The sequence below is a fragment of the Clytia hemisphaerica genome, unplaced genomic scaffold (genome assembly GCF_902728285.1).
Source record: "Clytia hemisphaerica strain Z4C2 unplaced genomic scaffold, Clytia hemisphaerica genome assembly, whole genome shotgun sequence".
In the NCBI taxonomy this organism is placed as follows: Eukaryota; Metazoa; Cnidaria; class Hydrozoa; order Leptothecata; family Clytiidae; genus Clytia; species Clytia hemisphaerica.
Genome location: NW_027103911.1, coordinates 265,876 through 408,957, shown reverse-complemented (window position 1 = coordinate 408,957; position 143,082 = coordinate 265,876). Strand labels below are relative to the sequence as shown.

The following is a 143,082-nucleotide window of genomic DNA, read 5'->3' as shown; positions in this document are numbered from 1 at the left end:
GCACGGCGCGCACTTATACGGATATAATTGTTTAAATGAATTGGTTAAAGAAGCTAGTCAGATCATCACATTTGCTGAATCTATTTAGATTCATCTGTTGTGAGATTTCTCTCAGGTACCTAATAAGGGGGGGGGGTTGGAAAAATCTCAAAACTTCATTAGCCGCGGGGGGGGGGGGTTGGAATAAAAATATCCTGGGTGGAATATTTTTGAAAAGGAGGCTAATACAGCAGAATTAGGACAAAAGAGGGAACTTTCCAAAAACATTTTCCCAAAAATTAGTAAGGTAGGCCATTAGGTACCCGAGAGTAGGCCTTTCACAAACCTTCTACCGTGGTAAGTAATAACCATTCCCCTCTAACTCTGCCTTTATAGATATATTATTTGGCCGTGCGGTCTCTTGTCGTCATTTACGCCACTATAGCAACATCCCCGATTCGGATCACACTGTCCAATACATACACCCTTGGAGAGATGACCGAAAAATCAAGGTGCTTTGTAAAGGTATGTTGTTTTTTAAAGCTCTTTTTTAAAGTTTGGTTTATACAAGAATTTATTATAGACACTGGATAACCAACGAGATATATTTTCATTGATTTCTCATGTTCTAGCCTTGTCCGCAGTAATGACATTATTGTTCACTCTCCTTCCTTCATTAAACGATTTTTCGTAACATTTTAATCGTTTTTTTCATCTTAACACAGTCATTTCAATTCCCAAATGAAAATTAAGTTTTCCTTAGAGAGGCGAACGCATCAAAATAATTGCTAATTACGTGTCGTTATGACGTTTCAAGTTGCAAGAAAGATACCAAAAGCATGCTATGTATGAAAAATTGAATGTTGACACCAGAAATTTTCAAAATTTAACCTCAATAAAACCACCGATCCACCACGAGCCTCCAAAATATTTTCATACCACGGTGAAGCCAAGACACTCAAGTGTCATATATGTCGATTTTAGCTCTTCTCGGAAAGATGTTAGAAAGATATTGCCAACTTAAAATTCTGTGTCATTTTAGGCCTTTTGTTTGATTTTTCTTGTCTGATGATGTTTTTGTCACAACAGATTTAATACATGTATTCGTTAAGCATTTTAGCATTTCCAAATTTTTGGCGAGTAAAAGTACAACAAGCAATATGCTGAATGGCCTACCTTACCTGATGATTAAAGTTAGATAGCAATGCGAAAAGAAAAATGAAAAAAATCAGTCAGAAAATATAGCGTTTAGCGAAAATACACAACACAATAAATTCATCATTGATTGTTGATGGGGGGAGAGGGAAGGGTTGTAGGGAAATAATAAATAGGAAGTTCTGGTCGCAAAAAACAGTTTTATTGACAATTGAATCATGCTTGATGGTGAGCATTGTTATGAATAATGTTTTTGTGTGAAAAGCATAGAAATATAAAACTAAACGGTGATTTCCGGCATTTTCAACCGGAAAATTTTTTTCTCAAAAATCGAACTCGGCCATGTTTGGAGCATTGCCAATGCGCATCTTTCTGCAAAAAATCAGAAAAAACTAGAAATGAAAATTCGAGAAAATATCAAAAAACCGATTTTTCCGATATATTTTTTTTTCGAAAATCGGGCTCCGTCACATTTTAGGTATTGTCATATTGCATCAGTGTGCAAAATTTCATAAAAAAATATAAAGTACAGCTCGAAAAATTCAAGAAATACTGTCTTTCCGGCGAAAAAAGGTTGTTCCGGCGACTTTTAAAATAGTTCCGGCTTCAAAAATCAATTTTATTGAAAATTGAAACATGCTTGATGGTGGGCATTGCTATTAATAATGTTTTTGAATGAAAAAACAACCAATTATAAGGAAAAAGTCCAATGAAAATCTAGAAAAACGGCGATTTCCAGCATATTTCAGGCATTTTCGGCCGGAAAAAAAATTTTCTCAAAAATCGGACTAAGCCATGTTTTGGGCATTGTTAATACGCATCTTTGAACAAAAAGTCAGAAAAAAACTTATGAGAAAATCTCGAGAAAATGCCAAAAAAACAAGTTTTTCCGGCATATTTCCGGCATTTTCAGCAGGAATTGAATTTTTTTTCGAAAATCGGGCTCCATCACAATTTAGGTATTGACATTTTGCATCAGTGTAAAAAATATAAAGTACAGCTCAAGAAATTCAAGAAATACGGTTTTTCCGGCAAAAATCGGCTGTTCCGGCGATTTTTAGAAAACCCCGCTTCAAAAATCAATTTTATTAAAAATTGAAACATGCTTGATGGTGGGCAATTGCTATTGATAATGTTTTTGAATGAAAAAATAACCAATTATATGGAAAGAGTCCAATGAAAATCCAGAAAAACGGCGATTTCCGGCATATTTCCGGCATTTTCGGCCGGAAAATATTTTTTCTCAAGAATCGGACTAGGCCATGATTTGGGCATTGTTAATACGCATCTTTGAGCAAAAAATCAGAAAAAACTAATGATGAAATCTCGAGAAAATGCCGATAAACCAGTTTTTCCTGCATATTTCCGCCATTTTCGGCCGGAATTGAATTTTTTTCGAAAATCAGGCTCCGTCACAATTTAGTTATCGACATTTTGCATCAGTGTGCAAAATTTCATGAAAAAATATAAAGTACAGCTCAAGAAATTCAAGAAATACCGTTTTTCCGGCGAAAATCGGCTGTTCCGGCGATTTTTAGAAAGTTCCGGCTTCAAAAATCAATTCCATTGAAAATCGAAACATGCTTGATGGTGGACATTGCTATTAATAATGTTTTTGAATGAAAAAAAACAACCAATTATATGGAAAAAATCCAATGAAAATCCAGAAAAACGGCGATTTCCGGCGGAAAAAAATTTTCTCAAGAATTGGACTAGGCCATGTTTTGGGCATTGTTAATACGCATCTTTGAGCAAAAAATCAGAAAAAACTAATAAGCCAATCTCGAGAAAATGCCAAAAAAACAGTTTTTCCGGCATATTTCCACCATTTTCGGCCGGAAAAATTTTTTTTCGAAAATCGGGCTCCGTCACATTTTGAGCATTGCCGTTTTGCATCATTGTGCAAAAAATCAGAAAAAACTAATAAGCCAATCTCGAGAAAAGCTGGTAACTAACGGACGGACGGACGGACGGACGGACGGACAAAGGTTAATTTTTAGGACCTACAGCCCACCGGGGTAGGTCCAAAAAGATAAAGATAGAGGACTTTATAGAAATGAGATTATTAATAATTTTTAAAAATCAGAAAACTTCGAGCCGCCATGACAGTTGTCCTTTGCGGACAAAGCTAGACCCTCGATTGTTTTATTAGACAAAAGAAAGACAATGCATCGCTCTCCACCGTTTTATACGTTGTTTTTCCAGTATCTATAGTAAATTCATGGTTTATATACCCTCCTCACAAGGGTGTAAAGTCAGTTTCTAGGAACGCCAAAAGCAACGTGCTGCAAATGAAAAACTGCTATGCTAATTACCCACTACTTATTTAAATCTATATTGTATTAATTTGAGCAATTCTGTTTACTTGTAGCAGGATATATGGTTTTGAGCCATGTCAAACAAAACGTCACAACACCAATCAGAGAAATCACCAAAAACGAATTGGCAGACGGTTTGGATTTGACAGTACCCAACTTTAGAGCACACACATCGTTTCTCAATGAATTATACAAATTGATTGATTTTGATAAATTCCAATTTACGTGTTTGCACCCGAATGGCACACACTTTGGTATTAGTAACCAGTTATGGCTTCACGTCGACTGCGAAAGACTAGTCAAATACATGACTGATCATTCAGCAAATGTCATTCCTTCGACACATTGCATGACAGGAATCTCTGGTTTCACAGGTATCTATAAAGACAGTGTACTAGACTCTAAATGGTCGCGATCGGAGACACCGCCTGACGAGCGACTCTTCTCGAACGTCGTCGTACTAAATGATGGAACTCGATATAATTTTGGTTCGGCTTTTGAATGCTTCGATCAAGATGGACTTTGGACCGAATTCAAAGTTGAACTATGGTAATGGACCGAGTTTTCCCGACTGGATGAAACGCAAAAATTACTCAGGAGACGTCACGGTAGATAAACGTATAACTTTGTTTTGGCAAAGGATCAAACAGAGTCAAGCGTAACAAAAACATCAGTTAACAGTACTAAAACTTAGCTATGATATTTTCGTACACGGGAAGAGCATTATTTTTTGCCAACAAAATTATTATCCTATTTATTGCTAACACAAAAACCACCGACAACAAGTCTCCGGTCAATCAGAAAAACTTGACTTACTTTCTATTGGTAAGGATAGCATAAATTCGTTGAACCAAAAGTTGAGCAGCAGCTGGTTTACAATGGATGGTGCCTTCAATTTCTTCTCTTGGGATGACGAACTCTTGTCGCTGGAAGAACTAAAACGAGGAAAAATTGATATTATTTATTTCTTTCATCGTTATCAAGAGAACAAATACACACGAATCATGTCTGCTTTGTTTTGATGGTTTGAACAAAATGTTAAATTATCCATGTAAATCAAGATCGTGGTTTAAATCTGTTCGCTTGAACAAAATATCCAACCAGAATGGTTATTTGATATTTCTTCGCGCACATTAATTACAGTGAATGAAATACAGTTGAAAGCTCAGGGGCGAAATCTCCCATGCAGGATTTTATTCTTATTTTCTACGTAAGTTGCGTGGAACGTGTGATTCTCATACAAACGCTAGACTGTGATAAGTCTTTCATGCACCAATATTTTCTTGCCTGGGAAAGATTCCATTTTCAATCCCATAAAAACACACTTAGATAATACTCTTAGTAACCTAATAACATGTTTTTTTAAAGTTCCCTCTTATGCCCAAATCCTGCTGTACTGTATTAGCTTCAATTAAAAAAATTGTCCACCCGGGACTTTTTTATTCCAACCCCACTTATTAAGTTTTAAGAGTTTTTCCACCTACCCCACTTATTCCAAACCCCCCCCCCCGCCCCCGTTTATTAGGTACCAGAGAGTAAGCTACATATTTTGGCTAACTCTAAAGTGTAGGCAAGATTTTTATGATCTTTTATACCAAATGAAGTAATGGGAATAACAAAAATTCGCCCTAATTGGATAAAGATTAGGAATTAGAGGACACATGGTCTAATTCTATCCTTTTGAAACCAACAAAATTAAGCCCTTAAAGATCTTGAGATTTTAAGATAATATTATCCTTAAAAATTTGATCCTCCATTAGTAATATGATCACGCACCTACGACAAACAAAGCTGTATGTCCGAAGTGATATTCAAGATCGCATTATAATGAGTATAGATTTTAAAGCGTTTAAAAAAATTGAGCCCGTGTAAGGTATACAGGAGTATCTTAAATGTAAGCGGATTATTTCGTAAAAGAAATAGCTTATCGTCACATGAAGTCTCGAAAGATGTTTCGATGTTTCGGATAAATGAAGATAAACCCTATAGGCACATTCCTATATTTTGAATGCATTCGTTTAATTTAAAATTAGACTTAAAAATGTCTTAAACATGTTAAAGTTTAAAGGAAAAGAAACGGTTAAAATTAATAATTCTGGCGAGAGAAATTCTTGCATGTATGGCTGAGATTTTGATATCAAATTTCACAGAACAAAGTTTTTAAAGCTAGCCCATTACTTTGGTCCAGCATATTCCGTACTGACCGATTTAATTCTTGTTAACCAAAGGGATTAGAAAACTTGTAATTAGTTAAGGAGACATTCGATTTATGAGTGTTGAGTTATGAAGACTCCACTGCACAACAAATATAACATGTGCGCAACTTATCTGGCACCCAGATGCAGAAATTTTCATACGACACGCTACACGTTCTGAAGGTCGTAAAAAATTTTCAAAATCTTTTTGAAGATTACGGAATTTTGCAAGAACGCATCAATGATTTTGCAGCAGGAGACCTGGTAACCCAACCCTCGTTTTGGGGGATTGGCGGTCCACCGAAATATTTTTAGGTTTTGGCGCAAGGGCAGTTGAACCCAACTGAGAATGCGGCACATCAAAGGCCGACTATCATTCCTCTTCGATGCAGAATTAGCCCACTCCTTTAGAGTTTTAGCGTGGGCGGCCGCCAATCCGCCATCGGAATATCAGATAAAAAACAAACATTACGGATTGAAAAATGTTTGAGAAGTATGTTGCGATTATCTTTTTAACGACGTTCGGAAATCTTGTCTAGTACCACCTTGTCAGATCAAAAACATGATAAGAAGAACACAGACGTAAACGCAAAACATCACAAAACATTTTAAAACGTGCGCTGTTCAAATCAGACACTCTCACTCTTCGATTCAAAAATCATCACAGAACTATAGAAATCCTGATATAAAATAATAATACTTCTGGATTGCAACATTGTCTCGGTACTGTAAAACACACGTGATATGTTGAGTGAATAGCTAGGGCAAAACAGGTTATTCCAGCTAATTTAAGTCATATTCAATTTTAAAGGTCAATCAATTTTAGGATCCATCAAAGTTTGATTGTCGAGTTTATCAGACAGAATGAGTCCGGTAATAAGAAGACTCTCAACCACGTCGAGTTAGACTCAGCATACATACTAGAACAGATTTGATTACATCCAACTTAATACATAAATATCACAGATTCCCACGTAATTAGTTCGCAGTAATTGATACTAATTATAATCACAGTGGTGCAAGCAAAAAGATGGTGCAGATTATTGCATAGTCAACTATGCATGAGGGGTGATACGATCCCTCTTAACTCTCAGTCAAATACTGTCAATGATAAATTCATAAAATTGTCATTATATTGATATATGTTTAAATCAGTTTATAATCAATGTTATCGAAGAATTTTGCAACAAATGAACGGTTCATTGTAGATTTTTGATCAATTACGTCATTTCTATCGAATTACAAAACATTATCTAAAAATACTCGCCTCCTTGATTAATTTGGAAAGAAGGAAACTCTATTCCAAGTTGCGAAAAAAGGTAATTTCAACATTAATCCATTAATAACCTCTAACTGTGATTGACAAAAACCAAATTATTCCTGTCTTCTGCGAGGTCCAGGATGAAAAGCCTCTGGATCAAACAAATGTTGAATTAGAACAATGGCTTATAATTAAAATAGGAAAGCTAGAGAAGTGGTTTGCTAAGTTGACAAGAAAAGGGTGAGATTACAGATCCAATGAGTTGATATTCAAAGAATGTATTGTTTACTTTAATCTCTGGCAACAATCGATATACACTAAGGGATTGAAATCGAAAAGATTGTGGATTATATTCTTTTGTATGATGAAGGTAATTAGAAGGTATTGATAGAGATAGAATAGAACACGGGTAGGAGAATGATAAAAGAGATCAATAGGAGAGCATACATTTTTTGTAATTATAACCGTCATTTAGATCTCATCAGTTTTGTACGCTTTTGATAAAGCAAGCAACAGAGAGAAAACTGTCAACAAAAAAAGCAAAAGGAGATTTGTGTACGGAAAAATTTGCTGGTGACGGAGAGAGGTTATGTAGAGGCAACCTGTTCATTATTCACCAAGTACTGATTTATTGGAACCATAGTTTGTTTGGGGAATTCGTTACACAGAAACCATGGCTACCCATAATGGCGATAGACGTAAATCAGCACCCGTTGCAGCACCCTGGAGCAAGCAGAAATTGACAGGTGCTTCTCACTGGGACAAAGTACGTGGTAATGGCAACAAAGTGCGCTTGGTCAAAGGTAAATTCTTATGTTTCGTGACTGGTGCTGGTAATGGTTTAGGGCGTGCCATTGCTGGTATGGCTTTCCAAGATCAAGGGATCCTACCAGATGCTATGTCAGGTTCCAGGGTTATTTTGGTAGATAAGGATGAGGAGGCTTTGAAAGAGACATCTGGAAAGAAAATGAGGCAATTCTTGAAGCATCGAAAAATTGAAGTCGAGTTAGAAGTTGTTGATCTAGGAGACCTTGCTGCATCTAAAAAGCTGATTGAAAGATTGGATACAAAACAGGCGAAGGATTTTGAACATGTTATTTTTGTTAACAATGCATCGAGTTTAGCTGATCCTTCAAAAACCTTGATTGAGTTCGACGATCCTTCAGATATGGCACAATATTGGAACATCAACATTACGTCACGAATGTTCATGACCACTCAGTTTTGTCGAGTCTTTCAACATTCGAAGCGAACCATAGTTCATACAGTACGTTACGAGTCAGCCAAACCGAATCCGTATCTCGGTCCCAGCTGTATGGCATCCAGCGCTATTGACACGTTCGCTCAGACGTTCGCTAAAGAGAATCCAGCCATCCGTGTATTGAATTTTACAGCCGGAGCTCTAGATACGAAACGTACCCATCGATTAATTGAAAGTTGCGGGAATAAAGACTTACAAGAGGATTTGAAGAAAATTATGGAGGAGAATAAATTAACCATACCATTGGAAGCAGCGAAACGAATGATCAGATTCATAGAAGGAGACGAATTTACCAAGGGTCAAATGCTCAGTATCCATGATAAAGATTTAGAACAGTAACCAGAAACAAATGAATCTCGATATAAATTTGAAAGACTCTTTAATAGACGAATGATTTGAAATAATCTTGAAGGGGTAATAACATTTGAAGTGTTTGGAGTCTTTCAATAGCATGCATGGTAGGAATATGAGGAGATGCAACAAGATTTTACCAAGCAAGAGATATACAAAGAGCCAAGCCAATGAAATTCGAAAAATTGGGGAGCAGCTGATAATATAAAAGACAGTTAAAAGAACAGTCAAAGTGGTTAGTAGTGTAATGAAAAGAAATTTTAAAGAATAAATTTCCAAATTTTCTACTAAAAGACCTAGCCATTTGTGAATAATAAATTTTGTAACGTAATGGATTTGGAAATTAAAATATTGAAAATTTATACTGTTAGACTATTAGATTTATCCTTGGAAATATTTGTTTATTTATGGCATAACAACATAAATTATACAGAAAAAAAATCACATAAAAGAAATCAAAAGTACTTTCTCCCATACAAGATACAGAAAATTGTAGGAAAAAATAATTTCCTTCTCCCTAAGTTATCCACTTTGCACGTCAATGAGAATTAACGACGAGTGTACCAAGAGAATTAGATCAGAAATCCGATCCGCATTAAAATTGTCAATAAGACTCCTCTTACACCGCTTAAATGAAGCAGGAGTAAAGTACGGGATTTTGAAATCTAGAGAGAGAATATCAATTTCAATTAAAGACGTGACTAATTTCGCATTTTAAGTTTGATTTGCTGGTAAAAGGCTGCTTGAAAAAATTCCTTTTTACTCAAATTTTGGGGTGGTTTTTACAATATCTGTAGGAGAGACTCTCCCAACTTATTACTTAATTAAATTTGCTAAGCACACGAAATTATAAAGTACATTATACCTCACTGGTAACCTTAATAAAGAGATTGTATGGATATTCTTTTTAATTATTGTTCATTAAAAAGATTGATGTCAATTATCACTGTGGTGATTAAAATGACATTTTATAAGAACATGTGAGCAGATAATCTAAAATTGATATTATTTAGAGCAAAATAATAAGCCTTTGTGAGATTTTTTGATACAGAAATGTTGAAAAAAAATTTCTTCAAGACATAAAAATATACAACTGGTAGAAAAGAGATGAGATCACTGATCTAAAGTATCATTGGAATGTTACAAACAGATGTATAAGGGAGAATAGGAGAAAGCAGGGAGTCTATAATTGACATGTTAATAGCTAATAACCATTTGATCGAGATAAACTCTGTATTTATCCTGTCAAGACATGGTATTGCTTATCTCATTCCTTGCCATCCCTCAATCATGCTCGAGCACGAACTAAATTTTCTTTAGAGCTTAAATAAGTTCATCATATTTGGGATAAATACATAAGATCAACTTTGAAGGGAGAGAAAATAAAAGTTTTGAATTTTGAATGAAATGTCAAAAAATGACTGATCGAAAAAGTAATAAAAGAACTTAGGAAGAGAATTAATGAGTGCCAATTTTTTCGATTCCTTAAAAAATATATCTACCTGATCAAACTAAAATAAAAGTACATAACTAAATAAAAACTTATCAATACTTAATAATAAACAGAATGTTGAAATCGGGATTGAAATATAGATCTTATACTTTCTATAAGCCCCTTGCAGTGAGGTCATGCCTTCAAATACTTGAACATATGTATAGGAAAAAGCTAAAGAAAAAAAGGTAGAAAAAGTAGGTGTTTCTAGACCACGGATACCATTAAGCAAAACAGTTGGAGTGTAATATGGTATGTTGTAAAGTGATACGATGACGAAAGAGAAGTCATGATTCGTCCCGAGAATACCAAATTAGAGTGGTCTCTATATGTCAAAATATCCAAAAAAACTTTTATACAGTTGCACTAAAATAACGCTTTCTTAGTACTCATATTATGTCTGGTATTTTAGTACTGACCTCCTTGTTTTATGTGATCCTGGACTCCTTCCAGGTCACTAAAGCATGGCTTTACAAAATTTCAGGAAATCTTTCAACAGAATATACTGTAGGTCAAATATATATGTAAATTAAACTGTTAGGCCTGCATCATAAATTGCAATCTAATTTTTGATTATAGTAGAATGTAAAAAGAAAACAAACTATTTACCCTTGTAATGATTGACCAGTTTCCAGTTTTGGTTTCAATAGAGGTACCATTATCAAATGAGTGCATTTGAATTTCTTTGGGGTAGTACCATGAGAAGATCTCAGCTATCAGGTAACCATTTGAAAAATCTCTAAATGTATGAGAAATGATAACAATATTGAAAGATTTCAGCCTTCAAAAATGAACAAACAGAGCGAGATATATTTCATTACGCTGGATACAAAGCTTACAAACGTATGGATTTAAGAATTACCCAAATTTACTGTTTGAAAAGCCTGAAAAACTTACCCTGGAGGTGGCCTATTATGGTTCATCACTTAAGTTAAATCGAACCCTTCTAAATACTATTAGGAAAAACTCAAACCTTCTAGTGTTTCTGATGGGTAGCGACAAGTCCAAGCTTTGCAACCATTTTAAAACTTCTCGTGGTAACATTTTTTACAATTTTTTATCAATAACCTGTTATGGAAAATTAAGAAGATTAACGATATTTGATAGCATCATTATTTAGACAGCCCTAAAGGTTCTAGAGTTGGAAAATGGCCTTAAACAACCTTTAGAGAGATTAAAGCGAAAGCACACCCTTATTATCACAAATCAAGTTCCTCTTTTTGACTATGTGTGCATGTGGACACGGCAGATATTGTATCAGTTTTTTATATAAAAATATTTATCCGATAAAAAAGTAGAAACTTTTATGATTTTTTAAATTAACTTACTATAGAAAAGAAGTCTTTTTCTACATCTAAATGAAACAAGATAATAACTCAAACACAGTTTAAGATTTATGATATTCCTAGATATAATAAGAATCTCTTTGTGTCTAAAGCTAAAAAGATTACGCAATATATATACATTCAACACCAGATCATACTGATCCCAAGATTTAGAAGAATAACACGTTTTTCCTCTTTGTGTGGCATTTTCATTGTTATCAATGTTGTAAGTGAAATTTCTTATTTGGATTGCTATGCAATCAGATAAGGTAACAAGCCACAACCAATGTTTATGGAATACAGAGGGGTCTGGCCCCCAGCATTTTTCAGGGGGCTAAGGAAAATAAGCCCCTGGCTAAATTATAAAAACATACCCCCAATTCTCACAATTTTTTGCACCTCAGGCAAAAAATCTTTTTAAGAGGGGTCAAAACCTTATCAACAGCATAGACTTTTAACATAATTTTAAAAAATATTTGTAACCTATCAGCTCTGCCCCCATTTCTATTACTCAACACTCAGCCCCCTAGCAAGCTAGCCCCATTATTTCTAAAAAAATACAGCCCCAATCAAGAAAAATGGTCTAGCCCCCCCCCTAAGCTCAAGGGGGTGCATTCTATGTTTTTTACCAATGAAGAGAAACTTCATTAAAGAGGACGCTTCTCACAGACCCTGGAACCTCTTCCCACTGGAAAAATTGGTCAAAGTATCGCCCCGGTGGAAGATTATCTTCTAACTTTTGTCCCCACTGAAAATAATCAAATAAACCAATCCCCACTGTAAAATATTTAAATTTTATTATTTTATCTATTTTAATATATACCTAGTGAATTTTCTGACTTAAAAACAAATGAAACTCCTAGCTATAAAAAATATGGGAATATCAATCCCCATCAAGCTTTAATCCGTTATTTTCATCCCCACTGGCTGAAAAGATTCTCCTGGGTCTGTGAGAAGGAACATAAGAGGGGACATTGCACTTTGGCTAGAAATAGAAAGCTTAAGATTTTTGCCTAGTATTAAAAATTCAAATTCAAATATCAGAAATTTACAAGATTTTTGTTACAGAAATGTTCGAGAATCTAAAATTCAAAATGGAGAATCTTTTACAAATGTTGTTCAACATAACTACACTCAACCTGTTAGCATTTAAAACATTGCGCAATGACTCTAAAAACATGCATTATATACCATAATCTTAGCAATGGAATAACCTAAAAGCAGAGCTATTTCTTTTTTTAAATGCTTTAATTTTTTAGTATACAAGTGTCCGAAATAACGACACAGTCATTGGGCTATTTGACATAAACTTTTTTAAGTAGGTGCAATACCATTTTGATTCTAGCGGTGAAAAGATTACGTAATATGACTCCACACAATGTTCTGATAGTAGATCAACTTCTTAATTTTTATATGCATTTGATTTTAGTATACCAATGTCCGCAGGTCAGGCTGACTGGCTGAAAAGTACATACACAATCACTAGGCTATTTGACATTTTTTGAATTTGTAACCCAATGTTTGTATGTGCACTTTTAAGCTCAGGGTGCAGACGCTTAGTTTTGTTAATGAGACGCAGTAAGAAGAGAATTTAATGTATGGGAATCCATCTACTATGAGGCTATCGTGTTGAGTTATTACGTAATTTCTTCATGGCTGATTTATTATCTAGTCAAAATGGTCATTTAGGAGAACGCAACGTTCTTTTGAACAACTACTGTCAACAGCTCTAACTTGGGACTGTCTGACAAAACATGGAATAGCAATTCGGCCACCATTTCATTTCATCAAACCTCCAAATTCATTATAGAATAGCAAATAATATGAGTACGCCTGGTAGGCTTTCACAACCCAAAAGGAACAAATCTTTGCAACGAGAAACACCTAAATGTAATTGCACTTGCATTCACGCAAGCGTCCGAACACAGACATAAACCAGACCCAATCAATCGAACTTGTCAAACCAATCGAACCATCGAACTAATCGAACTTCATCGAACGATTAAAATTCAATTAAAAAAATTAATCAAACTTAATCGAACACTCTGAACACTCACAATTTTACCTGCTTCGGATTAGTTCGATTAGTTTGGTAGGTTAAGCTACGTTTTAGTTCGATTAGTTCGTTAGATTAATCTACAGATTAGTTCGATTAGTTCGGTAGGTTAAGCTACGGATTAGTTTGGTAGGTTAAGCTACGAATTGGATGAGAAGGGGGTGTTCGCTAGGAGAGACGTTTACTGAAAACACTTTAGCGTTGTTAACTCCCGCCCTTATTAGTTTGCTAATGTTATTAATAACTAGACTATACTATACTTTTATCTATTTTATACTAATCGAATTATGTCATTATATATCGAACCCGAGTTTAAAAATAAATGTATTCAATCGAAATAGTCGCATTGCAGTTAGGAACATTTGGCGAGTTCCTGTACGCGGCCGCAATCAAAAAAATCATAACATCACTCATTAAAAAACGGCGTTTGTGTCTCTTCCCACTTTTTTTAGCCTAGACGATGTAAAACATAGTAAGTATAAGCACACTGTGCTTTTAATTGGCTGAAATTTTTTTTTGCGTCGGAAAAACTTTTTCAAACTTTCAGCGATGATTGACCACACTGTTACAATGAAAATTATCCAGTGCATTTTTTATCTTCTTGCCTTCTTCATTTTCAATGAAGCACTCAAAGTTTACTAAAGGTAAGCACATAAGATATTCTTATAATTAATGATACTCATTGAAACACGCTTCGTTGTGCACTGCGGTGGAGTGCGTGACGTAACTCGCGCGGCAACTAACTCGCCTTCTGTTGGAAGATCATATTGGGCGTTTTGGCGTTACCACCCTCGAAGCAGCGGGCGCCTTTGTCTTTCCGCAACTCTTTCCACCATTTTAGATGGCCTTAACAATAGATCCAAAAGGGCGCCATAATCTTGAAAGATAATTTGTTTTGGTCTCCGGCTTTGGGAAGTAGCAATGTTTTTGGTTGTTTTCGATGGAAAATGGTAAGAAACTTAGATTAAAAGTATCATTTAGTTTTTGCTGGCTTATAGAATGGCAGGATCCTGGATGGTTTCCCTAACTGCATTGTGTCTTTAGCGAGCTAGCCGAGCTTTGTTTTTGTCTAACTGATCGAACTTTGTTTTATCAAACCTATCGAACCAATTCATTTAATCGAACTAGTCAAACCAATTCATTTAATCGAACTAGTCAATCCAATTCATTTAAACGAGCTACTCAAACCAATTCATTTAAACAAACTAGTCAAACCAATTCATTTAAACGAACTAGTCAAACCAATTCATTTAATCGAACTAGTCGAACCAATTCATTTAATCGAACTAGTCAAACCAATTCATTTAAACGAACTAGTCAAACCAATTCATTTAAACAAACTAGTCAAACCAATTCATTTAAACAAACTAATCAATCCATAAAGGTTAAACGAACTAATCGAACCATAAAGGTAAATCGTACTGATCGCAATATGCATTGATTGAACTAATCGAACCTTTTCGAACATAATCGGACTGGTTGAACTTTAATCGAACACTCACAATATTTGAAAAAAATGGAAAGTTTGATTAATTTTTTTAATCGAACTTTAATCGTTCGATGAAGTTTGATTAGTTCGATGGTTCGATTGGTTCGACAAGTTCGATTGATCAGGTCTGCTGGTATAAAAAAAGTCTGTTCTTCACTTCTTCTGCCGAAAATTGTGAGATCTGTTATTGACACTCGGTAACTTTGACATGTCAATCAATCGTGCACGCTGGAAAAAAGTCTCTAGAGAAAAACAACACAAAACAAATTATTGCTGAAATTGCTAATCATTTCTTCAAATTATGTACTTTTAAAATGCTTTAAAAATATATTTAGTTTTGGATGGTGAAAGTTTGATTGGTAAACAGGTCTGCAGGTTGTCAAGCTCAAATAGATTTAAAAACGTGAGTGAAAATACAGTCCAGAAATCAACCATTCCAAGATTTGAAGCGTTCCAAACTCCAAACTTCCAAGTTAGAGCCGTTGACGGTAATTATTTCCAGCAAAAGTTTTTTTAATGATAACGTCATATAATTGATTTACCATTTTTAAAACAGAGCTGCCGAGGTAAATTAAAATCTAATGATTGCATGTTACTTTTCATTTCACTTTCTCCTAAAAACGACTAGCTACCGTCAATACAATTGGCGGCCCGCCCACCACACAAAATACCACAAAATTGACGGTATTTTCTTAATTCTTTCTTGTTCTTGTTCTTGTACTTATTCTAATCAACGGATTAGAATAGGTGGATTAAGAACTCATAGAAAACACTCCTCGTTAGGTTATCAAACTTTTTTACGAGTTTGCTAGCAATTAAAACTTGATAAGTTGTAAAAAAGTTGTAAAAAATCATTACTTTCAACATTTTCATAGGTCATTACGTATCACGTGGTACATTTTAAATAAGAAAATGCACTTTTTTAGCCCTTTCTATCCAATGGCAATGCAGAAATTAGCCAAATAATTTGAAATTTATTTTCCTAATTCTAAATACAGTCTTCTTTCACCAGTATGCAACCCTTTCGTGACCCATCGATAGTTTCTTAGTTATAGACCATACGTTAATTTTCACTTATCTGAAGATTGCCATTGACAAAAGATTAAAAATTTACATTAAAACTGGTCTAGCGTTTGTTGATGCTAAAACTTAAGTGCAGGATTTAAAATATTTGCAAAATCATCAAAATTGATCGAATCATAGGACAAATTCGTTTTCGAAACTGTATAAATTGGAAAATTGTTCTTATAAAAACAATGAAAAAACTAAACGAGGAGTGCGCAGAGTCATTTACAGATTTTTCTTGTAACAATGAGAAGACAATGGATCTCTCTTGGGAGCAACGAGAGAAGTTAATCCACCTATTCTAATCCGTTGTTCTAATCTTATTAATTGCCCCCGCAGGAGCGCAGCGACGAGGAGGCACTCATAGCTTCACGCATAGATATTGGACTGGAATCTCGAATCTTTGCGTTTTTGTTTGTAATTTGATTTCCGGCCAATTAAGTGTTCCGCAAAAATATGGCGGTAAATTATACAGCGGTAAATGTTATACACATTTTCATATTACATTATATGCTATTACCATTATTATATATTACATTTCATTAGTTTTGATTTAGCATTGAAAAGCTGAAGCGAGTATTATAAATGCAAATTATAGAAAAAGTATATAATTACACAATAACACGAGTTACAATATTACTTTTGCAAATCAAAACAAACAAAATGGCAGACTGGTTATGATGATGAGCTGATTCTTTCGTCTTTGACTGGAAAAAGTGTTTTGTATGGCTAATTTTGTTTCTTGTCTTTAAAACTGAATAAATACTGTAATTTAGTCAGAAGTTCATTTCAGCAATGATTTCAATTCTTTTTCTGGAATCTTTAAAGAAGTTTGCTCAAGTTTTCAAATGTACATTTGTTGATATTTTTGTTCAAACTGTAATTTATCTTTGTCTGTTATTTTATTAATAACTACCTTCATTGTTTATAGATCTTCTTGAGTTTTAAAGACCATTATATGGTCGTAACTCAGAAATGTATTTCTTAACTTGGTAAAACAAGATACCGGCAAAGTACAAAAAAGTAGAATGTATGCATATGAAAACAAACTTTTTTTTTGGTCTTCAAAATAGATTTACCTCATTAGAGTGTTTTCACTGTTTGTTCAGTGTGGTAAATCTATTTGGAAAACCTGAAAAAAGTTTGTATAGGCGCACATTCAACTTTTTCAGTTGTGATAGCCTACGTAATAACTTGCGCTCCAGTGCCAGTAGTTTGGTGAAATAGCTCCAATTCTGGCTTTCCAAGTTAGGAGGGACCTTCCCGAAGGCATTTAACGGTGGTTAGACTAGGCACACAGACAGTCATACATCATCATCATCATCCTTCGACCGTTAGGTCGGAAATACCGAGTATCTCTCTTTCCACAGCTCACGGTCTGACATAACTGTTTTCAGTTCTTCTAACTCGAGCCCTGTTTCCCGCCTCAAATTGTCGAGGAAAGTTCGCTTCCTTGAGCGTCTAGGACCAGTAGGGCACCACAATAAGATATCTGAAATGATTTCAGATTTTGCTCTGAAACAATGGCCGGAGAAAGTTAGCCTCCTGGAAAAAAGAACAGAAGAGATTCTAGGGAGACCTTGGTAGATTTGGGCGAGGTTGGGATGATCTCTCCAATCAAGATTTTGAACCCTTTTTAGGAGATTGGTATAACACCCATCAAGACTTTTCTCCATAGATTTTGTCATGGTCCAGGTTTCAGAACCATAAAGAAGAATGGGCTCCACAAGACACTTGAAAATTTTCAGCTTGAGGTTATTGTCACACAGTGGGCCCAGAGGTGGAAATAGGGAAAAAACGAAAGTTAAAATTTTGCTTTAATAATATGATTTATGGAATCTTGAATAAATTTCTGATAAGATGCCAAAGTTTCAAGTCTGTATCTGATCTGTAACTCAAGTTATGTGGCTCCAAAGTTGACTGAAAACCACATTTTGATGAAAAATCAAAAAAAGTGAAAAATGTATATTTTTGAAGATTCTGATCTAAATTCAGCTTGTAAATCAGTTCTTTTGTGTGATAACCTTTAGAGACATTATATTCTAAAGGGAAATTGCTTAAAAGTAAGTATAAATATCCAAGAACGAGAAAAAATTCAAATTTTCAGTCAAAATTCTCATCACGAAAATGCTTAAGGTAACCACAAATGTCCAAATATCTCAAAAACCGCTAAGTGTCACATATCAAACCATATATGTTTTGAAAACTACAGACACTAACCTTTCCAAAAATGCTGGAGTTTCGATGTGACACTTAGCGGTTTAAAAGTTCAAATTTTGCCTGCATTTTCCAAGCTACAAATCTCAATTTTCATGAAAAATCTCAAAAGAAAGTCACAATTTGAAGTTTACTATTTTCTAACTCATGTAATGTGACCCTAGAGCTCTACTAATGCCTTAATAATACAAAAAATGTAAGAAATACTATCTTGTTGTTCTCCCACTCCCTATTTCCAAACTTTTGTCCTCTGGGCCCAGTGTGTGTCAAGATCACATTGCCAGATTTTGTTGAGCTTATTACAAGCTTTCCACGCAAGTGCTTTCCTGGTTTTAAAGTCGCTATCAGAACTGTTGATAAGAGAGCCTAAGTAGTTGAAATCGATTACTTTTTTAATGTCAACACCTTTCAAAGAAAATAAAGGGAGAAAGTTTTCAGAGGAGCAAAGATATTCTGTTTTTTTCTCGTTACAGTAAAGACCGACCTGACTTGCTGCAGTTTCTAAAGAATGGAGTAGAATTTCGAGATTTTGAATACTTTCTGCAACAAGTGCGAGGTCATCAGCAAAATCCAGATGGACACGATCAATAATATGAGACACCATTGTGGACATCATAAAATTGTCCAAAAATTTCTTTTGTTAATAAGTTTCTGAATTTTAATTGTCCTGGGTCGAAAATTTAACAGAAGTTAGATATTACTACATTCTTTAAATATTTTTTTTCAAAAAATTCAAAACTTCATTTTTGACAAAGATATGATAAAAAATTAACATTGTTAACTTTTTATCAATTCAATGAAAGTCTAAAAAGTCTGAAATCCCCCAAAATGAAAAATAATTTATTACTATGTTTAATTTAGCCATATATTAAATATTTACAAAATTTATCAGAGCGTTAACAAAATATTGATAAATTTGTAACACTGGTACACTCAGAAAATTACGAAAATGGTTTGCTGCCCTTGGAACCTAGTAAATTAGATTTTAGACAATTTCATAAGAAAGTGAATTTATCAGATAGAAATAACGATTGTTGCATGCATTTTGGACACAAAAATGATAAATTTTTAACAATTTTGGCAAAAATTGAACTTAATCTTAGCAAGGAAAAAAATAAAATATCAAGTTTTAAGTCAATTCGGGGCAATTTTTAGGTTTCAAATCAGGGTTCAAAAACTTAAATTAGTGAAACTAAATTGCAGAAATGTATTTTCAGATAACCAATCTTTAAATCTGACAAGTTAAAGATACGCGGATGCAACATTTCAGGATAATAAATATGAAAATTCGTAATTCGTAAGTACTCTAGATTTGGAGAAAACGCTGTTAGTGTTTTACGTTAGTTCTGTTTAGTATTTTGTTAATATTTTATCAGTATTTTTGTTAATGTTTGATTTATTCTAGGGTGTTTTTAATAAGGTTGTAGATCAGCTTCTTGAGCATTTTAAAAGTCTTAATTGAGTATCTTTAAGTGGCAAAGACTAATAAAACTATAACAGAAAGTATATTGTTAAAATATTATCTTCTATTGTCTGTTAACATCTTATCATTTGAATTCTATCTTTTTCTGATTTCACTCCATTGATACTCAAGATTTTGTTAATATGCAAACAATTGGTCATTTTTTAACCATTTATGCCAATTTTGATAATATTTTAACACACTACTTAATTAGTGTAATATTTACAAGTACATACTAGTTTTGGTTAAGTTTTTATCTATTTTTGTTCAAGTTATTCAAAAGTAGTTCTACGTATAGTTTAAAGAGATACAGGGTTCGAATTATAAATTTTAGGAGCTTCGCTATTTTTCCGAGCGAAGCGAGGTAACAGAGGAGCGCGACAGGCTAAATTTTTTCACTGTTTGCGAAACATTTTTAGTATTTTGCAATGTTGTTTGGAAGAAAATGCGAAAGTATCTTCAATTCATTTCTCGAGAAAAGCGAAGTTAGATTTGAAGTAAGAGATTATAGACAAAGCAAAGTATAGTGAAGTTTTGAAGTAACCAGTTTTAGATAAAGCAATGGATAAACGAGTGAATTAAGTTGCGAGTTTATAAAGCAATAGATAAACGAATGAATGAAGTAGCAAATTGACAAGTTGATAAAGCAATAGATAGACGAATGAATAAAGTAGCGAAGTGGCAAGTTTATAAAGCAATAGATAAACAAACGTGTAGACCATTTTTCGTGCCTTTTTAGCGTCCGGTTATCGGACGCTGCCCCCTCTTGAATTATGAGAAATAATGGTAAAAACAGCAGAAAAGTGCCCTTTTTGGTCTCTGGGGGACGCTGCCCTGACTTTCTAGAATTTGGCCTGACGTGTGTAGCAAAATAGGCGTTTTCTTATAATTTTTTAACTTCGCATTTTTGAGTTGGGAAATCTTTTTGGGTCGCTAAATCTAAAGTTCACTTCGCATTTTGCGAAGTGCGAAGCTATAATTCAAACCCTGAGATATGTATCAAAACAAAGAGTTAAAAATAAACGACCCGAATTTTGGCAGTTTCCCACAAATTTATGATAAAAATTACCAAGTTTTGCACTTCAATCTGTTAAAAAATTATCATTTCATTGTTTTTGAGCCTGAAACCTGTCAAATTTGATAAAAAATTATCATATTTTTGGTCTGTCCAAAGGATTTTCAATTTCAAGGTCAAATTAAAGTTTTAAACTATTTTTTATCAATTCCAAAAAAAAGACCTTGTTAATTTTTTATCATTTTTTTGTCATCACTTTAGGTGTTAATAAGTTGTCTTGATTTGATCGTTGTGACACAGGACCTCAACAGTGTTAAAGAATTATCAATTTTTGAAGATAACATATCCACTGATATTTGTCAATATTCACTATGTTCAAATAATTGATAAAAGTTTAACACATGGTATCAATGTCCACAAGTAGGCCAAAATTGGTCTCATATTATTGATCGTGTCCAGATCAGTCACAAACAAGCCAGGGTCACGTGTGCCCTGGGGCGTTTTAATTTGAATTCCCTTTTTGTTAAAAGTATCAACAGAAATTCTTAAAACATAATCCAAAACAACTATAAAAAGAAAAGGAGCAAGAGTGTCTCCTTGAAGAACTCCTGCTTGAATATTAAAAATATCTGTATCCCCATCAGGCGATACAACCTTTGCTTTGGAAGAAGTATACAATGCTTGAATAGCATTTATAATTTTCTCAGGGATACCATAGAGACCTAGAATTTGAAACATTTTTTCTCGACTGATCGAGTCGAAGGCCTTTTTGAAATCAACAAAACATATAAGTCATATATAGTCATACAGAAACACCATGAAGTGAAAGTATATAGCTATAAACTCAAAAAGTCTAGCTTCCTGAAGGCACGTCTCTTCATTGTCTGCGCTGCGATCCTCTTAATGGATTCAATCCTTTCAGCTTGGAGAAAAGATTGCATCATGAAAAAGTACTATGCACTTAAAAAAACTAGGCGCATTTCAACTTTTCTCGACTGTACGTCTGAATGGACCACAATGGCATTCCTTTATTTTTCTTTTGACCAACAACAGAAAAGATTTTGCTTGAGAAGTGCAATCACAGCGTAGGCGAGTGGAGACCGGGTCTTAGCTAGGACTGGTTTCTATTTCGCCCTATTTAAGATGGCGCAGAACTAATTGATTTTAAATTTTATCCGCAGTATCCTCTTGACTATTGTTTATTAGGCAAAGTAGCAATAGAGAATCAGTCAATCAATTAATCAATCAATAATTAAATCAATCAATAATCAAATCAATTAATTATTCCTGATTATTTTTTATGTTTCAATCTTTAAAGTATTAAAAGCTTTATAGATCTTTAAAGCATTAGAAGCTTTATAAGTTCATGACATGACCTTTCAGTGGGGGCATTTAGTGAAAGCTATGACTAGTTCTTAGCTACTGATGAAAATAAATAGCAACATAAATGAATGTATTGATATTACAACCTGCAAAACATGGAGATTCTCGGATTTTTGATATCGATGTGAATGCAAGTGATCTTTCTTTCAATTTTTGTCGCCATTTTGAATGATGTAAACAAGTAGCCTAGTAAACAAGTGGGTTTCTGTTTCCAACACGAAAATTCTCGTAATTTCATTCTATTAACGGCGGAGTCGCGCGACAGAGATGCCAGGACCGTAACGGTGTTTTTTTTAACAAACCGCCGAGGGAGTAGGCTTCTGCTCATCCTCTTAATGCGAAAAAGTTTTTATATAGGAAGGTTTCTTATACTTCCTATAGGAAGTATAGGTCTGCGAATCAGACAACCGAGGAGGGAGGGGATCTCTCGCGGTCTCAAACATTTATTCATATGAATAGTACATACTTAAACCCCTTAAAGGGTTTTTGAGATTTTCTGGGTATACCACCACCAAAAGACCTAAAGTAGTGTTTTAGGATTTTAGTACATATGTACATATTCTTTACTTGAGATATTTTGACATAAAACCAACCTAATTTTGGTTTTCTCTGGACACGATATCATACAACCCCTTCTCACGCAGACTCGAGATTTTTTCATCAAGTGAGGATAAAAATAGCGGACTAAAACAACTCAATGGGGATTGATATTCCCATTTTTCTCATGACTAGGCATTTGAATTCCAATAGTTTTATAGCACTCAGAAAATTCAGTGGGGATGCTCAAAATAGCACAATATTTTGTAGTGAGGATTGGCTTATCTGATTATTTTCAGCGGCGACAAAAGTCAGAGTAAAATTTTCCACCGCGGGGACGATATTTTGGCTAATTTTTCCAGTGCGGGAAGAGCTCCCAGTGTGGCTGTGAGAAGGGGTTATCATAGGTTTTTACAACATGAAATTCTTTTTTTGCACAATATTGATACTTTCAATCAAAGGGTACTTATTTACGAATTGAGCAAATATTTTAAAAGCAAGTTTTTTTCCAAATATTTTAACTGAATAAATTGAGAAGTGTAAATTCATCCCAGAGCATCGATGAATTTAAAATATCACAATGGAAACGGCACGAAAGTCACTCATTAATGAAAGGGAAAAAGTCTACCGTTTAAAAACGTCACAAAATTTTTATACCTTATGACTTTTCGACCCTAGATTTTAAGAAATTTATTTCTATTTTACCGACCGACCGACTGACCTACATTTTTCCGAAGGTCTTCCCATAGAAGATAGAACAATAAACTAAATTGGTCTCGCCTTATCCGAGAGCGCAACTTGCACCAATATCAATGAAGGTAAAGATTCTATCACCATGCTTCCCTAAATATGCCCAGAGAGTTCACAATTTTTATGTCGCAGTAGAGTTTCAAACCGCTAATTTCACTCACCTTATAGCAAGAAATAACTTTCCAAGTTTTTATTAAACCAAGACCAGCGCAAAAGTGCTGTTATTTTAAGACAGCTTCAAAGTTTGAATGATCATCAAATACTTTGCAATAAAAACAACTAAATTTCTTTTTTAATAATTATCAACACTGTACAAAGAGTTTAAAAATATAAATCTAATAGAGCAGCCTACCTATAATATAAAAAGCTAAATTGCCTAAAGTCTATGTGACAGTTGATGAAAAGGTGATTGGAGGATTTTGTAAATTTCGGCGGGAATTTGCTTTAATGGGTGCGAAGATTTAAACACTTACATCATAATACATCATAAAATCGATCCAGAAATTTTTGTGATACCGTGATCAAAGATATGCAATACTACTGTATTGACCACAATTCAATGTCTCAAAAGTTTAATCCGCTAAAATTCATCTCCACCGGGGAACGCCCTTTCACTACCAAGCACGGGTGCCATGGCCAGAACTTAATAATCAGATTCTTGTATTGTTCGCTGGTTATAAGCTACCTATCCCGCCCGCCCGTTCGTTGCGGAAAATGTTATTGAAACAAATGAGGTTCAGGTTATTAAAAACCTTTCCATAAACCGAGTTCGTAGTCACGAAAGGGATGAAAAAAAGCCAGTGGGAAGACTAATCTCAATTTATTCCACAGTTTCCAACATTTTTCAATGAATATGTGACAAGTCAGCTCATCGTCAAGGAGGCCGAGTCTTCCACTTGCATTACGCTTGTTATTCGTCACCTTTTGTCCACCCACTTATAGGCGCCGACGACTCCAATTCCAAGCAGTGTAAATCCAAGAAAACCGATCAACTTTTTCTTAGTAGAGCTCTTTTGCAATTTGTTTTTACTTTGGTTTTTGTGCGATGTGATGTTGTCTACCTCTGGCTTAAAATGTTTTGGTAATACCTAAAAAATGATAAGAATTGAGTCTAAGAAATTAATAAATAACTTGTTATGACCTATGAAGGATAATTATACACACAGTAGAGATTCTGCAGTTGAACGTCATAAAATGTTGATAAAATCTCTTGCAAACTTATGAGAAAGTTTGGGTAGCTTTTTTTGTGAAATACAAGTAATTTTCAAGCTGTCTCAAAACTTTTTAAATGCGAAATTTAAGGAAAAATCGACAAGTTTTGTTTGCTATTTAAAATAGCTCGCTTCAAAGAGAATAAAAGATACAATCAAGGTAAAAAATGTATTGGACAACCTTCCAATTGTTGTCTGGAACCCCCAGGCCCCAGAGTAGTGTTGATTGGGTGGGTGTTTGACCTCCAGCGGTCTCCAACATTACCATGGGGATAGGGGGATGTTTGAACTTGTTGTCCGATGAATTTTCACCACGATTGTAGATGTCCAGTCGTTTATATGTTAATGAATATGTCAAAAATAGTTTTAATGAATTTTAAGTCGAAATTGAAACTTGTTAAAACGAAATACCTGAGTAATTTCACCATGTAGAGAATAGACTTTGTCATTCAATGTATTCGAAACACGACGAGCTTCCTCACACTGTTCGAGAAGTGTCTTCTGAAGTGTCGAATTTTCCTTGAAGAAGAAAAGCATAAAAATATTTAGCTGTTGTCAAAAACATCGATAATTTTTATCAAACTGCTCGCAAAAGCAAGCAAGGGCCATATTTAGCTTTTTTAATAATTTTCTAAAATGACCTGAATTTTTGTATGAAAGCAGAATTTAAAGTAAAATACACATCTATTGAACGGGTAATAAAGTTGTGTCAAATATACAAGAATGATTCCCTTCTACCTGTTTCAAGCCAGTATAGAGCAACACTGTACATTAGGATATGTTTAATGGTAACTTACATTACTCAAATCCTCTTTCATTTTATCGATGGATTTTCTTGCAAACGTAACACAGCTTTCAATACAACTCAAATGCTTTGTGATGTTAGCAATAACTGCTGCTGTTTCCAACGTCCTAGAAATATTCATAAAATCTTTCTCAAAACAGCTGAATTGCGCATCATGATCATGCAAAAACCCTCTATCATTTATCCCTTCAAAAAAACTTAATAATTCCATCTATAAAACAAAAAATTAGGTAGGTCCAACGAAATTGATTAACATAATTTTCTTCACTAAAGAGAATAGAGTTTTCTTACGTTAATTTAGCCATGGACTGCATTGCCAAGTTGCTCGTATCCCATTCGTTAGTACGAACATTTTGAAGGGCTGTAAACAATTTCTTCCGATCTCCAAGCTTAGTAACACCAGCCTGTCCGAGAAAAGAAGAGAAAATAGTTTTGGCTTCCATAATTAATTATAAATGGAGGGGTAAAATAAACCAAAGACTTACCCAATAGGATGCACCATTCGGTTTTTGTTTTGGTAAACCATAATGGCAACCCAGCACACAGGTTGATTTTGCAAATTCAAAATGGTAGTCGAGAGGTAGGAAGATGTTGGAGTTGGATTAGCAATGTAATAGCTTTTTGGAGTAGTCAAACAAACCATTCAAGTTTGGCTTTTATGGTTATGAAGATTAAAAAGTATGCAACCTTATAATAACTTTTGCAAAACTTAAAAACCCTTTTTTTTAAATATACCTCAATCAATTCCTGTTCATCCAGCTTCAGCAGTTGTAAGAAACTCAAATGTTGATCCTAAAACGAAAACAAGACAATATTTGAGATTCAAGAAAGAAAGAACAACTGTATTCCGTATTGAATCATTCTTAACCGTCTTTTTTATCACTTCCCTTTACAAGATAACGTCTTTTTCAAGACAAAATTCAAAATTTAAACAATACTTTCTACAAAGAGAATTCTTAAAACCTTGACTTTACAAGAATATAAGATTAAACTAACTTGCATCACTGGCACAAGGTGTCCAAGTTCTTGGCCGAACAAAAATAATTCAAGGTCCCCATAATTGACGTATCTAGAAAGAGAAAAAAGTGAAAAGACTATGACATTGAAATGGAAAGTTTCAAACGCCACAACATGAAAACTTCAGTCCAGTCCCCAGTCCATCACTCTTCCCTGACAAAATTGCATCAAACACCTTACTTTAGGCGTACAAACTTTCGCGAGCAGAAACTTTCGCGATTTTGGCCCTTTTCGCGAAAGTAAATGTCTTAAAAAATTCTAGGAAGGGCCATTCGCAAAAGTTTATGCTCGCGAAAAATACTTGATAAAATAGAAAATCTGTAAAACTTCAAACTTTGAATAAAATGTAACTTTGATCTGCTTTGATGACACTTTTTAGCCTGCTAAAAGACTAATAATTTGTCAAAGGACAAAATGTTTCAAGCCAATCCAAGAAGTATTTGTTTCTGTAAGCCATTCTTTCATGTGAAAATTCTCAATTTTACGTCTTGATTCGCGAGGGTTTATGCTCGGGAAAAACATTTTTCCGTTAAATTCGCGAAAGTAAATGTCGTGAATTTCGCGCTTTTTCGTCCTCGCGAAAGTTTCTGCTCGCGAAGGTTTGTACGCCTAAAGTACTCTTTCTCCAGAAAGTAAAAACACTTACTTTGCTGACCCATCTTTTTTTAGTGAAGAACTAAAAGAAAGCAAAAATGTACTTCTTCATGGTTCTTCATGGTTCTTACATACTTTTCACAATTTCGACTTGTTTCGTCTCAGTTGGTAAAAAATCAGTAATTCACGAGCGCAATGACACAATCTTAATCTTAATACCCTTTTAGAAGTGTAGTTGACGTAGAATCAAAAAACAAATCTTGCTCTGACAAACGTACTCCGATAATGCTACAGATTAAAGGAAATGATTGCACTCTACTCACCACATTTGAGGTATTTTATCCAAAGAATCATTACTTCCATCGTACTTCTCAAGTAAGTCAGCTAACTGTACAGAAAAGGATATTGGAATGAGAGATGAATGAAGCACGCAGTTACCTCTTGGTTAGTCTATTATCAGACCAGTGGCCACCAGCCTGCTTAAAACAGAGCTAAGGGTTATTAGTCAATATTTATTTTTTTGAGGTTCGAGTGGCCTCCTAATTGTTACAAGTTTCAGTTTATTTATGGCCTTGATCAGGATAAACAAACTAGAACTAGGCATCGGTGTTTTTTGTGCTGGCGTTGAAGGGATGCCCTGATAAGGTAATCTTCTGGAATCATTTCCAAATTGAATGAGTAAAGCATCCTTTTACATTATACATGTATGATTATGAATGGAAATAAAATTTTGGAAAACGCTCATATACTTTGAACTTCTTATCGGTTCTTAAAAAAAATCAAAACTTTTGGCTTCTCTCGTGGATTATACACATTTTAGCCGCGATACACTGCCTCCTTTTATTTTTATTTCAAAGTAGAACGGAACAAGGTTGTAATAAGTGAGTGTTACCATGGAGAAACCATTGGAGAATGCAAGATCAGCAGGTGATTGGCCTTCAGAAGTAGTTAAATGTATGTTAGCATTGGACTCGAGCAAAACTTTCACCACATGATTATAACCATTGATAGCTGCGAAACACAAAGCCTGAAACAAAGGAAGAAGCAGAACATGAAGTTAATTCCGGAGGGGACTTAATGTAAGCGACGCGACCTACCTAGGCACGGCTCTTCCCAAACTAAAGGTTTCCATTGAGAGCCCCAATTTAAAGAATATTTCGCTTGACCAAACAATTCACTATACACAACTAACAAAGCCTAACCTCCCCTGTCTTGTATAAAATAATGTCATTTTGAGATTCAGTTGTATTTATACAAATGAAAATTCAAAAAATAAATAAATAAGAAATAATACAAATTTTTATGTTCTTACAGTCCAACCTCTTTCATCCTGCATATCCACAGCTGCGTTATTTTCACACAACAGTTTGACAAGCTTTGAAAGTCCTTGTTGTGCTGCATACATAAGTGGTGTCATTATGTGTCTGAAAGATTATATGATTCTGTGATTTTTTTCATTTCGGACAAATATTGTTATTATAGGTTCGGAATATCAGAAGAAAACAAAAGCAAAAAATCATCATAATTTACAAAATTAAAGAAAGCCTCAAAATCTTATCAAAAATAAGCCTAATAATTGATTACTTATCGTGATCATTGACATTGGCGCCCGACTTGATCAGTAGTTCAGCACAAGTGACAACATTGTCTTCTCCACTAGTGGAGGCCGACTGTGTTACAACCATCAGTGTTGTTAAAGAATCTGAAATCAGAATAGGAGATCATTACACTCGTCTTAAATTATACTTTGAGTGTTCCATTCTCTTTCTAAACATTCTTAGCAAATAATAACCTTTTAAGCCTTCTTAAAGAAATTATTTGTTCTATTCCTTATTAATACATTATACAGAAAATCAAAACGGTAGTCGTACCTGATTTTTGATTCACTGGCACATTATTTGAGAGTAATAACTCAATGATATCCACCATGCCATAGCTTGATGCATACATCAATGCAGGCCATCCAGATCTTAGTGTTGTATCAGGTTTGAACCCTAAAGATTACATAGTATAGTCTGACAATCTTTAGAGATAATATTGACACAATGACAGGTAAAATGGAAAAGTATATTATGGTTATATTCATTGAAAATTTGTGCTTTGCTGCTCCAATTCCTAGAAATTTTTGCCTAAGTTCTTCAATTTTCACTAGCGTGTGTTTTGAAGAACTTATCATAGTTGTGGAGCTCGTCTTCATGGTAAAGTCTTTCAAATCATTTTCGAGAACAAGAATTCCTACGAAAATGACTTCTTTCACATTATTCAATGCAGAACTGCAAAACCTATCTTAAATGAAATAATTGCTTTTTACTTTGACCTACCTTTTTCCAGAGCAGATTTGAGATACTCAACATTTCCCTCTGATATTGCGATTCGAATGTTTTCACTGTCAAGACTCAACTCATCAGTAAGATGTTGCGGTGCAGCTTTGAATTGATTAAACACACTAAAAGTAATTCATTATTGCACAAAATCTTTAGTAAACAATGTTACTAAAGTCCTAAAAATTTTCTTTTAATTGAGATTTGTATTGATAAACAAAAATTACTTAATATAAGAAGAGCTACTGTATCGACTATTTTTTTGTTTTGTTAATAAGAAAACGACCTTCTAGGGAACAAAAAATATTGCTATTAAATTTATTGTTATAGGATGCTGCTAGAAAAAAATTTCATTCATCAAATTTATCTGTTAAAGGTAAGAGTTACGGACATGCCAAGGATGTTTGGTTAAGAGTCAAGAAATTCAGACTTTCCAGTAGTAATATTTTTTAAAGTAAATAAACCTTGATGCAATACACGTTTTTTTTTTAAGAAACTAGTTTTACCAAGCAGCCTCAATGTTTCTTAAGAAATCGGCCTTTTGAGCCTTAAATGTTTCTTACATGTTTCTAAACTTTTTGACATAATCAGCCTCATTGAAGGCTGAATTGGAAGGTTCTTAAGAAAAACCGAATTGAAATAGTTATTTTCTCATTCTCAGCCTCAGCATGTTTCTTAGATGTTTCTTAGTTTTTAGGCATTCTGAGCCTCATGTTTCTTAAAAGTGTGTTTCTTAAAAAAAAAAACGTGTAGGATGAAAGTCATGACAAACTTACGAATGTTTTGGTGGATTTTCATCATAGATTTGTTGCTGTGTACTTTGAGAAGAAGGGTCATTATTGAGATCATTTTGATAATCTTCTTCATTATAATCATAAGCACCAAAATCACCATCAGAATCATCATCTTCAAAACCTGCTGGAACACCTGCCATATTCTACTCTTTATTTTTAAAATCTAAAAAACATGATTGGTCTGTTAATTTTCCTTTTGATAAAACTTTGCAACTCAAAGCGGTATCGATTCCTACAGCAACAAGTATATGGGCACCTGCTGTTAGATTAAAGATTTTTGGAGTGGCGTGAGAATAGGCTTTTTATTAGGCCCAATGTCATGTTGGACAATTAAAAACTCCAGCATAAACTGCCATAACCCCAAGTTTCAATGGACTTTTGGGGTTTCCTGTTTTGCTTTTTTAATTTTGTAACTTTTGCTTGCTGGAGCAGGGACTTTGGAACTTACTGCAATATAATGGTCTCAATTTGGACTTGATATTCCAGTGTCAGATTTAAGCACTAGTTTAAGTGGGGGCACTAGGTAAGTGGAAAAATCCATCTATGGCAATTTATGCTGGAGATTTTAATTATCAAATGTGACATCACACATAACAAAGGTATAGAACAGAGATAATTTGCCAGGCAGGTTGGCCAAGCTCCTCATTAGAAATCTGGGAGGCTGAAACCCTGTATATTACCAGAAAGTGTCAATCAAGTAACTTCAACAAATATTGAAATTGAATCAATTGAATAAGAACTATTCGATTATCAAATGCAATTGAAAAGCGGATTCCTGCCAGTATAGATTAAAACTCATACATCATGACACTCATACAAGATTACGGGATTTGTAGTGCAGTCAATTTTACTTTCGTTTTCAGTGGTTTCATTTTTGATTTCAAGCCAACATCTTAGTAACAGAATGCTCACCCATAATTACAGGGTTTGTGCGAAAAACCAAAAATTTTCCAAATCCTTAATTTTGATTAGGCGAGGCCAATTTAATTTGTTGTTTTATGGGCCAAGCTACCCAAAAAAGAGGGTCGGTTGGTCGGCAAAAAGATAAATATATCTAAAAGTAGAATTTTACGTATAAAATTTCCTAAAAAGCAAAAACTACTACATCTTGACAAAAATAGAAAATCAAAAGACACAAAATGCTCGAATTCATGGATTAAATGAAAAATTGGACATGAAATCGTCAAAACCTTGGAAAAATCACCACAATTTTGAAAATTTGGCAGTCTGTAAAGCAATGTAAATAAAAAAATAGTACCAAAATCAACTTTATTTTTATTTGGATTGTTTGAATTTCAGGGTCGGTCGGGCCCGTAAAACAACTACCTTATTGGAACTAATTTTCGCGGGTTTTAATTTTAGCGTTTTTCGCGGTTTTTCGTCAAAATCGCGAAAATTTGATCCCGCGAAAAATTTTGAGAGTTGAAAACCGCGAAAATTAATTCCCGCGAAATACAATTTTTTCCAATTTTATCGAGAAATTTGAAAAATCCCTAGGAAAATGAAAGAAATTTGTCCAAAAAAGGGCAAAACCGCGAAATTTAAAACCCGCGAAAATTCCAGAATGGAAAAAACCGCGAAAATTAAAGCCCGCGAAATGCAATTTTTGGAATATTTTTTTTTGACCGCGAAAATTAGTTCCAGCGAAAATTAGTTCCAATAAGGTAATCAAATTGGTCTCACCTTACAACAATAAAAAATGAAACTTTCCTATGTTTCACTTTATTGCACCAATTCTTCAAAATGAAAATATTTACGATATTTCTTATTATATATTCAATGATTTTTTCAATCTGCTTTCTTTAAAGAATTGAAGATGAGAAAAATATCACAGATTGAAACAAATAAAAGAGGTGTTATGAAGGGTGAGATTTTACTGCTCGTCGGGCAAGGCCATGAAAAGCCACGGGCGCCAAAAAGAAGAGCAATGTGAAATGTGGCAATTTTTCTTATTGGTGGAAATTAGATACCGTCAACTGCTCTAACTTAGAACTACTGTATCTGACAAAACATGGGACAGCAATTCGGCCACCATTTCACCGTACCTCCAAAGTCATTTGATTTGAGTTAATGAACGGCATATCAAAAAATACACGCTTTCTCTTTTGCACCAAGTAGGCTTTTAAATTGCAATATGAAAAAAATCCGTAGTGGAACACACTCAAGTGTCTGGAACGAAGAAGACCAAATAAGTGGCAAAACGATGGAGCATTTGATGTCACTCGCGCGGCAAGTTACACACTCGTTATTTGTTAATCCCATCGGGCGATAAGGGGTTAGGCGGCAGGCGTTCTCTAATTCTCCAATCAATGTCCGGTCATTTTGAATGAAAACAAAAAAAGTTAAATAGGGTACGCGATCAGTGAAAGTTATTGTGACATGTTATGACAAAAACTATGATTGATAAACTTGGTGGAGTTATCAAAACAAAATTGTTGTCAAAGAGATTTAACATTAAGGCGGCAATCTCAAATATCGTCGCCCAATCGACTCTTGAAAATTGAGTAGAATTGAGATGGCGAGTTGTCGGTAAATTTGTCAGACTTTTTCTGTAGATGACGTTTCCTTCGTTTAAAAATTTTATTATTGCCGATTTTTTGCGAGTGATTTCTAGCGCATTTGCGGCATTTTGGCTTTGTTTATCATTACATGCGGCATTTTGTTGTTGTTATGCGCCATTTTGGGTCAAAATTTGAAACCACTAATAACACACGGTTGTTTTGGCTGCTGGCTGGCTGGCAGTTTCCTTCAAGAATATATATACCTACTCCAAGAAAAATGGATGATGGAGGAAAACCCGAAAATTTTTACGACCGACCGACTCACTTTTTAGACCCAATGAGGATGCGAAATGAAGATATTTGTGATTGCCGCCTAAGTGGAAATATAGGTCAGAATATTGACAGTCCCATGTTTCAACCAATCCAGTCTGGGAAATCCTCTCAATTGCACCCTTATGTTCCGAGGGCGTAAGCGCGTAACTGCATGGTTATAATTTACGCCCGCTCCCGCCCTTGTTGAAATTGCTTAGGGATTTCAAGAGGTTCAGAATTCTCTAATTCGGGCGAAGGCATGGTTTAACGGGCAATCCATAGGGATTTTTCCAAGCACCAAGCAATGCCTCCGTTTTTACTTTCAAATTGAGTTTTTAACAAAGGCATAAGCCGCGATATCAGAGACTTGGGGCGCCTTGAGCCCCCTGTGGGTCCAGGGCTAGCCCTGGTGGGGGGTTCAGAAAGCTGAGCATATTTTTGTCTTAACTAGCACTTTAAAATGGTTAAAATTGAATGAATTTATAGAATTTATCAATGAACTCAATTTGAATTGAGTTTAATGCCACCGTCTAACGGGGGCATTAGGGTGCTTGGAAAAAACACTGATTTTTACGGAATCTTCTTCTACGATAAATTTTGAGTAAAACTGCCCTAGGCTTTTGAAATTTTCGGAAGGAATTACGTGTCAAAAATATAGGAAATTTTAAAGCGTGCAATTACACGCTTACCGCAAAAGCCGTCACCCGTCAATCTTGCTTAAAGCTTACCGCCCATTTCAGAACAATTTCGATAAGCGTGTAATTACACGCTTAAAAATTATGCCATTTTGATAACCGTGCAATTGCGCGCTTTTACGGCCTCGGAACATATAGCTACTATATTCGGCTAAAAAAACTCCCACGAACATTTTATTCGATTCATGTTTGGCTCAAAATAGCAAAACATCAAATGAGGGTCCAACCCTTTCTCATAATAATACTTCCACTTTCAAAGAAAATAATACTACTTACGATTAACAGATTTAATAAATATAAATTCCGAAAAACAAAAAATTCTGATCGTCTTCCTGCTGTCTTCTATTAATTTTTCTTGTTCAACGGCATGTCGGCCACGTGCTTTTGACTTTGTGTAATCACATCACGGAACCAAAAAAACTCACGAAAGAGGGTTATCTGATATATTTCGATGGCGTATTGGCGGCCGCCCACGCTAAAGCTCTAAAGGAGCGGACCCAATGCGCGATATGCCCGACCTTCTCAGAGCAAAGCGTGTCGTAGCATATTTCCACATCTGGTACCAGATAAGAAAGGGGGCCGCCTTCATCGTTTGAGTGAAAGATCGACCCTTACGGTCCATTTTATTGAAAATCTTTGACCATTTTTTTATATTTTTTGGATATTATGTAATAAATTAATGTATGTAATGTGATTGAGGACTGGCCGCACTAAAATTCTTACAATATGTCTCCACTGCTTAATTTCAGAGAAATAAAGCTGTGGTGCTCATGGTAGGTATCTACAGAAAGTTACGCTTTACACATTATGAACATTCCAGAATAGCCCGGGCGGGGGGGGGGGTACTACCCTTGTCGACCGACGGGGGTGCTCCGCTGAGTTTCGAAAAATGGACCCTACGTGGGACTCGAAATTTGCGAAAAAAGTGACCCTGAATTAAAATTTTCTACTTTTTCCTCAAATTTTCCAAAAATAGGCACCCTACGAGGGACTGATTTTTCTATTTTGGTGTTTTTGCGACCCTTCCTGGGACTCGTGGAGGTCAAAAAAGGTACCCTGACCAGCGGAGCATCCCCGTAACCCATCTTGCCCTAATACCCCCCCCCCCCCCCCGGGGAATAGGTTGGCTCGGCACGAAGATCAGTAAAAGAAGTAGTATTTAATTAAGTAGAACAGTGTGGTGAATCGGAAACAGTATAAAATGTTTCTTTAGCTGAGAGAGTTTGGTACACGCTATTAAAAGCCACGCCCTTCTTTTTTCATTCAACGAACTTAAAATGGGCTGAAAAATTTATGAAGAAAACAACAAAAAAGCGTTAATTTTTTTGCTAAAAATTATATTCACGAGGCTGGTTTTATGATAAAAATCAAATTATCTATTTTCAGATATTTTTTCTTCTGCTCTTTTTCTTTCTTTAGTCCAAACAAAGTCGATTTATTAATCAGTATCAGACAAATTTGTTCAAAAGGAGCATGATTAGATTAAGACCGATTATAAAGAACATCATTATTGAAAAGCTGATTTTCTATTTCTTTTGCCTTGTTTCCAATGTTCACCGATCAATATTTTCAAAGAACTGTTTTTTCACTTGTAGAGAAATTTCTGGCACTTAGGCAAAACTGGGTACGTGCTAATTTTCAAGATATCTATCTAGCAGGGTCGACTTTTGGAAGTTTTTGACGAATTTCAGCAGGTGGAAATTATAAAATTTTTCAATTTTTTTTCTACTTTTAGTCATTTTTACCACTTTTCAGGGTTAAAATGGAAAAACTTTTTGATTTTGTTGTGCTGACAGGGTTCCAAATTTACCTGATATTCATATCTGACAGGGTCTATTTTTCAAACTCCAGCGGCACGTCCCCGTCGGCCGTCAACGTCAGTGCCCCCCCCCCCGGTAAATAACCAGAACATTTTAATTAGTCCAAATCTCTGGATGAAGCTGTTGTTATAAGAATAGATCTGATGAAAATTTTTGACAGCGTCAATAAACTATATTATTGGTCCAGCGCGCAGCAGAATGGACCTTTAAAAAGCAACTGATCGAAAAGATTTTGTCTTTGTCGGGGCCTGTGCGCGCAATAAAATAACAAGTCCAGGCTAAACCAACCCCCGATCTAGAATTTTTGCCCCGCCGACCGGCGTGATGTTTGACCTATGTTTTGGATTGAATTGGTAGTAGAGTCAAATTTCTCGGTTAGATTAAAGGTAGGGTTAGGGCTAGGGTTGGGGATGGGAGTTAACCCCTGGTTAGGGTTTTTGCTCCCGGGTAGAGTTTGGAGTAAATACCATGTTTATAAGGAACTTTGAACTCCTTAATGCAGTTGTGACTCGATGGCCGAGTGGTTAAGGCGCTGGCGTTCTAATCATAGGTGCTTTATATAAAGTGGGTTCGAATCCCATCAGCGGCAAAAGTTTCGAAATTTCGGGAAATGCTTCAAAAACTTTCAAAACTTAGCAATACAAAGAAAGTGTCAAAGAATAGAAGCTCAGAGTGGAGGATGGGAAGGAAATTTTTTTGCGACACTTAAGGCACCCGGTACGAACGACATTCGGTTATTGCCACGTCAGCTGGACCTTTACGCCGCTCCGGCTTCTTGTATTTTACCTTAGAATACAGTGAAAGAAAACACGCAAATGAGATACAGACGTTATAAAAGGATGGATTGAAAGTATTCTAATTGATGTCGGTAGATCATGGTAGCATCAGACGTCTCATTCATTGTTGGTATCATTGTTGCCATAGTAATAATACTAGGTGTGTGCGTATGTTGTTGTATTAATCCTACCTGTTTCTACTTCCAAGACGTCCCTGGAGTACCCAACAAAATGAAGGTGCGGAAAAGACAAACGGGTGACAATAACAGACCTCGTCAAATAAAACGAAAGGAGAATAATGATGAAAAGACACCAGAAAATGGTCATCAAAAAAAGCAGAAAAGCAGGAACAAGAAGCCTAAGACTTTCAACCAACGTTCTAAACCTAAGAAACATTTTACCACTACTGACGTAGAGAGAGCCGATGAACACCTACTTAATGACGTACCACCGTCGTATGAAGAGACTTGTTTGACTGAAGATAAAAGTGTCGGCTCCGAAACTTCAGTGTAACTCTTAATTAATACAGTAGGGTGACTCAATGAAGAATTCCCGAATCAACTAATTTAAAGAGTCTTTTGTTTAACAAGAAATTTTTCATGGGGCACTCTGATAAGTTGACAAGTTGACATTTTTGCCACCTGTAAATTTTGTTAGAATACACCAATTTGAATCAATGTAAAAATGGTTAACGGTTAATTTTCCGAATGAGTATAACAAAACTTTAAGATTTACGTTATATTTTACGTGCTTTTTTTCTTCAAAATATCAAGAATTACAGGTTAGAAAAAAAAATACAAAAGAAATTATACAAAATTAACATAAGATATCCGATGGCAATAATAATCTTGAATTAATAAAATTTTGATCACAAGTCTCCGGAGCTCTTCAGCAATTATAATTATTGCATAAATTCTGAAAAGTAAAAAAAGCATAAATATTTTCTCGTGCATTTCAACAATCCTTAAAGTTTGCGTACGAATTTGGTTTGAAACTGACTGAAGAAGCCCAATAACACAAAAGGTAACCTTTGTGCTTAGCGTTTATTGGCTGAAATTCTTATTACCCGCTAAACTCAAACCCAGTCCCTTAGTTCGCTTTTTCATGATTCTGATAACGCTCACCATCATGTTATGTCTATCCGTAAAATCAAAAAAACGTTCAAGTGGTTCTGGGTAAGAGATTGATTACCCAATAGATTGATTTCTAAGGCTACTTTTATCAGGCTAAAAAGATTAGATTATAAAAAAATACTCACTCATTTCACATTGTTGATTGTTGACATCTTTACACTTAGCGCATGCGCACTCTTTGCATTGATGTTGGTCAGTTTTACTTTGAAGTGAAATGACTTTACTGACAGAAAACGGCAAAGCTTTACTCCATTTAGAGTTACCATTCAAGAAAGCTTTGAGTGTGAACACGGCTCCTCTTGATTGCTTGACCAGTGGAATGTAATCGTCTTGTTTTGGGAATCTTGTTCGTGGTGAATCTCGTCCAAGAGGCTCACGAACGTAGTAGCGTCGTCCATAGCTGTCTTTACCAATGATGTCTTCAGGTAGATAAAATTTAAAATGGAGAGTGTTAAGTGTTTTTTTTCATATTGTAGTGGTTTTTTGATATTATGGTTAGTCGGCGAAATATGCATGATAAAAATTCAGGATACTCAGGGTTGCCAGTGTCTCATAATCATACATTACGAGTTTTAGTGTAATGTCGATGGAAAAAGTAAATCACATATGGATTTTACACACAAGACAAGTCTTCGTTATCTAAGACTGGATTCAGAGACAAGCAGAAGCACACCAAACAAAACAAGCTTTATTCATGATATGCACCATTGCATTGTCTTCCACGGACCAAACAGCTGATTGGTTGAAAGTGATGTATTGACCAATTTTAACGTCACTTAAAACCAATCAGCTATTGGGTCCGTGATGTAATCTCAGACATTGCAATAGTGCATATCATGAATAAGGGTCAAAATGATTCTCCGTTCCGAATATGACGGTTTTGAAGACCGCTTTCATTCAAAAATACCACAAGGTAACTTTCAGAGAAATTGCTGCTTTTGTAATTCCTTTAAGAATCAAACAACATACCTCTCCTCATATCATACGCATTGACAGTGTTCAAGATGATACCACGTGACAATAACTGACCACTCACGTCAATCATTTCACGTAGTGAGTTTGTAAAGGTCGCATCGTTGTCAAACAACAAGAAAATCTTGGATCCTGGTTGGTAATCGATTTGAGATGCATATTTGAGAGCACGCAATCCAAGCCTATAAAAATGGACTTGTTTAGTTAAAAAAAAGCCTACTACTGATCGCGTCCCACTTACTTTATACCTAAAAATCATTTTCAATCTTTCTTCGACTAACTTCCAACTCACTAACATAAGTCAAGTCTATTTTCAAGCTAGGCGTTATTACATAGCTTACTTCAGCAGCAACTTGCGCAAAACCATTTTTTGGCCCAGCGCTAGCGAGTGGGCCTTTAAAGAGAGTGTCACTATTTTTTTTCCGTGTTTCCTTCTGTGTGTCCGTTTTGGTAGAAACGGCGCTTTATACCAGTAACACACTTTTTGCCGTCTGGAGAGGGAAAAGCTTGCGAAAGTCGGGTACTGGCTAAAAAAGATATATTTTCTGATTTCGCGCTCCTTAAACAACAAACGTTCGTTTTCAAGACAAAACAGATACAAGATGGCGGTTAAAGCGAGGAGATTGATTTCATGTGTTGATTCTTACTTTCTTGAACATTTTCTTTGCTTTAGTGGTCAAGAGACTTTCAAACCAAAGAAACTTTGTAGTGATTTTTCTTTGTAAACTTTTTCAACATTCTGTCATATGTTATAGTTTCCATAAAGCTTTCTGAGTGAAAATTCTATACTTTAAATCAATTTCTGACTTTCACTTTTAGTTTCTTGTTTTCAAAAAGACTTGATTCTGGAATTTGCTGATGAACACTTAAATGGAGTTCATGTGTAAATTATAGCAAGATTGGAACTTTTTCAATGATACTACGTGTGAAAATGGTTATTTCTAGATCTGTCTCGTTTAACGAATTGGTGGCTTGATTTTTCAAACTCAACACGGAATTATTTCAAATACCGATTAAATGGAATATGGCAATGGAGACTAAAATGCAGCTCATGTGTAAATTTGAACAAGATTGGAACTTTTTACATGATGCTACGTGTGAAAATGGTTATATATTTCTAGATCTGTCTCGTTTAACGAATTGGTGGCTTGATTTTTCAAACTCGACACGGAATTATTTCAAATACCGATTAAATGGAATATGGCAATGGAGACTAAGATGCAGCTCATGTGTAAGTTTGAGCAAGATTGGAACTTTTTCCATGATGCTACGTGTGAAAATGGTTATATATTTCTAGATCTGTCTCGTTCAACGAATTGGTGGCTTGATTTTTCAAACTCGACACAGAATTATTTCAAATACCGATTAAATGGAATATGGCAATGGAGACTAAACTGCAGCTCATGTGTAAATTTGAACAAGATTGGAACTTTTTCCATGATGCTACGTGTGAAAATGGTTATATATTTCTAGATCTGTCTCGTTCAACGAATTGGTGGCTTGATTTTTCAAACTCGACACAGAATTATTTCAAATACCGATTAAATGGAATATGGCAATGGAGACTAAACTGCAGCTCATGTGTAAATTTGAACAAGATTGGAACTTTTTCCATGATGCTACATGTGAATATGGTTGTTTCTGGATCTGTTGTGTTTTACAAATTGGCGGTTTGATTTTTCAAACTCGACACAGAATTATTATAAATACTAATTTTAAATGGAATATGGACATGGTAAATGTAGACTAAAATGCAGCTCATGTGTAAATTTGAACAAGATTATAACTTTTTTCATGCAATGATGTTGTTTCTTATGGAAGTTGAATTTAATGATATTTTGAATTTGATTGTTTACCTTCGGGTAGAAAGTTTCGAGCTTTCAACATTCAATTTATTTTTGATTGACTACTGTACATTATGTTTCGTTTATTTTTTCACTTCCCTGTTCTAAGAAATGAAGAAAGGGAGAATTATCCTTGTCGACTTATTTTTCATTTTATTTTGCTCGACGCAGTAAAATTTTAAATCCTTTGGACATCCCTTTCCTGAAATCTTGTTAAACATTTTTTGGAATTTTTGGAAATCTCGAAATTCGCGAAAATCGCGTAAATTTCGCTTTTGCTGGGCCTTCACGCCTAACGGGCTTCTTGTTTAATGCTTAAACCGCATGCTAACTGTTATCAAAATATACGGTTCATTTTTAGCTTATAAACATAACGAAACGACACATTCTCAAGGTCAATAGCTAAAGAAGAGATATGGTAAAAAGTTGATGATATGATGAATTCCTACATACCTGTCACTGACTTCTTCTCCAGTGAAAGGAATCAAATTGATCGCAGTTAAAGCTCCATCTACATCAGTGAAAACTTGACCATTTCCTGTCTGCAAGTGTGGATGGAACCTTACACCTTTACCACCATAGCCCACGATTGAGAATTGGATATCGGTTTCTTTTAAATCACTTTGAATTCTTCTCACGATTCTTTTCAGGTGTGATTTGACTTTTTTCATGCTTGGTATAAGTTTGAGTAAGATTACGATTTGCGTTCTTTTGTGGTTCTTTGTGGATGTGTAACGTATGTTGCGAGTATTCAAAGAACATGTGTCTAATAGAAAGATAAAAGTTTAAGTTGTGTGAAGTCTCATTATGTATAAATCAAAGTTTTTTTAAGCAATCAATGCTTGTCGGTATGAATTCAGCTGTGTAGGATACGGTTCTCTGGAACCTTCTCTTGATAGGTCTTTTTCAATCAAGAATCCTTTTCACCCTATCACTTCTTAAAATACAATGTAACACAGCACTAAGTAAGTATTGAAATTCTACCAATTCAATTTTTTTAGCTCGAACTTTTTTAGTTTTTTAAAAGGAATTATGGGTAATCATGACCACCGTGCTCTTATAACGATTTTTTGTTGGTCTAAATTTATGAGCCCAGTGCGCAATCAGACCCATAAAGCATTTCGACCGTGAAATGACCCATACAGAAAAGTCCCTATAACTCGAATCTCCATAACTCGAACGTTCAAGACTTCACTGTACCCAATTGTGTTTACCTTGAAAGTGTCAACGAAAAAGATTCTTACCAAAAGTTGGTGATAATAACATATCATTGAGGAGACCAAATTCTTTGTGAATGCTATCAGTGAAGGCTTGGTGGACGAGAGGGTTGCTAGGTTCGTTCTTGCAAACATCTCCGAATGCTGATCGTCGTGTAGAAAAATCGGCTCTGTTAACAAGAGATAAGAAGGTGTAATTAAAACTAAAGACGGACGGATAACTTTTGAAGGTGAGTTGACCAGATGAAATGGTAAAAAAGCCGAGGTTTAAAAATACCGGTTAGGTCCCGAGAAAGTGTAACAAAAATTTGAGCATAATCCCAAGAAAATTCAATACGCTCTGTTTTATGACGTAAAAAATTAAACTGATTGTATTTAAATTTCTGTCGAATTCACTAACATCCAGCACTCAATTGTCTGTATATTTTGAAATTGACCAAAAACTTACAATTTTCTGGTAATAGATACATCATTCCCGTTTCTATTATCACTACCAAACAGCGAACATTTCCCTTTAGTATCTTCGGCAGCCGGTAAAACTTCAGCGATATCCATAATGGCACATTTTTTGTGACGACGCAACTCGTATGCATTAATGAATTCAAGGATACCAGATGCGATACCTCCACGGGGCATGCGCAAATCGTCTGAATTTTCAACATTGTTTGTTCCGAATAAGCCTGAAAATTGAAACGTAAGAAACTTTGATTAAAGCGAGGTTTCACAAAAAAGAATATGAATTGAGTTGCAGGCTTGCAGTCTAAGAGTTCTCAATACTCAACCTTGCACTAAACCATACACCAATGGCTTCAAAGTACCTTAAAACAAACATACAAGAGCGAGTTTATATATTTGTACTTTTGAGAACAGTGGAACGGTGGGGTGACTGAAGCGATTTGGAATAACCACCAGTTTTGATCTGCAAAATCGAGGACGGCGAAAGTGCTGAATTACCGTCGTCCTCGACCAGTTTTGTCACAGACTTAGTATCTACGGCTAATTTCAGATTATACTTAGTATCTACGGCATTTTTCAATTAGAGGATCTGTTGTCATTGTCTTTTCTCATTCGAGATTTTTCAAACCGACCGCATCAATGAAGTGTTGGTGAGAGAGGGGAGACGATGAGAGAAGTGTTGCTATTTATAAATCATACTTCATCGTAGAGGTCTCCGTACGGGAATTTTTCTATCAAGCAGAAAATGCGCATAGAATGTGCTGTGAAGCTATAAACCTGAGATCTAACGAATAGAGTACGATCATAAGCTCTTTAATGTATCCTTACCCAAAGTCTTGTTATGGTAATAGCCCGAGACAGTCACATTACATGCAAAAACGTCCAGCCTACAATACACCTGAAAACCAACAAGACTATCGATCATCAGAACATTGGGTTGAACTTTGAGAACAGATGAAAAGGCCAACTGAATTGGGAATTCTTCATGGCGTTTTTCAGTTGAATAGATTGATGGTTGGTTGACGAAAACTTCGACCTGTAAAACAATGAATCAATAATTTGTTGGAGTTTTGAAATAGTGTTTACAAGATTCTTACTTATAATCAAGCAAAACTCACATAAAAATACCATCGTTTTCAAGCAGAATTTGGAAATTATCATGGATTTTTAACCATTAACATATACATATTCTGCAAAGCAATATTCCAGTCTAATTTTTTCTGAAGATGAGAGCCATTTAGATATAATTTAGAGGGTAGCTAAAAGTTAGCAAAGATGAATTATTAAACGTCCTACAGTATAGATTGAGTTGGACAAAATACACAAATTTCGTAAGAAAGGCAATTACATATGGAACGAATCTCCGAGCTCAAATTCGTTTTTTCGGTATTCTTTTAAGTAAGCGATAAAACTATCCTCTAGGTAAAATTCTTCCAAGCAAGATATAAAGCTTACTTACCTTATTTCCATTCATGCGATCAATCTCTACTCGACCATCCTTCATCTCCACAACAAATTTAGCCTTATGGAGATAAACAGTGAAATTCTTCCATTGAAAGTCACGTGTCAATAAATACTTGCAATCCTTGTAACGTCCAAGCACTTCTTTAGGGAGATAAATAGCTTTGCCATCAAAAGTGACGAGACTTTTCTCGAAAAGATAAGCAGTCCCTAAAAATGATCAATAGACAAGGATAAAATCTATCATCTCTTCATGTCAGGAATAAAAAGTTAAATCAACTTTCCAGAGTTTCATATCTCTCAGTTCTAGCTCCATGGTTCTAAGACATTTTGGCAAAAGTAAAAAAAATTTGTGATGAGTAGTGTAGACCAATGTCATTAGGATCAGATCACAAATACTGAATAAATATTCATAAAATACAGGTTGGGTAGGAAAGTATGAATGTTTTGTCTTCTTTTCTAATCCTTTCAGTTAGTGGCCATCATTGGGGAGTAAGAAAGCTGTTGGGCCAATAATGAGACCATTTTTGAAAGCATTGAAGAAGAGTTGAAATTTTTGTTTCTACAATTATTTTTTGTTTATAAAACTCACGTGAGATAGGTTGGAAGATATTATCTTTCGATTCGACCGTTTTCAAACCAAGAAACCTAAACACGGGAGTCTCCAAATCATCAGGAGGAGTGAACTGTAAAGCCTTGTTTGCCAAAGTTGATAATCTGGTCAGTTCTTCTTGATATTTCGTCATCATTTGCTCGAAGACTTGATCTGGTGAAGTACCAGCAATTTGTCCGAACATCGCTTTAGATTTGACCAATTGAGTATTATGGTTCTTTGCAGAATTTCGGATTCTTGAGATGTATTGTCTTGGATATGATTCAATGTATTGGGTGGTTAGAGATTCCATCATTTGAAGTGTTGGTATGTTGTTTTGGTTGATTTCCTTCGGAATCAGACTTTTCACTCTCGTCTTAAAAGTAAATTGAGAAAATTTAAGTGATTGTGCAAGTTCTTGCGTCTCTAAGATCAACCAACAGCTATAAAATTCAAACATCACTTAATGCTGAGAAATAACTGTAAAACCTTTACGATGTTACGTAGCGGAAGTTTAAAAGCATCCACTATGGTATCAACAATCAAGACTACTTACAGACATTTGGTTGTATTGCTCCATCATCTGTTCATATCTTTGGTACATGCCTGGCATTTCCCAAGTCAACGTCTGTCCTTTGACGTCAATAGTGTAGTAATGGCTAAGGTTTTTCTTGATAGTGCAAACAGTCTTATCGAGTGATGCAGCAAGAATTTGGAGTTGTGGGTAAAAAGCATTTGACAAGATAGCTTCGATGTCTTGATTCAAGGTTTTGAGGACTTTGGATAACATTTTACGATCAATCGATGCAAACACTGTCTTCAATATTTTATCATTTTTGAAAGTTTCAAAAGCTTTGTCATTCTTAAGGACCTCACGAATCTTGTTTTTCAATTCTGATACATACTTTTTTTGTATTTGAACATATTTTGTTCGCAATTCTCGAGTCTTCTTTGTCAATGTCACGAGACGTGACTTGAAGGGTTGTTTCCCGGTTGATGTGATCATGTAGTCAGCTAAATCCTTCTCCATTTTAACATCAACAGAATCCAAAGTCTTCAAGACAGGATCCAAAAGCTTTGATAATTCTTCTCGGTAAAGCTGAAGTAATTTCTCAGAGACTTTGTTCAGTTTCCCAGAATAAGGCCCAACTTCTTTCAAAACTTTTTGATGAAGTTCCTTAACATTTGTTTCAAACTTTTTGAAAACCGCCATTAAAGCCTTCTTCTCTTTTAAGTTATTTCGACTAATATCTAATAAAACTTTCTCAGGGAAAGACAATATAAATCCAATGGGATCTGTAACAAATTCGTTCTTGGCGAGTGACATCTTCACCTCATCAATTCCGTACAGAACTTGCGTAGAAGCATTCTGTAGCATTCGAGACGTTTCCCTCACAGCCATTGGGAGATACACACGAGCTGCATTCTCCAATTTCTTTGTACTTGTAGAAAACGTCATCTTGTTCAAAGGGCCAGCAACGAACATGTTAAAAATGCCTTTTGAATCAGTGATATTGATACCTCGGGTGATCAAGGCGTAATAGAGTTGTTCATATTCAGGTGTCTTGCGAAGGAATTGTTCTAGAGATTTTGAGGAGCGGAAAACCATCTTTTGAAGAAGGTTGTCTTGTTTTGTGCTGGCAGAGTCACGGATATCATCAATGAAAACTTTCAACTGAAAAGAAAACAATTGTGAAATCAATTACTAGCTCCGATTCGATAACAAATGACCGGCTTACAATATTAAGCAGTAGGAATCTGATGTAACGGTAGGTCATTGATGAAAATAGAACTCTGGAAACTTTGTCTCAATAGGAAAAGAAAAGAATTACCTGTTGCATTTCATTCGTCTTATCATTGACTAGTTTATCAACAATTTCAATCACCACGTTCTCTGATTCTTCCAGTAACCGATCCACGAATGTCTGGTCTTTTTTTGCATTGTTCATACTGTCAATAAACTCCCCAAAGATGCACTGGAATGGTGGGGAGGTAAAATTAATGCTACACATAGCTTTGATCTGTGCTCTAACCTCTTCACTATTGTTCTGCTTTGGGATATAACGTCGGAGAAGAGGGTTGATAGCGTCTAAGCTAGGAACAAGGAAATCGAGGAGCATGGAGTCAAAGCTGTCTTCTTTTTCTGTAGCATCTCTCAAACTTTTCTCGGCGACATCAAAGCCATGCTGGATAATCTTCTTAGCTTTGGTCAGATAACCAAGATACATCTCTGTTCCTTGTTTGTAATTCTTGAACATTCTGTCAAGTCGTTGACGCATCACTGGCAAATATTTGTCCAATTGTTGATTTATGGTGACTTCATCTCGAATTTTAGTATGTCCGATCGCTATCAATAGTTCTTTAAGCTGCTGGTGAATAGCATCAAATGCAAGTGCATTTGATTGTCCATCATTCAAAGCTATGATAGCTGACATGAAATTCTCACCGAATAAGAGCCCTTTGGTGAAATGCAAGACCTGATTGATGATTGATCCTGGTGTATGCTCTTTATTGATGATGGAGATAACAGCTCTGGTGTAATTGCTGAACAGAAGGTCAGGTTCCTCCTTAATACTCTCTAAGATGGATGTTATCTCTTCACCTTCATCTAAACCTTTGATGAACTCAGCTAACTTGTTGATGGACACGTACATAGAGTAATTGCCAGTCAATTCAGATAGTTGCATTAATGCGTTTTGTTCTAACCCTTCGAATAACGCAGCCAATTGTTTTAGATTCTGTTTGTTGGCGACTTTACCTTTCCAGATGGATTGATAGATCTTGTAATACAATATTTTGCCATCTTTTAAAGTGAACTGTTCAGCAAAATAATTCTTTTCAGAGTTGGAGAATTGGCCGAGAAGACGAATCAAGAATGAAAATTGTTCATCAATTCTCTTGAAGTATCTAAATAAAACATCAATAGATTAACAAATGTTGAACGCCGAGCCTATGAAAGAAGGAACACCCCTCTCATTGGCTCTATTGTAACCTTTTCAGTCCTTGTGGATAAAAAATTCTATCAAAATTCAATGAAAATATAGATTCTTTTGTTTTCAACTCCAAAATAACCAGTTCTGATGGATTTGAAACTGAAAAATGGTGAGAGTGACATATGGTATGATGATATAACGAATAACCAAAGAAATAAAGAAAAGTGATACTTACTTCATCTGGATATCCCATAAAGTCATTTTACCATCTTCCGTATGGATTCTTTGCATCAGTTCTTTGATTCCGTTGACAAAATCCTCCTTCATAAACTTTTCAAAATTCGTATCAACAAATTGAGCGATCGCTTTCGAGAGTGTGTCTACCAGGTCAAACAAGGTGGTTGTTGCATCATCCTCAAGGTTCTTGGTATCAATTTGTTGCAAAACAGGGATTATCTCGCTGTTCATTTTCTTCAAAACGGGTTTTAATGATTTAGGTAAGGCTTTCTCAGCTGTGGAATACACTTGCCCATAATAATTGATAATCAAATTTTTGAGAACTTTACCAGGGCTGCGTTCATTACCAAGCGCGATGGATAAGAATTTGATAGAAATATCATTTACTTCTTTCAAGATCTTTTGGTCCATTTCACTTAAAGGAGAATCACCACCACCCTTCTTCAAAACGAGTTTCAACAGATTTGCTGGAATCTCGTTCAAATTGTGTTTGTTATCAATGACTGCTTGTAAAGCATTTTTAACATCTTGGTCTTTGATGAGCGAATTCAGTTTACCAAGGAAAGCTGATAAATCTAGATTCTTCATTTTCTCAAGTAGCTTTCGTGCTAATTTTGGGAAGAAATTAACAGAATACAGCGAGGGAAGATCTTTGAACGAATTCAGGTTTCCATCGGTGATCAGTGTTTCCAACAGATCAAGTCCTGTTTCACTGACTTTGTATTTGCTTCGTAACATCTCTTTAATATTGGTAATCATGATAGTTTTATCACGAGTATCCAAAAACTTTTTAAGCATTGTTTTCTGTTGGTCGGAGATACGCCCTTTCTGGTAAATGGTGTTGGCTAAAGTGTGGAGATACTCATCGAGGTTCTTGGCGTTTAACAGCTGGTCAATGTATGATTTGTGAGGTGCTGGAACTTTGAAGGATTGTAAAGTAAATTTGGAGACTTTTCGAGCAAGTTCTGCATGGTCTAGTGTCTTCAAGAATTGTTTCAAAATGTCTTCGATTGTTTTGGGTAAACGACTTCGTTCGATAATACTTTTGGCAAGGATATTAACAAAGTCGAGTTGTAGTGGATCAAAAGCTTTGACTTTTTCAAACTCGTCCATAAGGTGCAAGAAGTTTTCTTGAGGTGTTTTTTCTACATTATATTTCCAGGTTTTCAAAACTTCGAAAATACTTTTCAAAGTGTTCTTCACTTGATCTCTCGATTTTACTGGAAGATGTTTGGTGACAAAAGAAAGATCTAGGTTGTTGAAATCAACTTCGGTTTTACTATTCATAATTCTGTTGATTTCATTGAACAATTGCTGTAGGAAAGAAAAGAATTCTTCTTCGAAGATATTGAATGATTTATCATTACCCAAGACTTGAACAAACTGTTTCAAATTTTTAGTGTTCATCTCTGGTGACGTTTGGATATCATTGATGACACCTCCAACGATGTCCAAAACTTTCTTATCTTGATTCTTCTTAAAAGCTGCCAGCATGGTTTCATCAATGATCATTTTATTGTCTTTGAGAATCTTTTTAAAAGCATCGCTTGTTGGAAATTTCACCAAAGCTGATAGTAACTCCATCAAATCTTGTTTTTCAAATTCACCTTTAATGAATCTCTCATAAACCTGGTCACCATTGCATTCAGTAGTTGAGAAATAACTGATCATAGCTGTCTTCATAACTCTGGCAAGTTTCTGCACCATTGTATTATCAAAGCCAAGAACATTGCCAAACGCTTTTTGAGCCATCATACCAATATACTGCATGGCCATCTGTTTACCAGCACCGCTATACTGTTTCATGGTATTGGAATTGTGAAGCTTCAAAGACATTTTACCGTTTGGTTTCATAACCAGAGATAAAGTATCCTCCAATGGAGCAATGGTGTTACTCCACGGATCAAACATTGCCATACGGATTGTCCCAACAATATCATTATTGGTCTCCTTGCGCTTTGAACCTTGTATGGTCATTTTGTTTTTCATGTTTGTTTTGAAAGAATGGATCGAAGGACCGTTGAATTCGACGATAGTGTAGTCTTGGTTTTCAATGCCCTTAGGTGCGCCTGCTGAGTTCTTTTGTTTCAAGATGACTAAAACAAAGAACAATATTTAAAATTTTCAAAACAGCTACATAAATTTCAAAATTGTTTGTGTGCCGAAAAAAATTATTTTTTCAACCTCTCTGAAGGAATTTTAGAAGGCTTTGAAGGAGCGAATAACGTTTTTAGAAGAAGGTCATGTTAGAGAGTATACTTGAAAGTACTGTTATTCGATTGTTGAAGTATCAAAAGGAACACTTCACACTGGAAAGGTATCTTCGAAGTCTGCAGAGAAAGTTACTTACGTGTGTATTTAGGTTTGTCACTAGGATCCATGATTTTCACTGTGTTTAAAAATGAATCTCCATACGATTGTTTGGGATTGAACGACGATCTCATCAACATCCTTCCAACCGAATTCATTGAAAGTTGGAATGATTGTGTTTTTTCGTCTGGTTGATCGTCCAAATCATAATTGAAGCCCTGTGCCAAGATTTTGAATTAAAAGATTTCTAATTCAATACAAAAACCGAATTAATTGTATCGAGAGACTAAGGGAATCATATTCCATCATTTTTTTAGGGGCTGACCCCGGATTCGTTCCGGTTTAAATCCCTGAAACTCGTCTCCTCAAAGTATATCTCTGAACCCACTCCTCAACATATAGCACATTTTGACTTGCGTTCTTAAGATATACTTTGTGGAACTTTAGCCCAGATTGTGACCTCCTCCTCCTCCTCCTCCTAGATTTTTTATTTCCTAGATTCCCCTGAACCTGTATAGAATTCCTTGTAATACAAAACTGAAACGGACAGGTGAAAAGTGAGAAGACACGCACCAGTATATTGGAAGATGTTCCGTTAGAAAATGTGAGAGAAGCGTTCAACGAATTTCCGCCATTCATGTGTGTGTTCATGGTAACGTAAGGAGCCTTCAGGTTCATCGATAATTCACGTTTGTTTCGTCTGTAAAAGACGTTGATGTAGTCCATAAAATTGCCTTTGATATTTGTCATGCCATTTGCGTTGTCCGTCCGAATGAATGAAAATGGAGTTGCCCATTGATCTGCTGAAGAAAAAAATTGATTTCAAAAAGCCTCTAAACGTAAATTCCAATTGGTAGCGTCTTCAATTCAGTACGACTTAGGGATTCTTGAAATAAAAACACAATGTCTTTCCCAGAGTGTTTAGTAAAAATTTCAAATTATACTAGGGACGGCATTATACTAGGGACGGCTTTTTGACCAGCTTTCCAGCGGAAAGGGCTTCCGGCTGCTTCTGAGACAGTAGATTAAAAAGTCGAACAACTTCTGTTATGATTACTAGAAATGTGAAAATTTTAGATACCTTTTGGAGATAATTGTTTGTAAGCAAAGCCTTGTTTTGTTTTACTGGTGTAGACATTGAGACAGTTCCCAAAAGAACCATACTTGGGCACTTCAAATCTGGAGCAAGCTTCAGAGAAATCCGGTGTATTTTCCAATGTATACTTAATGATTGATTCTTCTCCTTTCTTGGTGCTTAAAAGGCTGGTGATTGCAATGATGGCATCCTCTCGGTAGAATGTGTTTCTCCAGTAAGAATCTACTTTACCAGGGATATCGAAACTTGTATTCAAACTATTTCTATCCCAGTTGAAGACAAGTCTTGGTTTGTCTTCACCGACTACCATATCGTTTGTGAGAGTATGGATGGAATCTGCTGATGTTAGCTTAGATTCGACGTTCAATGGTATTCCATTGAAGTTAGATACGAGCTAAAGAAAGATGTGATTTGATGAATAGATCTATAGAATGTCAGGAAATATGCAGGCCAAACTTCTAACAACCGACCCTTAAGGTTCCAGAGCTCTAATAAATCTTTACAACTTAATTCTAGAACAAAATAAGTTTCAAAGTTTTTACTTGGTAGGGGTCTAAAAAAGGGGAAGCGTTCTCTGGAAGGAAAAAAAATCTTCAGAAAAATCCATAAAATGTTAATACCTTGAACCGTTTACCAGCGGGATCTAGTTTGGCTTTCGCATTGATCTGTGCTTCTTCTGGCTTACTAGTGACCGTACCAACGAATTCATACTTAGAGATATCTACCATACCGTATACATCGAACATCGATTGTCCAGCATGTGTTACGTTCAATTCTCCTTCAAGCTTTGGTAACATTGGTTTTCCTTTGGCAAGGAGTTTAGTATCAGTCGATGGATGAGATATAACCAAATCGAAGACTTGTGGTTCATATTGTATCTTTAAATCGATAGTAGCTGTCTGCCCTTTTGCATATTCGAGTTTTGATCCTAGAGCCCAGTACTCATAAGTGTTTTTATAGAACAAATCATGTTGAATGTGAACTTTTTCATGTGTGAATCGCCATCTGGTGCCCACGTGTCGATTGAGTGTTGTCGGGTCTGTCCGGTTGATGAATTCTGTGTACAATTTGATTGGTGATTTTGTGAAATTGGATGATAAGGTTGAACGGACTTCGTTTGTCTCCTCGTCGTACCTGTTGAAGGGAATAAGAAAGTCAGCGAGTGGATAAATGAATTGTTGCTGCTACTATTAAAACGGGATAGTGGATTAAGAATTGTTTTTATGTTGTTACAACGAAAGAATAGCTGAACCGAGTTAGACTTATAGCAGATGAGTTTTAGTTACTTTTCGTAACAAATTAGATATAGATACCTGTTATCTAGACGACCCAATTCTGACCGATCATAATCTTGCTCATAATTGATACTTTATGATCTAAGATAAATATATATTGCTCTACTAACAACATGTGACCAAGAAATTAAAATATTGAATGCATTGAACTTACACGTAATCAAACAAGACACCACGTCTATTTTCACCAATAGTGAAACCAACAAGACCACCCTCGTTATTTCTGGTCAATCCTACACTCAACGAATATTTTCTTTCCAATGTTGCACCCGGTGTTCCAATCGAAACTGTATAAATCCTATCCTCCTTCTTGATGTGTAGGACGTATTTGGTAAGTTTCGGATCTTTCGGGTAGTTCCGGACACCAACGCTGAATGGACCGGTCAGTGGGAAATACGGAGCTGTTCCGTTGTAAAAAGCATTCGGGAAACTAGCTTGGATGCAGATATCACAACCCATGAATGAAGTGGTGTCGAAAATGTTGTTACTGCACAAGTAGCCCTAAAGTTGAAGTCATGAAATATTTAAGCTTCGATAAAGAGGAAGGATATCCTGCTAATATTAAAGGTTTTATTTTTTTCATACGTGTTCCTGTTTCATACCAGACACATATTTCATGCCAGGACAGTGTCTACCTATTGTTATATCATGTTGATATAAGCAAAAAACGTTTTTCTTTTTCTCTTTCTGACCAATCTTGCTCCACATTCGTGTCAATCCAATGTGTAAAAGCTTGTGAATTAAAATTTATGAGTAAGCAAACGATATCACTCTTATTAAAAAAAGGACCCCTTTAATATCACTTTGAAAGTTATTTTGAAGACAGAAAACATTTTGAAAGAAAATTGAATAAGTTTACCTTTGCACGTTTTTCAATGCCTCGAACCTGTTCCTTTTTTAAGCTGCTCTCGTGGAAAATATTGTAACTAAAAATGAAAGGTATTTTAATGTGATCGAACCATGTTTGACATTTAACGTGAAGCTCTTTTTAATAAAATTGAAGAGCAGAGAAGACTCTTCAACCGATTATAAAGTTTGTCTATTGTGCATAAGTAAGGCTGCCTGCTAAAGTCTGTTTCAAAAAATGCCCGCACATTTTGATACATTGCTCTTACAGGAGAGGAGATATAATTAGAAATAATACCTCGTTGAAAAGATAATATTTTTTTCTAAGATTATTTATCTTTTTACCTGATATTCAGGAGGTCTGTAATCTGATCATCGGCTTTTAGTTCAGAGATGATTTCTTTTCCTTCTTCGTAATGTACTTTCCCTTGAAAATTCTTTCCAAAATGAACGTTACCAAGAAAAGATGTTCCGATCTCACTCACTCCGTAACATTCGACGCTCAACTTACCAGACGCATGAAGTGAAACACTATGGAATAAGGTTGAAATTATTTAAAAATAATCACGATGAAAAATTAAGAGAAATAGTTTAACTGCTTCGTCAGGCAAATATAGTATAGATTGTCTCCAACTGATTTCCTAATTAGGCTCTCATTGAGAGGAAGCACTCGCGTAGCCAGCCCAAGATCTGCATTAACTGCAGCGCAGTCATATAACATAGTGTGCAGAGGGGTCCAACCCCCAGCATTTTTCAGAGGGGCCTAAGGAAAATAGTCCCCGGCTAAATTCTAGAAACATAGCCCCCACCCTCACAAAGCAAAATATCAAAGAAATTTTGCTTGCAAATTCTCGATAAATTTATTGCGCGGCAGGCAAAAAATTTTCTCAAGTGGGATAAAACCTTCCCCACAGCATATATTTTTAACATAATTTAAAATATCTTCAACCTATTAGCTCTGCCCCCAGTTCTATTACACAACACTCAGCCCCCTAGCAAGCTAGCCCCCAGTATTTTTTGAAAAATACAGCCCCAATCAATCAAAAATTGATTGAGCCCCCCCCCCTAAACTCACGGGGGGGGTTGCATTCTATGTATAATCTACTCGATATTTACAAAAGGATTCCTGCATAAAGCTAAAATATTTATCATATAAACTAGCAAAAAATATACGAAAGGAAATAACTCGTTACCTTGGTTTCAAATTTCCACTGATGGTAACAGCTTTGGGACCAAAAATGAGGTTTTTGGTGTCCACTTTCCCATTCATATCAACAGTAATGACAGCTGATCCATTCAAAGCAATTTTCATTGGCATGCCGAGCATTGTGGGTACCATGTGTGAAATTTCCATTACTAACATATTATGCTTTAACACTTTCCTTTTACCTGAGATATTGAAGATGAATAAAAAACATGGTCTCCAATACTGTATCAGATCTTGATTTTCCAAGCCCCGACCAGGAAGAGTTCCTCAAAAATTCTAAAAAAACTTGAACAGGAAACCTGATTGGTTCTATACAGAGACATTCGAATAATAGAAGCTCAGAATAGTGAGTGTACATTATACAATTTTTACTGAACTTCAAAAGTCGTCGAGAATCATTTACACTCGGCAAAAGCATGCTGACAGCAAATACAGTATTCTGATTAAGTCGAAAGTATGACATCCTTGTAAAGATAAAATAGAGTGGAATAACAACACGCACCTTTAGTCATCTCATAAAGATCATGGATGATATTCACATTGTCCATCTTGCCATTCAAAAACGGTAAATCATCCAAAGTCAGCGCTTGGATCTCATTGCCAAACATCTTGAAAGAGACCAAGGCTTGTGGTGAAGATTGCTTCATATTGACTTGCTCATCGATCGTCTTATAATCATCTGTTTCTGTGCTCCGTCTTTGTCGTGTTGGTATCTGGAACACTTTTTTCAAGTAGTTAGTACTAAAATAACCATCATTATTCATGTATTTTCCGATCAAACGTTCTAAGCCTTCCATTCTTGCGTTGACTTCGAAAGCATTGACAGAGAAGCCGAATAAATGTGTTGTCATGTTCAAGCTGAATGAGCGTGGTACGAAACTCTCTGGATGAAAGAACGTCATTCCGTTCACGGTAGCTGCCATATTCACTATGGAACACAATGATGATATAAAAATTTTTGAAGCAATTTAAAGATACTTTTAAGATTAATAAGCAACATGCTGAATGGACCTACCTGGTGATCAAAATCAGATAAAAATAGGACAAATAGTAAGAGAGTAAGAAAGTGTAATGAGCAGCTTTAATATAGGCACTTTTCTGCCCAAATTTGCTCAAAAAATTATTTTTTCGAAAATCAGGCTCCATCAGAAATTAAATATTACCATTTTATAGCACTATGCAAAAAATAAGAAAAAAACACCAAGCCAATCTCGAGAAATGCTCATTTTCCCTAAATATGACAAAAGGGAGTTTCCCCAAATAAGAAAATTCTATTTTTACGGCCAAGAAATTTTTTCCGGAAAAAACAGCTTGAGTTACATTTCAGAGATACTTGCCTTTTATCTTTGTCCAAAAAATTGAAAAAACTAATGAAGCAATTTCACAAAGTCCAGAAAACCCCATTTTTAGGCACATTTTGGCCAAAATTTGCCCCCAAAAATTTTTTTTTTGAAAATCGGGTTTCATCAGATTTCAAAAATTACCATTTTACATCAAAGTGCAAAAAATCAGAAAAGAATATCGATCCAATCGCGAGAAATGTTCTTTTTCCCTAAAAATGACATAAGGGAATTTCCCCAAATAAGAAAATCCGAGTTTTACGGCCAAAGAAAATTTTCCGGAAAAAAAAGCTTCAGTCGTGTTTTAGAGAACCTTGCCTTTTATCTTTGTCCAAAAAATTTGAAAAAACTAATGAAGCAATTTCACACAAAGTCCAGAAAATCCCATTTTTAGGCACATTTTGGCCCAAATTTGCCCCAAAAAATTATTTTTTGAAAATCGGACTTCATCAGATTTTAAATATTACCATATTACATCAGTACAAAAAATCAGAAAAAAATATCGATCCAATCGCCAGAAACGCTCTTTTTCCCTAAAAATGACATAAGGGAATTTCCCCAAATAAGAAAAACCGATTTTTACGGCCAAAAAAAATTTTCCGAGAAAACTAACTTCAGCCACATTTTAGGGTACCTTGCACTCTATCTTTCTGCCAAAAATCAGGAAAAACTAATGAAGCAATTTTGCACAAAGTCCAAAAAACCTTATTTTTAGGTAGTTTTTGGCCCAAATTTGCCCCCCCCGCCCCCAAATCTTTTTTCAAAAATCGGGCTCCATCACTTTTTAGGCATTGCTATTTTGTATCATTGTGCAAAAAATTAAAAAAAACTAATGAGCCAATCCCGAGAAAAGCTGCTAACAGGAAAATGGTAAAAGGGAATTTCCCCAAAAAAACGAAAAACCGTATTTTACGACGAAAAAAAATTTTCCGAGAAAAATTACTTCAGCCACATTTTAGGGTACCTTGCACTCTATCTTTCTGCCAAAAATCAGGAAAAACTAATGAAGCAATTTTGCACCAAGTCCAAAAAACCTTATTTTTAGGTAGTTTTTGGCCCAAATTTGCGAAAATCCGTATTTGACGACGAAAAAAATTTTCCGAGAAAAATTACTTCAGCCACATTTTAGGGTACCTTGCACTCTATCTTTCTGCCAAAAACTAATGAAGCAATTTTGCACAAAGTCCAAAAAACCTTATTTTTAGGTAGTTTTTTGCCCAAATTCGCCCCCCAAAATTTCTTTTCAAAAATCGGGCTCCGTCACTTTTCAGGCAGTGTGCAAAAAATAAAAAAAAACTAATGAGCCAATCCCGAGAAAAGCTTGTAACAGACGAACGGACAACGGTCAAATTAAAGGACCTCCCGGTAGGTCCAACAAAATAAAAAGATCTTTTGGAAAAGACTAGCAAGACGAAACAAATTCAAACCGTTTGTATCCAAATCTAAAGTAAACATTTGTACTTACTGAAACTTGCAGAATGGAGGAAAGCTTTTGAATACCGTGATGGTGAAGGATCGAAGTCGTCTAATGGATATTCTTCTAAAACTTCCTTGATCAATTTGGATATCCTGAAAGTAGAAATTGTATGACCTCATTGACATGATTGTATGATCAAAAAGCGTCGAGTTTGACCGAAGTTTTAGTGTACGTATCTTTTTCTTTCATATTCAAACGATTCGATTTTCTGGTTTAAGATATCAATACAAATTATTAGACAGATCTACCTTACCTGATATGAGCAGGTGCTTTGTTGCCGACAACACTTCTCAAATATGAGTTCATGAATGAACGAAGTTGTGTTGAATCTTTCTCATCATTGGCAATATCTCTGGCAAGAATGACATGTTCTTTGGAAGGTCTTGACATCAATAGGAGAAATACTTGCAACCGTTTCTCCAAATCGCTGTTTTGGTCAGCTAACATCTCCATCAGTTCGTACTGGACATCTGTGGATAATGACATCTTTCTCATAGCTTGAATAGCAGCAATTGACATATTGACATGTTTAGCATTCTGTACACAGTCCATAATCAATGGGATTGCTTTAGCAGGTTGACCAAGGTTTCCAATACCTTTTAAAGCGTATAGAATCTTATGTTGATCCATCGGATTCGAGGTTTGACAATCATTCCCAAGCATTGAAAGAAGAGAATTTTCAGTGTCTTTCATCGTTTGACCAATACGACCAGTCTATGAAGAAGGATAAACAATCGAGGTTTGTTTTAGATTTTACAAATTGCCACTCGAGAAGAGGTAGGTGAGTGGTATGAGAGCAATATTGCAGGGTGTCTTCCACAATTTTACCTGTGTAGAGGGTTCAAACTGGTTTGTGATACTAGTTTATTATTCTTTGACTGGTAGGAAAAGTAGTTCGAAGTTTATCACACAAACTAAACTTACATCAGAACAGCTTCCTTGGTGATTTTTGCACATGCGATAACTCAATGTTGTAATCAACAATATCAGAGATGGATGCTGAGTCTTCTGGTGCAAACCCTAACAACAAATACATAACAGAAATGAAAATTGAAGGGTGAAAATAATAGCTATCTGGTGTTCCGACCAACGCGACCAACTTTGGTGCAATCTCGTTCCTAGGCAAATCGCACAATTTGATTTTGCTGATGCACTTGATACAATCGTGAGTGCTATCAAAATCATAAAAAAGTGATCTAAGAGACTGGTTTCGAGTTTGAGTTCGGTGTAATTAATTCACCACCACAAAGCTGGCACTATTTATCGTTACCAAATCGCATAAAACTGTTGTCACAAATTCTGCTTCAGTCTAGGACTATTATTCATTTAGTGATTTTCAGAGACTATAATTTTAATCTTCACAATTCTTCTGAAAATTTGGTCTTACATTGAGCAGGCCAATAACTTCTGGGTTGGGATCTTTGATGAACGCGAGGAAAGGGAGAAACTTCATGGCTTCCTTTTCCATGCCAGATTGATCCATTGTTTTGAACAAGACTTGTAAACATGTTGCAGTACCACATTGAGCCAACGCATCGAACAAAAATGTTCTGGAAAGAAAATGTAAACTCTTAGTCGATAAAAGATTTAGTTTAGCCAAAGTTAGAAATATTGGCGATACGGAACTCAAACCAAGCCATTTGAATTCAGGAATTTCAGCCTCATCAGCATCCATGGAAACCAGAATACTTTCCATTCCCTTTTGGCATTCACCACCCCTGTTATATCCCACTGGTCTAAGAATTTGTAAAAACCACAGATACAGGGGTGTTCTTACCTTACTTCTTCTTTTTTTAAATCCACTGAACCGATGATAGTGTTGATGTCAGCAACTTTTAAATGTCGGAAAGAAATCACCAAGTCAAAGAATCGTTCAGCCGAATTCGGTTTACTTTCATAGAATTCATCAGTAGCTAGCTCGTTGAGAAGATTGATTGTTTTCTGGCGGTAATTTGAACCACTGGTCGTTTTATCAACTGGTGGCGAGTGATCGAATTTGATAGAGGTGGTATAAAAATCTGAAACAAATCAAGAAAGATTATTGACCTTTATTAATTGATTAAAGCGGCGCGCTTCATGGATGCCTCCTTTGCATGTTGTGAATTATTTCAGCCTTCTTAAGTAAAGCGTATTTTTTTATAAGAATTTTGACAAAAGGTATGAATTATTCTTTGTTGTTTCAGTATAAATTCAATTTAGAATTTACAATTTACAAATTTACCTGTGTATGGCGACGGTATTGTTGATAATTCAGTTGAAGATATCCTTTTCAGTTTGGTGCTACGGGAAAAAATATCGGATGATAAATAGCCTTTCAAACTCGAACTCAGTTCCTTGGTTCACTTTCTTATGATTCTAATAGAGCTCACGAAAGATATACAATTGTAACATGACCATCAGTCAGTCAAATCAAAAAGTGATGCAAAAGGATCTGGGTACGAGATTGATAATCTTCCAACTCGGAGAAAATACTTGATAAAGAACTTGTATGTAGAGTCTAAAATGTTGCTGCTATCAATATGTATCCATATATGAGTAAGACCTGTGCTTTAAAGGAGAGTTTTACGTTCAAATAATGTCATCTAGTAACATCAATGTTCTGAAAAAAAACTTACCTTGTAAATACATAAGCACCAGCTTGGTTAGAAGAAAAAGCTCTTGCTAAGAATTTCTCCTTGCAATGGACTTTGTGTAAACCACTTCCATCAAGGTTGAATTTGTACATACATTTGAATTCGGAATCATAAACTGAGCCCTATAAATTGATAGAAACGGAAATTGGACCCTTACAAAATAGAGAAAATTTTCTTGAAAATATTTGACCATTTTCAAGCATAATATGGTCACATTTTCCAAGTTTAACACCCTTAGAGTGCATTTTTCTCATCTTTGATCACTTCGAACCTTACAGTGCACTTTGGGAAGCTTTGGAAAAAGTACATTTAAGGGCAACACGTATGGTAGGTCATTTACCTTGTGTGTCCCCCCCGGGGGTGCAATCTTCACCAAGTAAAAAAAAGTTCGAGTACATGGCATATATTTTAAGTATTTTGCTTTCAATCCGGAAAATCAAAAAATTCGAAGTAATACGGTATACGTTGATACGTAAAAATCTTACTTTCGATTCATCTTCACCATCATTACTGTACGAGTTCCCATCGATCGTTGATCGAATGTTATGATGATCTGCACATGTAGACAGGTCTTTAACTTTCTCGATCAAGTTGTACTTATTCTTTTGGTCTGGTTTAGTGATATGGATGTAAGCCGTCTCACAAGAACCAGAAACATCGTCCTATGGATGAATAATGTTTAGAAAAATGAAGTTGTCTTGTAAGCAAAACAAGAAAGGCTTCCATTTTGGAATTCTCTAGCTTAAAGAAATTATCACACTGGGTCAGCTCGTAGACATTCATGGGCAAAACATTGGACTAAATTGACATGATGGACCAAGTAGGTGACAAATTTGTTGAATCACAGATTTCGAAAGAACTAAGCAAAAACATAACTGAATGTTTTCAATATGGTTTTCATGGCATAAAAGCGAGTGACAAAACCCCCTAACCTTCCGTTGACGGAGTCCATGTGAGACAATGAACATCATTTAAAGAACTGAGCCTTGAGCGTCAGAAAAGACGCCCGCACTGGATTATAGTAGACTCTCTCTCTCTCAAAAATCTCGTACCCAGAGCCACTTGCATCACTTTTTTATTTTACATACAATTTCACGAGCGCTATCAGAATTTAAAAAAAGTGAACAAAGGGACAGGGTACGAATTTGCTTAAAATTTTTATACCTCAATGCGAAGATCCTCGGGATTCTTTTCGTTTACTTGACGAACTTGAAGCATACTCAGAATACCACGTTGAACATTCAATACGTCAGATTGTGTTGACCTTGTTGACGGTGTAATCTTCTTGATACCTCCGTTACCCATTTCAAATTTCAAACTATGTTTTTCCAAGCGTAATGCGAAATCATTTTTGGGAAGCTCAATGTAGTTGCTGTCACTACCAAGCGATTCAAAAAACTTGACATCGGATAGCTGCAAGAGACGAAGGGTACTTTTTCTTTCAGTATTCACTTACAAAATATTCTACTGAAACTGAGGGGGCTTTACAAGTACACAGTTTTTTTTATATAAGAATTACATTGATCGAGTGATTCTCAAGAATTTTGAACATTTTGAGCCTTTTCTTAGTGGTTCTTAAATTTTTAACGAAGAGGAAGGAAATTTCTTTCAACAATGACCAATGCAAGTTTCTTGCTTGTGTCAAATATGTTTTTTTCCTCGCAGTATTGTCTATCAAACATGTGATAAAGTGGAGTGTGGAATGAAAGAGGTAGAAATATAACAAACCGAAAAATTGAAAAATTTTAACCGAAGAAAAAAATTGAGCAAGGTAGGCTTTTTTCATAGGAATCAGCACAAAGCTCAAATTTTGCCCAAAACTGTAAAGTTTTTTAAAGTATACTTTTAAAATTTGAGCTTTGTGCTGATTCCTATGAAAAAATTCTTGGTTCGTAACGCTATGAAGTATTTTCAAGTAACGTGTAAAATGCGTCCCCAAACTAAAGGCTATAAAAAGAAATTACACAAAAGATACACATTTTAATTGTTCTTCCTCTTTAAGTTTATACTTTCCCTATAAAATATATAGCCAATAAAATAGCTCCTAATGAAATAGCTAATGAAATACATATTTTGAAATTTCAAATATTTATCCAATAAAATTTCCTTAAATCCCAATAAAACGCCACCGCGTTGCCAAATAAAATAAAAGTAATGTTAATTATAACCAAATGTCATCCGTTTTTGGTGTAGTTGATGATTAAACCCGTCGGATTTTCATCTCAGAATATTTCAAATGATAAGGTCGCCAAAATACAGAACTGCAATCAGAAGAACACGATTGTGCAATGGATTGAAACTGATCGTAATTTCCATTCAAATTTGCAGTCGCACAATCGTCGTACCACCAGCCTCCTGCATTACGAATAGCACAGTTGCCACCAGACCAATTATCATGCTCCTTATCATATGTGGTGAATTTCATGCCGTTATGGTACGTCAAACGATCTAATGCATTCCCACTGTAGCCTGACACGTGAAGCTCAAATCCACTAGCCTCGTTATTAACTTCGAAGCTTGAATATTTGGCCCACAGTCTAGATGAAGAACTTTTTGATACCATATCAACACGGAGTTCCGATCCTTTCCAGTAAGCTTGGGCTGTCAGCAGATAAATGTTACGGTTCCCTAGAAAATGCTCTCTGTGGAGAAGCCCAAATCCTACTCTGTATTCTGCCCAGTTTCGGAGGAAATTCTCCGAGCCGTCGACACGTCTCTGAACAACAGTCCAGCCTCCACCATCAGTTGTTTGATCACAGAAAACTTGAATCATGAGAATCTTGAGGTTCTTGTTGATACGATATATACCATTGGTACGCTCTCCTTGATCATAATGCTCCTTGCAATCACGACGAATTGGTTTTTCACGACAATCACAGTAGTATTTCTCAACCATCCTCAAATCTTCAAAACACATACAATCACCACATGGATTCACTTTGAATTGACAATATCCATCCCTTGTTCTGTCTTTCTTCACAAGCTTTTGAATCAGTGATCCTTGTTGACTAACCAATGTTGTCAAGGCTTGGATTTGTGCTTTCATTTGAGTTGTGTCGTTTGTTGCCACTAGTACTGGCAGTAAAGCCACAAGCAGAGTTAACAACTTCATATTCATCTTGAAGTGATGGAAGAATTTTTCATGGTCTTGCATAAATACCAGTGTTAAAGGGATCTTAATCTAGTACCCAGGCCAGATTCACCAAATAAAGAAGCGTGTCATTATTATCATAAAAAGTCACTGAAAGTACTGACAATGTTTTTTGTCTGGTTTATTCTTCTTATTTTAGACTTTAGAAGAATGGGTCGGAGTTTTATTTTAAATAAAGAAAGGCTGGATTTTGCAACCAAAGTCGTTCCCACACTTCTTAAAAGTGTAGTAAACAATTTCGAAATTTGAAATCTGTTGTTGAAGATCATTTCTTCGAAAAATTTAAAAATAATCACTATTGGGACAACTAAGTATGTTGTTTACATCAGCCTACGCGTATTGTTACAGGTTTATTTGTGTCTACTAAATACTCAAATTTGTGTAAATTCACCTAGAATAGCATTTCTTTCATTTTGTATCACAAGAGAAAATCAAATGACCTCTGATGTCGAAACATATTTACCAATATCATGGTAAAATTTTATATAGAGTGAAAATTTCGTCAAATATCATAAAGTTTGTTTGATTTACTTTCTCATATCATTCACCAGATAAATTATTTTAAAACCTAAGACATTGTTATCACAATGACCAAGTTAAAGAGAAACCCATAGCCCGAGATCAAATTTAGTATGGTTAAGAAATCGGATAGAGGATGGGAAATAATAATTGGTGACAACGCAACACAATCAATACCCTTTAGAACCAGTGACTTTTGGCACGATTGTTCTCCGATTTAATCAACATGCTTACTTTCTTTATCTAATATTCGCAGAAGTGCTTAAAATAAAATTTACTTAGCCAATTCTAAAATCTGAATTTGGGATTGTCCTCGATTTGTTCTTAGGTTTTGGTTGATAGGATGTTACATTAAAAAAAGCGTCAAAAAGCTCGAAGGATTGACACGCAGACGTATTAATATATTACCTTGAGCACGAACTGATAATTTTTCGAATTAGCAATCTCTACAAGGGCGTTAATTTTAAGTTTGGTGACATTGTCGGTGGTGCCTTGGATACCATTCTCAATGACACCATGGTATGAAAAGACGTCCAATCTGTTCTCCTGGAACTGGAAGTTTCCTGAAAGAATACAATCTTGTATTTCAAAGAGAACAATCAAATCGATTGGAGATCTAGGATCACGATATGAAGCCTATCTTTCGTTTTCAAGATATAATAGACGGCTGGCTTTAGTAGTCTATTGTAAACTTAACATAATATCGTTGGAGTTGAAATGGTACAAACCAGGCCCCCAAACCAGGTACGCTTAGAAGTAATTTAAGGAAAAAGACATACCATACTTGACAGATCTTCCTTCGATTTCCAATCCTAAAATTCAAAAAGAAACTTTTGTATCATGATGTTTATCTTAGGTGAAAATCGAACGCTCAAACTACCTGCAAATCAATTAATCGCAGAGAGAAACTATCAACAACCATATCAACTCCTTATGAAGGTGCAAGTCTTGCTTGAATCTCCATGTAACAGCCGACAGAGCTTAGATTTCTATCGATTAACATTTTGGGCAGTTTAGTTCCCTTGAGTTGTACCCATTAATATAAAAGCCCAACCACCCTAGTGGGGTTGCGATGTACACCCCAGACGTAGTTACACCTTCCTCTCACAGACCCGGTGGGATTTTATCAGCCAGTGGGGATAAAAATAACGGACCAAAACTCCTGGGGAATTTTAATTCGATTGTTTTCTAGCCTGGAAATTCAGTGGGGATGAAAAAAATAGCACAATATTTTGCAGTGAGGATTTGCTGATCTGATCAATTTAAGCGGGGACAAAAACTAGAGTATAATTTTCCACTGGCTACGATATTTTGGCCAATTTTTCCCGTGTGAAGGGTTCCCAGTGGGTCTGTGAGAAGAGGAGGTGTGTAGTTTTATTTAGAAAGATAGGTTACCAAAGACATTTTCTTACCTGCAGAGAGAAGAAATAATACCGTCAAAGTGAGAGCTTTCCCCATAGTCTATTGCGTTGCTTGTTGCGTTTTAAACGCGCGTTAAACACGAATATATTTCTGGGCAATCAATTTATATATTTAGAGCGTGTAACCTAATAGAAAAAGTGATATTCAAGCTTTTGCATTATCAGCATATAAAAGCAAGTATTTTGGTCACAAAAATAGGTCAAAAATAATATTTTGCAATTTTCACTCAAAACATGGCGATTTCTGTCTAATAACAATTTCTTATTTTGATCTGGAATCAAAATACGTCATAAGTTAACCTATTTGCCATTTAAACTAAAAAGAGATCTAGCTAGGAAGGTTGCATAATTTTTACACAGAACTTTCTTGCCTTTTTATCGGGACGTAAATAAATAAATACAATTCAAATTAAAAAGTCGTCGAATACCTTATTACAGGAATATTACTAGCCATTTTATGGTATATGATTTACTCGACCCATTACTCGACCACTTAATTTTTCCTGACTATTTTTAGCGGAAAGGTGACATATTTTTTAGTGACAAAATGTTTCCTGATAAACATAAAAAAGGTATAAACGCTGTTATGGGAATTTGAAAATGTTTTTAAGCTTCTTATCATTTTCAAGCAGGCAGGCAACCTCGTTCTCTGCGCATTATCAGCTTTTCGATTCTTACTGATAGCGCTGGCATTGTCTGGTTTTCGAACGCGTAAGATTACGTAATCCAAGAACAAAACGTCAGGTTTGATTTGTTCCTGGGTTTGAAACTATTAATGCAGTGTAACTTTGTAACGTCAGATTTTTTTATGACGTATTGTTTTGAAAAGTTCTATCCCCTCTAAGAGGGGATACACAGGGACGAGGTTGGCAGGCATGCAGTTTAAACTCCTCTACACGGATTCAATGATACAAATATCGCTTACAAACCTCTACCGCATACAAAACCACACACCGGTATGTTACCATCAATAATATACTCAGAACTAAAAACATTGACTACTTCAAGTTTAAATTTTATTGACACTGTTGACACTTTGATAAATCATGTTTCCATTGTCATTCGAGCCCTTTATTTGTTGAAGTGGTAAGATGTTTGTTGTGTTTGTGTGTAAACTGAGCAGACTTATTTGCATTTCAGGGTCATTTTGCTGTTTGATGGATCTAGGTGTTATAATATATAGAACCCATAAAAAGAAATAAAACGATGTTCGTAAAAGGATAATTTCGATTTACACTCTACATATGTTAAAGAATAAATGTAGAAAATTTGAGTGATTTTTCATAATTACTTCTCGAGATATCTACGTTACAAGTTTCGCCATGTTTTTTCTGAACCACCCGGTAATTTGGAAGTTGAAGTGTCGTACTGCTTCAGTGCTCAATCAAACAATAAACCCCTCAATACATTACAATCGCTACATTTTTAACATCTTATCTGAAAAAGATCGCAATTATTTACCTACTCTCGGGTACCTAATAGCCGTCCCCCCCCCGCTAACTAATTTTTGGGAAAATGTTTTTGAAAATTCCCTCTTTTGTCCTAATTCTGCTGTATTAGCCTCCTTTTCAAAAATTTTCCACCCAGGACATTTTTATTCCCCCGCTTATTAAGTTTTGAGATTTTTCCCACCCCCCTGCTTACTCCAACCCCTCGGCTATTAGGTACCCGAAAGTAATTGGAGTGTCGTAGCTAAAGTTTAGTCTGTCTTCATTGTATACTTTTAAAATTTCTTTAAAGGCAATTTCACTTTAATTTTCATCAAAAACTTCTCTGAACTTTAATCCGCCAACAATGACCTTGTCAATTCTAAACAATACTGCACGAAAATTATGATATTTACTTCTGTCCAAAGTGTCAATCTTGCTAAAAAAAACATAGTTCACCCTGTGATTTACAACATCATTTGAAAACTTGTTAGAGGAGTTCTACAAATTAGTGAAACACCTTATCAGTGTTCACCATAGCATATTCAGCCTTTTTGATTAAGGCCCCATCGGATACCTAAGCTAAAAGAAAGGTACATGTATGTATTTTTGAAGCTGCAAAAGCCTACTAAGGACCGTTAAAATCAAAAAATTACATTTCACTACCTACAGTATAGTAAAAATCCTAAATTTTAGTGGAATTTCCGCAAAAAAGGTGTCAAGATTTACCTCAGTCACCTAGGATCCGAGTGCTTAAGAGTCAGACGACATATACCCATTCTTCCTCTAGTACCCCTCGGATGAAAGAGCTCTAATTTTCATATAAGGAAATAAACCATCTTATCACTCACCCAGAAACGACTCAAGTATCAAAAGCAGTTTGATATCAAAATGAAATTGATAAATAAAATTTATTTTCGTAGAGCTTAAAGATTTTGGAGTTAAATGAGACATTTTGGAACTTTTTGACGTTAATAAGCGTATTTGTCTAACGTACAAAACTTCCTCCTTTTCTGCAAAAATATTCTCTAAATTCTAGAAAACAGAATATCGAATCAGAAATGTTGCGCAATTTTCAGTTTTCAGACCTTTTTTTTCTACAAAAACCTCGCTGTGTGTTTTGAATTGAATTCAGACGAAATGATTTTTTACAAGGAAATATCATGTGTGAATACAAAAAGGTCAAGGTCAAAAAAAAATTTACACCTTTTTATTGCAATACATACGTGATCAAAAAGTAGAAATATCATCACTCTCCGAATATGATTCCGGTAAGTGTCTAGTTGTTTTCACGGTTTGTCATTCAAAAGAAGCTGGGAAACTTGTTCCATTATAAGTGGTTCGAATTATGGAGATTCCATATAACTACTTTCTGCAAATCAAAATATTTTAGTACCACAAACCTCTCTAGATAACCCATCAATATCCAGCTCATTCGCTTTGATTTTACTTAATCCATATCTACTTTAAGAAGGACTAATAAAATTGTGACGTGGGTAGGGGGATGGTGACGAGACGAAGACGTAAACTAAAATGGTACGATACAAATCAAAATCGTAAGTTTAGAGGTGAAATTCTGACATCGATTAACGATTATCACTGTTGAATAAACATTTGAAGTTTGTCGTCTACATGACCATGTGCCTTAAAAAAGAAACAAAAGGTCTTGGCCCAAAAAGTAATCCGAAATGCATTTTTGCGAATTCTATATTACAATTATTCGATTTCAGAAAGTGGGGGCGTACGGTATTTCAGAATAGCGGAAATCGACCCTTTTTTCTTCGGAATTTCGGAAATCGGACAAAACTCCTTCGGTATTTCGGAATTCTGAGATTGTTTCGGTATCGGAAATCCATGAATTTTTGCTTCGAAATTTTGGTATTATAAAGTTTTTATTCCCCTTTTTCGGAATACATACATAAAAAATCAAATTTAATGAAGAAAAAAGTCAAAACGAGGAAAAATACCCCAAAAAATCGGTATCGGAATAGCAAGTATTTTTTTACGGAAGTTCGGAGATTTTGGCAAAATTATTCGGTATTTCGGAAATCGCAAACCCCGTACGTCCCCCCAGAAAGACTATATGAAAATAGTGCAGTGCTGAAATAAACAAGGTAACTGACAAAAACATCGTGGTCACAACTTGAAGTATTCCTATTGTCCTAATTTGTTATGAATCTTCTGTTAGCAATATTTCAAAAATTTCTGAAACACTTTCTCGATTTTCCACCTGTTTTTCGTATGATTGGTATAAATCCTTTTTGATAGTACTCCATACCATACAACATGTCTACCCTGCGGAGAGCAGTAAATAAATTTTCCCTCGCAACCCTAAAATTACATTCTATCAAAATAAGAATCTGAGCTATCGTACCGCACCAAAACAGTGTCGTTTTCCAAAACATTAAAATTCTCATTGTCATGGGAAATCACCAAATTATTATCAAAAATCGAATCAAGGCTTGATAGTCTGTTAGCATGTGATAACTGTTTGAATTCGTACTCATGGTCTATGAGCGGTAGCAACATTTGTTGTTCTTGCATGTTGATTGGTGCGTTCTGTTGCTCTTGAAGATTGGTTGGTGTATTTTGGATGACCTCTTGATGTGCTTCCATTGGGTTTTCAATGAAATTAGTTGTTTGATGTTGTGGTTCTTGTGTTTGATTGTTGCTAACTAAATCTAAATGAAAGGTAGCACCATATTTCAGCTCTTGTGAAAGGAGAGCGACCGCTGTGGATCTCACAGTCCAGATACAGTATGGGTATTATCAAAAGTTTAGTAAGCTTTTCAATCAGAGGTGAAATTTCTGAATATTTACACTTGCATTGGGGACACTCCCAGGGGACGCGATAAGGCTACAGACCAGACCTCTGAAAGCCAACCCTTTTAAAGAAATTTTTGCGAAAAAGTAACCATTAGTGAGACAAAAATTCAAAAGTTTTCTAATCTTAGAGAGACCTTTTACACTGGCATGATTTCCATAAGAAAACAGCAAAACAGGACAGAACAGACCTTTCGTGAATAGACTTTGATTTATCAGCGTTACCTTGTGCAATAACTGTTTCATATGGTGGAGCTTCTTCCTCTTCTTGGATAGTGGTTGGTGAAATTTGAGGTGGAGAAATCATCGTTGATGAAGGTGTTAGCGGTGGTTGGAGCGGTGGATCATAATTGGTGTTTGGCTGTGGTTGATCATGTGATGTTTGATGTTGGAATTGACTGTTTTGGTGCTGCAATTGTTGAGGATCGTTGCTAAGTTGTTGTTGATAAGAAGTTTGGTGTTGCAGATGTTGAACTGATTGTTGAGAATGAAGAATAGGTTGTTGTTGATGGTATGAAGTTTGATGTTGCAATTGATGTACAACATTTTGAGGGTGTTGAACTTTCGGACTATGCACGTCAACGAGTTGGACTTTATTGCTCCAATCAGCAGAGTGCGTTGGTGATCTTCTAGCAATTGATCGACGCGCGATCTCACCTGGTGGTCGCGGCATTGACGATTCACCTGCAGAATATGAGCGCGAGCAACGAACGCGCGATACTCGATACTCAGCCGGGATATTTCTTGAATAGCGATTAGAAATATAGGAAATTCGTTTAGCAGGGTAATAATAGTGATCTGTCATGCCTTCCTGGAATTGTTGTGAGAAGCGTTGCGAGTATCTTGCTTTGCTGTCGTTTGAAAGCTGGCGTTCAGTTTTTTGTAGTAAGGAAGTGGGCGAGTTTGGACACTCCTCTTGAGCTTCACTACTTGATGAAGTTTGTTGTGAGATGAGGTTTTGTTCCACTTGTAGTGTGTCCACTAATCGGCGATGTTGTGCTTGACGCATCAAAGCGAATGTGATTCCGATGACTGCGATCAGAAAGACGATGGGGCCGATTATGATAAAGACAAGATGATTGGAGAACGAACTGCTCGTTGAGTCATCATCGTAAGGAGCTATGGGAAAAGTATTTGTTAATTTTAGTAGAGGGCATTTTGTAAAATCGCTCGGTTGTTTTGTTAGAAGCACTTGTTATACATTTTTGGAAACTGCAACCTTAGAGAAATCGAAATTACGATGTTTCCAATTTTTTTTCGGACACTTTGGTGTGATTTTCGGACAAATATGACGGTCTCAGGCAAAAATCATAGGGTTAAAAATTAATGAAAATTTTAGCTTGAGAAAACGGAGACCTGTTGTATATTTTTTGAAAACTCTCAAAAAATTAGGATTAGGGATATATTGCAGGTATAGGTGATTTCAGTACCTAACTCGAGATAATGAGCTTCAAAAAGCGCAAAAACTGGACAAAACAGCTGTTTCTGGCTGAAAAACACGGTTTTCAAGGGTTAATATCTCGAGTTAGGTACATAATTCACATATACTTGCAATATATCTCTAATCTTAATTTTTTTGAGAGCTTTCCAAAAATATACAACAGGTCTCCGTTTTCTCAAGCTAAAATTTTCATTAATTTTTCTCACTATGATTTTTGCCTGAGACCGTCATATTTGTCCGAAAATCACACCAAAGTGTCCGAAAAAAAAATTGGAAACATGGTAATTTCGATTTCTCTAAGGTTGAAGTTTCCAAAAATGTATAACAAGTGCTTCTAACAAAACAATCGAGCGATTTCAAAAAATCGAACAAAATTCCCCCTACTATTTTCTAAGATATTTATTAAGCTTATAATAAAAAAATATTCTCATAAAAACACATTCTCATAACAACACTGCTTTGCTAGACTTCCAGAAATTCATTTATTGAGCTAAAAGTCTGTCTCATTTTATTAGAGCCTTAATCAAAGTATCGAGTAATTTAAAAGTTATGGTGACCTAAACTTACTACTGGCAGTATTGAACGACGCTGGTTTAAAGTTGGCGAGAAATATTTTGTCCTTAATATCAGTGGATAGCTCGATGTCGTAACATCCATCAGACGCGTGAAGTTCATAGTTCGATTGCATGTAGTTGGTGAAACAATGTTCTTCGCGGTCTTGACATCTAAGGGAAGGAAATAAAGTGAAATTTGTATAAAGAGATTTCTACAGTTAAAAAGAACGCACCCAAAAAGTTGACATATTTTGACTTGATATGGTGATTAATATCTTAAAGAGAAAATATTCTAGAAATGTTATGTTGAAAGAATGACTCACGAAAAATAATAAGAAAACAAAGAGTGAAGAAAAGAAGAAGAGAGATTTCTTGTTCATGGAGATGACATTTTTTTGTTTTGAAATGTTGACGACAAGATGGCTGTCATGCTTTGACAAAAGAAAGGGGAAATTTAGAAAGTCAAATCCCGTTTCATTATGGTATATAAAATAGAAAGAAGATAAATATGGTACAGTCGAATATCAAGTATCAGAAAATATTAGCGAGAATTCTCTGTTATACCGGAAAAATCTGTCTACAAACGGACCCAATGAAAGTTATTTGCCAGGCTCGAAATTGTGGGGAAAGAAACTGCTTTAATGTTAAAACATATGATAAGGACACAATCGAGTAAAACAAATTTATTCATTCGTTGAAAAAATATCTTCCAAAAAGTCTATTGGTTTATTAAATTTCAGCGTTTTTTCCACTTTAGTCTCCAAAATCTCTCTGAAAAGGAGACAAAAAACACAATATACAATATATATACAATTCATGTAAATCAGACCCAAAATGGTAATTTCAAATACAAACTACCAATACCAATTTAAAATTTTCTGATTTTTGTAACCCTTCGAGATACCTTGAAAGGTGATAAAAACCGACCCTTACCGTCCACACATACCAACACCCATTTTTAGTACCCCTCCCGAAGTTAAGCTTAAGGGCTCTGACCATAGTCGGAAAATTGATTTTAGTATTTGAACATAAAAGTTATGTTTTAGGTTCTTTAACACTTTTAACAAAGAATTGCCTTTATAAATTGCTTTTTAATCAAATCCCTTCAGAGTAATTAAGAATTTAATTGCAGAAATGACGTTATGAACTTTAAAAAGACGTTAATAATATGTTGCATCACCTTCTTTTATAAAAAGCGCTAAGTTTTAATGGGTAATTAACCTTTTTGTTTCAAAATTTCTTTACATTGTCCGCAAAGAATTGAACTATTTTAAATTTTGCGGAAAATTTTTCTAAAAAGATTTGTCAAAAATTATGATTGTTTTTTTAAGCAAAATCCAGATGAAAAATTGATGAAAAACCACTATTTTGAAGATTTCGAGACAAAGAAGCATTTACAAAAATTTTCCGCAAAAATTTTTATCGTTTGGTGAAAGATACACCATCTACTGCGAAAAATTTTTCAAAATGTTTTTTCTTCGCCGAAACTAAGCTCTTCAAAGTTGAAATATTCTTCCTCACAAAAGTCTTCATTTTCTTCTTCATCAAATTTTTTCATTGCAATTTTTGAATTTTCAGATTCAGGAATAGTTTGTCTAACAGAAAATGTATAACATGCCATAGTTTGGTTGGTTACATCAGTCAGAAAACACATTTTAAACACGGCGATTATGAAAAATTCACTATGGTCAGAGCCCTTAACAAAATGACATTTTGATGGACAATGCAATATAGTGAATATAGATACATACCCTGTCCAAACTTTGACAATGTTATTGGTTTGATTACAATCGCCATACTTGCCAGTAAAATTCCTGGAAAACTTAAACCATTGAAATGATATCGGTGTATTGGCACGTATCTTGAAATGACATTCATACGGAGGATTGGTAACAGCAATTGAACTGTTTAAGAGGATGGATAAATCAACATCAAGTTGACCTTGTGATTTATAGATGATCCGTTTCCCTCCACACCAAATATCATTTTCTTTTAATGTTGTTGTTGAATTATCGTTCAAAGCTTCCCCATAATGCACTAGTGCAAAGATTGTGCTCAAAATGAATGCAATGCGGTTTGGAATCGGAAGTAATGCCATACATGAAGGTCTTATATATGAAATCTTTTGGTATATCAAGCCATCATGGTTCCGGAATACACGGAAAGTCTGTACAATATTCAATTTTCACACTCACTCTGAAAGATAACATCCACCAACAGGACATAAAAAAAAATCTGAAAAATTGACAAAAAATTGAAAGATGAGAAAAAGAGATTTATGTTTTCAATTCGAAAACAGCGTGTCAGCAATCATAGGAAAATAATCAAACCCAACACGGGCATGCGCAGTTATCATTTTTCTCTTTTTCTCACTGAAACATTTTTAACTGTTTTTAAATTGATTAAGGTATAATTTTCTTGACAGTGAAAAGATTTTTCACTAGGAAAAAAAGTACTTCAAGCTTTATACATGTGAAATCATCAACTCTCAAAGAAGAAAAAAAAATTAATCGAAAACTTACGAACTCGAAAGAATTATTTCTATTTTAGAGAGATGATTTTTGTTATGAATTATTGATTTTCAAAATGATTTCGACCAAAGCAAGACTAAACCAAGGTTTTATAGTATGTTCTAAAAAATCTTCTATTCCTAATAAAATATTCTGTAAAAATTCTTTTTATAAAAAAAACAATAATATCTGACAATCCCTTTTTTTCGTTTAAAAAAAACCCTAAAACTTATTAATCATGACCCATCAAAAATAATTTTTTCAAAGAATTTAATGAAAAAGATGGAGGATAAAGTTTCAACTTTGTGTTGCTAAGCTACCGATTTATCCTGAGACGAAAAAAAGAAAATCCTGAAAAATATGTTCTCGCCCTTTTTGTGTTTTCTTGAGTCTTGAGTCAATCTAAACACTGAATTTAGTCTCACACTGGTTGAAAATTTAGTGCAAGCATTTCATTTTTGATGCTAAGACCCTCCAAGGTTAAATTTCTTCAAATGGGTATTTGAGCTTATTTTTCAAGAGAGGGATGAAATTCATTTGATTAACTTGAACTGAATAAAGTCTAAATGTCAAGAATGAAGTTGCCACACCCTTTTACATATTTACATAAAAAAAGTTCTGAGCAAAACACAATCATCTAAGAGTGTGGCATTCAGCGCCCACCGGAGGCCTGGGCCCTAAATATGTACATTCTATTTTTTAAATACAATTGAAAATCATGCATTTATATAATTTGTCAAGTTTTTTTGAAAAAGGATGTATGCATGTAACTATGTACAGTAGTTTTAAAAGTTTATATTCGGTACTTTTTCGTTGCTAGTCGCTTTAGTATGCTTTTTATTACCGTTGATATTCGCCATATGGAAGGACATAAGTGTCTTAGGAGATATTTCACCATCTTCACCTCATCTCCAAATATTACAATCAATAATTTGTTGTTTTGATTCAAACCAATAATATATGAATTGCACCGTTAGGGGAAATTTTCTTATTCTTTTGATGCACTAAATTAATACTGGTAGTTTCAGTTTTGTAGTGTGTGGTATTTTACACATTTTCCTCAGCAGAATATTCGTCAAATGAAGACATGGCACTCACGATCTCACTAAAGCAAAGGTGAACAGGACATTTTCCAACATCTAAAAAGGTCTTTTGCAATGAGAAGGAAACTTCCAGAAATCAATGATCGTGGTGAATCTTTAGTTCTTTGGTTCTTTGTTCATATTGCGAGCATGGAGATAAGCACTCATGTCAAATGCAACCTGCTATTACTATTACTAATGACATCTTGGTATGATGGAAGTTTGTTTTGATCGCCATCCTCAACATCAGTGGAATTCAATCGATTCATTGACGTTGCAGGAGATGGCATTCTCAAACCTTGTGCGTATGTTGGTGGTGGCAGATCTGAAATAAGACAAAATGCATAGTTAGACAATGGACAATGGTTAATATTGAAACGGATTTTCGCAAGTGTCACAGCAAAAAGGCGCAAAAACATACTCGTTATAGGGCGTTGTGTACGCATTGCTTCACAGTAGAACTTAGGGCAACAAGTGCCAGGGGGCACTTCGACGTCGAGGGTGGTAATATCGAAAACCAGGTGTACCAGATGCGATTCTATCGCACAAATGGTTAAATTGGAATTTCTCTATACTTTGCCTTATATCCCAGTCTTGGTCAAGATGCGACGCCACTGATTTAGACTCTTAATTTCCAAAATTTAGCGGGCATCACATACGTAATGGTTTGACTCCATGCTTTGAATCTTAAAAATAAATCCTTGAGGCTCCGCATAATTTTAAGCTGGGTTAATTTAAGGTGAAAAAGATTTAAAGTTCACAAGAAAAATACCTGAAAGTGATGGGTCGTTAAGGATTTCTTGATCAGGGAGTCTTGTTTCTTCAATCCTTGGAATTTCATTGTTGTTCGGGAAACTTGACTCAAGCATGTAAGGACCATTCCTCAAATTATGTCGCTCCTCTGCAGCTACCTGTTGTGAGAAGTATTCATAGAAATATATGAGGCATTTTCATAATTTTGCTGCCACGATTCGGTCACCTGGATATATGCTCTGGTATTTAAATCCTATTTGACCCTAGAGAAGGTTGCTACTCCTCTTAGAATATTTGCAATAATTTTGAATATATAAACTTTATTATGAAACTTCTTGAATACTCTTTTGACATATTCATCTCGTTAAATCAATTTAATAAAATCAAATTTTTATCCATGTCAGAATGAAGGAATTTAAGTGAAATTGAAATATACCTTGTTAAAGTCCTGTAAAAATATTGGCAAACGTGTAAGAAAAGATCCGTCATACCTCAGCCGGGCAGTCAGAACCACCAAACGGTTTGCATCGGTTGGAACAATTGCAAAACTTCCATGCTAAGATCAGGATAACGAAAATGATGACTGCACTGATAATAATGCTCAGGATTATGGAGGTCCGATCGGATTCCTTCTTCTCTGCGATTGGTTGGTCTGTAAAAGTATAGGTTTTATGAGTCTGTCATTTTTGTGTAACACGATAACCAAGCGAAACTCATCCTAACTTTCAGAAAATCGATGCTGGTGAGAAAATTACTTTGGAATTTCATCTCTATCAGAAAACTATATTGCTCTTAACTTTTTGCAATGTTCGAGAGACTCTCGCCAATCTTAAGTTAATTCGTCGATTTTTCTATGCTTGCAAGTATCATTTTCGCAAAATAGTGAAGAGAGATGTTTAGCGATGCTTAAGGAAGAGAGATGTTTAAATTTAGAAATGATGTACTCTAAGTTTGTATTTTAAATGTTGAGGGAAAGTGCGATTAGGAACCTAAGGTGAGGGAGAATAAAAAATAGATCAACTCACCACCATACGCAATGTAACCAATCAAAAAACGAGTTCGTTGGGGATAAAAGTTTCTAGAATTTCTATTAAACCTCAATTTCAAAGAATTGCTTTGTGTATCCAAATTATAGCCTTGAGTTTTATCGCAATAATAGCTGGTCTTGGATTCCAAGTCATACGCAGTTTTCTCTGAAATCAAAAATCAATAGAATTTCCAAGTTTGAAGAAGTATTTTTTTTGAAAATAGCCAAGCGATACAAACGTAAGATTGTGGATATTATTAACATGACCTAATTTTCGACTATGGAAAAATTATGAATTTGAAAATGTATATGGTTTACAAAATAATTTCGGAAGGCAGTGAAACAGGGGTGTAAATTCTTACTTTTGTAGTGGATTGAAAAATAGTCATATTTTCTATTCGGACAACTATTATCAACAACATTGTAATCTTTCGCCAGATTCAAATCGATGACGTAAACAGCGATATTTTTTGCGCCTGGTACGTAAATCTCCCATGTACACTGGTTCGTGTTACGGAAATCTTTAACTCTATTATACGAATGTGGCCAGTTGGGTGAACCAATAAGTCCAGCTCGTTGTGTAATCTTTGTTGATTTTCTAAAGAAGAATGAACTTCTCAGTTTTTACTGGGAAAAAATGAAACAGTTATTTTCTAATTTAAATGTCCAAAGGTAGACCTGAATACCCTTCAAAATTTCCTGAAAAACACCTATGTCTCAAAATCCCGGCGAGAATACTCTTTTCCACAGTAGTGATGAAATTTTCTATTACAATCTCAATGGGAATAGAAATTGTTGCTAAGTTGAAAAATCCAGTGGTGATGGTTTTGGAGGGAAACGTTTTCCTTGAACTTCAAATAATTCTCTCATCTGGGACAAACTTTGGCCAAATTTTTCAGTGGGGCAGCGGGTCTGTGAAACGGTGTTCAAAATTATGACAATAGCAATCATTGAATCTCATTGAAAAGCCTCGAATTAGTTCAAAAATTTAGTCACTATCAATCACTCAAACCCGACTTTGAACTGAAAATTGGTAAAAATTGTATTAGTTTTTTAAGGAAATTAAATTTCACATGTAATTCAATACGTACGGATAACACGAGGAGAAATGGCTGTTCTCCACAGGGTATGTTTCATACACAGCTTCGAAACCGGAGAAGTAGGAATGTCTGGATGATTTATCTTGGTAGTTGATCTTGATGCAACCATCAGGTGAATAAATAGGGAACGGCGTTCTACCACAGAATCCACCGACAAAATGACTAGAACTACCACATCTATAATGATGGAAAATGATAGCGAAAAACAATGATTAGTCATATTTACTAATTAATTGACAGCTAAATATGGAAGGCCCGAAAAGTTACATAAAAGCTCTCAAAACTTATTTTAAAAATCTAATTGGCAGATTGATCTGTTTTGCTTTGTAACGTCTTCTTTTTTGACGCTTCGAATTTTGACGTTAACACTTGTTTCGGAACCGTATCGTTTCGGAATGGAACGAAACCGTAACGTCTGAAAGTAAGAACAAAACAAACATCCATATTACTTACCCAACATAAACATTGACGAAAACCACTCGACAATACGGTAACGTGTCTTTAATATTGAATTTCTTCCATTTTAAAATAGTAAACACTTTGCCTTTATTGGTAGGTTCTATTGTGTGCCATTCGTCCATCTGACTATACACGCCATCCCAGCTTCTTCTCCTGGCAGTGATTTCACCGGACGAAGATGTGTATCGCAGATTTGGTTTTGAATTCATACAAACTCCACAACAAAATGCCAGGAAAACAAAAAGACAGCTTCGCAGGTTTTGCATTGTTTTGTTTTATTAATATAATCTTTTTTGTGAGATCTATTTGAATTTAAATCAAATTCAGATTAATTGATATACATGTTCGAGCTTACAAAAAAGATATAACTTTATTTCGAACATTTCGAAGAATCGGGTGTAAATAAAAAGAAAAGAAAAGAAGAAAAAAATAACAAGCAACATGCTGAATGGACCTTACGTACATAGGTAGTCAGAAACATGCCAAATGAAAATAAAATATTCGAACGAAAAAGAAAAGATAACAGCATAGCATAGAGATTTGTCTGTACACAGACCCAGTATCTACGGCTAATTTCAAAATTCATTGCCGTAGTAGAGGGTATGTTGTCGTTGTCTTTTCTCATTTGAGATTTTTCAAACCGATCGCTGCGATGGAGTGTTGGTGAGAGAGGAGAGACGACGAGAGAAGTGTTGTTATTTATAAATCATATACTTCATCGTAGAGGTCTCCGTACGTGAATTTTTTTATCAAACAGACAATGCGCACATAGTGTACTACGAAGCGATAAACTCTGGTACAGAGTACATAGAGATGCATAAGCTTGAAAACATGATGCAACTTGTTTCATGTTGGATTTTCGATGTTTTGAAAAAAAATATCAAGACAGTTGATGATAGAAATGCTTATTTTCCCTAAAAATTATTTCCCCAAATAAGAATAACCAATTTTTACGGCCAATTTACGGTCAAAAAAATGTTCCAAAATAAACTGATTCAGCCACTTTTTAAAGAACTTTGCCCTCTATCTTTCAGCAAAAAAACAGAAAAAACTAATGAAGCAAATTCTCATTTTGACTAAAAATGACAAAAGGGATTTTCCCCAAATGAAAATATCCAACTTTTTCAGCCAAAAAATTTTTTCCGGAGAAAACAGCTTCAGCCACCTTTTAGAGACTCTTGCCCCAGAAAAACTAATGAAGCAATCTCATACAAAGTCCAAAAATCCCTATTTTTAGGCACTTCTTGGCCCAAATTTGCCGGAAAAATTTTTCTCGAAAATCGGGCTCCATCAAATTTTTGGTATTGCCGTTTTGCATCATTGTGCAAAAAATCTAAAAAAAGTAATGAGCCAATCCCGAGAAAAGCTGGTATGGTAACAGACGAACGTCGAACGAACATCGAACACAGGTTAAATTAAAGGTTCTCCAATGTAGGTCCATAAAGAAAATTTGTTTAAATTTCCCACCAAATATTTAACTCCAATCTTCAAATTATAAAGAAATGAGAAATTATTTATTCAAACGTTCATAAACACAGGAATGTCAATATATCTTCAAACAAATTGTTTAAAAATCTATGAAGGGGGTTTTGCAAGGATTCGAAATACCGTTTTCCCGTCATAATTTCTACTGAATCTCTGAATTCCGAAAATTGATAAAAATGATAACACCGTCAAACTGGTTTGTAGAGGCTAAAATACCATTTTCCCGTATCTTTTTTGTCAAACCCCGTAATACCGTACTGAAAAAGGGCAAATCCGGTCACACCGTAAAAGTACAACCCTATAAAGAATATCAGTACCCTTTTTCTTTCAGAAATCTCCCGTTCATCACTCATGATGATACCTATATAAAAAAGATTATTTCCAGAATTTCTGCATCGTAAATGACTCCTTGAAGAGCTTCACAACATCAAGAAATCAACAATGATAACATTTTCCTTGTTGTTTTACGTCTGTACAAAGATGGTCTTGACAGAAATACGAAATTTCTCTCTTTCCCTCTTCGCCTATCATTACGTGTTTTATTTGTACTTTTTATTAGAAATAAGCATAACGTATTTCTCCAAAATAAAAAGACAGCTCGTCAGGAAAAATAGAACCCTAGCTAAACGATAACAGATGAAGTTGACGATGAAGCACGAGTTATTTTTAAATATTTTGTCAAAATTTGCGAGGAAAAATACCACCTGGGACTCATGGAGGTGAAAAAGGTACACTGACCATAATCGCATCCACGTATCTCTTTTTTCGCCAAAGTACTAACTATACTAACGTAAAATCTGAATATTTGGTTTCTGTGCCATTCTCGATTCACTAATTCTCACAATAAAACATTAATCCTCTAATTTTCACTAAGTAGTTAGCTCAGTGAGGCCCTGGCCATAACACCAAAAACATTTTTCCATTACACTTTTTGAAATCATAGATTACACAATCACGCCATCATTCAAAAGGTTTGGGGCCTTCGAATAAGATTGGATCAGAAAAGTTTCATACCTCAAATACGTCATGGAATTTAGCTTCACATTGTTTCCTTGGTCTCAAAAGCCTCTTGTGAACTCATTTGAACACAATGACGGTTGACGTTGACAAATTCTAAAAGAAAAGGTCAAAATCTAAAGATTGACTTGAAGATTTGAGGAGAGGAAGCCATCTTAGACGTACATATTTGCTACATAAGATCGACGTTGTTTGAAATTCTTGATTCTTTTTCACATCAGATAACTTCGAATAAAACCTTTACTTCATCACAAACCCGATCTGTGTAAAATTTGCTGTTGAATATATTCTAATAAAATAACGATAATGAAAAGCTCGTTTTGCAATCAATGTGGTTTTGCAGAGATCAAATATGATTGAGTTTTTCCTACTTGATTCAGTTATAAAGAGATTATAAGCAATCATAGCTCAACATCAAGATACGACTAATTGGGGTCATACCCTCCTTTTCGTGTTCTGAAGGTACGTATTTAACTTTCAGCACACGCCAAGATCATGACACATGAAACTGCGTCTGGGTTGCTTCGATACCCTTTCCATTATGTACCTGAGTACTTGAAAAATTATTTTCCAGGGAAAAAAAAGTTATACGGGGATACGTAGCAATTAAGTAACACATTTAAAAAAATTCTTTTTTTAATATGATTGGTAAAAATTCAGATCAAGTTAGCTTATAAACTTGTGTGAAGCACCTCTCATCAGAAAAACATTCATAGTGTTCCTAGTGGTGTAATGCTCATTGGGTAAATTTTAGTGTCTAGGGGGCGAAATTTCGAAAAGCTCAACAGTAGATGATTGAAAAATCAGCACATTCTCCAAGCCCTAACACAACGAGGCCTTGATCTCAAAAGATCAAGGATGGAAATTCAATTGAAAATTCAAATATGAATTCAGTCAATGTTGGAGCCACCTATCTCCAACTACTTGATCCCATTACTACTTCCTGTCTTGCTTATATTTAGAGGAATTGGATAATCGAGTCCCAAGGTACTTTCAGTCACTTCTCCAAGCAATGACAGTTAAATAGAGAAGTTTGCATAATAAACACAATTTGTCATTTCATCGCAATAAATACAACCAAAAATAAACCTATTTTTAATGCGAGAAAAGACGAAGTTAAGTACGTTTCGACAATTTTGTTGTTATTGGTTTCTAATTGTTTTTCTTACGGAATGAGTTTGCATGCAGACATTTTTTTCTGAAAAAGATAAAGTTACACAAAGAGACGTAGAGAGACTGTACTTTTACATGCGAGCAAAAAGATGGGCTGGAAAACCAAAACATTCATTTTTCTGTTACCGATCATCGGATATTTCACGTATAAGTATCTCACTGATAATTTCTTATCACATGTTATAACGATCAGTAACATATACCCAAATCTTCCAATCGAAAATTTCGCAAAATTAAATCCTGATATTGGAGATTTCGCAACGCCAGATAATAAGATCTTGCCAAGATATGACTTTGTAGTGATCGGTGCTGGATCGGCTGGAGCTGTCGTTGCCAGGCGTTTGAGTGAAAACAAATCATGGAAGATTCTCTTACTAGAGGCTGGTGGTGGCACCAATATCTTGACCGAGATTCCGGGTCTTCTCTTCAACAATTTTATGTCATCTAATGACTGGTCATATAGAACTGAAGCAGCCAAAGATGGAAAAACATCAAGTATACATACTAAAGGTCAAGTGATTTGGCCCAGAGGTAAATTACTTGGAGGAAGCAGTTCCATAAACGGGTTAGTCTATGCTAGAGGTAATAAACTAGATTATAACCTATGGTCTGATCAAGGAAACCCAGGATGGAGCTATAAAGATGTGTTACCATACTACTTAAAATCTGAAGACCAACGAATCAAAAACCTAGCCAAGGATACAGAGCATCATTCTACAGGTGGTCGTCTGACAATCGAGGATGTTGACCGAAAAGGAATTTTTCACAAACTTATGGAAGGTTGTAAGAAGGTGTTACCAGAAAACCATGACTACAACGGTGGCACACAGACTGGATGTGTTTATTACCAAAACACAAAGACAAATGGACAACGATGTAGCACGGCTAACGCGTTTTTGAAGAACCCGCCATCAAATTTACATATAAGCCCCCTGTCACACGTTCTACAAATATCAATCCATGAAGATACACATCAAGCTACAGGTGTGGTGTATAAGAAGAATGGTAAAGTGGTGATAGTCGATGCTAGGAAAGAAGTCATCCTGTCTGCTGGTGCTATTGCATCTCCACAGGTACGAGATTATGTTTTCAAGCATTTTCAAGCAAATAAAAAGATTTTTCCAGTTATGATTAGTAAACCATTCTTTTATTTCCTGAAATGTTTTAGAATAGTTTATAACCCCTCCCTTGGGAAAATTACATTAAGTCATAGGAGGTTCCAAAAGAAAAATGCAAAAGCCTTTCCTTAGAACCACTGGGAATTTTTCTTGAAATACCCCCTTTGTGAATATATCATGGAATTGCCCAATATTAGTCTCGAATTTGAGCCAAACATAGACAAACACAAAAAAAACCCCTGTCTCACAGCCCCTATAGAACATTTTTCCCTAATGAGGATGAAAATTTCTATCGAAAACCTAATAGAGATAGAAATTCTATTGTTTCCAGGTCGAAAAATTAAGTGGGGATGGTTTTGGAGGACAATTTATGCCATTGATTTTCAAATGGGAATACAAAATGAAATGAAAATTTCCCAGTGGGCCTGAAATTGTGTGGTTTTTTCCCACCAGGAACAAAAGTTTGGCCAAATTTTCAAGTGGGGCAGAGGGATGTCAAAGATTTCCAACCTTTAAAAAAACTTATTCTTTTTTAGTGTGTACAGGAACAGAAAACATACAAAGACGTGATACAAACTTGAGACTGATTTATATTATCCAAAATCTTGACTTTAGATTTTGATGCTATCAGGTGTAGGACCCAAAGAGGAGCTTGAAAAACATGGTATACCACTCATCAAAGACCTCCCCGTTGGACAAAACTTGCAAGACCATGTGAACGTTGCACACCACATGACGTTCAATGAATCCATCGAAACTTTGCCAGAACAGTAAGTCAATGTTAATCATCCACCCAAGTAAGCAAACGTATTTAACATTCCCGCTAATATTTCTCGATAAAAGAAATACTACTTTCGGTGAATCGGTGGAATTCAATTTAGTCCTTTGAAACTTCATCTCTAACAAGGTTTTTCATTATCATTCTAAAGACAAATTCCATTCACAGTTTTCAGACATTTGAAACTTACAAAGAATATCACCAACATCGAACCGGTCTTCTCTCATCTGGCATCGTTCTCGGTGCATTCATGCCAGCATCTGAAAAAGCAAAGAAAAATGATTGGCCTGAAATTCAAACACATTTTTATCCACACTTGATAACATCACTCCCTGTATATCAACAAATTTTCAACTTCAATGAAGAGTACTGGAGAAATGTTATGCTGAAGGAATTGGAAGGGAAGAATGGTGTCACTTTTGTCAACTGTCTTCTACGGCCAAAGAGCAGGTTTGGATGGTTGTTATTTATGAAAAGTTAAAGCTTTGTTTGGTTGATGTATAAAAACACAGTTGACACTCTCTAATTCGATTTTCAAGGAGGGTTGAAAAAGGGAGCGTATCAAATACTAACGCGTTGTTTATGAGTGTTTCTTGCTGACGGTGACTTTTAATATTAACGAATAATGGAGCGTATCGAATAGTAGAGCGTGGTTTATGAGTGTTTCTTGTTGATAGTGACTTTTAATAATATCGAATAATGAAGCGTATCGAAAATTAGAATTTCGAATTAGAGAATTGAAAAACAGTTGTTAACCGGCAAGGTGGAGGGTAAGCGCCCCATATTGCTTGGTCTAAAGAAATTCTCAATAACTGAGTGAAATATCTCAACCTTTGACTATCTTTCAGAGGGCACATAAAATTGAGAAGCGCGAAGGCTGACGACCATCCAATCATCACCACAAATTATTTTGAGCATCCCGACGATCTCACGACCTTCGTTGAGGCCTTCAAGTTCGGGAAGAAACTGGCAGCGGCACTACCTCAATATAATGCTACACTCGTTGATTTGAACGATCCAACTTGCACAGAACACCCTTCAGGTAAAACACATTTTGAAATATTCACAGAAAAACGTCTATTTGATTTGGATCTGATAGCTTTTTCTTTAATCATGAGGAGGCTATAGAAAAACGTCTATTTGATTTGTATCTGATAGCTTTCTCTTTAATCATGGAGGCTAAAGAAAAACGTCTATTTGATTTGTATGTAATAGCTTTTTCTTTAATCATGTAGGCTATTACTTGAATCGTTTTCCTAATCATTTTTGACAAGGCTGTAACTATTTAAAGAATCCAAAAAATCATACTCCAGATACTCGTATCATATCAGAAAAGTAGAGTCATTGCTGGAAGTCGGGTCAAAATCCAAAAGCTTTGCCTGCTATCAGAAATTTATTTTATAGGAGATCATCACCTTTAGAAGAGCCCCCCCCAGCGGCACCCCTAATCACGCCATCACGCAAAAAAATTTTCTCCATCACGCATCACGCAAAAAATAGCGAAAAATAGCCCAAATCACGCATCACGCCTCAAATATTTGCCCTATCACGCATCACGCCACAATCTTGATCACGCCATGACGCCAAAAAAAATCTCTAATCACGCCATCACGCAAGAAAAAAGTCTCAATCACGCCATCACGCAAACCGTTGGGGGGGCCTCTTAGAAGGATGTTTGCCGAAATTTAGATACCTATGGTATCATCGATTTTCAAGAGACTCCTGGATTTTTTTACAAAGTTTTGTACTGAGCAAACACATTTGGAATTTAACCATATAGTTTCAGAAACCCGCATTGGTGCTCATTTTACCGGTGCTGGCGGGCATTAATCAGGCGAGTTTTGTACGATTTGTATTGATATTGATAAACCGTCAAACTAAATAATGTAAAATGAAAATAGCGTAAGTATAAAGTTTGACAATGAAAGAAAATAAGCCTAAGTCTATGAGTGAATCTATAATTATGTAGGAAATAAATAAAATGTTTGAGTTGAATAATCTCTAAGTCACAAAAGTAAAAAGTCCTAACTTAAGGTGTGTCAGTGAAAGAAACTTACCAGCTGGCCAAATGTGGATGCTGTGAAATGATGCCAGTAGGTAAATGAAAAACTCAAAATGTATAAACAAACAAAATGAACCATGAATAAATCAAATCCAAAATCAAAATGTGAGCAGAGGCTGAGACTGAATGAGTGCTCACGGAGTGCCACATGGAACAATGGCAGCCATGTTGAATTTATGAATGACTAAGTTGCATGATGCTTACTGTCTAATGGCATTAGCAAGACTGACTTTGAGACACACCTTTTATGCATAAGTCTACCATGTTGGCATGCCAATTCCAACATGATGACTCATCATAATGGTAGACTAAGAAGTGAGGTCAAGGTCAAAGGTCAAATAAATTATGATGTCATGAATAAATTTGTAAATAATTAGCTAATGAAAATAAATTATGATGGCATGAATAAATTAAATTAAATTGAATAAATTTTACTGAAATTGCATAAATTATAAAATATTTGTTTTGTTTTGATTTTAAATTTTTTTTTATATATACAGATTCAAACATTAGGGAGGTTAAGTATCAAAGATAAATCTACGCGACGAACGGACCTTTTCTCTGCAAGATGGTAAGGGTAGCAAAGTAGATGTTACATCTTCTTTGTTCAACAACGAAGATGTTCACGGTTTTTCGTTCTTGAGCTGTTTTAGCCTGGATCCTAGAAAATGCAGGTCCACATGTTTACTGCAGGTTGCGGGTCAAAACCCGTTCGTTCGTCGCGTTGATTTATCTTTGATACTTAACCTCCCTATTAACTTAACAGAGACCCTGTACAGGTTTTTTATAGTTAGCCCCGGGACGATTTTTAATTTCCCTTCTTTGATAATTGTAGGTTCAGACGATTATTACAAATGCATCGCACAGAGGGCAGCAGGTACGGTCTACCACCCTGTGGGTACGTGCAAGATGGGACCCTATACTGATGACCGAGCAGTTGTGGATGCAAGACTCAAAGTCCATGGTATCAAAGGATTGCGTATTATTGATGCGTCAATTATGCCAACCATTGTCAGTGGAAATACTAATGCACCTACAATTATGATTGGTGAAAAAGGAGCTGATATGATCAAAGAGGACTGGTCAAAAGGATAAATAACATTTCAGGATCCGTTGAAATCATAAATAAAGCACTTATGGTTAGAACAAACATAATTGTTCCGTTCATTTCTTTTTTTTTTTAGCCTCGCAGTATTCTCAATTTGTGGAATCTCAGGCTAAATTGGAGTGAGTAATCATTACAGACCGAATGTTCCTAAAGGTATTATCATAATTTGTAGAGTTTATATTTCTAACAAGATATCCAGAAAACGTTTATCATAATCTGTTATGGGAAAGACCCTGTATATTTCGACGTTTTTGCCAATTTCACCCTTTTTGTATAAATGATCGTTATTCCGTTAAAATGATTCAATTCATAATGATAGTTTAATATATTCAAAATAAGTATATTTGTATTTCGTCGCATCAAAATAAAAAAGATTTAAGTCCATTTTTGTTGTTTTGAGAAAATCGACTTTAAATTATTTGTCCTTAAATCCTGAAAAACCATTAACATTTGAAATGTTTTTGTGTTAAAAAAGCCTTGGGTCCAAAATTGTTTCCACTCTGGACTTACTACTTTTTTGCCCTCAACTGATGTGACTTACTAGTAAGGCTTTTTTGCCCTGAAAATAAAGTGAAAAGTAAAATTCTTTTTTTTCTAAAAGCTTAAAATTAGGCCACTTTAGGTTGGTTTTTGATGGATTTAAGCCGATACATAGATAAAAAATGGGGTGTAAAGCAAAAAATTAAGTACATACATTAAGTACATTTCCAAAAAATGTACTTTAAAAGCTTTTTTATTTTGATGCAACTATTTGTTTATTTTAATTGTAATTTCCTTTGTGATTGTTTTCTTTGCTTTTCTCTTTTATCATTTCATTTTACATTCATGTCCTGTAGCTTCCCCTGAGATTGAGGTACAAAATGATTGATGGACAAAACATTTGAGACAAAGGGGATTTCCCGGCGAAATTAAACTACAATTGGAAAGTAGAGTGTTAACTCTGAGTTTTAACATGAGACTTAAGACTTAGGAGGATCTTAGGATCTCAGGATTTAAAAGCTCAAATCTGCTCCAATAAGGCTTGGAATATAGCCTAGAAGCCACCGAACCCTTCTTAAATCGAAATATTCAATGAAAGAAAGTGGAAGTGCTATAATAGCAATTCTCGCTCGAACTTTAAATTCTGAAAAGCGTTAAAATACACTAAAATGTCAATATACCGGGTGTCCCGGTATATTGGTATTATACAGGTATTATACAGGTATAAACTGACGTTTTGACTTCCATGATTGTAGTCATTTATAACCTTGTATCTTATTCTTAGCGTTATTCGAAAAATATAACCGTTGAGGAATACGTAAATTGCACACATCCTCCAACATAATCCCTTCATAAATTTTGAAAAACGGTGGTATTTTTGTAAAGATTATGAGAATTTGTTGTTTTGTTTTTATTTGGAAAGAATTTTATGTTCTTATATGAAAAAACGGTTGTTCAATTGTAGTAAAACTCGCAAAGAAAAATGATATCTTCCCCCCATAAGATACTATATTTATTTATTCTTCTGTTGTTCCTCGCTAACGAAACAGTTTTTTATAGACGTTTGTGGTTCAAAGTTCAAGTTAATGTTTATTAAATTTCAAATAACAAAGAAATTCTAAGAAACAGTTTTTTGCAAACGGCACTTTATTCCGGAAAGTTCTATAGTAACAAATACTATCGTGTGTGTATTATGTAATGTGTGTACTAATTTTCACACTGCAAGTTGTTGAAATACATATTAAAAATACTTTGATCTAGAATTTTGGTTTGACAGGTAGGAATAGTTTTATCGTTAATTCTTGAACTATTTTACCCTTTTTACTGCCACCAGTCACATGTAGGGTTGCAAAAGCAACAAAATGTAAAATCAATGCCTTTATAAGTGCTTTTTTGAAAGTTTGGGAAAGAAGTACAAATTTTTGAGAAAATGTTTGTGAAGATTTTGTAAAGATTTTCAAAAATGAGTTCAGTATTTGTCGAAATAATTTCTAATCTCTTGATATTATTTGCCATAGAATGTCTATTATGGAAACAGACGGTAGAGATGTACAAAACATCGATGGAACAAGCATATGTGGTCCACCTACACCTTCTTGGAAACAGTTTTGGTTGGACAAATCTGGTAGAAGAGTGATCCCAAAAAAATGTCAAATATCTGGTTGTACAAATAGAGCCACTGATGGTGCTCATGTTTGGATTAAAGGTTATAACGGCGTCCCTCTAAAAAGAATGTATATATTACCCACGTGTAATCCTTGTAACAATCCCAGTAATACTGCATGGATGCCGACTTTACAATCAGCTATTGCAGTTCATATCTCCGAGAAAGATGCAGATTATGACCCACAATGTCATTGATGACTTAATACAATTTTGTATATTAATAATATAGTATTAGATATAAGGCGAGACCAATTTAATTTGTTGTTCTACGGGCAGATCGTTAGCAAATTATGGGTCGGTCGGTCGGTAAAATAAGAATAAATTTTTCATTTATCAGGGTTGGTAAAGTACCGAGAAAATGTTTTCCAAAAAATATCTGGATAAAAAATTCACTTTTTTTATCTTCGATGAAGATCATAATAAAATCATAGTGTATGGAATACTTGATTTTATAAATTTTTCAATTCCTTGAATTAATTTTCAGCTTTATCAAATTTGATTCTTACAAATAACTAGTGTGTGAAATATATTGTAGTGGAAATTCAATATTATCATTTTTTTAATTTTAGCAAAAATAGGGTCGGTCAGGCCCGTAGAACAACAAATTAAATTGGTCTCGCCTAATAAGAGATGATAAAACGAAACTAATCACTTTCTAATTTCTATTTTCTAGTCCACTTAGCTTTTTTGGTCGCCCAACAACGCGCACACCATTGAAAATTAGAAAGAAGTTGAGAAAATCAAAACAAAAGCAATTTGTACACGATGAAAATAAACACACAATCAGTATGTTTACCTTCTCGCTGATTTGCTACTACTTCAAAAAGAATAATAGAAGAGACGCACAGCTTTGCGAACAACTTTCAAAAAAGCTCACGCCGTTCATTGCAACAAGGCTTAATTTATGCAAATTATGCAATTATCGAGCCGTGCGCTTCGTTCAGAAACTGGGCTGTAACTTTTTACACCCCCTTCTCTTAGACCCGGTAGGATTTTTTAGTCAGTGGGGATAAAAATAACGGACTGAAACTCGATGGGGATTAATATTCCCATATTTTTTAAGGCTGGGGGTTTCAATTCCCTTGTTTTCAAGTCAGAAAATTCAGTGGGGATGGGAAAAATGGCAAAATGTTTTGCAATGAGAATTGGTTTATTTGATTATTTTTCAGTGGGGACAAAATTTGGAGGATAATTTTCCACCGGAGTCGATATTTTGGACAGTTTTTCCAGTGGTTCTCAGTGGGTCTGTGAGAAGGGGGTGTCTTTATATAGATAAAGAATTTGATTTAAAACCGTCAACTGCTCTAACTTGGGACAATCTGACAAAACATGGGACGGCAATTCGGCCACCATTTTACCGAACCTCCAAAGTCATTTGATTTAAGTTACAAGCTTTTTTTTATAAGAATGGTGTAAATCCATTTCGTCATGGATATTCTTAACTTTTTTGGGAAAATCATCCTAAAATATTCTTACAGCATTCTTAGGTTAGGATCCTAATTCAGACTAGATTTAACAGTTAGTACATACGTCTCAAGCATAAAATGGCATTTTTGTGAAAGGAGTGAGCCTTACTTGGGGTTAATTGACAATTTGTAATTGAAAATGCTCTAAAGAATGGCATTCTTAGCTTGAGTAGCAAAAAGATCCATGATGGTGATATTCTTAGCATTATTCTTAATTTTTTGGCCATTTTCATCATGGACATTCTTTAAAATTGTATTCTTATAAAAAAAGCGTTTAATGAACGGCGTATAAAAATACACGATTTCTCGTTTGCACCGAGTAGGCTTTTAAATCGAAATATGAAATAAATCCGTAGTGGAACACACGCGAATGGCTGGAACGAAGAAGACCAAATTAGTGGCAAAACGATGGAGCATTTGACGCCATTCGCACGGCACACACTCGTTATTTGTTAATCCCATCGGCCGATAAGCGGTTAGGCGGCGGGCGTTCTCTAATTCTCCAATCGGCGTCCGGTCATTTTGAATGAAAACAAAAAAGTTAAAAAGGGCGCGCTATCAGTGAAAGTTTATGGTGACATGTTATGACAGAAAGTATGATTGATGAACTTGGTGTAGTTATCAAAACAAATTTGTGAGGCCCGAAATCTTCGAGTTAGAAAACTTCGAGTTAGCAATTTTTGAGTTAGCTAAATTATGACGTCATAAACGTGCAAATTATGACGTCACTCAACTCTAACGCGATACTAAATTTTCAAAAAAGGATTTTCGAGTTAGAATTAACTCGAATTTTATTTTTCGCAAAAAGTTTTTCGAGTTAGCTAACTCGGATTTTTTTTCACTAAACCTCTTTTCTCGAAGATTCCGGGCCTCCGAATTTGTTGTTAAAGAGATTTAACAGTAAGTGAAAATACAGGCCAGGTATCAACAGTACCATGTTTCGACCAACCGTCCCAAGTTAGAGCAGAACATTAACTGTGAAAAGATTTTTCAAATAAAATATTTATTACACCCCTGCGTCACCTGATCCCGGGGGACAAGCTGGAGTTTTTACAAGCTCTTATTTGATTTGGTTGGTCGTTAAGATGTAATAAAAAAATATTATTACTTTTTCTAAAGAACGCGTCATCTCTATCACTTTAAATGACCAATTAGTAAAGTATCTGGTAAAAACTCCAGCTCATCCCGGCGAAAAAAATTGGCCAAAAAATGGCAAAATTTTAAGTCATAGTGGGAAAATGAGTTAACGCAGTCAAAACTATTGAATCTTTCTTGGCCCTGTCCCGGGGGGGGGGGGGGTACTTAGGCCTGAAAGATCGAAATTGGTCAAAATTGGTCAAATCTGTCCCAAAGGGTCGCAAAATTCCGAAAATTTTCCTTTGTTTTCTACTATTTAGTCCCGGTAAGGGTCCAAAGTTCAAAAGTCGGGCGGCACCCCCCCGTCAGCTCGCCACCCTAGTACCCCCCCCCCCCCCCGGGGCCCAGTCAAAGTTTGGAAATTTATGGTCTAGCCCCGGTCAACATTCCAGGTTTTCAGTACATCCCAGAATTTTTTTATGTGCTGTTTCGGTCTCATAACTTAATTAGCCGTTCGCTAGTTCTCAGAAATATTTTGCAGCACCAATGATGCGGTTTTTTTCAATCAGATCATTAAAATCGAAAAAAAACAACATTTATATCATTTTAACAGGCTGTCAACGAGATATTGAAAACCGTGAAAATGTACTCTCCAACCTTTGAAATAAATTCAGCCCGTCACTTTCGGAAAGAGGACTATTAATACTTTCCGAAATATTGTCTCTCTTTTAATACCGGAGAGATGATGACTGAATCCTAAAACATACTATGAACACAAATTTTATACCTTGAATTCACGAGAAAATAACATCATACTTATTTAGCTTATCCCTGAAAATGAAGATTTTGTCCTTGGCCCGGTGAAAATAGAGGTAAAAATATCACCCAAATGAGTATTTTAAGATATCAAAATCAGACCAGCTGATCATTTTATTTTACGTTTAGTCAACCCAGTTGGATTTCAAAACCCCACTTTTCACTCAGTCAATACCTTGGTTAAAACAGAGATTTGGGAAAAGAGGATAAGAAATGCGCTATTCATCTATTTGAAGCGAGGCTGTAGAATCTTTTGTTTCTATTGAAATGTCTGCGGTCGATCGATTGTTTTCATTCTGAACCAATCAGAGCGCTTGATTCGTTATGCGCACAAGACTAGAAGTACAAACAAAAAATGGCAGCCGTGATTGATATCGAAAGTGAGATAATTTTTTTTTCAAATCAGGGATTTTGATATTTTTTATAAGCACTTTTCACTTTGAACGTAGTGTTTCTCAAGCCTTCGTCGTTGTGCTTGAAGGGGAGAATTTCGCAGCTTCGACCAAAATATTTTCCTTATAGAATGATCGAATCAATTTACACATACTGTAGCTAAAAGAATTGAAATTTACATTATAAAACCAGAGATGATAAGCTTGTAAAACTAAGATAATTTTTCGTTATTTCTTGGACTAGAGTTTCTAAGAAACAATATCAAGGAGGCCTCTTCAGCCGAGTAGCGATGTTGGGTAATAGAACAAATTGGAGGAAAGGAAAAAATAGAGCTCAAAAGAAAAAAGAAGCAATGATAATTCATGATATTAATGCTAGATCACATATATCATGAAGTCTTTCTTTTAAGAGCTTTATGAACTCGCAAGAATAAAGCATAAAATAATCCAAAAACATTATTGAAAAAAATACAATAGTGATACAAAACAGCTCCATCTAGGGATTTCCCCTGATATAATGATATATCTATCTAGCAAATAAAACAGTATAATAAAAGTGTATAATTTGAAATTTTTCTAAAAAAGATTAAACCCAAAAGGGTTTTTTTATGATTCACCTTCATTTATAACACCTGGGAAAATAAAGACGTATTGCATGAAAAAAATCTATCAGTATCATTCATGACTTAACTTGAAATAAAATCGAGAAGACTATAAAAAAAGACCAAAACCTTACAACTGATTTTTAATTACGTTTTTTTTTTTATAAGAACGTCAAAAATCTTCGAAGCCTTCGGATATTCTTAGTTTTTTGGATTTGAAGCCTAAAAATGTTCTTAAAATGTTCTTATTTTCAGCATTTTTTGAGCATTTTGATGTAATTTCTTAAGAAAATGCATGTTTTTAAGTTTCCAAAGCCTTAGAATGTTCTTAGAATGTTCTTAAATTTTTGGGCTTCGAAGCCTTATGTTCTTATATAGTTTGTTCTTATAAAAAAACGTGTAGTACTGATTCAGATTGTATAACTTGAAAGCTGGACTAGAAAATTATATTAACCCTTTCAGTCCCAGAGTTTTCACAGCTACTTTCCCAGAAACGTAAAATGAGTTTTTGAATGCATTTACTCATGCTTCAATATCTCTGGAATCACTAAACCTAGTCCTCTCAAGTTTTCACCCTTTTTCACTTATAGTATGAGGATCATTTTGATAGAAAAAAATTTGCAAAATGACGTCATCAGCGTGTCACATGACCAGAGAAAGGCAAAGAAAAATTTGAAAACAGCAATTTTTTGCCATTCAATGGTAATTTTTTTTATGAAAAAATGATTTAAACCCATTCATTCTTCTGATAAATGTTTACCACAACAGTATCTACTAACTGAAAGAAGAATTATTTGATTAGCCCTCATAGAAAAATCATAATGATTGATAGAAGTTGTAAAAAATCCCATTTTCGACCTTACAGATTACGCTTGCAAAAATTTTTGTAAATACTTTTGTAAACATAACTTCTTACTCGAACAAGCTTTTTTTACGCGGTCTTTTGCACACGACGCGCTATCTTATCCTCTTTGAAAACTGTCTAAAGACATCTCTTTATTTCCCGCCAAAACATCACAATTTGAAAAATAAATCAGGGACCGCTATGCAGTCCTTTGGGAAAAAACGACGGGTCCAAAGGGACCGCAGTGCGGTCGCGTGGGACTGAAAGGGTTAATGCTCCATAGAGGACTAAATCCAATACATGTGTAACTCATTGCTAAAAAATTAAATACATTTACATATGGAAAAAATATTGGCAAAATAATCATTGTGCTCAGAAAAACTTGTTATATAACAAGTGAAAATATGTGTCCAAGTGCCAAGTAGAATTTAAATAGAAACACTTTTGGGGTCTTCTAGTCTGCTAGTTTGTTTACATTTGGTAATTTTGGTCCACGTGTTTCCTGGCTCTGATGACTTGTTTGGACCATATTTCCAGGGACAACATGGATACAAAACAAACATCCAAATAAATGCAGATTCGAAAAATATTCTCCAGACTGATCAAATTTACATAATACGTGTATGAAAATCCACTTTTTCCAGAGAACATTTTCCAAGTATATATCCAATTTCAAAGGATATGTAGGCGGTGCTCAACCAGGTTTAACTGTTCATATCCACGGTTGTCCAGAAAACATTTACAATATATCAACATCCACTGCATATATACCTACCTTGAGTTACCTTGAGCTTGTTTCGTAATATCTTTACGCATCCATCCTGTGAGGACCGATGTAAATTTTCATATTGATGATGCTGTTTGTTTCAGCTCGTCTCATCATAGTGTAGCCAGTCACGAGTGGCTCGTCGGGAACTGTAAAAAGATATTTATCCAGCTCAGTTTTGAATTTCAATTTCTTGCACCCAGTGAGATCCCTCAGACGTTTTGGCAGCGAGTTAAAAAGCCTTGGTCCTTGGACTTTAAAACTTGAGTATATGACTTTTTGCCAGGGCCCCCTTTTCACTAGTGGTATGTGACATTTTCTTCCTTGTCTGGGATTGGCATAGAACGTGATTGTCCCAGGATTTGGGACAAGCTTCTCAATAATACACCAAGTGTATATGATAATATATCTTTCACGCCTTCTCTGCAGTGAAAACAGTTTTAATGTTTGTAGTCTTTCCCAATAGTTTTGGTTGTGTAGGTTTTTAATCCTCCTTGTGAATGATTTTTGGAGATCTTCGATCTGCTGGATCAGATTAACTTCATTGGGTGACCATAGTTGAGAACAGTTGTCGATGTGTGGTATGACTAAAGACTTCCAAAGAGTGAGCATGACATCATGTTCTCTTGAGCTGAATGTTCTCAGAATCCAACCAATGAGTATCTGTACTTTTTCTACAATGGTTAGAATATGTTGGTTGAATTTCGCATTGTCTGACATGGTAACACCAAGATCCCTTGTTGAAGATTTGGTTTGGATTATCTTTCCTTCACCTGTGAAATAACTGGTGGCTGGTCCGTTTCCATAATGGAGATGCTCGAACTTTTTTCCATTTAACATCATTTTGTTTATGGTCGACCATTGATAAACATTGTTAAGGTCGTTTTGTAGGTGAAACTGGTCAATGATGTTTTGGATTCCTTTCTTTACTCGTGTGTCATCAGCAAAACTTGCAAGTTCTGCTTTGGTTGTCCCTTCATCAATGTCTGATATCATGATGATGAAGAATAATGGCCCAAGAACCGATCCTTGAGGTACTCCTGATTGAATTTTTGCCTGGTACGACTTGTGACCGTCTACAAATACTACTTGGTTTCTGTCTTGAAGAAATGACTTAATCCATTTAAGTAGTTTGTCTGTTATTCCAATAGATTTCAGTTTTGATAGCAGTATCCTGTGGTCGACTTTATCAAATGCTTTTGAAAAATCGAGATATACAACATCTACATCCAATCCTTCTTCTAGTTTTGATAGGATACTGTCATAGTGGCTGAGTAATTGACTAAGGCATGATCGCCCTTCCCGGAAACCATGCTGTGTTGGGTTGAACAAGTCATTGTTGTTGATAAATTCGACTATCTTCTTTCGAACTATTTTTTCAAACACCTTGGTGAGATGGGACGTAAGTGATACTGGCCTGTAGTTGTGAATCTCCTCTGTTACTCCATGGTTCAGACAGTTCCTCCAGAATATTGCGAGTGGCTTAGCAAGTTCTTCTTTGCAATTTTTTCAGCAAAATCGCAGGAAATCCATCAGGACCGGGAGCAGAGTTTGGTGACAATGTTGAGATTGCTTCAATGAAATCTTTTTCGTCAAAGTCTATGTCTTTTAGCACATTTGGACATATTGTTGGATGAGTGACGTCATTTTCCGATGGTACACTGAAAACCGATGTGTATTGGTCTTGGAGTATATTAGCAATACGGTCAGCATCATATATCAAAGAATTATTTTTGTCACGCAGTGGTCCAACTTTGGATTTTGATTCACTATGCTTTTTTGCATATGCATAAAAAAATTTTGGATTGTTAATTTCGCTTAGCGAAAGTATTACGATAGCCTTTCGCGGCGGCGGCGGTGTCATCGGAAAAAAAATTAGAAAACGAAAGTGCTTGATACGGTGGACGAACTCACTAAATTTAATTTACAAATTACACGCTCGTATAACCACGGACGATTTTCGCGGGTTTTCTTTGGATTACGTCATATATCTTTGTGTCTTTAGCTCCACAGTTTTGATTGTTTCTTTATTTTCTTATAAGCATATACTTTATAAGAATCAAATCAATAACTCTTGATAGACGGTAATATACCTTTCGGTAATTAGTTCTTACAAAGTAAACAAGGTATGGCGCACAATATGAGCATATTTATTTTTCTTATAAGCATATACTTTATAAGAATCAAATCAATAACTATTGATAGACGGTGATATACCTTTCGGTAATTAGTTCTTACAAAGTAAACAAGGATGGCGCACAATATGAGCATATTTATTTTTCTTATAGCATATACTTTATAAGAATCAAATCAATAACTCTTGATAGACGGTAATATACCTTTCGGTAATTAGTTCTTACAAAGTAAACAAGGGATGGCGCACAATATGAGCATATTTATTTTTCTTATAAGCATTTACTTTATAAGAATCAAATCAATAACTCTTGATAGACGGTGATATAGCTTTCGGTAATTAGTTGTTCCAAAGTAAACAAGGAACGGCACACAATATGAGCTCATTTATTTTTCTTATAAGCATTTACTTTATAAGAATCAAATCAATAACTCTTTATAGACGGTAATATACCTTTCGGTAATTAGTTCTTACAAAGTAAACAAGGCACGGCGCACAATATGAGCTTACTTATTTTTCTTATAAGCATATATAATATAAGAATCAAATCAATAACTCTTGATAGACGGTGATATACCTTTCGGTAATTAGCTCTTACAAAGTTATCAAGGGACGGCGCACATTATGATTATATTTATTATTCTTATAAGCATTTACTTTATAAGAATCAAATCAATAACTCTTGATAGACGGTAATATACCTTTTGGTAATTAGCTCTTACAAAATAAACAAGAGATGGCGCACAATATGAGCATATTCATTTTTCTTATATAAGCATTTGTTTTATAAGAATCAAATAAATAACTTTTGATAGACGGTGATATTACCTTTGTTTATTAGTTCTTAAAAATTAAACAACAGTTGTTCTTAAATTGGTCTCTTTTTATAGCGATTTTAAGCCTCGTTGTTCTTGTAAAATTGTTTCATCAAGGCTCGATGTAAAGTAGATTTCAAATTGGCTTCAATCTCTACTTCTCGTTTTTTCCTATGTAGTTTAAATTCTAGGCGAAATTTTCGACTTTAAGTCGTCTTGTTTTTTATTGATTCTGTTGCCTTCCTTTCCTGGCTTTTCTTCTCTGATTCGTAGGATAGCTTTAGTTTAGTTTCAATGTCTATTAATTTTTGTTTGGATTTTGCATTTTTCATTGGGTTTGGAAATTTTCTAAAAATGTTTTTTCTTTTTCTGAATAAAATCTTTCGCTCGCGTGGTATCTTCCGAAATTGTTTAGTGTTTGGTTTTCGTTTTGGTACATATTCCTTAATTATGTCTATGATCCAGTCTGTGATTGTTGACAATTGGTCAGCTGTCGGTTGATCATGAAGGTCTGTCCACAATTTATCCTTCATTTTTTCCTTGATTGATACCCAGTTTATTGTTTTTGAATGAAAATTGTACTCATCAAATACATTACGCACAACAAAGGGATCCTCCTTTTGGAAACTTGAGTGTAAATCAAAGTGAATTTTAACATTGATCATTGAGTGATGGGATATGTAATCTGGTGATGGGGCTGATTCATAGCTGTGTATTAGTAGAGGGTTATTTGTGAGCATTAAATCCAGTGTATTTCCTGCTTTGTGTGTGGCTCCTCTAATGTGTTGAATCAGATTATGGTCATTCATAAGAGTGAATATTTCACTAGTCATTCTTTGTTCCTCTGTAGATGCCCCAGGGTTTGAGCACTTGCTGTCCCAATTTGCGTGTGGCAGGTTAAAATCACCTGCTATGAAGATGTCTGGTGTTTTTCCTTCAGTTTTGTCTAGTTCTGATTTAATTAACTCTATAACTGGTTTGAATTGTTCATTCTTAGATGGATTCCCGTTTGATGAGTCGTCTGGCTGTCGGTATATTCCCCATATTTGGATATCCAATGTAGTCGAACTCAGACAGATGACTTCGATAACGCCATTTGAGTGTGTAACGGTCTGTTTGAAGTGTGATGAAATATCTTCTCTCATGTATATAGCGACACCACCACTACATCTTCCAAATCGTGACTTTGGTCTTTTTCTGTCGGACCGAAATATTTCATAGCCTTCTATGTGTAACTCAGCATCATTATGGTCTTTGAGCCAAGTTTCTTTTAAAATCATAAATAAAAAGTTATTCTCGATCAACTTGTCTTTGATATATGGTACTGTTGATTGAACTGTTTGTGGTTTAAGTCCTTGAACGTTTAGAATTGAAAATGAATTTAGCGAGACGGGTTGATCATTGACGGGTTTATTCCCCAGTTGGTGTTCTGAGGGGACATCATTCGTTGAGGATACTTGTATTGTAGTGGTATTTCCTTCCTCACTTGTTTGTCCATCAGTGTGGATGTTTTCTGATCGATCTCCAGTATTAAGTCTTTTTTGAATTTTTGAAAAATAGCTAAAAAATCCATTTCTTTGTTTGTATTCTGGTTATTCCTTTGATGGGTTTCTTGAGATCCATACTCCCTGTTGTCATGCTGATAGTGTTGTTCCTTAAAATCATTTTGGTACTGATTTTCTTTGACATCCCATTTGTTTAGATATTCTCTCTCTCTCTCTCTCTGTGGGTAGGTTTCGGCATTTCTTTTTGTTCCTTTTACATGTGTTAGCTGACACATCTTATTGAAACATTCTCCTTTCCTCAGTGAATCAATGCACATTTTTGGGTGAAAAAAGAGACAGTTTCTACCTTTTTGACAGCCAACTCTGGCTCTGGTTCCGTGCTTCATGAATTTTCGACATGCTTATGGATGGTCGAACTTGCAGCCTCTTCCCTTTATTCCGTACTTGCATTTTCCTTTTACATAGTGCGCACAGGTTTTGGATATCTGTCGATTTTGGTCCGTCAAATTGTCACTTATTTCAATTGTCTCATTTGACTCTGAGTTGTCTTTATCACTCAGGATTGGATCACTCATATTGTCATCCTCATCTTGTTTGCCTGACATTGGTATTGGCTTGACACGGTTATTAAGGTCTCTCTGTCTTTTGTTTTTCTTCTTTCCTGCTTCGCTCTTTGGGAGGTTCTCATTAGCACAGTGATCACAAAGGTAGTAGAGGTTTTTGATGTTATGTGGATTAATGATAGACAAGAGACTATCACTGTCCATATTTTGGTCAGCAGCACCGAGTTGAAGAAGAAAACATTGCCTATGAACATCCTGTCCACACATGACGCATTGAAGAAGGGGATTATCCTCCAACCTTACACAATAAGATTCATTACAGATGACGCATCTCTCTGGAAGCAAGTTCTGGATCCTATAAGGTTATGTATGTTTGAAGGTTTCAGATAGTCTTTTTGCTCAGGTACTTGTAGAAAAGACAAGGTATCTTCTAAAATAGATTTGGTAAATCCGTTGAAATCCTTCCTCAAACGATCAAGGTCCTTTCCATATTGGTAGGTTTTGATACATCTCTTGATGTTGTCGGTAGGAGCTAGTAGGCAGAGCTCACCAATTACTGAGTTAACATCTTCTTGTTTGGAAGTTTTGTTGCACTCATTATTTGCCATCCCAGACTTAGAAGATCAAACAAGACTGAGGGAGGGGTGTATCCGAAGAATGCTCGCACAACGTGTAGATCAAGATAATGCAGATAAAATAAAGGATTGGTACCTGCTCAGCTACGCATGGGAACCCAGGTGTTCTCTTGTCATGCGTAGCTGTTCCAGGGTCAAAAGCTGTGAAATCAATCCTTCTTGTCAAATGGTACAGTACTTCCACAATGACAAACCAGTTTTTCCACTTCTTGTTTTATTTTCTGTTTCTCTTTTCTATTTTCACTAAAAAAGAGAGGCTTCTCCCACGACACAGGTTCAGCCTTTGACTCAAATTTGGAGTTATGGTGTTTCCTTTTATTTTATTTTTCCTTTTATTACTCCATTCTATTCTATTTTGGTCAAGCTAAATAATGCACGTAATATAGTTTCTGCAGGTTTAATTTCCTCTTTTAGCATACTTTTCCCTTATGCCTTAACATGAAGGTCAAAATGCAAAAATGTTGAGTCATCCTGAGTCAATCTTTGCTTCATTGCACCAGTGCTTGGATCCAATACTTAACTTTCCGTGGGCTGGTTTTTCTGGGAAGTGTTGTTATAAACAGTATTTCATAGAGAAATTGACGATAACTAGCCTGAAAATATATAAAATGAAAATCTACTGTAAAACTAGGGCTTTTTTGTAAGCAATCTGTATGAATTACCCTAACACAGACTGTAAAGTCCACCGATGAAATTATGTTTTGGCTGAAAAATTGTCAAAGCCTTGTGAGTCAATCACTGACCGGTCAAAATCATGGCCCATCAATAGTCAGACTTTATAAATATCACATGTTGAAGTTATTTGAACTTTGCAATGTTTTTGTTGTCGAAACTTGAAATTTCCAACCGAAAAGTCAATGCTTTCCCTAGATAAAGCTAAAAGTACCACAGAGGAAATCAAGTATACTTACTGAATCTCAATTCCATTACCATAGAGGAAGTTTTTCTGAGATTACACTATTTTTTTCATCTAAAAGTTGAAAAAAACAACAACATTATCAACCGATATTGCCCATCTTAAATCAAAATGCCGAGAAGTTCTAGAGAGTGCCATGGAAAGCTAAGGCATAGGTGGTCACAATCAACCTTCCTACTACCCATAAAAATTATGTCTGCAACACAAAAAATTCATTCAGAGCAATAAAAGCCAGAAAGAAATTGGTCCCATTTTTTCAAAATTTCAAGCATGCCTCATGTCCGCCATCTTTACTCCCAGAATATAGAATGATTTTCTTCGATTTTCTCAGGGGAAACCCCCAGAAGATCAAAGTTTCACTCCCCAGTCTCTCTTTCACAAAGAACTCACTGGAAAGCTTTACTCAAGGACTTCTTTCTTGAACATTGGTTAACCTGTACGTAACGCCATTTTGTTTCGACCTTCCTTCTTGCTCAACTATTCTACAGCCTTGCTTCTTCAAAGGGTGCCGAATTCAAAGGGAAAGAATAGGAAAACAGCGAGCGGCAGCGGCGTTTCTTATCCTCCTTTCCCAAATCTCTGGTTAAAATATAATATGTTTATTTCACCAACAAATAAACGATGTATATGTTTGCTTGTTTGTTTTATTATAAATTTCCAAAAAAACCCAAGAAAAATCGGACTAGACATTTCTTTTTATGTATAAAAGACATTCCTTCTTTGAGAAGTGGTATTGACCGATAATGGTTAATAGTAGGATGTGATGTTTTATTCTCATTTTCGCATTAACGTTTGGTTGGAACGGTACACTGAAGCTACAATCTTTGACAGAAGATTCATCGCGATAAAACCAGGTAAAGGTAGAAACTGTGATTACTATTCAGTATCATAACAACATTAGTATTCTATAGTTATTATACATTGGTTCATTACAGTCAAGAAAATCAAAAAAATCATGTTTATGTAAGGTCATTTTTTGGTTATCAGAATCGAGAATTATGAAACTATTTTTTTTAGAATGACTTCAACAAATGGCAGAGTTGTCCAGAACATGTTAATAACAAGTATTTGCACCAGAAGTTCATGGTTGAATTTTTGGGAAGAAAAGTCTGGCAAAAGGGTCCCTGAACGATGTCAAATCTATAGATGTACACGTTTTTTTTTTATTAGAACACCTAAAATTTGGCTGAGCCTGGATGTGCTTATTTTTTTAGCAACTTTCAGCCTAAAATGTTCTTAAATGCGTTCTTAATTTTTCGGACTACTCTAAATCGACTATATCATGCAAAATAAAGAGCACTTAAAATTGGAAAATTTTGGACAATATTTGACTCTCGATTTTAGAAAATCCATCCCTAAGTTCGGTTAAAACTGCTTGAAAAGAGGAAAAAATTGCAGTTTCTTGTAATTTTTTTCCAAACCGAGGCTGGGCATGTTCTTACGATGTTCTTAAATTTTCGACGAATTTCAGCCTAAATGTTCTTATAAACTGGGTTCTAATAAAAAAAAAACGTGTAGTAGCAATGTGATTGTTGGAGCGCAAATTACTATACGTGGATTACAGAGAACGTATATTCTTCCAATGTGCGGTTCATGTAACAGTTATCACAACACATCATGGATGCGAACAAAGCGATCAGCAATTGCAGTCCCAATCTCTGAATCAGATGGTCGTGCTAACACACAATGCTATTGGTAAAACTATATTCAGTTGTATGCATGGAAAATATTTCATATATTTAGTTAGAATATGAAAAAGACATTATATTTGGCTGAATATGCATGTGCATCCATTTTTGGAAATATTTACAATTGTTGACTTGTATTAAAAATATATTTTGGATCATAATTCAACCTCTAGTATCATTCATACAGGGTTAGGCAATAAGATCGTCGTAGTGGACTTCTTCACAAACTTCTTCATAAGTAGGAGGTATTTCTCCTGCTTGTCGAATTGGATAGTCATTCTCATGCATTGAAAATCTTGATGGGTGGGTGTGGTGATTCCCTGGTATTGAAGGTGCAGATCAACTTTTTATGATAGGACCTCTTGACTTCTACAACTAAACATGCTTTAAGAATTGAACACCATTTGATTATCCAGAACCTTGTCGGACCTTTTACGTCGACCCTTACTTGCGTTGTTTTTGGACTCGTTGAGGAATAAGGGCCGATGGAAAAAAGGTGGTGTAGATATAAGTGGTTTTTTTCGACGATTTTTAGAAGATGAAAATTATCCATTCTTAATATCTAAAATTTTGTATAAAACACTTTAATAACCTACAGGTTTACCAACAGAAGTATGGCGATCAATCAATTTCAGCCAAACAATTTAAGCAAACACGCTTTCACTAACAGAACTTTTTGAAAGTTTTCGAAAACTGTAAAACTTTTTTGCTTTAAATTAATTTTTATCCGACGATTCGCGAAAGTAAATTTTCTAATTTTGCGATTTTTAGACCACGCTATTTACGGTCCCTATCAACATAAGTTTAAAAGGTGACAATAGCGGGTCGAGGGCCAGCGTAGAATGGACCTATGTCAATGTAGGGCCGACGTAAAAGGGCCGAGATGGAGCTTTTACAAGCTCTCATTTGATTTGGTTGATCGTTAACCGGTGATAAAACAATTTTGCTACTTTTTCTAAAGAACGCGTCATTTTTATTACTTCAAATGACCAAGTATTAAAGTATCTTATAAAAACTCCATCTCATCTGACGTAAAAAGAACTGATAACTAACAGAAGTTCTTTTCCAGGGTAGCCACGCCAACCTCGATCCCTGCGTATTATCAGCTTTTTGATTCTTACTGATAGCGCTATAGATAATACCCTGGCATTGGCTGGTTTTCGAACGCGAAAGATTACGTAATTCAAAAACAAAACGTCAGATTTCATTCGTTCTTCTTTTTTGAAGTCGTTGCATTGCAGTGTAACTTTGTAACGTCAGAATATTTTATGACGTATTGTTTTGAGAAGTTCCCCCTCTGAGAGGGGGAACTCGCATCAGCCAACACCAGGGTATTCTCTGGCGTCAATCAGTAACGTAAATAAAGCCTGGGATACACGGGGACGAGGTTGTAGCCACGCTTATTTTAGATGAAAAATCCAGCTTTTTTTGGAAAAAAACATCCTTTTTACCAGGTAATTTGAGCTAGAAAATGTTTTTCCAGCCTTCCCCAAGAGATCTGTACTTTATTTCCAGCTATAAGCGAGTGCAAGATTATTACCATTGGATACCTCTTAAAACCTACAAAAAATAGAGATACCCTCTATCTGAAAATTTAGGTGGGATTTTAGGCTGAAACTTTTTGTGTTGAAAGTACACTGTCTATGGTTCCTACAAAATGGTTTTTCTCCAATAACTTTTTATATAATAGTCCTTTTGGTCTCAAATTTTGAACAGTGATTCACTGCAAAGTAACTTATGTTGCAATTAGATCATTGGGACCTAAATATTTTCAAGACTGTATGGTAGAATCAAAATACACCTTAAAACCTAAATTAGAACTTTGAGGGCCTTAAGATTTCTCTGGGGTTTTAGAATTTTAAAGTAGTCCCCCAACTTTGAGTTACTCCCTTGGTCAGCGAAATATATATATTCTTCTCATGGCTTGTTCTCCTTCACTGTGATTTAAAGTACAGTGTACAAGAAGCAACCTGGGTGAAAAGGGAAAGGCAGACAAAGTTATAAAGTCTTCTGAATGAAAATCACCATGTTTTCATAATTTCAATTGTTATAGTAGGTCTGGTTCGTACAAAAAAAACTTCAAAATCGTGCAATGTTTCGAACAAAGCACCAAATTTGGACCAGGCATGGCTTATACCCTACGGAATATTATTAGAAGGGCGGCCCAGAAAAATTTCAAGGGTCGCCCTTATTTTTGGATACATTTATTGAAAACCTAGGCTAAAGCCCAAGGTCCCAACTTTGTGGAAATCCCAAACTCATTTTAGGCCAAAACCAATTATAGAATCCGAAAGCTCTCGAAAAATTATACAGAAGACTTTTAAGCGAGTACGGCCGATTTCTGTACTGAACGGGAGTTATTGGTGTCATTTTATAAGCGATTTATGCCCAAAATGAGAAGCCACCACTTCTTCATCAAGTAACTCCCGTCCGATTACCGGACGTTTCCCCGACAGACATTTCCCCGACAGACAATTCCCCGACGGACGTTCCCCCGACCATGACCGGAAATTTCCCCGACGGACGTTTCCGCGAACATAAAAAAGGTGACAAATTCATTTTCGAAAGTTTAAAATACCATAATCCATAAGTCCCAATAAAACATTGAAATCTCTGATGCGTGCATGGATTTAAAAGGATTAGCTATCTTAAAGGTAACAAGCTAGATGCTGAATGGACCTACCTGATGATGAAAGTTGGATCGCAATGCGAGGAGAAAAAAATCAGTCAAAAAATGTAGCGTTTAGCGAAAATGCATAACACAATAAATTCATCATTGATTGTTGATGGGGGGGGGGGGGAGAGGGAAGGGTTTTAGGGGAAAAATAAATAGAAAGTTCTGGTCGCAAAAATCAGTTTTATTGACAATTGAATCATGCTTGATGGTGAGCATTGTTATCAATAATGTTTTGTGTGAAAAAACATAGAAATACAAGGAAAAAATCGAATGAAAATCTGCAAAAACGGCGATGTCCGGCATTTTCAACCGAAAAAAGAAATTCTCAAAAATCGAACTCAGCCATTTTTTGAGCATTGCGAATACGCATCTTTCTGCAAAAAATCAGAAAAAACTTTTGATGAAAATTCGAGAAAATGTAAAATAACCGGTAATTCCGGCATATTTCCGGCATTTTAGGCCGGAAAAAAAATGTTTTTCAAAAATCGGGCTCTGTCACATTTTAGGTATTGTCATATTGCATCAGTGTGCAAAATTTCATAAAAAAATATAAAGTACAGCTCGAGAAATTCAAGAAATACTGTCTTTCCGGCAAAAATAGGTTGTTCCGGCGATTTTTAAATAGCTCCGGCTTCAAAAATCAATTTTATTGAAAATTGAAACATGCTTGATAGTGGGCATTGCTATCAATAATGTTTTTGAATGAAAAAAACAACCAATTGTAAGGAAAAAGTTCAATGAAAATCCAGAAAAACGGCGATTTCCGGCATATTTCCGGCATTTTCGGCCGGAAAAAAATTCCTCAAAAATCAAACTCGGCCATGTTTTGAACAATATTAATACGCATCTTTGAGAAAAAAATCAGAAAAAACTAATGATAAAATCTCGAGAAAATGCAAAAAAAACAGTTTTCCGGTATATTTCCGGCATTTTCGGCCGGAAGAAAATGTTTTCCGAAAATCGGGCTCCGTCACTTTTTAGGTATTGTCATTTTACATCAGTGTGCAAAATTTCATAAAAAAATATAAAGTACAGCTTGAGAAATTCAAGAAGTACCGTTTTTCCGGCGAAAATCGGCTGTTCCGGCGATTTTTAGAAAGTTCCGGCTTCAAAAATCAGTTTTAGTGACAATTGAACCATGCTTGATCGTGGACATTGCTATTAACAATGTTTTTGAATGAAAAAACAACCAATTGTAAGGAAAAAGTTCAATGAAAATCCAGAAAAACGGCGATTTCCGGCATATTTCCGGCATTTTCGGCCGGAAAAAAAAATTCCTCAATAATCAAACTCGGCCATGTTTTGAACAATATTAATACGCATCTTTGAGAAAAAAATCAGAAAAAACTAATGATAAAATCTCGAGAAAATGCAAAAAAAACAGTTTTCCGGTATATTTCCGGCATTTTCGGCCGGAAGAAAATGTTTTCCGAAAATCGGGCTCCGTCACTTTTTAGGTATTGTCATTTTACATCAGTGTGCAAAATTTCATAAAAAAATATAAAGTACAGCTTGAGAAATTCAAGAAGTACCGTTTTTCCGGCGAAAATCGGCTGTTCCGGCGATTTTTAGAAAGTTCCGGCTTCAAAAATCAGTTTTAGTGACAATTGAACCATGCTTGATCGTGGACATTGCTATTAACAATGTTTTTGTGTGAAAAAACAACCAATTATAAGGAAAAAGTCCGATGAAAATCTGCAAAAACGGCGATTTCCGGCATATTTCCGGCATTTTCGGCCGGAAAAGATTTTTTCTCAAAAATCGGACTCGGCCAAGTTTTGGGCATTGCTAATACGCATCTTTGTGCAAAAAATCAGAAAAAACTAACGATGGAATCTTGAGAAAATGCAAAAAAACCGGTTTTTCCGGCATATTTCCGGCATTTTCGGCCGGAAATGATTTTTTTTCGAAAATCAGGCTCCGTCACATTTTGGGCATTACCATTTTGCATCATTGTGCCAAAAGTCAGAAAAAACTAATGAGCCAATCTCGAGAAAAGCTGGTAACAGACGGACGAACGAACGAACGAACGAACGGACGGACATCGGTTAATTTATAGGACCTCCAAGGTAGGTCCAAAAACTTTACAAATTTTTTATTCATATTCTGTTCAGTTGTAGTCAAGATACACACTGGCCATTGCAATAGATTATTAACTTCACATCAGTGCCAGTGTAGCCCTCCTGTAATGCCAAGTTTGAGTTAGAAGCTGTTAGTTTTTGTCTAACTCGATAGAATTGCTTTATGCTTCATTGCTTCAAAAAAAATTAATTATGACTGTATGATATCAACTTTTACTTTTGAATTGAAAATCATGTTTTTGATGAAATTTTGTTTAAATAAAAAGTCTTTTGAATTTTCCGGTTGGGAAAACGTCTGTCGGGGAAATGTCCAGTCGGGGAAACGTCCGTTTGGGGAAATGTCCGGTCATAGTCGGGGTAACGTCCGTTCGGGGAAACGTCCGTCGGGGAAATGCCAGGTCGGGGAAACGTCCGTCGGGGAATTGTCTGTCGGGGAAAAGTCCGTCGGGGAAATATATGGTCCAAATTTGGTGCTTTGTTCCAAATTTGCACGATAATTACACCAATCAGGCCAGGCGTTAATTTTCGATCATTATTTCTCAATTTAAAGGATTTTAGGTATGGTTCGAATTATCCATTGTTTTACTCCATATCTAAAACCTCACGAAAATCAGTGATTTTGAATGGAATTTTCAACAATTTACTACCAAAACATGACATTTTAATGTAAATTTTAAACATTACACGCTTTTTTTTATAAGAATACACTTTATAAGAATGTCCATGATAAAATAACCAAAAAAGTAAGAATATGGTAAGAATATCACCATCATAGAATTTAGCAACTGAACCTAAGAATGCCATTTTAAATGCATTTTAACCTGTAGATTGCCGATTTCGATCTTAACCTAAGAATACCGTAAGAATATTTTTGGATGATTTTCGCCAAAAAGTTAAGAATATCCATGATGAAATGCAAAAACACCATTCTTATAAAAAAAAAGCGTGTATTTACTAATTTGAAGCATAAGTAGCCATTTTTACAAATTTTGGCGTAAGGCCAAAATTGGCCTCTGGCGGAATAAGGGCCGGCGTAAAAGGGGCCGGCGTTAAATAAGGACCGGCGTAAAAAGGGTCGATAAGGTAGTAAGGATTTTTTCGTATAAGATTTTCCACTTTTTTGTACTTATTATTCAGGAAAGTAAACGATGAAATATGAGCGCGCCTAAAAGTTTTTTGATCCCTAAAATGATTAATATCATCAACAAGATTGAAAATTATGGAAGATAATCAGGTGGCTTAATCTTTGGATAGTCTGTGTCCAACACTATTGGATATAAAATGATGAAAATTTGGCTATATAGCTTTAATGCTGAATTTGTAAAAAAATTTAAATCTTGGATCAAAATTTTACTACATTGGATTTAATAAGCTTAGTTCTTCTTTGAAGTATAAATTTAATCAAAATTTAAGGACAAAGGGGAAAAGATTAAACCATTTATATTATCCGTTAGGGATTAAGGAAATTCTACCTTTTCTTCTTCTTCCCCTAATTTTTGTTTCTTTTGTTGTTTTAGTGATTAACCAATCGGTGAGATTTGTGATCAATTTTTTAACCAATGAGATCGCTCTCCTATCACTTGACCGCATCTTTTCACGCGCTCACTGAATCATTGGAAAGGGGATGAAAACGCCCGCCTTAAATTGTTCTCCTCGAATCTCTAACAGGTGGAAAAGGATGTTTTTCAGGGAAGCTTGTATAATCGTTTAGGGAGAAAGAAAACATCTGATTTTATTTTATTTTTGCGAAATTCTGTAATATTTTAACAGTGTTTTTACAGGAAAACGATGAATATGGATTTTTATGAACATAGTTTCCCCACCCTTGTATCCTTTCCATCATAGACCTCTCGGCTTCTAAACACAAAGTCCAAAAATCCAAAAAGCAAAATAGGTGATTGTTAACACGATTTTATCGTTCAATTTTAATCATGTTCCTTGTTAATATTTTATAAATTTTATTAGTTTTTAAGAATAAAACTTTTGATATATAAACACATGTTTATTTAATATTAAATAAAAATTTGTAAAAAAAGCACTTTAAGACACTTTATTTGAACTTCACCTGCTAGCAAAATAGCCGCAAAAAATCTTTAAAATTAGCTAACCAAAAGTCTTCAGGGGGTGGTAAAAAATAGAGGTCCGTAAAATCACTCGGTGAATTTAAATTAAAAGATGTAACAAAATTAGATTAATTAACAATCAAACCATAAATAAAGATTTCACATTCAAAAATATTTACAATATATAAATTGATGTGATATGAAATCAAAAATTGCAACTTAATTTAATTCAAATAGATACAAAACAATATATTTACAAAAATTCAAAACTTTAAGAAATTCTTAAAATGAAACATAAAAAGACGTAACAAAATAAGCCGTCATTTTTCAAAAAGAGTCATTTTTTATCACGTGCAAATTTCCATTACCCTTGGCTGATCACCAATGATCACTGGTGCCTTCATTACTGGTAAATCCTTAGAATGAATCTTGCGAATATGTTTTTTGAGATCAAAGTTCCGACAGAATCCTTTTTGACAAAACTGGCAATAATACGGCTTCTTATCATTATGTGTATACATATGAAAGGTCAGATTGTAAACTTGATGGAAGGATTTCGAACAGATGGTGCACTTATACGGCTTAACTTGAGAATGTGTTAATAGATGATTTTTATAATTGCCTTTCTGGTGAAAACCTTTGTTGCAGATTGTACAGATAAAGGGTTTGTAGCCGAGATGGATTCGCATATGAGTGTTCAATGTAGAAGATCGGTTGAAAGATTTACCACATTCTTGGCACTTATGAGGGCGTTCTTGAGTATGTATAATCTTATGTCTACACAACGTGCTTGCTTGGCGGAAACCTTTGCCACATATCTTACACTTGAAAGGGCGGGCGCCCGTATGGACTGGTAGATGGCGTGTCAGGTTGTAATGGGCGTTGAAAACTTTACCGCAAATGTGACAAGGGAACACTTTGGTTGGGTCAGATGTTGATGAAGATCGACTTTTTGTGATTTTCTTTTGATCGGTTTGCGAATGATGTTCTTTACGGCTTGTGTGCAACCAGTATGAAATCTCCTTTTCCTTATCTGTCAGTGATTGGTTGTTTCCGTGGAGTTGAATATCCGGTTCAGATGAGACGGCTGAGGAATTTGAAGAGTAAGTGTCGGTAGGTGATGGAATAATTGGTTCATCGTTACATTCCAAACTCGTTAAGATTTGCATGGTATTACATTGGGATTCTGCAAGCACTTTTTGGAAGATGAAATCTTTTCTTGGAAGACTTGTCAAAGAGTTCTTCAACAATTCGTTTGCTTTTTGTAAAGCTTGCAAATTGCTTTCGAGTGTAGACGATGACGATGATGCTTGTTTCGGATAGGTAGGCGAGAGAGGTGAGTAGTACGCGGTCTCTTCATCTAAAAGGTAAAAGAAAATTCCGTTCAACTGCGTTCCACATTCTTATGAAAGGCTACATTCATTGCTCTACCTAATTTCTTAAACCTAAGTAGAACTTGCTATTGTAAATTTCCGGTGGTAAAATGCGAAAAAAGCAGAACGCAAATTTCGTCTCGTCTTATAGTTCAGCTAAAATGAGATCAGTCAAAGGCGATAAACTTTTAAGTGACATGTTAGTGTTTTGATGGGGAGAAACATAAACTTGCACATACCTTCAGTGATATCCGTGTATCCTTTGTAATGAATCTTTGGCGGTTTCTTGATTAAAAATGATCGAGGCATTGCTACCGTATCGATTATTAATTCATCAAAAAATAAAGAATATCAGTCAAAATTTGTTCGATTACTTTCTCGATTCGATGTCAACTTCGAAATGACAAACTATCGAAGACGAGTAGTAATGAACTTTATTTATATAAAAATACCTACATCTTTATTCTATTGTTTTGTAAAGATTTTTTTTATCAATTTCAATTCTCTTTTAGAACTCTTATAAATTCTAATAATAATTCCAATAGAATTTTATAAAAGACAAAACGAAGAGATGTTTTCAAAAAAGAATAACAATACAATCGATTATTAATTGGTCGTTTTGTATCACAATCTATTGTTTCAATAAACAATAGAAAACAGCTGAAACCGGGGGTTTTGTTCTTCAAACGGGCCAATGAAATAGAGACATGGAGAGGGAAAAAGAAGAGACCCTTATAATTCAATCAATCTCATTGGCTCGTCATTTAGAAATTCACCCATCATAAGAAAAAGAATATTTTGACAAATCTTTAAGATTTTGTTGTATACAGTCTAAGCAACGCCTTATTTTCAAAACTTCCCTTTTTTCTTTTTTGTATCCCCTTCTTCTTGATATTTCCACAAAAGGAGTTCTCAAGGGGTTCGATGAACTGAGTCTTTATGATAAAGTCCACCCTGTTAGAAGTGGAGGGAAGGAAAGAGAGGCAAAAAAAGCACTGTCGCTAAGTAAAGAAAGTAACTGCTTTGATTTTTGTACTCTCTTTACTTCAAAAACAGTTCAGCTACCGTTCTTTATTTTTTCATTATTTTGATGATAAAATTCTATTATTTTCATATTTTTCTTCGATATTTTTTACGTTTGATAGCTTTTGAAATTGTTATCAAACCCTCTAAGATTTTATGATTCAGCTCAGTAAGTGCTGTGTCATTACAACCTGCACGTGTCGGAACTAGCTTTCTGATTGGTTGAAATAAGGGATGAGTAAAAATGTATCGCAAAAAAAAGCTTCCACCAGTACAATAATTATGCAGCCTTTTTTTAGTAAATTCAGTAAACGCAAATGTAACACCCTAAAAAATAATTAGTTACGTAAGTGGACTAGGTTCGAGATTTCCAGGGCGGAACCATGACATTGACATTGAATACAAAATCACCTCTTGCCAAAGCTGAAACTTTGACTGTTTGTGGCAAACTCGAACCAGTTTTTTCCAGTCACCAGTACTATTAAAAATTTCGGCAAGGTTACACTGAACAGTTTTGGTTATCCTATTGATAAAACATTCGTACCATCTACGTGAACGCACGCTTATTTAATTGTGTGATTGTGTTTTTTTTTTACAGAAGCGGATATTAGGATATGAAAACTAATTCTAATAAAATCCCGGGGGAGGGACCAAATTGGGTACGGAAACGTGCCGCTGATCAGGGTCCTAAATTTACTATTTTTTAAGATGTATATCTGACAAGGTCGATTTTCAGGGTAGGTCGCAATTTTCAGGGTAGAAATTAGAAAATTTTCAATGCTTCGTCAACTTTTAGTCACTTTTCAGGGTGAAAATGGAAACAATTTCCGTTATTTCATCATGACAAGGACCCAAATTTATCAAACATTTAAATGAAATTTTGGGAACCCGAGAACCTGGGCTTCAAATCGTTGGAAAATTCGCGCAAAGTGGAATATACGTTACTGCGGAGAAGATGTCTGGCTAATTGAATCGGTCGCTTCCCATCAAAGGTAAAGATGGGGTTGGAGGTCACACAAAGGAGAATTTTCATCATAGGAAGCAACGAAATTGGTAGATCAGTCACGATTTATAGATCGAACCATCCTATGGTTACCTAGCAAGGTTTTTCGAAAAGACTTTAAAAGTTTTCGAAAAGACTTTAAAAATGGAGCAATTCAAGGGTACCTTCGGGCAGGTGGTTATCGCAAGAGAAACTTTTTGGTCCTCTCACATTGAAGCAATTGACTTTAATACTTATTTTGATATTTAGAGAGCAATATATATGGGAAGCGTAAGTCTAGGGCCCACAAGAGCCTTGATTGCCCCAAGGAAGAAAAGTTTGAAATCATGGGCGCCAAAGTTGTTGGAAGGAAATGCACGGAGGGGAATTACTGACTCCGTAAGATTGATTGATTTCAAATTTTTCAGGACAGCGACACAGAGTGCTTAAAGGGACAGCTGACAACCCAGTCTGCAAATTGAACTTAAAGCAAAATATTTTGCAAGTTGATTTTATGGGCGCTGGCGCTTAAAATGTATATAATGAAATTATCAATCAATAGATTATTTTGAAGAACTTTTTAACAGATTCTTTTTCAAATTGAAAATTATGATTTGAAAATGAACTTTAAAAGGAAGAACAGAAGAAGAAAAAAACACAGTACGAGATTTTAATCCTGGTTAGAACTATCAAAATATCATTTGAAAATTTTCAACAAAAAATTGTAAATAAAACACGAGAAAAGAGAACATAAATGGCTAGAGATAAAAAAAGACGGTTTCTAAGCTTAAAAGTTTTATAATCGTCAAAAAAGTAAAGGGTTTTCTTTTTTGAGGGTTTTTTATCGATCATCCTTAAGTTCATTTTTTGAGTGTGAAAAACAGTGATCTGATTTTTAATACGTATTTATTATTCATGTAACTTTGATCGCCCTTTTTCACTGTGGTTTAAGTTTCCTCATCAAAAAGCTAACCTCACTCAATTTTGAAATGATAAAAAATATTTCAAAAAATAATATTAAAATAATACAAAACGAATCAATTTCATCCTCTTTTCTTTCACCTTTTCATGAAAAAGTATTTTAAAATACTCCCAGTTCTATAACTCCCATAAAAATATTCTTACGGGAAAATGGTTTCTTTGAAGACCACATAAAAGCGCGCCTCGGCTGTTCATAAATTCATAAAATGTTAGGGAAAAGAAGACTAGGGGAAAAGATATCTTCACCTTTGAAAGTAAAAGATCTCACCGGGGGATTTATGACCGGCTACAAAAGAATTCAGTGAAAAACATTCATGTGATTTTTTGCGCACTTTGTTTGGCCAATAACAGAAGAACACTGTGAACACTTTGAGATAAGTAGACCCATTTTGGAAGTCATGATATAGATTGTGCGAAAGATTGCAAAGAAATTCTAAAGTATACATTTCTACTCTAGCACCATGAATATAAACTTTCATCTGACTATAAGGTTCGCTGGTCGCATCATAAACACTAAAAGCTATGAATCATCGATCAGCTGTACTGCAGAGGTTTTTGACGTTAAAAGTTCTTTCCTGCAAACACCTGATGGAAAGAACTAAAAAGTTATTCACAAATCAGCTTCCTATTCCTATCTGCTGAAAAGATGGGAAGATAGCCCGTTGTTTTGCACTATGAAGACCTCAGAAAGGTCTGCAAAATACGCCGGACGGACGTTCGGGAAAAGGGAAAAGAGCGCCTCTTTTATATACTCTGATCACGAAAGAGAAAAGACAAAAAGGGGAAAGAGAAAGCCAATCAAATAAAGAGATTGGGAAATAATAGGTATTAGAACAATCAATAGAAAAGATGGGTGTGGAATAATCTTGGTCAAAATATGATATGATTAAAGAGTAAGATTAGGAGAGAAAAATCAGAGAATTAATCGGCAGACTAATGACTAATTTCATCAACAGACTGCTTTTAAAGCCATGTTTTTTATCACATGAATATGATGGGTTAATGACACCTGATCTTTCAATCTGGTATTGATAGGGCCACTAAAAACAAACTTTCAAGGCGCGATTGAAAATAGGGCGGTCAATTGTTCAACAATAAGATGTTATCAAATTACAAATTTCAAATTAAATTGGAGAACTTGGGCTATTCTAGAAATAGTGTGTACCACTATATGTTGAGGAGGTGTGATGTCAGTAAAATGAGGGGGGAAATCTAGGGTGGCCAGTAAAACGGGCTCGAAAACAGTAGCGTAGACAGGAGAGGCACAACATTTGTATAGGAGAACAGATTTTTTATGACACTCTAATTATCTTTTTACATTATGAATAGATAATTACAGTGTCATAAAAATCTGCTCTCCTCTACAAATTTTGCACTCTTCCTGTCTACGCTACCGGAAAATCCAGGGTGGTTAGTAAAACGAAATCGAAAATCCAGGGTGGTCCAAAAAAATAAAAATAAAAAATCCAAGAAAGTTCTGAAAAATTGAAAAAAAAACAGGGGTCACCGCCTGTCCAAAAAAATACCTACTCAACATAGGGGATACAAATTTGTTCTGGAATAGCCAAATTAAAACGCATGTCGCGGATATAAGTTCATTGCCACTAATGGCACCTGCGACTTGAACGATAAGCGATACCAACTAAGTTGGGAGAAATCTGGAAAAGAATTTCCACTTTGTCAATTTGTCAAGATGATTTAACACAGACCGGCGGTAACAAGTTAAACAATAAAACTAACTTTTAGTTCTGGGCTAGTCGTAACCTGATAATGTAGAAAAAAATTTCAATATGTTTTTAAACTGATAAAGAGAGAGCCCCGAAAAAGTTTACAAGAAAATGGGCTGTGATCGCTCTTTTGATTCATACGATTTCAATCCTGGCCACAAGACAAGAAAAAGACGAACTTTTAATAAGAATTAAAAAAGTAAAACATCGAGAGAGAAAAAACAGGACATTAAATCATAGGTTCTTAGTCTAACCGATACACCTGCAAAACATTTTCAAAAAGTCTGCCATTTGAATTTAACCTTTCTATAGAAAAAAAAATCGACGCGCGGCTTTTCGATTTTCTTAAAATGAAAAGGGCAAAAAGTTCAAGAAAATTTTAAGATTTATAAGAGGCGCCCAAAAAAAAAACGAATAGCAAAGCGTCGCATCCCTAAACTGTAAAAGATTCTCTTTTAAGACTTTTAAGAGCTCTCAAAATTCTTAGTCTTGTAGAATAGACATAAAGTATAATTCTAAAGCCTTATAATATATATGCTTTAAACTCTTCATTAAAAGACAAACTTTGCAATTTCATGGAATATAATGAAAGTTAAAAATTTATCAGTCTCTTTTTGGCCAAGATAAATAAAGGTACCGCTGAGGCAGAAACGTGAATAGTCTTTATCAAATAAAGTTGTGAAATATCATGGGAAGAATCAAATTATTAAAGTTTTTTAAAATAAACAAAAAAAAGAAAAATGTGGCCTAAAACAATTTTCAAGCCGTATTAGCTATATGTGCAAATAAATCAAAATAGTCCATGAATTGGACAGAATTGGGAAGATTTTAAGTGCCTGATGAATAAAGACCTAAAGTAAACATTGCTTCATATCGTATTGCACAATCTCAACCCCAATAACAAAAAAAGAATTAAAGCATGCAAGACCACATTTAGCATTTGAAAACACGGTGAAAATTAATACTAAAAATTCAAAAGAACAGCCTTTAATAGCCTGAAACAACAGGGTGTAAAGGAAATTTGAGTGTGAAAGTAGGGAAAATATTTATAAAGTAGGGAATGCCTCAAATTTGAATTGAAACATCCTGAAACAATAACAAATTCAGGCTTTAAGTTAGGGGCATGCTCGCCAAAAATGAGTGCGACCTATTTTTACGTGAGGTGTGAAGTGAAAAGTTGAGCCAATCGAAGCTTATCAAAAAACAATCATGCTTGATAGTGGTATATCGAAGATGATCACTATAAACGAATTCAACTAATATCGATTGTTATCGTCCACCTCTAAGCAAAACGCACTGTCGGATATTTTTAGATATCCGATAGCAAAATATCTCTTTTGTAGCAGCGAGCATAAAGAAAATAGTTTTATGATCAAATAACTGTTTGAATGTCACATATATAAAAACGGCATACTGGAGAAGTGGGACGTGGGACGGTGGGACGCTCAGGTGGGACGCTCGAGTGGGACGCTCAGGTGGGACAGTAGTGGGACGCTAAGGTGGGACGGTAGTGGGACGCTAAGGTGGGACGGTAGTGGGACGCTAAGGTGGGACTGTAGTGGGACGCTAAGGTGGGACGGTAGTGGGACGCTAAGGTGGGACGCTCAGGTGGGACGCTAAGGTGGGACGGTAGTGGGACGCTCAGGTGGGACGGTAGTGGGACGCTCTTTTATATGTATTTTGTCTTTTTCTTTTTATAATACAGTGAAGAGGGACAGGTCAAGTACTTATAAACAATACACAGATCGATCGAAATGTTTTTGACTTTTTCATAGTGAATGGATTATAAAATAATAACATAATCAATTTGATCGAAGCTTCAAAGACACAAAAAGCTAGTCAGTCAGATAAATCAATTTCTGGCTCCTCCTCTTGGCTCTTTTTGTGTAATTCAATTGTGTAATTTACAGAGCAATTTCAACAATTCTAACGCTCTTTTTAGCCTAGAGGCTAAATGTCTAAATCTGCGAGAACTGATTTTAAAGAGTATCATATAAAAAATGAACATTCCAATCACAGAGATTTCCCCAGAGACAAGATGTTTACTTTTCGAATTCAAAATTCGAATGAAAGGAAAACATTCGAATCGACAACAAAGGGTTACACCATCAGCATGTATAATAAAAGTATCCACATTGTTCACGTGAAAGGGAAAACCCGTGAGGTGAAACATACACGTGGCGCCCAAAAACTTCTTTCATCAAGGGGAAAGCCCTTTATTACAATTAGAATGTTTTCTTTTCATTCGAATTCAAAATCGTGTTTCTGGGGAAACCCCTCTGATTCGAATGATTACTTTGTTATTCTCAATAAATACAAACTCTTCGAAATATAGTCAGGCTGCTGCTGGACCACTTTTGTAAAAACCTTAGTGTAAAGAATCTAAAACCTATTGAAACCTGTTATATATGATTAAAGGGGGTAAAAAAGTTTTACTGGCCATTAGGTTTTCCCAGATTTAGCCTAGACAAAGTTGCAAAGGATTGAAAGTGTTGGAAAATAATAAAATTGTTCTATAAATTAGACAATATGAGCCTGAAGATAAGGAGCCAGAAATTGATTACACATTTTCCGGTGTTTATTTCTGACTCGCACGCATATTGCTTGGTAGCTTTTCGATCAAACATCCAATTTGAATATTATTATTATTCGTTTATCATCCACTATATGATAAAAAAAATCAATATATATATTTTGGCCGAAATCCTGTGTAGGTTGAAAACTGAAGAACAGATCATGTATATGTGTTTTGTGAAAGTATTCATTTACTCATATTGAGTTCTTTTTTACTCGTACATAATTATCAGAGAAGCAAAAATACAAAAGCCTTACGAGAGAGCGTCCCACTACCGTCCCACCTGAGCGTCCCACTACCGTCCCACCTGAGCGTCCCACTACCGTCCCACCTGAGCGTCCCACTACCGTCCCACCTGAGCGTCCCACTACCGTCCCACCTGAGCGTCCCACTACCGTCCCACCTTAGCGTCCCACTACCGTCCCACCTTAGCGTCCCACTACAGTCCCACCTGAGCGTCTCACTACCGTCCCACCTTAGCGTCCCACTACCGTCCCACCTTAGCGTCCCACTACAGTCCCACCTGAGCGTCTCACTACCGTCCCACCTTAGCGTCCCACTACCGTCCCACCTTAGCGTCCCACTACCGTCCCACTACCGTCCCACCTGAGCGTCCCACTCGAGCGTCCCACCTGATCGTCCCACTTCTCCAGTATGCCTATAAAAACAGATAAAAGAAAGTTCTTTTTAATTTACCAAAAGAGAAAGGAAATTCGAACGTTTTGTGATTAAAGAGAAAAAAACAATGAAATTGACATCTTTAGATAAAGATAGTAAAACATTCGAAAATGTCATACAAAGAGAGAAAAAAGACTGAATAAAATAGGGAAAAATTGAAATGCTAATTGGTGAACGATAAACCATATATTCAACGTGAAAAATCGGATATCGAAATTATTCAGTCTCGCTCTAATGATATTCGACTCAGCTTCGCTTCGTCGAATATCATCAAGCTCGACTGAATAATTTTCGATATCCGATTTTTCTTGTCGAATATCTGCTTAATATCGAACAAGAGCCGCAAAGATGCGGATAAATATTTCCTTTACAAATGTTAAAATAATAATTGATGTCCTCAAAAAATTTCAAAGTGCTTTAAATCTCAGATAACATCAAGCAACAGTCCCTAAGAATTTCAAAATTCCATTTATGTTATTGCCAGTATTTACAGGATTATTCATAAGGTGACTGTAGGTTCAAAGCTACGGATCACGGAATATAATCAAGCTGAACCCGACTGAGAACAACGATGCAGTAATCAAATTGGCTGGAACTTTAATTTTCGTTAGGTGGACTTTAAATGGATTTTAGTATTATACTAGCGGTCACCCGGCGTCGCACCACCAAGCAGAGTGTTGTTGAACACATCAAAGACCTGATTATATAATTATTATTTTAAGTGCTGATTCCAGAAATATTATATATATAGCCAAAAAGGGCAAATATTTAAAATGAAAGAATGACAAAAAGGAGATTATTTCACAGTAAGAAAACCAAAGAAAATTTTATATATTTTCAAAATGAGATGAAATATTTTACATTATACTTTCATATATAAAATATTGTAAAAAATGTAAAAATTTAAAGTAACTTTTTGAGTTTTTTGAAATAATGTACGTGCTAAAAGTAAAAATCTTTTAAAACAGGGAAACAATTTCATTTTTTCCGACAGAATGCAAAAAAAAAAATCTCATTTTTATATACTGGGAAACATTTCATAATCTGAAAGAATGTCGATAGGAAAAAATTCCCTTACTGTAACAGAAGCCATTTTATGATTTCCAAAAGCATGCTGCAAGACCAAAAAATGTCACATACTTAGAAACAATCAAAATTTCCAAAAAAATGTCAGAAAATAAAATAAATTGTCATGCCAGGAAATCACTTGAGTTTTCTTCATTTTTTAAATGCATGTGGAAGAAAATGTCAAGTTCACGACAAAAGTTTTCCACGTTTTGAATGCACGTGTAAGAAAATCTCCAAATTTATCACAAAAGTTTTTCACGTTTTAAATGTACATACCGTCAACTGCTTTATCTTGGGACGATTGGTCGAAACATGGGACTGTTTGATATCTGGTCTGTATTTTCACTAACTTGTTAAATCTCTTTGATAACAAATTTGTTTTGATAACTCCACCAAGTTTATCGATCATACTTCCTTTCATAACATGTCACGATAACTTTCACTGATAGCGTCGATTTGAGAATTAGAGAACGCCCGCTGCCTAACCGCTTATCGCCCGATGGGATTAACAAATAACGCGTGTGCAACTTGCCACGCGAGTGACGTCAAACGCTCCATCATTTTGCCATTTTTTAATACGCCGTTCATAAACTCAAATCAAATGTCTTTGGAGGTTCGGTGAAATGGTGGCCAAATTGCCGTCCCATGTTTTGTCAGATAGTCCCAAGTTGGAGCAGTTGACGGTAAGAAAATCTCCAAATTCACGACAAAATCAGACAAAAGTTTCCACGTTTTAAAAAACACAAGTTGCAAAAGATCTCTATATTCACAACTAAAGTTTTCCACGTTTTAAAATGCACGCGGGAAGAAAATCTCCAAGTTCAAGAAAAATTTTAATTGTACATGTGAGGTGATTTCAAATTATTTACATCCATATTCAATGCAATAAACCTTTTAAGAAGTATAACATAACATTCTTCATATTGGGGCCGTGGTGTTCCGGATCCGGTAACCCCGGCAGTTAATTCATTGTTGTAGATAAAAAAACCAAGGGAAATTCAATCATTAACCAGTCAATTCTGCTCCATGTTTAAATTTTTAGCTAAAATCAGTTCATCAACCATCATTGTTGCATTGTCGGCATTCCATTGCATTCGTTGGGTGCAAACTTTTTTCACATTGCAAGTATATATGTAATTTTTCAGGTATAACATGGTCAGATTTATTCACAGTCACTTGCCTTCGTACGATTTATGTAAATATACAAACAAAATTGAAGTTAGTTTGTGTGAAAGTTTATAAAATGTCCTGTTTTTCCAAGACCAAGAGATTGTATCTTCTCACATTCCAGCCAAACCAACAGAATGTAAACGAAACATCAAATCCAGAAAGGAATATTAAGAAAAGTTCACTATCGACCATTCCTTGTGACAATCGTACAAAAATCACGATCCAATTCAACTCATCAAAGCATATAAACCAGCGAAAGAGCAGAAGTTGTTGTCTATTTTCTGCCATCTTTGTTTTGACAGTTAGAAACAAAGCAGTATGGTCCGATCAACAATATGCTTCTGAAACGGCGGACGTTGCCCGATCAACAAGGAGAATAGAGTGCTGTACGGATATTTATCACAGACGTTTCTCGGAGAAATGACGTCTTCCGCCTCGAAAAAAGAACATCCTACTGTTTTTACCGCCGGAGCTTGATTTAAAAAGAGACTCATGTACAAACTCACGAAATTGACCAAAACCGAGCGTTAGACTTGGAGAAGAAGGAGAAGAAGAAAAATTACCGTTTTAACAAATATTTCCTATATAGATAGGAAATATTTAATTATAGTCGGAGTTGATCGAGTTACAATCGTTTAAAGATCGATCTAAGTCAGTTAAACGTTTGACGTCGATTGAAAATAAATCAAAGCAAGCAAATCAAAATCAATCGAATATCGATCGAATAACAATCGAAGATTATGTAATAGTTACCGGACAGTTGCGAATACAATATGAGAAATATTTTACGAGTTCCGCAATTTTTCCGCACAATATAAATATACGGAAAATCCGGAACGAGTGAAATATTTCCATATTGTACGAGCAAATGTCTGATAACTGGTTGATAAACTTGTTGGAAAAAAGCGCAGGGCACTTTCATAGTGTGCAGAGAATAGTGGGGGGGGTTGCTGATTTGGGTCGAAAATTTTCAGGTGGGATTTGGGGTTTTCCAGGTTTTAGGTGGGAGAAACAAGTTAAGGTGGGAGTTAATTTCTTTAGGTGGGACTTTGGGTGTTTTGGAAAAAGTTAAAGTAAAATTTCTTATTTTCAGATTTTATGATTTTATGATATATGTTTTTTATATATTTCATAAATGTATATAATAGATAATAGGTTTCTATAAATCAACTGATGAATGCGTAAGCAAGAAACTTTAAGTATTGAAAAGAAATACAACGTTTCCTAATCTTTATGTATATAATAGACATATTAATATATTTTGGATTTAACACAGGTTAAATTGCGGTTTAACTTTTATTTGATAAGCGCTATATACAGTATTCGAATGGCTGGGTGGCCGCCCTCCGCCAACTGAGTCTACTTTGCTAATAGCCATGTGACGTCATGTTCAAAATGGCCATCACATCTCCCTGTTCAAGTCGACGCTCTAACTGAAAGCTGACAGGATGAAATATTTTACCTCCCTCCCTCCCTCCCTGCAGTTATGGTTGTAGGCGATCCTCACTTATTTATACTAATATTGTAGTTATCGGGACAAATTTTCCCCAAAACTTCTTATTCAAGGATTAGCCATAATTTCATGCCAAACTTATATCTAACGACTCACACTTACTTCTAAGCCGTCTGACTACTTGATTGGTTTCTACCCCTAATGTAGGTCATAGGCAAATGGAAAGTTAATAAACATATGTAATATATTGCATCTTCATATTACGGTAAAGAAATTTTGTTTTGTTCCTCGAATTAGTATATTTTTTTTGTTTTTAGCTGGGATCTGGGAGTCTGGGCTGAAGGTGGGAATTTTAGGATAAGGTGAGACCTGAACTTTCAGGTGGGACCTGGAACCCCCTTGCACACTATGACTTTTGTAGCAAAGTGACGTTCGATTGCTGCTACCACTACAATACAACAACTTATCCCGCATCAGTAAGATTCTAACGATTTCATTGGTCAAAAGACATAACGTGGAGGTGGGATATATACCGTATCTGTCTCCCTCACGTTCGATTGAGAAAAAAAGAAGACATTGCATATTGACGAATGTGCTTTCGAATGTTTTGTTTTGAAAAGAATTGAAATCGAAATTGAAATGGTCGGAGTTGAGAAAGTCAACAAACAGAAAATCTTCAAAGTTATTTTGATTTTTACTTTTCTTGAGTTTACATGGATACAGCACGAGTTTTAATTGCGATGTTATAAAATCCAATTTTCACGGATCCCACTTTCACTGTTTGATTTACTTTGTAGCTCTTTGATGTAAGTATCTACTTGATGGATAGTTCTGAAATTTTTTCGTGGTTTTGGAAAAGATGCAAGGGACTTCAACGGGATAAATCCGTTGCACGAAGCCGAGTCCCAATACGGTTTTACTGATCCCTGTATATCCCGTATCCCACCTCGAGAAGACCGTGTAACTAATAATCTTTTCGTCGATTTATGTTTTGTACATGTAAAATACAAGATATATTTAACCAATCAGATTGCAGATATTTTTTGGATCGCTGATAAGGATCAATATATCATAGGTGGCTGGCTTCGATAGGAATGGCAACATAAATCAATAAAAAATACCTCAAATGTAACCATTGGTGTTACAATTGTACTTACTGAGTGAGTTGTCGTGTATGGTTGAAAATTGAGAATACAAAATATAATTTCATACCTTAAAATCTTGACATTGCCAGGAAAGTAACGGCAGGATGCAAGCTTTAATGTGTTACAAAATCACAGTACCAAATGAATCCAAATTCCATAATGTGTTTTATTTAATTAGTAATTCTGTTACTGTTTATTTCTTGTTATTTACTAAAAAAGAATGTTATTGGATCATTATTGACTTGTAAATTTTAATTGATGACGAATTAAAATAAAACACCGTATCTATTTGAAGAGTTTTCATCTAAGGTTCCCAGCATCTTTGGAAAGCAAAGTAAAAGGAAATTCAAAGTTTGTATCAATATAATCTGTAGCTGGCACAAAAAAGGCTTTTGATAGATTTCGAATAAGATACTGGTTTTGTGCTCATTGAAAAGGTCGTCAGGAGTGGAATTCGAATTCGACGTCTATAAAAATCATAGTCCGCGTTGCAGGTTATATTGAAACTCTACTTCATAAATACCAGATTTTTAAAGGAGCAATTTTATAAAAAATCAAGAGACCCCATGAATGCTGAGAACCCTGGCAGCAAAGGGGTTTACAGGGTGTCTCACAAAAATTACATTATTTGAAAAGAAAGGTATTAAAATAGAATTTTCTTTTGATCTTTTTTCGGAAATGCTAACAAAATTCGAGTCTTTAAAGGCTTAAAGTCATCAGACTTGCCAGTTCACAAATTATTGGTTGTGCTTTTTGTTACATTTATTAGAGAGAAGATTTGTTGGTCTATAAAATTCAAATAAATTTTCAAATATGTCAGGTAATAGGCTTTTGACTTTTCCTGAATCAAAACATTGTCTTTTTGAGCCAACAGGTACTTTAGTTTATTTTTGTTGAACACCTTGTAATTATGACAAAAGAAGAAGAGGAAAAATGTTTTTTATCCCTACTAAGATAATCTTACAATTCTTTTTGATGCAATATACATCTATCTGCAAGAAACTTTTTCCTATATATTTTAAAGTACAAAAATCACCGTGATATGCTTTACAAAGCAAAACTAATAAGACAAACAAAAAGTTACAATTTATTTTGGAATCATAAATATACACAACCTACCACATTATGTAAGGAAAAATATACATATACAATTGAAGAGTAAAAGTTAATGAAGAAAATAGGTGCAAGACAATAGTGTGTACTATTTAAACAAACAAAATAATAAATTAAGCGAAAGATGTGTTAAATTTTAGTATATAAGAGAAGCCTCTCTGATACGAACTTTTTTAGGCGATGAAAAATAGTGAAGAATACGAACGTAACATTTATGCAAAGCAAATAGACTCTCTAGCAGGTTGCGACTTATTTCCCAACGACATAAAGATCAATTTTCTTCGATAAGTGAATTTCAGTTTAGATTTCTGGTTTGACAACAGCCAACAATAATTTCTTGTAATCGCCAGAGCAATCACCCTCAATCATCTTGTACAATGTCTTGTGATAACGGTTCAAAAACTCTGTCTTGATCTCCTTCAAATCGATCTGAATTTAAATGAAAGAGAATGATAAATTGATGGTCTTTGACACAACCTTAAGATGAATGCTCAAGGAAACATTAATTTTACAAAAATAGACGATTTTAAAGTTTCTGAAGATTTCTAAAAACCTTTGGATATTAGAGCAGGGGTGTCAAATTTTATACGTCGATCTAATCTTGTGACATGTTCATGAATCGTTAAAGAAGTCTCAAATAATAAAATGATTAACCTATATTGATTTACCTCAGATCTTGAGACGACAATACGGATCAACAAACTATCATCAGTTCCAGCTCCCTTCATAGATTTCCATAAGCGTTCTGCAAAATACACTGCTGGGTTTCTTGAGCATTGTACTAAAAAAATGAAGTAGGAAAGTTGAAGTTGGAATTGAAATTGAAATAAATTGTCAAATATGCTTTTCAATTGGGGACAAAAATAAAAGAAACCAATCTCAGACACGGTGTCCTGTTATTCCAAGCAATCAAGAAAGAATTGAAATACTGGATACTTACCAATACATTTCATACCAGCTTTTATATCACCAGACATTTCACGGTCAATACTATTCATAATATCCCTCTGTGAGATCTACAAAGCAGACAAAGACTTCTTAAATTACTTATTGCTTACGAGTTTCCAAAAATTATCTGTATTGCTTTCTAATGAAGCTGAGAATGTCAAAGTCGATTTATAAAAGTATATTTTCTTTTATTCGCACACTAAATTCTTACCCAAATCCCTCTTGAAACTTTAAAAAATGTTGAAGTTTACTGTATTATAATACTAGAACATTTCTCAAATGTTACCTTGACATATTCATCAAAGATAGCTTTAAGTTGGTTGAAACTGCGTGAGGCAAGGATGACATTGAATCTTGATTCGTCTGTACCCCACTTCTTCTCTCCAGCCTGTGATCCGAAAAGAAACAAAGGTTAAGAAGTTTAACGAGTTGGTATTGCGATAAAATTATTTATATTCTCTGTTGTTATGTTGCACATGTAAGAAATAAAATTATAAAATTTCTCCTGGTACCTAGGCTTGACTTGATGTTGAAGTTATAAAGTTAAAATGTTGTAAAACGAAAAAAAGCAAACCTGGAAGAGGTCCTGTGCTTCTTTCTGTGCTTTTGCCATATCAACTGTGGTTGATTCATCTCGGTTGGCCTGTGGAATAAAAAGAATTTAAATTTCTATCTAATAAATCTTACTTTGTTGATCACATTAGTTAGGCATCCTAAGGTTAGCATTTGATCGAATCAATTTGATAGGGTTTCACTGGAGTAAAATAATATAATTTCGTTAGATTGGTTTACCTGACACATGGAGACCAAGAGACGTTTGAAATGTCCACTTGTCTCACTGACACAATCTTTTTCCAAATCTCTTTTGTAATCTGGAAAAAAAGAATATTGATGTAATTTTGAATGGATTTTAACGAGATTTTAATGGCTTTAGGTAGTACATAAACTTGCAGAATATTCAGGACTATGGAAATTGCTTTTAAACCAACTGCTTAACAACATCTTAAAACAGATGATGTTTATTATGTCTGTTTGAAACTGTGTACATTACAGCGTGATTCGTTGATGAAAAGAATTACAAACGTTTTTATGACCTAAGTATGTAGAAAAATTCATGTCAACATTGCAAGAAGCCAAGATTTATGTCAAAAATACAGATTTGATTTCAGAGAATGCTAAATATAAATAATCTTTATTTTCTTAAAAAATGAAAAACATCAAAGAATTAATCATTACATGTTCTGTATTCTTCCTTGATCCTGTTAAGTTCCTAGAAAGAAAGAATAAAACAGAATAAAATGCAATGTTGTTGGTTCTAGATTTCATAAATTTCATTCTGTTACAAAATAGTAACACCTCTGAGGCAATGATTTTTGAAATTAGCTGTAGATTTCAGGCCTTGGTACAGACTAAAAGAACCTTGGTGAAAATCCGCCAAATTAAGTTCCTGCCAAATTAAATTTTTTTCCGTTATCCACCAAATTAAATTCCTGCCAAATTTAAATTGCTCTATTTATTCCCCCAAATGTGCGCTATTTCAGGCTTTAAAACAGATTTTTTCCTTTTTTAAAGGCGTTTTTTGGACAAAAATGTTCTTCATTCGCCAAATTAAATTCCTGCCAAATTAAATTTTTCAAGTTAAAAGCCAAATTAAATTCCCTCTTTTTTGGCCATCCACCAAATTAAATTCCCAAAATTTCCTCCTTTAAAGTATGTAAGATACTTACAGCGTTGGATCGCGAACATAAGATATCAATTAATGTTTCCTCATCAGTGCCAGCACCCTGATAATCAAAGAATGAAAATGTCAAGATTGTGATTCTCTTTTGATTTGTTTAATGATTTTCAATTGAAAGACCTGATATTTCAATGTCTAACTTGGAAGATGATGATTTTTTATTTTAACGACTGATGAAAAAAATTTATTAAATAAATAGAGGATATATTTCTTACTCGCATAGCTCTTCTCAAACATTTAGCATCAAACAAGACAGACGGTTCCATCAATGCCAATAAAGTTTCTTCCAAGTTTCCACTCAGTTCTGATTTCAAGTCATTCATCAAATCCTTTACAGTTAAAAATTAGAAAGAAAATAAATTAAAATAATTGGTTTACCAGGTCCCAAGAACTTATAAGTTTATGTTTTTTTTTTTTATAAATGGTTTGCTAAGAGCCCCCTCCCAAAAGATATGATCATTTTGGAATATAACTCCGATACTTACTATCAAATCCTTTCAGGTAATGGTAACAGGTAAAACAGGGGTAATGAAATACAATATGTGCTCTCGAATACATCCCAGTACAAGTAGTTTGAGGGTGTCTACAGGACTTACTTTTCCGAACATGGTTTTGTAACGTAATCGAACTTCAACTCTTTGTGCATTAGATCTGTTAGCCAAAATGTCAATCAGTTGTTGCTCATCAGTTCCTGAGAAATTTTAATAATAGTAGTAATAACAATGGTAGCCAACATTATAATATTTTTACGATTGGAGACAATTCATGCAATTACTTTTGCAGGGAGTCAAAACAAAATTATTTTTGTAAAAAATTGAACCAGTAAATCCTAACTGGTTCTTTTTTGAACAAAGATGAATAAAGTAAAAGTTAGAAGATTCTTACCAGCTCCGCGCATAGCCTTTCTCAAAAGTTCACAATCTGCTTCAGCATCAAATGGTGATTTAGGAACAATAGTACCATGACCATATTTCTGGGAGATGTTCATTCCAGACATTTGGGTAGTTGGAGGCTAAAATATGAAGTGTTAAAAAAGTTGATCAGGCAAGGGACTAATTGACAAAATTTAAAAAGCAACACCACTTTGGTTACTTTAGGGCGTACAAACTTTCGTGAGCAGAAACTTTCGCGATTTTCGCGAATTTTAGCCCTTTCGCAAAAGTAAATGTCAGGAAGGGCTATTCGCAAAAGTTTATGCTCGCGAAAAAATTTGACAAAATCTGTAAAACTTAAAACTTTGAATAAAATGTAACTTTTATGGCACATTTTAGCCTGCTAAAAGACTAATAAGTCAAAGGACAAATGTTTCAAGCCAATCTAAGCAGTATTTGTCCCTTCAACCCATTTTTTCATGTGAAAATTCTCAATTTTACGTCTTGATTTGCGAAAGTTTATGCTCGCGAAAAATATTTTTCCGTTAAATTCGCGAAAGTAAATGTCGTGAATTTCGCGATTTTTCGTCCTCACGGAAGTTTGTACGTCTAAAGTACTCTTCACATGATCTTTTTAGATAAACTGTTAAAACTTATTTAATTGATGCGTTTTTAACATATCTTGTTTGCAGGGGTTTGTACTGAAAATTCACATCATCATAAAATGCCCCAAAAAGGGTCCAAAACTTTTCAAATTGGTTGCAGGTTATTTTGGGGGGTTCTTGGACCAATAAGAAACCTCTATGTCAAATTTCAGCCACTTTTGGCTTATTTCAAAGTTAATATTTTTTGGAGTTAATTCTATGATTTAGTCTTATACTATGAGTAAAGCTTTTCTTAAGCTTCTACTTTAAGATCTGGCAATACAAAAGCTTTTGAAAGTTCCCTTACAACAGCAGCAGGTTGAGCAGGTTTTGCAGGTGGAGCTGCAGCTGCTGGAGGTTGTGCTGGTTGACCTGGCCTGGCAGGTTGTGCAGGTTTTGCAGGAGCAGGTTGTTGTCCATAACCTTGTTGCTGTGGTGGCTGTTGTCCATAGCCTGGTTGTGGTGCTGGCTGTTGTCCATAGCCTGGTTGTGGTGCTGGCTGTTGTCCATATCCAGGCTGGGGAGGTGCTTGACCATAACCTTGCTGAGCTGGAGGCTGGCTATAGCCATGTTGGGCTGGAGGTTGCCCATAACCAGGTTGTGCTGGTGGTTGACCATATCCTGGTGCTTGGGGCTGCCCGTACCCTGGTGCTGGAGGTTGACCATATCCAGGAGCTGGAGGTTGACCATAACCTGGTTGCGCTGGAGGCTGTTGAGGGTAGCCACCATAGGGTTGGCCTGCTGGAGCTAGAAATCGAGGTCTGAGATATTTACTACCACAGCTTATATGTTGACAAAAATTACTTTATGAAACAAATAACTGTGCAATGTTACATCTTTAAAAAGTTATTATGCTGCAAAGAAGTAAAACATAACTTTGAATAACTGAAAAGTTGAGTAACTGAAAAGTTACTTACGTGCACCATAAGGCATTTGACCTGCAGGTGGTCCAGCTGGATAGCCAGGTCCTGCAGGTGGGTAGCCTGCTCCAGCTGGTGGGTAGCCAGGACCAGCAGGAGGGTAACCGGTTCCAGCTGGTGGGTAAGTGGGAGCTGCTCCTGGATAACCTGGGCCACCGGGAGGTCCACCAACTCCAGAAGGGTACTGAAAAAATAGGAACATTTTCTAAACAATCACACTCATTTCACAGAACAACACCCAAAATTTTCTAAATTGATACCATTATCATTGTTTCATTGTAAAGGTTCCTTACAACAATAACTGAAATTTGTAAGAGGTTTTAGTTGATATTATTCGCTTACTCATCAATCAAAAAACAAAGAAGTATATCTGGTATGAAACAAGAATACTACAGCCTTTATTTAAGATATTAAATTTCATATAAGAAATAAAAATATTGGAATATGGAAACTTACACCTGGAGGTCCTCCATAGCCAGGGTATCCAGGTCCAGGTGGTGGGTATGCCATGTTATTATGTTTTAACTTTCTGAAAAGGATTTTCACACTTTGTTAGACAAATAATTTGAAAAGCAGCCTTAATGGATAGACAGAGCACTCAGCTACGGTCTTCAAGGTTATAGGTTAAAACAGGTTAAAACACACAAAAGAAGTCTTCAGGTCACCTCTGACTGCAGACTGCAGTTCCAGACTTTTTATCATTAATTGCATCTGATTGTATTATTATAATTTCTGAAAATCTATATGGGCTTGGATTCATCATACCAGAGAAGGAGATTCGTTTTAATAATTCTCTTCCCTTTTAACTCCTTGAACATCTTCCAAATTTTTACTAGGGGAGGCATATTCATAATTGACAAGTGCCTTGTAATCTTGAAAAGTGGTAGATATGGATAATCAGAGATGATTTGCAAACCTGGTTTGGCCACCTTTCTGGTTGGTATTTTACTAGCCTGGGGCCACTTATTGCTTCTTAATAGACTGGATATTGTACCTGGTATGGTACAAAATAAATCCATTCCAAAGGATCTAGTCCCTTTTTGGATTAAAACAAACATGATCAATTGACCAATTTTTTCTAAATCTATTTTTATTATTTCCTAATATTTTTATTATGGTTTTGAAAGCTTTGATGGAGTTTCGAAATAAATTATATTTTGGTGTTTGTTTTGTGTTTTTGAAAACGAATGTTCTAGTCTAATTCACTGGACTCAACATCAAAATGGAAAGAAGGAAAGTTCAGTCAGAAAAGCAACTGAAAGAATTTCAGAAAACATATTTACATGGTATTCTATCCCTCAGGCATCTTAATTATTGTATACTGTATAGCCTTGAAAGACGGAGAGAGCGTCATTGGCAATTGGCAATGTCTCAAATTTTAATTATGACAAAAGAAAAGACGGCATTTCCTGCCATAAAAGCCAGTAAAATGTTATACTTTGAAACCACACGAACAGAGTAGACGGGCAGTCAGGACTAATCGCCTAAATAAAAATTATTCCTAGATAAGTACCTATATCCTAGATAAGAATATTTGTGAAATTGAAAAATTTGTTCCTATTTAGGTGGTTAATCCTGACTGACAGGTTTCCTAGCTGTCATGATATTAAATACAAAGATATCTGGAGTGGAGGGGAAGTCTTTCCCAAGAGGGTCCTCGCTTGTTCAACACCCTTGCCAGACCAATAAGAGATTTGACAAACTGCCCCAAAGAAGTATTCAAAAACACTTAGACACCTTCTTCACAACTGTTCCGGGCGAACCACTGCTTGCCCACTACCGCGAGTGGTCCTAAATCCGACAGCCCTGCCTAATTCTGACCCCCCATATAAAGGTTATGAAAAAAAATTCTATGTTTACAAACACTCCTTCTCCAAGTTGAATGGAAAACTATTGCAAGAATTCTCAAAACAAATCCAAAACATCTAACAAGATGGCTATAATGTCAAAATGTCAATAATGTAATTAAAAAGTGTGAGTTGTAAAAGTCTGAATGTAATTACCTTTTATTATCATTAATGATGTTTGACATTATTGCAAAAAAAATTATGTTTCGTAAAAGAAGCAATTATTGTTAATTATTTGGTTCAACTGGTTTACTGTATCAAATTTCCCAGTTTAGTTGACACTTTGGTATTTTCGTTGCGTCACAGCAAAAGGTTTTTTATTTTAGTTTGTATCTTTGAAAGACCACGTCGGATAGACCTTTTTGCCTATCCATCCGCCATATTGAATTGTATGCAAAAATTATGGTGGCCAAATTGCCGTGGTGAAATTCCCTTAGAAAGTATGCAAAACATATGCGAAAAGAAAGTATTGACATAAAACTTACATGCATAATTGGCATTATATTAAAGTGTAATCTTGTAGAAGAAAGATTAAATTTTCTTCTCTTGAAAACTAAAAATAATTATATTCGCTCATCTCTTAGAACAAGCACTTCAAAAATCCACAACATTAGACATAAACTCAAACTGAACAAGCAACATGCTGAATGGACCTACCTGATGATGAAAGCTAGATAATAAGGCAATAAGGAGAAAAATGAAAACAATCAGTCAGACGATATAGCGTTTTGCAAAAATGCATAACACATTAAATCTTATCATTGATTGTTGATGGGGGAAGAGGGAAGGGGAGTAGGGAAAATAGAAATATAAAGTTCCGGTTGCAAAAATCAGTTTTATTGACAATTGAATCATGCTTGATGGTGGGATTTGTTATCAATAATGTTTTTGTGTGAAAAAACAAAGAAATAAGGAAAAAGCCAAATGAAAATCTGCAACATCGGCGATTACCGGCATATTTCCGGCATTTTCATCCGGAAAAGAATTTTTCCGCAAAAAGCAAACTCGATCACGTTTTGAGCATTGCGAATACGCATCTTTCTGCATAAAATCAGAAAAGACTAAGGATGAAAATTCGAGAAAATGTCAAAAAACTGGTTTTACCGGCATATTTCCGGCATTTTCAGCCAGAAAAAAATGTTTTTCAAAAATCGGGCTCCGTCACATTTTAGTTATTGTCATCTTGCATCAGTGTGCAAAATTTCATAAAAAAATATAAAGTACAGCTCGAGAAATTCAAGAATTACTGTCTTTCCGGCGAAAATAGGTTGTTCCGGCGATTTTTGAATAGTTCCGGCTTCAAAAATCAATTTTTTTGAAAATTGAAACATGCTTGGTGGTGGGCATTGCTATTAAGAATGTTTTTGAATGAAAAAACAACCAATTATAAGAAAAAAATCCAATGAAAATCCAGAAAAACGGCGATTTCCCATATTTCCGGCATTTTCCCCGAAAAAAAATTTTTTCTCAAAAATGGACTCGGCCATGTTTTGGGCATTGTTAATACGCATCTTTGAGCAAAAAATCAGAAAAAACTAATGATAAAATCTCGATAAAATGCAAAAAAAAAAGTTTTTCCGGCATATTTCCGGTATTTTCGGCCGGAAAATTTTTTTTTCCGAAAATCGGGCTCCGTCACATTTTGGGCATGGCCATTTTGCATCTTTATGCCAAAAATCAGAAAAAACTAATGAGCCAATCCTGAGAAAAGCTGGCAACAGACGAACGAACGGACGGACATGGGTTAATTTAAAGGACCTCCACCGGGGTACCCGGAGGTAGGTCCAAAAATCACCAACAAAGGTAAAAATTGATCCTTATTCGGCTGACGGTAAATTATTCTCCTGGGAATAGAGCCGCCAAATGATCAAATCAAAACATTGATAATGTGTGACGTCATAATTACTGCTTTCAGATTGCGTGTTTTGAAAGTTTGATGTGTGTACTCCGTCTTCGTGGAATTTCTTAATGGCATGAAAACAGAATATGCTATGTCTTTAAGAACAAATTCTAAAAGACTTTTTGTTCTGTAAATATTTCTTGTGGATAAGAATTCCATCTTTATTTCCAATGATTATAAAATTATTTATAAGCTGCTTTGTTGTTTTTTAATCTTTGTGAAACTTGCATATGTTTGCAACTTTCAATAAATCCAACCACGGCTTTTTTCGTTGTGTACTTTTGCATACATTCAGATGGCGGATGGAAAGGCGAAAAGGTCTATTTAGGCAGGGCTGTCGGATTTAGGACCACTCACGGTATTTCACTCTTAGGCAAGCTGACTCCAACTTTCAACAGCCACGACCCACGGCATGGCCTCTTGAACTTTTTTTAAAGGGCCCCGGCGCTTCGGCCGTTCGGCAAGATTTTCGAAAAATCGAATTCAGGACCCAATATTTATATTTTAATTCCTTATTTTAGCAAACAAATTTAAAAATCTTACTTTATAAATTATATATTGTTCAATATAAAAGTTAATCATCTATTTTCCAATTAAGTTAGGAAATTATCAAAAGAATGATTTGAATCTTCATAATATGGTCTTTTTTCTTTCTTCTCCCGTTCTTTTCTCGTGGTCTTCTCCTATTCGAAGCAGAATTTTCTGGATGTTTGTACTATACAACTTTGGGAATCAACTGGTTTGGAACTTTGAATTGTTAATGAAAATATTAACAATGGATATAATTGTAAAATTAAAATAATCAATTGTAATACTGGCCGAACATGGTCCGAACAAATGTTCGGGCCGATTCATAATACTTTTTTGTGGCCCGAGCAGTCCGAAACAGGCTGACATGTTCGGGCCAGCGTGGTCGTCAACAGCCTCAAGGAAATAGACCTTTTGCCTTGCGTCCGCCATATGAATGTATGCAAAAAAGTATGGTTGCCGAATTGCCGTGGTGAAATTCCCTTCGAAAGATCAAACATGCAAAAAGAAGTATTAATTAAAAACTTACTGCATTTGGCATTATATTAAGGTAATCTTGTAGAAGAAAGATTAAATTTGCTTCTCTGAAACTAAAAACAATTATATTCACCATCTCTTAGACAAAGCACTTCAAAGACTAACATTAGACAGAATCTCAATGAAAAATCACCCGCGAAGTAAAAAAAAATCCTTTCGGCTGACGGCAATATTCTCCTGGGAATGAGCCGCCAAATGATCAAATCAAAACATGATAAAGTGTACGTCATAATTACTGCTTCAGTTTGCGTGTTTGAGAGTTTGGATGTGTGTACTCCCTCTTCGCGGAATTCTTAATGGCATGAAAACAGAATATGCAATGTCTTTAGAGAACAAATTCCTAAAAGGCTTTTTGTTGTTCTGTAAATATTTCCTTTTGGATTAAGAAATTCCATCTTTTATCATTCTATGATTAAATATTTATTTATAAGAGTGTCTTTTTATTTGTGTAAACTTGCATAGTTTGCATACATCCAACTAAATCCAACCACGCTTTTCGTTCCTGTATTGCATACAATTCAATATGGCGGACGCAAAGGCGAAAAGGTCTATGTCAAAGCATCAGACTCGCTCAACGAGTTGGATGAGCTGCTCAAGCATGCAGAAGCCACAAATAGGTACAAATAGGTAGGTTGTGTTCAATTGATTCCACGTTTGATTCGTTCGATTGAGACTCTGTCTGGCTATATAGTCTAGGCAAAAAAAACAGTAAAGAAAGATGCAAACATAATTTTTTGTGAGTGCTGTTATGACACACAAGGTATATGCCGGCATTACACAAAAGTTATTATATATATAAAACTTACTCCATAACTCAAGATTTCCTTAACTCAAACAAATTTGTGTTATATTAAAAACTAGCTAGCCCAAAAAACTTAACTGTGACTCAACGTTGTCTTGCAAAACAAGGATTTATTACAATCTATTATCTTACAATTTACAATTCCCTTGTTTGCTACATCTTTTTCTTCAGCTTTGATAAGGGTGGACAAAGTTTAGTCAAGACCAATCTTGATGTACGACTGACGAACACACCTCAAAAATGCAAGCGATGTAAAATTTGAATCCCCTTTTAATTTTTTGTTTTGACTTTTGTCAGGGGAATGGAGGCTAGCTTGGGCGGGTAATCACAACGGGCGGAGCGTGGCGAGGGCGTCACAGGCTGCAAAACTTATTACCTACCTACGCTATCTATAGGCCCCGTGTATTCCAGGCTTTATTTACGTTACTTATGGATGCTTATTTATTATCTAGTGCTTTCAAGTAAGCATCAAAAAAGCTGATAATAGCGAGTTTATGTATTTGCACTTTTGAGGACGGTAGAGTGACTGAAGCGGTTTGGAAAAACCCGCAATTCCGCCCCGCAAAATCGAGGACGGTAAAAGTGCTGATTTACCGTCGTCCTCAGCTGGTCAGGATCTAGTCAAATTAGAACCTTACCGTCTCCGTCGCTGAAAAACACACATACATAAACTCGCTAATACACAGGGAACGAGGTTGGGGGGGGGGTTCAAGGGGTACTGAATACCGAAATACCGGCAATTTTTTCCCGGAATACCGGACACAATTAACTCTAAATACCGTCACCGAAAATTTTTACATTTCATTTTGGGCCTATTTCGTGAAGGAAAGGTATTTCAACTGCAAGAATTTTTGATGAAATAAGGAGTAAGAAGGGATACCCTGTTGAAAACTTCATTTTCAACTGTTATTAGCTCAGTATATATATCAGACGAACGATCTAATTTCCAAGTGCAAATAGCATAGAAGAAGTGAAGTTTAATTACTGACAAAATGCAACCAAGGTTTGTGCCGACCGAAGAAAATTTAGATTTTAAAACTTTTTTATTTGGCTAAAATGTTTTAGAATGGTTTTACTATTGTAACTAAGTACCTCAAAAAGCTCTTTTTATGGATAATTCTTTAGTTCTAATTTGAGAATTAGGAGGCAGTACCTATCCCATCACCTGCCTTTGAGAAAAAGGCAATAGCATGGTTGCTTAACCAATATTTGGGGATGAGGCAACCAAAAGCAACCGGGTTGGGGAAACATTTTAACAAAATAATGCGAGCAAAGCGAGCGCGAAAAATTTGTGCTAAGAATTTACAGGTCCGCTATTGTTGGCTAAAAGTGTGTTTTGTGATGTGAAATTAGGAAAAGGAACTCCAGATTGGTTTAGTCCGTCCATTGCCTTTGGATCAAATTCTACTCTAATAAAGAATAAAAAAAAACATTTGTAAGTGCTTGAGAGAAGGAACACGCTTTTTTTTATAAGAATACACTTTATAAAGAATGTCCATGATGAAAATGACCAAAAAATTAAGAATGTTGTAAGAATATCACCATCATGGAATTAGGCAACTGAATCTAAGAATGCCATTTACAGAGCAATTTTAACTGTAAATTGACAGTTTTCACCCAGTAAGGCTCAAAATGTTTACAAATATATGCCATTTTTTGCTTCAGGTGTGTATTTCTTGTTAAATTTTGGTTGAATTTCGACTCTAACCTAAGAAAATACCCTAAGAATATCCATGATGAAATGAAAAAACACTATTCTTATAAAAAACGTGTAGCACTTGTAAAACACTGTAAAAAGTCATTATTTAAAGGATAGTGGATGGATATAACCACAAAAAAATTGCCACTAGACTGACTAGAGGTGGAGCTGTTTCTGATCCCACACTACTGTTTGAGAGCTAAAGATGTATATGTACATACTGTATCAAAACTGATCGTTTTAGAAAACATGGGTGTATTTTTCTAAAATATGAGAAAGTTTAGCGCCGCAGGCGATTTTTGGAAGTCTCTTTATGAAGAAAACAGTTCGGAAAGATTTTAAAGTTACCGAAATACCGAGGTTTTACGAGTAAATACCGAAATACCGAAGCATTTTTAGGCAATTTACCGTCGCCGGCAGCATTTCAAATACCGGAATACCGTACTTTTTATCTTAAAATACCGAAATACCGGACAGAAAAAAGGTCCGATACCGTGTCACCGTAAACCTTGAAACCCCTCCCCTATCTAGATCTACCGTGGTACTTCTTACGCAGCTAAACTTTTACGGCTATCTTTCCAAAACTCAAACTGGCATAAAAACTTTGTAGACAATGGTTTTGAATTAATGCCATAAGAAAAGTATTGCTTACAACTGTTAAAAAAGTATTTAGTTTATGTAAAAAGAAAGCACGCTTCTAATATTAACGTGAGTATCACTAGTGTGTAGTATCACACAGCTCGAATAAATACCCGGGAGCAATAACTGTGCTAGAGTGGCACTAGCCAGTGCCTTCCCACAAACCAAATTTTTTCTTTGTTTTATCGTGATCAAAAAGTGGCTTTCGTCTAACAGGCTAGAGTGGCACTAGCTGAGAGGCTATTTTCCTTTAAATCAAGTGGTCAGGAGTTGCCACTCGGGTATATATTGGCTAATCTTGAAGGACCTTCTCCTCGTTAAGTCCTTTGTTCGAAGAGGAGCCCAAGTGGTTTGCATGATTGTGGATAGGGACTTTTTTATAGCGTAATTACGTGATTTGGAAATTTTTTCTTCGTGATTGCGTGATGGTCAAAAAGCATGATGCGTATTGGACTTTTTTCATAGGAATGCGTGATTATCAAAGTTTTTTTGCTATTTTAGTTTACGTGATCGTGGTTTAGAATACAAAAATTTGCGTGACATTGTGACCAGAGTTACCAGTGGTAGGGCATTCGGCTACGGTGTACAAGGTTGTGAGTTCAATCCCCAGTCGGGTCATACCAAAGATTGCCAAAATGGTACTTGATGCCTCTCTGCTTGGTGCTCAGTAATAAAGAGAAGAATCAAGGGCAAGTATACCCCTTCTCACAGACCCGGAAGGATGTTTTCAGCCAGTGGGGGTAAAAATAACAGACCAAAACTCAATTAGGGATTGATTTTTCCATGTCTTTTATGGCTTTTCCATTTTTTTTTTGAGCCAGAAAATTCAGTGAGGATGAGTAAATATTTTGCAGTGGGAAATGATTATCTGATTATTTTCAGCGCAAACAAAATTTAGAGTATCATTTTCTACTGGAGACGATATTTTGGCCAATTTTTCCAGTGGCCCGTCCCGGCGGGTCTGTGAGAAGGGGGTGTGTAAGTGGAGCAATCCAGAGAGAAAGAGTGGCGGCCTCCCCTAATTTCGGGTAGATAGCTGTCGAAAAAGAAGCCTTCGGGTCGCCTCCAACTACGGTCGCAGACTTACTTACTTTACTTGATTTTCGCTAGCGATTTTAACTTGCCGCCATATATCTTTTTATGGGAGGGGGTTATATTTTTTTCAACTATTCCCATTAAAAATGTGTCTTATCTCTTAACCCTTTGTGCGCGCTGTTTTTTTGAAAAAGTTGAAATTTTCCTAATTTTTTTTTTTTTGATTCAAAACTTTAAAGTGTCATAAAAGCTTGTAGCTTTTGATTTAGAAGATGGTTTTGGTACCATTGGAAAGCTATTTTTATACTCTTTTTAAAAGCATCGGTTCATGCCCCTTTAAATCAAGTGGTCAGGAGCTATGGCCTCAAGTCAGTATTTTGCCTTGTTTTGGACGCATATACTCGTCCCTGGTGGTCTAGGGGTTAATTAAAACAATTTCAAATCACCCTCAGACATGATTTTCAGTCATTTTGAGCAATTTAGAGTCCTCAAACAAATTTAAAAAATCGCGTAAAAAAATTCACTTTAATGACGACACTCTGAATAGTGTCCAGGAAAAACATGGAAAAGAACAATAATGAATTGAAATCAATAGGATTCCTCTAAGCCCAACTTTTGAATAATTGTTATATTTTCGGAATTTCTAAATTATTCAAATTTGACAGGGTTGAAATAGTTCTTTACAGAATTATTTCGTGCTCACTCATTGGCTCAATGCGACTTCGATCGATCCTTAATCGACCATAGCGTGTAAACAGGCTACTTTTGAGGAATCAATTGATGTTTGATTGCATCATGCAAGTAGTGAGGCCAATTTCGTTTACACCGTCCACTATCTTCCCTTGCCGTACAAACGCACTGCGTTCGATTAGGGTCATTACAGACCATCCATTCTGCGCATACCGGTCAGCTCTAAATGGAAATCGCTTGTGAAGATCTGACCTGGTTGTTCAGCCAAAACATTCAAAACTGCGTTGCTTTTTGCTTGAAAACGAAAGCGAAAGCGACTGTGTTCTAATGTTAATTTATTTTATTTAATTGATTTTGGTGCGATTGCTAATCAACGCGCTCAAAACCTAATTTAATATTCATCCCAAATGGATGAAAAAGAACAAAGCGGTTCGCCAACACAAGCAGATTCTCTTACGGAGCCATGGTCTTTAGAGTGAATGCGTGGAGTATGAAAATACTCGGAGAATAATATAGTTTTTGCGTCTTGAGACTGTACACGATTTAACTTTTACCTAGAAATCTACTAGTGCTTTTTAAGGAAATCCCCAACCACTCTAGATGGTTTGATACTTCTATATTTAATAATATTATAAACGCATCATTCATTGATAAATAAAAAGCTTCCCCTTGGGAATCAACTTTGAGTCAAAAGGTTATTTTCCGGGTTTTTTTGAAAGAAGAATAATAACAATTGAATAAGAACTGGGCAATGTCTTTATTGAATTTCAGTATTATTTATGTAGATTCTATTGAAATTTCACCGTTAAAATTATTCACCAAAGCCGCTTTCCTTTAGCACTTCTATGACGCATATCTTGTAATATCTTGTAAGTGAGAAAAGTCGTCTGCAACGACGTTTGGGACTGCTAGTATATACAAAGCGTGTATGGTATATAAAACGGTGTTGTTGTCAATAACCCACATACCCACAATACCTTGTGAAAGGTATCCATTTAGAACCTGGTAACAAGTAAAGACACCGAAGCATTCAATCAACTATTTAGATTTTTGATACCTTATGAACCCCATACTAACTTACCGCACAATACGCGACCAGCGATTCGTAAAATTTAGCAGTCGCAACGAATGCTTAAACGTGTATTATACACTGGGATCGTCACGTCATTAAAGCTGAAGAGAATCGTCAATTTTCGTTAAAATTTATAAATTTCCGGGCCTATTTCTTTAGAAATTGAATTCGAGCCCCTATGGAAGCTTTTCACTCCATTCACACACCTAATTGGGCTCGTAAAAGTTTCCCTGGCACTGATAAGACAGTGATGTACTAACTAAAGTAAAACTAATTTGTTTGAATTATACAGATATTACATAACAGTTTTAATGTTATTAAAACCGATGTTATTCTTTGTTATATATAACAGACATTTTTATAAGTGTATCACAGTGGTGAAAGTAAAAAATTATACAACTTTAGAATGAATTTCTATATATTAAATTACACGAGAACGCCTGGTTTCTACAAGGTAAAAAAATCATTGAAAGGAATCAAGGCTCCAAAGTATGGAACAATTTAGCTGGGAGACCCGACTTCTCTGTCTGTGTGGTTTCAAAAAAATTTGAAAGTATAGACACAGTAAAGTAGCCGGGAATTATACAAGATGCAAGAATCAATCGCAGAATTTGATTGGCTAATATTTTATTGTTATGATTTGATAAACAAAAGTATGACGTCAAACAGCTCTATTGTTTCAAGAAGTGGCGCGAGCTTTTAAATTGTTTTGAAAAGATAACGGTTTTTTCTTTTGTGATTTGAAGTGATTTGAATTGAGTCAATAATTCCATAAGAACATAATCTCGGGAGTTGAAGAGGACGGGAACTATAAGGATATAAGGGAAATATTTGCCTTCAGGTCAGGGCTTGTAAAATTCGTTGCATAGTAGTCGAAATTCAAACCTTATCAGGAAATTGAAAAGAATAAATGACCTTTACAACTTTAGGTTAACGTGCCGGAAGAAAACTTTTTCATCCGAGTCTACATTGACTGCCAGAGAAAAGCAAAGTAATAAATCCACTTAGTTCAGCCCTTAATCTATCCACGTTTAGTAAACTTTTTTTGAAGAGGATAATATTTAGTTAGGCACGGGACCATAAAATTCGCAAAAATTGCAAAAATGAACTACATCGCGAAAAAAGACAACGCAAAAACTGGTTTTGTGCCGTGCATTAATTTTTGCCCGCGCGACCGCCGATGCATCTGTTGTTTTAATACTCGCGCATGCTCTAAAACAATCACGTAGAGTGTTATCAAATAGAAACCATCAGACAACCTCAAATAATAAAACATCTGCGCTTAGGGAGCTATAAAAGTTTAACAATAGAAAACAATAAAGTGAACAATAGACAGCAATAAAAATATTGAAAAGACAGAGAATTAAATGGAACTTTGACCTGAGAAATTTATGAAGATATAAATAGTAGGAAATCTACAAGGAAAGATAAAAATGTGAAAGAGTGAGGTCGCTGAGGAAGGAATATATATGTTATGTAGGATTGAACTAATTCTTGGTTAGAATTTTGCTTCGAGAAGTTTTGATAATATTAATTTAAGCATTATTAGAAAGATCCTGGAACAATCATGAGAAGCTCATTCTTATCCGATGAATTCCAGCAAGATCCATTTTTCAGACCATCTGGACCAACCAACAGAGTTAAGCAACAAGAACAGACGAACTCTACCGAAGAAAGTGAAACAACGTGCAATATTTTCGACGTTCCATTAATCACAGTCAATAAAATGGTATTCCGTTCCAAACTTGAGAAAGGGGCGTATAAACCATTAGATTTCTTATCATACGCCAATTTGTTGAAACAACTGAGACAGAGTCGCACGATGGGTTTAACTCCAACACAAACGAGGAAAAGAACAATCAGCGAAAATCAAAATCAGGTAAGTTTTAATAATTTGAAGAACTCAAGAAAAAGTGCGCCACGTCCATGTATTGAGTGAAACTAGCCAATAGATGCATTCAAAAGGCTGCACAGTCGAATAGACTTGGGCTAGACTGAAATTGACTTTTTGAAGATCAAAAACCTTTGTATGCTGTATGCCCTAATGATTCAGAAACCAACAGAACCAACTAAGAAATTGTACTGAGAAAAAATGGGCCTAGCTGAAAAAATATTTAGGGTTTTTAAAAACAACTTTCTTTTTCAATTTTAGAAATCTCCGAGTCAACATTTCATGAAGAAATTACAAGAACGAAAACGATCAACAACGCAAGTTGAAGAGACAGTGCCGCCGCATCCACACCCTTTCAACCGGAACCGAAGAAATACGGAACAATTCAATGCTAAAACACTGACCGCGCGGTCCGTGCTGCTGGAGATGTCCGATGAAGTCGAGGAGAATTATGAGTTCGAATCTTCATGCGAAGATAATGAAAAATATAACGAACTTGAACGAAAATTTGAGAATTTCATGAGATGGGTCAACCAGGCAAAACAAGATTATGTTGCTATGGAGACTGTAAATTCAATTAATGAATTTCAAATTTTATTTAAATTGTTGGAAAAATATACGTCACCGACTTTG

The 143,082-nt window shown here is 35.3% G+C and overlaps 12 protein-coding genes across 13 annotated transcripts in view; 4 read left to right on the top strand and 8 right to left on the bottom strand.

The window, feature by feature from the left end:
* LOC136809250 (uncharacterized) overlaps positions 1–4,315 on the top strand; it is a 6,234-nt gene extending 1,919 nt beyond the window's left edge. Inside the window, exons 4-5 of the mRNA XM_067065769.1 lie at positions 376–504; positions 3,506–4,315. Of these exons, the coding sequence (XP_066921870.1) occupies positions 376–504; positions 3,506–4,005 (629 nt within the window). The 3' untranslated portion in view covers positions 4,006–4,315. The remainder of the gene's footprint in view (positions 1–375; positions 505–3,505) is intronic.
* LOC136809252 (spermatogenesis-associated protein 4-like) lies at positions 4,246–11,079 on the bottom strand. The gene is made up of 3 exons (XM_067065771.1): positions 10,986–11,079; positions 10,622–10,751; positions 4,246–4,387 (listed from the first exon to the last, which is right to left on the bottom strand). The coding sequence occupies exons 1-3, from the start codon at positions 11,054–11,056 to the stop codon at positions 4,265–4,267; spliced, it is 324 nt and encodes a 107-aa protein (XP_066921872.1). The 5' UTR covers positions 11,057–11,079; the 3' UTR covers positions 4,246–4,264.
* LOC136809251 (sepiapterin reductase-like) lies at positions 7,288–8,989 on the top strand. Its single transcript, XM_067065770.1, has one exon. It carries the CDS (start codon positions 7,582–7,584, stop codon positions 8,506–8,508), a length of 927 nt encoding a protein of 308 aa, XP_066921871.1. The 5' UTR covers positions 7,288–7,581; the 3' UTR covers positions 8,509–8,989.
* A 12,492-nt stretch (positions 11,080–23,571) lies between the features above and the next one.
* LOC136809249 (ankyrin repeat, SAM and basic leucine zipper domain-containing protein 1-like) lies at positions 23,572–30,220 on the bottom strand. The gene is made up of 15 exons (XM_067065768.1): positions 30,036–30,220; positions 29,260–29,384; positions 28,810–28,932; positions 28,523–28,640; positions 28,251–28,362; positions 27,831–27,965; positions 27,262–27,326; positions 26,991–27,020; positions 26,324–26,396; positions 26,063–26,119; positions 25,619–25,731; positions 25,320–25,434; positions 24,934–25,041; positions 23,997–24,399; positions 23,572–23,953 (listed from the first exon to the last, which is right to left on the bottom strand). The coding sequence occupies exons 1-14, from the start codon at positions 30,191–30,193 to the stop codon at positions 24,229–24,231; spliced, it is 1,503 nt and encodes a 500-aa protein (XP_066921869.1). The 5' UTR covers positions 30,194–30,220; the 3' UTR covers positions 23,572–23,953; positions 23,997–24,228.
* Positions 30,221–36,895: 6,675 nt separating this feature from the next.
* Positions 36,896–64,429, bottom strand: LOC136809247 (uncharacterized). Of its 2 annotated transcripts, none has more exons than XM_067065764.1 (33): positions 64,289–64,429; positions 63,656–63,688; positions 63,285–63,439; positions 60,371–60,619; positions 59,692–59,868; positions 59,189–59,328; positions 58,795–58,853; positions 58,351–58,591; positions 57,961–58,123; positions 57,498–57,593; positions 56,827–57,287; positions 56,562–56,665; positions 54,259–54,684; positions 53,743–53,938; positions 52,895–53,080; positions 52,563–52,629; positions 51,858–52,204; positions 51,029–51,542; positions 50,394–50,802; positions 49,886–50,115; positions 49,353–49,530; positions 47,001–49,098; positions 45,665–46,739; positions 44,389–45,507; positions 43,833–44,208; positions 43,239–43,450; positions 42,608–42,815; positions 41,772–42,003; positions 41,351–41,493; positions 40,560–40,872; positions 38,260–38,444; positions 37,416–37,709; positions 36,896–37,072 (listed from the first exon to the last, which is right to left on the bottom strand). In XM_067065764.1, the coding sequence occupies exons 1-33, from the start codon at positions 64,332–64,334 to the stop codon at positions 37,059–37,061; spliced, it is 10,746 nt and encodes a 3,581-aa protein (XP_066921865.1). In that variant the 5' UTR covers positions 64,335–64,429; the 3' UTR covers positions 36,896–37,058. The 2 variants fall into 2 exon arrangements, with proteins under 2 accessions (XP_066921865.1, XP_066921867.1); XM_067065766.1 differs by having other exon boundaries at positions 49,886–50,112.
* LOC136809248 (microfibril-associated glycoprotein 4-like) lies at positions 61,324–62,425 on the bottom strand. Its single transcript, XM_067065767.1, has one exon. It carries the CDS (start codon positions 62,358–62,360, stop codon positions 61,407–61,409), a length of 954 nt encoding a protein of 317 aa, XP_066921868.1. The 5' UTR covers positions 62,361–62,425; the 3' UTR covers positions 61,324–61,406.
* Positions 64,430–67,668: 3,239 nt separating the features above from the next.
* On the bottom strand, positions 67,669–72,952 carry LOC136809241 (myb-like protein Q). Its single transcript, XM_067065759.1, has 4 exons — positions 72,294–72,952; positions 70,556–70,713; positions 68,773–69,666; positions 67,669–68,405 (listed from the first exon to the last, which is right to left on the bottom strand). The coding sequence occupies exons 1-4, from the start codon at positions 72,638–72,640 to the stop codon at positions 68,062–68,064; spliced, it is 1,743 nt and encodes a 580-aa protein (XP_066921860.1). The 5' UTR covers positions 72,641–72,952; the 3' UTR covers positions 67,669–68,061.
* A 222-nt stretch (positions 72,953–73,174) lies between these two features.
* On the bottom strand, positions 73,175–77,777 carry LOC136809240 (uncharacterized). The gene is made up of 7 exons (XM_067065758.1): positions 77,468–77,777; positions 77,006–77,191; positions 76,277–76,512; positions 75,913–76,080; positions 75,379–75,539; positions 74,907–75,045; positions 73,175–74,459 (listed from the first exon to the last, which is right to left on the bottom strand). The coding sequence occupies exons 1-7, from the start codon at positions 77,737–77,739 to the stop codon at positions 74,299–74,301; spliced, it is 1,323 nt and encodes a 440-aa protein (XP_066921859.1). The 5' UTR covers positions 77,740–77,777; the 3' UTR covers positions 73,175–74,298.
* Positions 77,778–81,101: 3,324 nt separating this feature from the next.
* Positions 81,102–86,617, top strand: LOC136809239 (glucose dehydrogenase [FAD, quinone]-like). The gene is made up of 5 exons (XM_067065757.1): positions 81,102–82,221; positions 82,882–83,036; positions 83,213–83,494; positions 83,893–84,086; positions 85,942–86,617. The coding sequence occupies exons 1-5, from the start codon at positions 81,238–81,240 to the stop codon at positions 86,199–86,201; spliced, it is 1,875 nt and encodes a 624-aa protein (XP_066921858.1). The 5' UTR covers positions 81,102–81,237; the 3' UTR covers positions 86,202–86,617.
* Positions 86,618–109,272: 22,655 nt separating this feature from the next.
* LOC136809238 (fez family zinc finger protein 1-like) lies at positions 109,273–111,174 on the bottom strand. Its single transcript, XM_067065756.1, has 2 exons — positions 111,012–111,174; positions 109,273–110,759 (listed from the first exon to the last, which is right to left on the bottom strand). The coding sequence occupies exons 1-2, from the start codon at positions 111,079–111,081 to the stop codon at positions 109,747–109,749; spliced, it is 1,083 nt and encodes a 360-aa protein (XP_066921857.1). The 5' UTR covers positions 111,082–111,174; the 3' UTR covers positions 109,273–109,746.
* A 12,906-nt stretch (positions 111,175–124,080) lies between these two features.
* On the bottom strand, positions 124,081–130,520 carry LOC136809237 (annexin A4-like). The gene is made up of 14 exons (XM_067065755.1): positions 130,266–130,520; positions 129,807–129,993; positions 129,197–129,636; positions 128,259–128,385; positions 127,970–128,064; positions 127,589–127,702; positions 127,363–127,419; positions 126,872–126,905; positions 126,428–126,507; positions 126,210–126,278; positions 125,922–126,023; positions 125,628–125,703; positions 125,356–125,468; positions 124,081–125,116 (listed from the first exon to the last, which is right to left on the bottom strand). The coding sequence occupies exons 1-14, from the start codon at positions 130,317–130,319 to the stop codon at positions 124,988–124,990; spliced, it is 1,677 nt and encodes a 558-aa protein (XP_066921856.1). The 5' UTR covers positions 130,320–130,520; the 3' UTR covers positions 124,081–124,987.
* Positions 130,521–141,993: 11,473 nt separating this feature from the next.
* Positions 141,994–143,082, top strand: part of LOC136809235 (uncharacterized) — a 1,274-nt gene continuing 185 nt past the window's right edge. The window contains exons 1-2 of the mRNA XM_067065752.1: positions 141,994–142,437; positions 142,711–143,082. The exon at positions 142,711–143,082 is cut by the window's right edge and continues 185 nt beyond it. Of these exons, the coding sequence (XP_066921853.1) occupies positions 142,126–142,437; positions 142,711–143,082 (684 nt within the window). The 5' untranslated portion in view covers positions 141,994–142,125. The remainder of the gene's footprint in view (positions 142,438–142,710) is intronic.

Bases quoted from the DNA above. Each gene is read 5' to 3' on its own strand.
- LOC136809241 (XM_067065759.1), bottom strand. From the start codon at position 72,640: ATGGCATTACTTCCGATTCCAAACCGCATTGCATTCATTTTGAGCACA. The intron at 70,714-72,293 runs GTATGTATCTAT...TCCTTCCCTTAG, and splicing joins ATTGTCAAAGTTTGGACAGG to ATGTCAAGACCGCGAAGAAC. The intron at 69,667-70,555 runs GTAAGTTTAGGT...CTTTTCCCATAG, and splicing joins GTCGTTCAATACTGCCAGTA to CTCCTTACGATGATGACTCA.
- LOC136809248 (XM_067065767.1), bottom strand. From the start codon at position 62,360: ATGCAAGACCATGAAAAATTCTTCCATCACTTCAAGATGAATATGAAG.
- LOC136809252 (XM_067065771.1), bottom strand. From the start codon at position 11,056: ATGTTACCACGAGAAGTTTTAAAATGGTTGCAAAGCTTGGACTTGTCG. The intron at 10,752-10,985 runs GTTTGAGTTTTT...TCATACATTTAG, and splicing joins CCCATCAGAAACACTAGAAG to AGATTTTTCAAATGGTTACC. The intron at 4,388-10,621 runs GTAAATAGTTTG...TCCTCGTTTTAG, and splicing joins ACTGGTCAATCATTACAAGG to TTCTTCCAGCGACAAGAGTT.
- LOC136809240 (XM_067065758.1), bottom strand. From the start codon at position 77,739: ATGCAAAACCTGCGAAGCTGTCTTTTTGTTTTCCTGGCATTTTGTTGT. The intron at 76,081-76,276 runs GTAAGAATTTAC...TTTTGATTTCAG, and splicing joins TTTTTCAATCCACTACAAAA to AGAAAACTGCGTATGACTTG. The intron at 75,046-75,378 runs GTATGACGGATC...TTCTCACAACAG, and splicing joins GTTCTGACTGCCCGGCTGAG to GTAGCTGCAGAGGAGCGACA.
- LOC136809237 (XM_067065755.1), bottom strand. From the start codon at position 130,319: ATGGCATACCCACCACCTGGACCTGGATACCCTGGCTATGGAGGACCT. The intron at 128,065-128,258 runs GTAAGAATCTTC...AAAATTTCTCAG, and splicing joins AAAGGCTATGCGCGGAGCTG to GAACTGATGAGCAACAACTG. The intron at 125,704-125,921 runs GTAACATTTGAG...TCTGCTTTGTAG, and splicing joins TCTTTGATGAATATGTCAAG to ATCTCACAGAGGGATATTAT.
- LOC136809239 (XM_067065757.1), top strand. From the start codon at position 81,238: ATGGGCTGGAAAACCAAAACATTCATTTTTCTGTTACCGATCATCGGA. The intron at 82,222-82,881 runs GTACGAGATTAT...TCTTGACTTTAG, and splicing joins GTGCTATTGCATCTCCACAG to ATTTTGATGCTATCAGGTGT. The intron at 83,037-83,212 runs GTAAGTCAATGT...TTCCATTCACAG, and splicing joins ATCGAAACTTTGCCAGAACA to TTTTCAGACATTTGAAACTT.
- LOC136809249 (XM_067065768.1), bottom strand. From the start codon at position 30,193: ATGGCAGGTGTTCCAGCAGGTTTTGAAGATGATGATTCTGATGGTGAT. The intron at 29,385-30,035 runs GTAAGTTTGTCA...AATTACTTTTAG, and splicing joins GAAAATCCACCAAAACATTC to TGTGTTTAATCAATTCAAAG. The intron at 27,327-27,830 runs GTAACACTCACT...TTTTCTGTACAG, and splicing joins TCTCCAATGGTTTCTCCATG to TTAGCTGACTTACTTGAGAA.
- LOC136809238 (XM_067065756.1), bottom strand. From the start codon at position 111,081: ATGCCTCGATCATTTTTAATCAAGAAACCGCCAAAGATTCATTACAAA. The intron at 110,760-111,011 runs GTATGTGCAAGT...TTTACCTTTTAG, and splicing joins ATACACGGATATCACTGAAG to ATGAAGAGACCGCGTACTAC.
- LOC136809247 (XM_067065764.1), bottom strand. From the start codon at position 64,334: ATGGGGAAAGCTCTCACTTTGACGGTATTATTTCTTCTCTCTGCAG. The intron at 58,854-59,188 runs GTAAGTTTTTTT...TTTTTCCCGTAG, and splicing joins GGTGCTTATGTATTTACAAG to CACCAAACTGAAAAGGATAT. The intron at 50,116-50,393 runs GTATCTAAAATT...TTTTTTCTTCAG, and splicing joins CAAACAATTATCTCCAAAAG to CAGATCAATGGGCAACTCCA.
- LOC136809251 (XM_067065770.1), top strand. From the start codon at position 7,582: ATGGCTACCCATAATGGCGATAGACGTAAATCAGCACCCGTTGCAGCA.